Source organism: Dendrobates tinctorius, unplaced genomic scaffold (genome assembly GCF_039654945.1).
Source record: "Dendrobates tinctorius isolate UK_male_01 unplaced genomic scaffold, ASM3965494v1 ptg000064l, whole genome shotgun sequence".
Taxonomy (NCBI): domain Eukaryota; kingdom Metazoa; phylum Chordata; class Amphibia; order Anura; family Dendrobatidae; genus Dendrobates; species Dendrobates tinctorius.
The window spans coordinates 60,520,520-60,664,698 of record NW_027361732.1 but is presented as its reverse complement, the minus strand read 5'-3'; the positions used below and the strand labels follow the sequence as shown (position 1 = coordinate 60,664,698).

Here is a 144,179-nt window from a genome sequence, read left to right as displayed (position 1 = left end):
ACATATGATTTCTCACATTTCCAGCACCTTTCCCATCTCTGCCTGCCCAACCTACTCATCCTACTTATACCCCAATATTGAACCAGGTCTGCGGTATGTTAATGTACCTGCTGTAAAAAAAAACAGGTCTCCTCTTACTGCCCCACATAGAGTAATGCCATCTCTGTGCCACTGTGAAAACAGTGTTCACATTTTGTCCCTAGAAAGAAATAATGCCACCTTTGACAGTCACAAAACAATGAGTGCCCCTATAACAATAATGCTTCTTAAGTGCCCACTTAACATTTAATAATGTCCCCTGTGTCTCCTAATGTACAGCTCCCCTACACACAGTATGAGGGGCCCACAGCTTCCATATATACAGTATGATGGGCCCGCAGCTCCTCCATGCACAGCATGAAGGGCCCACAGCTGTCCTATACATAGCAGGGTGGGTTCACAGCTCTCCTATGCACAGTATGAGGGGCCCACGGCTGTCCTATACATAGCAGGGTGGGTCCACAGCTCTCCCATGCACAGTATGAGGGTCCCACAGCTGCCATATACACAGTATGATGGGCCCACAGCTCCTCCATGCACAGCATGAAGGGCCCACAGCCATACTATACATAGCAGGGTGGGTCCACAGCTCTCCTATGCACAGCATGAAGGGCCCACAGCTATCCTATACATAGCAGGATGGGTTTATAGCTCTCCTATGCACAGTATGAGGGGCACACAGCTGCACTCTACATAGCAGGATGTGTCTACAGCTCTCCTATGCACAGTATGAGGGGCACACAGCTGCACTATACATAGCAGGGTGTGTCTACAGCTCTCCTATGCACAGTATGAGGGAAACACAGCTGCCCTATAAACAGTATGATGGGCAAACTGCTTCCTCAAACAAAATATAACGACCCCCACAGTAGTCCACACAGTGTATAACAGCCCCCACAGTAACACCTCACATTAAATAATGGCCTCCACACTGTCTAATGGATCCCATGGTAACCCCAATATTATATATTGGCAGTCACACTTTATATTAGCCTCTACAGTAATACAGTACATACTCCACACTGTATGATGGTCCCTACAATATAGAATGACTGTCATGCTAGCTCTCACATTGTATAATGGCCCCACACTAGTCCACTTTATATTGGCTCCCAGACTGTATGAGGGCCTCTCACAGTAGTCCCCATATTATCCCCCTAGCTGTGTAATGGCCCTCTCCTTAGCTCCTAAACTGTATACTGGCCCCAACAGTAGTCTTCACACTGTGTAATGGCCCGCACATTAGCTCCCATGCTTTATAAGGGCCCCCTGAAATTGCATTCACATTGGACTAATTGGATTGTGAATAAAATGTAATTCTTGTTGCATACCTCTTGAGTGCTGAGTTTCACTTATATTAACATTTAATAATGTCCCCTGAGTCCCCCCATGTACAGTAATTATGGCCCCACATTCAGTGATGTGAATAGGCGATCATGTGACCGCAGGTATACAACTTGCAGTCATGTGTCGACTACACTCCTTCGGTTTCATTCAATTCTTTTTTTATTGAAAGGCCCCAAACATATCTAGTCAGCTCGTGCAAATAGCATACATGAGCTTGCATGACCCTCCTGACCGCACCCAATCAGACTCATAGATGCAGGTGCACTGCACCTTGTCATGATTTGGCAGTCTGCAGTCACATAGATTGACTGCAGACTTTTATTCCAAGTCTGGATTACCCCTTTAAAGGGAGCCTGACAGGTGATACAGGCTGCTCAAACAATGTGCAGCGTGTATCAGCCCCGGCTGTAGTATCTCACCAGGTAGGTTTTGTTCTGTAAAACTGCAGTATTTCAGTGAAAAACATACTAATAGCTGCTGGGGAGTGAGTGGTGATGTGCACTAGTCCTACGGACAGGTCCTTAGCTGCTTCTCCCCACCCGCTGTCAGTGACTGACAAGTGTCAGAGAGATGACAGTCACCGTCAGCAAGCAAGGAGAAGCCGCCAGGGACCTGTCTGTAGGACTAATGCACAGCAGCGCTCACTCCTCGCAGCTTTATAGAGCCAAACATACCTCGTGAGAGACTACAGCTGGGTCTGATACGTGCTGCACAAACATGAGCATCCTATATCACCTGTCAGACTCCCTTTTCTAACTTTATTACAATAATAATAAGTTACATACTATAACATTATTACATATAACACAGTTCATGCCATGGTTACTGTATGGGGGCTTGTTATACTATCAGGGTGGGCTAATAATAAGACCCCGGCTGTAAGAATAATAGTCCCCCTACCTCCCTATCAGCCCCCCAAACAGCATCTATTACATGTGATGGAGTTCATAACACTAGTTCCCACCCTGTCCCCATCCTCTCACATTCACCCCACAGGGAGCATTACATACCTGAATATAGTAAATCTAATACATTCTGGCCACCCTCAGATGAAGTTTGCAGGCAGGTTGCTCATGGATGGCACCTGCAATTTCTAATCCAGGTGCTGCAGGCGCAGAGCATATGGTGAGGTCAGACATGGCCAGGCAGTGTCTGAGGAAATGTAATTTGGGCACTAGGACCCAGGGGAGAGCTCCAGCGTGCATGAATCAGAGCACACAGGAAGCCTGCAGCATTGATGGCAGAGCAGGTCAGAAACTGATCCCTGATGAAGGAAACCGTGTTTTTTCCAAAACTAGTCGGAGAGGAATTGGTCCACTGTGCTCCCTGTAATCTATCACGTGACCGGTGACATCACGAAGGTCCTGTTGACTCACCTCACACCACAGCTTCACATCGTGCACACTGCACGCCGGCGCGCCGCTGGAAGAGGGGAGCGTGGAGTGTCTGTCACCGGCCGGGACAGCACTCCTGAAGAGCCATGGTATTAACCCACATTTATCTGGCAAATATCATTCAATCTGACTTCACATCAAGATATACAGCGCTCTTTACTGGTCCTCTGGAGTCCAGACATCCACTCAGATTACATCTTCGATAATAACTATCTAACTTGGAGCAATCCAATTCATTTGTGTGTATTTTTTAGTTCACTAGAAGCTAAAGGGGTTCATTATTACGCACAAATTTTAATTATTTATTTATTTATATTTTATTGATCACATTGGTGGTGTGTGTTCCTAATTTGCAGCAAGTGTTCCTCTCTTTTTTCTACAGTTGCTAGCGCCACCTACAGTCTATACTAGGTCAGAAACTTAGCCTGGTTCTGGCCTCACACTACACTGCACAGAGACTCTGCCACTCTGTTAGTCAGCGTGCAGCGTCTCAGAAAGATAGGGGAGCAGGCAATTTGCCGTGATCTCCCTGACTGCTGCCTGAGGACATAAACGGTCCAGGTGGGCCCCTTCATGAGACCGGGCCCGGGGTGGTGGCCACCTCTGCCCACCGCCCATTAGCTATTGTACTGCAGTGACGTTAATGATAGACATAGAGTACAGACAGTTCTTTGGTCCAAGAACACAGAGATACCATTTATCATTATCATTATTATCTTATTTGGCACAACTGCATGAGCATTTTGCAGTACTCTAAGGTCTTCATCGTGATAATCTTGGTGTCAAAGTTGATTTGGGCACCAGTGTTAAAATAAGATTTATAACTCCATTTTTTTCTACGTCTTTAATGTTATTATCCTCATTGTCTCAAGCTAAACATCTAATATGCTCATAAGATCAAAAAAGATTTAGCCATCTGTAAAATATTATTTCAAGCTATCAGTTTCACTCAACTTAAATTCTTATCTCTATCAAATGAATTCAGAATGTACTCAGCATTACATTTCTAATACCCTTTTTAGTTTAGCTTCCTCAATACTTTTAGATGAAGTGGAAGGTTGGCACATATTCATAAGTCCAAAGCTTACACACACACACCCTATATTACAATTATACTGTAAACAGAGCTTTGAAAAAGTGTTCATACTCTGAACTTTCCCAACTTTTTTCACGAAACACCCACAAACGTAAATGTATTTCAATGGGATTTTAAGAATATTCCAACACTAAGTAGCAAGTATTTTTGAAGAGTAAAGGAAATTATACATGGTTTTCTAATTAGTTTAATAATATAAATCTGAAAATTATGACTTGCATTAGTATTCAGCCTCCCTGAGTCAATAATTTGTAGGACCACAGTTTGCTGCAATTACTACTACAAGTCTTTAAGGGTATCTCAACCAGCTTTGCTCCTCTAGGCTAGAGGCTGATATGTTTGCCCATTCTTCTTTAGAAAATAGCTCTAGCTTGTTGAGGTTGGATGGAGAGTGTCTGTGAACTGCATTTTTCGAGTCATGAAACATTCTCAATAGGATTTAAGAAAACAAAAAGAAGAAGCCGAACATGTGATCAAGAAAATACGGGACAGGAAAGTATATAAATCTAAAATACCTTTATTGACAAAGTGGTTATAGGTAGCACCACATACTAGAGGTGCCTACACCCTTAATAAAAAGAGGACATAATAATATACAGTAAAAATAATATTATAAAAACTAAACCCCAACATAGTAAATAGATGATGTACATCAATTTAAGTATATATCACCATGTATTATATGCTACAATGTGCACAACCGTTATATCCAAGTACATACATACAAGGAGATAGCAGAAGAAATTTTTGAACCCCTCTCCATAATCTTTGAAAATTCTTGGAGAACAGGAGAAGTCCCAGAAGACTGGAGAAGAGCAAATGTTGTTCCTATCTTCAAAAAGCGGAAGAAGGTGGACCCAGGCAACTATAGGCCGGTGAGTCTGACCTCTATACCAGGAAAGATCTTTGAACAAATTATTAAGCAACATGTATGTCAGTACCTGGATAAGAATGAAGTGATTAAACAGAGTCAGCATGGGTTTGTAACTAATAAGTCATGTCAGACTAACTTAATTTCCTTCTATCACGGAAAACAGTTAATTTGAAGTTTGCAGTGACTGTATCGGGGTTATATATGTATATTCCTTTTGTTGGAATCGGAGGTGTATATATCATATGCTCACTGTTAATTTCCAGATTACTGGCCTATTAGTGAAAACAGCCTGCAGTGTCCTCCATTAATCATTGGTCAATCGAGTAATTGTCTGAATGATAGGGAGCAGCAGAGAGTTGTTCTCTTTAAATATCACAGTGGATGGTTCTATGTGACCTTCCTAGGCTTTGATCCTCGACAACCACTACCAGTGAGAATAAATATCAAAAAATTGTCGGAACAGACTGCCATGAGAGGTGGTGAGTAGAGTTGAGCGACTTTTGGTTTTTTAGGGTCGCGTTTCGTTTCGTGAAACCCGACTTTTCAAAAGTCGGGTCGAGCAAGATCGTCCGATTATAGGGAAAAGTCGGGGTTGTCCCGAAACACGAAACCCAATGTAAGTCAATGGGGAATAAAAGTCGGTAGTGAGAGGAGGACAGGAAACACACCTACAGTGCCCATTTGAATGCCAAAAGCATCAATTCTTCTTTCTTAAGCTTGTCAACCTTAATTAACTTCATAATACAAGTTACGCACTGAAAAATGGGGGTTATTTGGCTACAAACTGTGGGGGGGAGGGCTGGCTCCAGGTTTTCATGTGCCCTGGGCGAAAGAGCGCCCCTTTAACACATACCACAACTCATCATGCTCCGATACGGCAGAGAAATAGCGGTATAGTCCAATGAAAAAGACCTCACTTTTTACATCTCATGACGAGGCCCATCTATTTCTCCATACAGAATCATTGGTCCCATATAATGTTTGAAACAGTATATGATGAGCTCCACATAATGCTACAGTATATGTTGGTCCCCATGGATGAAGCTCCACTGTCTCATGGGCCCAAATAATGATCCAAACATAATGGGCCCCATTTCTAATGCTCTAGTGTATAATGGGCCCTGTAAAAGCTGCTCCAGTGTCTGATGTCCACCTTTGGAATGTTCCAGTGTATGGTGGGCCCCATCTATCATTCTCCAGAGTATAGTGCTCCCCAAAAATTGCTGTCCCAACATTGAAAACAATCAAATAAGTCTCCTCGCTAGGGAATCCCTGTACTTGTCTGGACAGGTGCTGTAGCTTGCTTAACAGCTCGCCAGCCGTTCTCACGCCCAGTATGGATTACACGTGATTGCACAAAGGTGAGAAAGGGTACCGTATCCCCAGATAACATGTATGGATAGCGTACACATTCAAAATATATGTCTCAGGAGGCAGGCTCAGACGGTGTTAGGCCCAGTATGGATTGCACGTGATTGCACAAAGGTTAGAAAGGGTACCGTATCACCGGATAACATGTATGGATAGCGTACACATTCAAAATATATGTCTATACAGCATGAGGCAGGCTCAGACGGTGTTAGGCCCAGTATGGATTGCACGTGATTGCACAAAGGTTAGAAAGGGTACCGTATCCCCAGATAACATGTATGGATAGCGTACACATTCAAAATATATGTCTCAGGAGGCAGGCTCAGACGGTGTTAGGCCCAGTATGGATTGCACGTGATTGCACAAAGGTTAGAAAGGGTACCGTATCCCCGGATAACATGTATGGATAGCGTACACATTCAAAATATATGTCTATACAGCATGAGGCAGGCTCAGACGGTGTTAGGCCCAGTATGGATTGCACGTGATTGCACAAAGGTTAGAAAGGGTACCGTATCACCGGATAACATGTATGGATAGCGTACACATTCAAAATATATGTCTCAGGAGGCAGGCTCAGACGGTGTTAGGCCCAGTATGGATTGCACGTGATTGCACAAAGGTTAGAAAGGGTACCGTATCCCCGGATAACATGTATGGATAGCGTACACATTCAAAATATATGTCTATACAGCATGAGGCAGGCACAGACGGTGTTAGGCCCAGTATGGATTGCACATGATTGCACAAAGGTTAGAAAGGGTACCGTATCACCGGATAACATGTATGGATAGCGTACACATTCAAAATATATGTCTATACAGCATGAGGCAGGCTCAGACGGTGTTAGGCCCAGTATGGATTGCACGTGATTGCACAAAGGTTAGAAACAGTACCGTATCCCCGGATAACATGTATGGATAGCGTACACATTCAAAATATATGTCTATACAGCATGAGGCAGGCTCAGACGGTGTTAGGCCCAGTATGGATTGCACGTGATTGCACAAAGGTTAGAAAGGGTACCGTATCCCCGGATAACATGTATGGATAGCGTACACATTCAAAATATATGTCTATACATCAGGAGGCAGGCTCAGACGGTGTCAGGCACAGTATGGATTTGACGGCCCAGATTACACAGCGGAGGAGCAGGGAGAGGTAAAGATTGCAAATGCTGGGGCCCTGCCCAAGCAAGGGGGGCACACTCGTGGGCGTCGGTACTGGAACTGGGCCCCTCATAGTACAGCGGTGTGTTTGACGGCGGGTGTGCACCACCACCGTCAGAGACACTTGATTGCACTATGAGGGACCCTGTGTCAGTGCCCGCGCCCAAGAGTTGGCCTACAGACCTGTCCAGGGCAACGGCACTCGCACGGTGTCGTGCGCTAGGTGGTGACCCCGGCCATGGGGGGGAGGCAGCACAGTTAGGGAGTTTTAGAAAGTGGCATATGTTGATGTTGGACATTCAGCTGATGCAAAAGGCGAAATAGGTGAAGTACCAGGAAGAGGTGGACCAAAGCAAGCCATTTTTCTGTCACCCTATGTGTCATCAGGGGAAGGTGGGACAAAATCCTTGGAAACCCATGCGTGGTTCATTTTAATGAAGGTTAGATCATCCACATTTTGGGTTGACAGACGGGCCCTTTTTTCTGTCAGGATTGATCCAGCTGCACTGAAGACTCTTTCCGATAGCACACTTGCAGCTGGGCAAGCGAGCTCCTGTAAGGCATATTGGGCCAATTCAGGCCAGGTGTCCAGTTTAGCGGCCCAATAGTCAAAGGGGAATGACCTGTGTGGGAGAACATCGATATGGGAGGAAAAGTAGTTTGTAACCATAGTTGACAACTGCTGTCTCCTGTCACTTTCCATCGATGCAGTATTACCAGTTGTGTGAGCGGTATTTGAAAAATCAGTCCACAACATTGTCATGAAACCCCTGTCTCCAACGCCACTTCTGCTGTGTGCACCACGAACACCTCTGCCAAGCTGCCCCCGGCCCGTACGGCTCGTGTGAGAACCATCACCGCTGCTGTGTGCTGGGAATGCCTCAAGCAACCGATTTACCAGAGTTGCTTGTTTATTAGCCAATATTAGGTCAAGGTTCTCCTGTGGCATGATGTATTGTAATTTGCCTTTATAGCGTGGATCCAGGATGCTGGTCAACCAGTAGTCGTCATCGTTCATCATTTTGGCAATGCGGGGGTCCCTTTTTAGGATCCGCAAGGCATAATCTGACATGTGGGCCAATGTTCCCAGTGTCAATGATGCACTGCGAGTGCTGGGTGGAGGAGCACTTTCTGGCAAATCCACATCCCTCCAGTCACGCACAAACCCTGTACCAGACCTTGCCACGCCAACATTTTCACTTGCCCCACGAGATGCATCCTCCTCCCCTAAGTAATCATCCCCATCATCATCCTCCTCCTCCTCTTCTTCCTCCACCTCGTCCAGGAGAGGTCCCTGAGCAGACAATGGCTGAATGTCATCAAGGATTCCCTCCTCCTCTTCCTCCTCATCAACATTGGCTGCAGACGCCTGCTCCTTAAAGTGCGTCAAAGTTTGCATGAGCAGACGCATAAGTGGGATGCTCATGCTTAGGATGGCGTCGTCTGCGCTTACCAGCCGTGTGCATTCCTCAAAACACTGAAGGACTTTACAAAGGTCTTTCAGCTTCGACCACTGCACACCTGTCAACTCCATGTCTGCTCTCAAAGTGCCTGGCCGTGTATCCTCCCACAAATGCATTATGGCCTGCCTCTGCTCGCACAGCCGCTCCACCATGTGCAGGGTGGAGTTCCACCTTGCTGCAATGTCGATAATGAGGCGGTGGTTGGGAAGGTGGAGCAATCACTGCAGCTTCTTCATACGAACGGAGTGTACAGGCGACCGGCGGATGTGCGCGCACAGTCTTCGCACCTTATGGAGCAGGGCTGTTAACTCCGGATAATTTTTGAGGAAGCACTGCACCACCAGGTTCAAGGTGTGAGCCAAGCAAGGTATGTGGCTGAGTTTTGAAAGGGCTATGGCTGCCACAAAATTACGGCCGTTATCACTAACTACCTTGCCTGCCTCAAGATGTACACTGCCCAGCCATGACTCAGTTTGTCGCTTCAAGTACTCGGCCAGCACCTCGGCGGTGTGTCTGTCGCCCAAACACATCATCTGCAACACAGCCTGCTGACGCTTTCCACTAGCTGCTCGATAGGGGGACACATCGTGTGCAACAGTGGCAGCTGCAGATGGAGTGCTCGTACGACTGCGCTCTGTGGACGAGCTTTCTCTTCTGGAGGAGGAGGAGGAGGAGGGTCGAACGCCTACAGCCAACTGTTTCCTATACCGTGGGCTAGGCAGCACTGTCCCACCACCGCTGTCCCCTGTGGACCCTGCATCCACCACATTAACCCAGTGCGCAGTGATGGACACGTAACGGCCCTGGCCATGCCGACTGGACCATGCATCAGTTGTGAGGTGCACCTTTCCGCTCACTGACTGCTTGAGTGCATGGACAATGCGGTCTTTCACATGATGGTGGAGGGCTGGGATGGCTTTGCAAGAGAAAAAGTGGCGACTGGGTAGGTCATAGCGTGGTACTGCATAGGCCATGAGTTCGCGGAAAGCTGTGCTTTCCACCAACCGAAAGGGCATCATCTCAAACGAGATTAGTTTGGCAATGTGGGCGTTCAAACCCAGTGTACGCGGATGAGAGACTGAGTACTTTCTTGACCTACTCATAGTGTCTGGGAGGGTGAGCTGGACTTGAGAGCTGCATATGGTGGAAGTAGCGGTGGACAGGGCGGACTGAGAGAGGGTTGATGATGGTGATGGAGTTGGTGTTCTTTCTGATGGCCTAGAATCAGTCTTTCGTTGATATAACAGTGGGATTCCCTGACTGCTGTGGTCTTGCAAAGACACCTCAACATTTGCTGCTGTGCTAACCGGTGGGCTTACAGTGGGGGAAACAATGTAGCGTTGCTGACTACCTTCGTTGTGATCAGTTGCACATGTGGCACTTGAGGTTTGGTGTTGTGTCCACGCTTGCAAGTGCATGCTGGTTAAATGTCTAAGCATGCAACTGGTATTCAAATTTTTCAGATTTTTCCCTCGGCTAAAGGTCTTTGCGCACTTCTTACAGATAACCTTGGCCTGATCATGAGGATTTTGTTCAAAAAAGTGCCACACTGCACTCTTCCTACTTTGGCAGACATTTTGCGGCCTAGCATGCTGTGATCTTTTGACCCTCTGGACAAGCTGTCCAGCAACTATTTTGATGTTTGGAACCTGTCTTTGGAGTGCTCCGGGCCTGCCAGATAACAGCTGTTGCGATGTCGATGTCTGCTGTGGATGCTCCTCATCTGAGCTATTGGAAGCCTCACCCTCTTCCCCCAATGGATGCCAATCTGGGTCAACAACTGGGTCATCCATCACCTCCTCTTCTATGTCATGTGCACCTTCCTCTGTGTCACCGTGTATGGTGGTATAGTGTGCGGGAAGGGGCACCTGAGTCTCATCAGGGTCAGAATCTGGCTCTGTACACTGCGAGGACAATGTAGTGCTCTGAGTGAATGTACCAGCAGAATCATCCATCAGCGGCTGTGCATCAGTGCACTCCATGTCAGATTCATCTTGGCCTGGGTAATTCACCATTTCACTTGATAATCCAGGCATGGTATGTGAAAACAGCTCCATGGAGTAATCAGTAGTATGGCCTGCGTCATCCTTCAATCTTGGTTGGGGTGAAGGACACAAGGAAAGGTGTGGTACATGAACATGAGCCTCCAATGACGACTCAGTGCTTTTACTTTTTACAACTGAAGAAGAGGAGGCGATAGAGCTGGAGGCTGAGTCAGCAATGTAAGACAAAACTTTTTCCTCATGCTCTGGCTTTAAAAGCGGTTTGCCAACTCCTAGAAAACTAAGCGTTCGAGGCCTTATGTAGCCAGACGATGACGCAGGGTCAGCACCTCCTGCATTCGGTCCTATTTTGCTCTTGCCACTACCATCAGATCCACCACCAACACCATCATTACCAGCTGCCAACCCCCGCCCAATTCCACGGCCTCTTCCACCAGCCTTCCTCATTTTTGGTAGAAATGTAGACAAAATCCAACAAACTATATAGTAATGTATAAAAAAGGTACAAGGTGTCTATAGGACAGGGGAGATTTTGAATATCTGCACACACTTTTGGACACTGGACACTTTTGGATTGTGTGAGGCCCACTGATATCTCTGCTCTATGTGACAGGCTCGATGGCTTTGCTGTGACAAAAGTGACTAGAGGATAAGGGAGATTTTGAATATCTGCACACACTTTTGGACAGTGGACACTTTTGGATTGTGTGAGGCCCACTGATATCTCAGCGCTATGTGACAGGCTCGATGGCACTGCTGTGACAAAAGTGACTAGAGGATAAGGGAGATTTTGAATATCTGCACACACTTTTGGACACTGGACACTTTTGGATTGTGTGAGGCCCACTGATATCTCAGCGCTATGTGACAGGCTCGATGGCACTGCTGTGACAAAAGTGACTAGAGGATAAGGGAGATTTTGAATATCTGCACACACTTTTGGACAGTGGACACTTTTGGATTGTGTGAGGCCCACTGTTATCTCAGCGCAATGTGACAGGCTCGATGGCACTGCTGTGACCTAAGTGACGATTTTGAATATCTGCACACACTTTTGGACACTGGACACTTTTGGATTGTGTGAGGCCCACTGATATCTCAGCGCTATGTGACAGGCTCGATGGCACTGCTGTGACAAAAGTGACTAGAGGATAAGGGAGATTTTGAATATCTGCACACACTTTTGGACACTGGACACTTTTGGATTGTGTGAGGCCCACTGATATCTGAGCGCTATGTGACAGGCTCGATGGCACTGCTGTGACAAAAGTGACTAGAGGATAAGGGAGATTTTGAATATCTGCACACACTTTTGGACACTGGACACTTTTGGATTGTGTGAGGCCCACTGATATCTCAGCGCTATGTGACAGGCTCGATGGCACTGCTGTGACAAAAGTGACTAGAGGATAAGGGAGATTTTGAATATCTGCACACACTTTTGGACACTGGACACTTTTGGATTGTGTGAGGCCCACTGATATCTCAGCGCTATGTGACAGGCTCGATGGCACTGCTGTGACAAAAGTGACTAGAGGATAAGGGAGATTTTGAATATCTGCACACACTTTTGGACACTGGACACTTTTGGATTGTGTGAGGCCCACTGATATCTCAGCGCTATGTGACAGGCTCGATGGCACTGCTGTGACAAAAGTGACTAGAGGATAAGGGAGATTTTGAATATCTGCACACACTTTTGGACACTGGACACTTTTGGATTGTGTGAGGCCCACTGATATCTCAGCGCTATGTGACAGGCTCGATGGCACTGCTGTGACAAAAGTGACTAGAGGATAAGGGAGATTTTGAATATCTGCACACACTTTTGGACACTGGACACTTTTGGATTGTGTGAGGCCCACTGATATCTCAGCGCTATGTGACAGGCTCGATGGCACTGCTGTGACAAAAGTGACTAGAGGATAAGGGAGATTTTGAATATCTGCACACACTTTTGGACAGTGGACACTTTTGGAATGTGTGAGGCCCACTGTTATCTCAGCGCTATGTGACAGGCTCGATGGCACTGCTGTGACCTAAGTGACTAGAGGATAAGGGAGATTTTGAATATCTGCACAAACTTTTGGACACTGGACACTTTTGGATTGTGTGAGGCCCACTGATATCTCAGCGCTATGTGACAGGCTCGATGGCACTGCTGTGACAAAAGTGACTAGAGGATAAGGGAGATTTTGAATATCTGCACACACTTTTGGACACTGGACACTTTTGGATTGTGTGAGGCCCACTGATATCTCAGCGCTATGTGACAGGCTCGATGGCACTGCTGTGACAAAAGTGACTAGAGGATAAGGGAGATTTTGAATATCTGCACACACTTTTGGACAGTGGACACTTTTGGATTGTGTGAGGCCCACTGTTATCTCAGCGCTATGTGACAGGCTCGATGGCACTGCTGTGACCTAAGTGACTAGAGGATAAGGGAGATTTTGAATATCTGCACACACTTTTGGACACTGGACACTTTTGGATTGTGTGAGGCCCACTGATATCTCAGCGCTATGTGACAGGCTCGATGGCACTGCTGTGACAAAAGTGACTAGAGGATAAGGGAGATTTTGAATATCTGCACACACTTTTGGACACTGGACACTTTTGGATTGTGTGAGGCCCACTGATATCTCAGCGCTATGTGACAGGCTCGATGGCACTGCTGTGACAAAAGTGACTAGAGGATAAGGGAGATTTTGAATATCTGCACACACTTTTGGACAGTGGACACTTTTGGATTGTGTGAGGCCCACTGTTATCTCAGCGCTATGTGACAGGCTCGATGGCACTGCTGTGACCTAAGTGACTAGAGGATAAGGGAGATTTTGAATATCTGCACACACTTTTGGACACTGGACACTTTTGGATTGTGTGAGGCCCACTGATATCTGAGCGCTATGTGACAGGCTCGATGGCACTGCTGTGACAAAAGTGACTAGAGGATAAGGGAGATTTTGAATATCTGCACACACTTTTGGACACTGGACACTTTTGGATTGTGTGAGGCCCACTGATATCTCAGCGCTATGTGACAGGCTCGATGGCACTGCTGTGACCTAAGTGACTAGAGGATAAGTGAGATTTTGAATGTCTGCACACACTTTTGGACACTGGACACTTTTGGATTGTGTGAGGCCCAATGAATATCTGAGCGCTATGTGACAGGTCACAGCTGTGCCATCGAGCCTAAGTGACTAGAGGATAAGTGAGATTTTGAATGTCTGCACACACTTTTGGACACTGGACACTTTTGGATTGTGTGAGGCCCAATGAATATCTGAGCGCTATGTGACAGGCTCGATGGCACAGCTGTGACCAAAGTGACTAGAGGATAAGGGAGATTGGATTGCTTTTAAAAAAGCAGTTTGCGGAGCAGTGGGTAAACAGCAATGCCAGCCTGTCAGGAAGCCTTAAAAGGCAGCCCAACAACCAACACCACTGATACACCACTATATAGCCTCCCCTTGCACTGCACACACAGTGACTGGTGTGTTGTGCAGGCCAAATTGCTATCAGCAGCAGAAGCAGTTTTTTTTTCTTCTCAGCAGGACAAAAAAAAAAAATTGGGATTGCTTAAGCAGTTTGAGGCCCAATGAATATCTGAGCGCTATGTGACAGGCTCGATGGCGCAGCTGTGACCAAAGTGACTAGAGGATAAGGGAGATTGGATTGCTTTTAAAAAAGCAGTTTGCGGAGCAGTGGGTAAACAGCAATGCCAGCCTGTCAGGAAGCCAGCCCAACAACCAACACCACTGATACACCACTATATAGCCTCCCCTTGCACTGCACACACAGTGACTGGTGTGTTGTGCAGGCCAAATCGCTAGCAGCAGAAGCAGTTTTTTTGTCTTCTTCCCTGCCTAACGCTCTCCCTACAGAATCAGCAGCAACCTCTCCCTATGCTAAGATCGGCAGAAGTAAGATGGCGGTCGGCGTGCACTCCCTTTTATACCCCCTGTGACGCCCACCAAAGCAAGCCAATCACTTGCATGCCCTTCTGAAAGATGGTGGTGACCCGTGCCTATGTCATCACGTTGCCCACAGTGTCCGTGGATCCTGATTGGCTGAAAAAGAGCGCAAAACAAACTTTTGAAACGCGACTTTGGCGCGTAAGTCGCCGACCTCGTGGCCGACCTCATCCTAGGGTCGGGTTTCGTTTCATGAAACCCGACTTTGCCAAAAGTCGGTGACTTTTGAATTTTTTCGACCCGTTTCGCTCAACTCTAGTGGTGAGTTCTCAATGGAAGTCTTCAAATAGAAGCTGGACAGACATCTGTCTGAATTGGCTTACTGAATCCTGTATTGAACAGATGGTTGGACACAATGACTTTTGAGGTCCCTTACAACTAAAATATTTGATGATTCTCATAGCTAGATTCAGGTCTATATGGTATCTTGAGCAATAGAGTGATATATGCATCCTTGAATTCAAAAGGGCCTACTGGATTTTTAAATTAGACTGTGTCGCCATCATTGTCAGTATTTGTCCCATACTCATGTCGGCTTTCCTCTTGTACCTTTTCTCCCAGTCCTTTTTGTTGCCCTTTTATGCTCGATTTCTCGTAATCAGTTCTACCAAAGAAAGAGTCTAATGGCTAGATGTGGTGGATAGCAAGAACTCTGTCTTTCCATGGCTCTTAGTACCTTGACATATAGAAGAGGGGGAGAAGGTAAGCAGCAGTTGTTAATGTCAAGTAGTACCTACAAAATCAAGTTAGATTTTATGGTATACAAAAGAGAGAGATTAAATCCTGTGATCCAAATGTATTATTACCTATCACTATGTAAATCACTCATAAAGCCATATTTTAAATGTGTGATATAATTTTGAACTCCATATTTTAAAAATGAAATTTGGGAGAAAGTTAGTTCAAAGTCAACTGGATTATTATATTGGATTTAAGACTGCTCATATAATGGGAGGTTGGCCTTGTTTAGCTTAGAAAAAAAATCACGTATATACACACATACTGTATATGATTAATTTAATAAACTAGTATATTATTTATCCCTCCCAAGGACATTACACGTGAACAGGGAAGATTTATTACATGTGGTGGAAAGGTGACTTTAGCATCTAATCAGGAAAGGTTTCTTTACAGTTAGGGTAGTCATAATATGGATTGTTCTACCACAACAGGTAGTAATAGCAGATCCGATATTGACATTTTAAAAAGCACTAAATGTTTTTTTCAAATGTTATTATGGGTAAACATAATATAGAGATAGAAAATGCATTACTGATGGAGAAAGGTTGAACTTGATGCACCCATGTCATTTTTCAACCTGTGTAACTGTGTAACTAAGGTGTTAACCAAAATTATATGGGGCATTAGGGCACGACTGTGAACTTGATATCCCTTGGGCCTCTCCTATTATAATATAATGAGAGGTTGGCCTTGTTTAGCCTGGAAAAAGATCTAATTTATATGGCATTGATCCATAGGATATGGAAGATCTGAAAGATCTGATTCTAATACCAAAGCTTGTTGCTAGCTCTGTGAGCTGTGGTGTTAGGGGCTCTAACAGTGTAGTAACACTGAGCTAGGACAAATCTCAAGGTGGCAATCAGGTGGGGCAAAGAGATCAGGCCATGCTACTCACAAAGGTAACTGGCAGCTAAGTCCTACGAATGCTGATAATGATTGGGAACCAAGTAGAGGTGCCAATGAGGAGAGGTAATCAAAAGGGGATAGTGGTAGAGTCAGCACTAAAGTGCAAAAACGATGTCCAGGGAATAAATCTGTGGGAGAAGATCTGTTTCTTCTGCAGTAAACTCGGTGGCAGGTCCGTTCTTGAGTGGTGTTGGTGTAGTTTGGTTTAAGGTGTTATCTGGGACTATTTAATTTTTTTCTTATTGTGCAAAGAACTGACAAACAGGTAGATGCTAACTACCTGCCTGTTTTTTTCCCAACGATTCTGCTGGTTCATTTGATCTCACATCTAAAGAGTAACTCTTTCAGGCTGCTCTCTTAATGGGGTGTCATTGCTGACATCATACTGATTGTCAGGATGACATCATCAGTCATGCTCTATTGACAAAACAAAAGAGAAGAGATGCAGCTGCTCTGTCAATATGATGTCACCAAAATTGCTGGCACAAGTGGTGCATGAGCATTCTGAGCCAGCAGCAATCAGTGTTAGGCAGAACAGGCAAGTGGTTAGTAATTACCTGCTTGTAAGTTGTTAGGCCCATAAGAAAAAAAAATAGTTCTGGAAAACCCCTTCAACAGTGCCTTATAGCTCTAGTGGTGGTCATGGTGGTAGGGAATCCTATGTACAGTCATGTCTTGTGTGGGAATTTTTTAACACATTGCTGGAATCTACTGCAGAGTGCAGACAGAGCTTTAGAAAAGTAAGTCATGTAAATCTTCACACATTAGCTAAAAGCTATGTCTGTACAAGAAACTTCATCACCTGCTCAGGTAGGAAAGCAATCCCACCAGCAAGAGGAGCAAGTCTCAAGCTGTCTTTGCAACTGTCTGTCTTTCTGCATTTGCAATTAGTGCCATGTTGTCATCAGTCCCATCAACATTTTCATATATTGTTTCCATACTCTTCCTCTTCTCACTCTATTGTGTCCCAAGAAACATGCATTTAGTCGTTAATTTGTGTTTAAACTTAGCTTCCAGATGTCCACATTCACCACAATCGATGACAATACACCTCAATTTTACATGACTTTGCAAAATAATTATGTATGCTCAGACATAATGGAAGCTACCAAGCTACCATTATCCTTCCATGCTAGGTCTGGGCACAAAATGCCAAATTTTTCACCCTAAAAATTATGAATGAAAATATTGCTACATCTCACCTTTTTTTTATCATTTTAGGTGAAATTATGTTTTTGTGCTTGCATCTGAGGTTACTCATTTAGCAACATGGGAAGACGAGGCCACTGTTCAGATTAGGGACAAAATGTATTAAAAAAAAACTTATCATGTTCCATGTATCAAATGCTCGCTACAGCTCAGCTTTTTTTTAGTCATTTTTGTTTACATTTTTTTTTGTGCTTGCATATTGGGTGATTTTCAACCTCTGGGTATAAAAGGGAAACATTACTTAAAAAGAATTGTTTGACTTTGATTACTACCTAAGTCAGTAAAATTTCTGCAACATTATTTTTATTTGCATATGTAAAGGGGGTACATCTACTGTGGTGACTTACAACAATAATACCTTGTGCATGGTAGGCACAAAGTGAAAAAATGAAACAAATAACAGACATTAATAGTTGGAATTCTTTAATGCAATTTCCTTAAACAAAACTCTTATTTTTTGTCTAAATTGCTAATGAATATTAGATCAGGTGAAGTTCCCTGATAAAATGCTGCAGAGTATTATTCGAATGAGATGATTACTCCCCTGAGAAGACAATCAAGCTCCATGTTAAATGCGCAGAATGTGGAAGAGAAGCAGCAGCAAGAGAATGTGGAGGGCGCATTTAGTTGGCCCATGTACAGGACAAGTCTGACAGTCTGAGTGATAATAACAATGATGATGCTGGCCATAAATACCATCCCTCACAATGTGGTCCAAAAGTGAGCCAACAGTACCTTCATTCATGCTGACAGCACAACAAACTGTAACATGGAATTTGTGTGGTATGACCGGCTTATCATTGTGATGAACTAAAGGATGACTATTACATAACAACGTGTTTTGGACCCTGACTTTAAAAGAAAATTGGGGTAATTTATACAGACTTCTGAAAGGGAGAACAATTTGACATATTACCAAGATAAACTGTGTTCCTTTGTTGGTGAACCTTTTGCCTGCCGAAAGAATGTCTCAGAGACTCCTTGTTACCATGGCTGGTCGGGTGAGGATAATCTCCAGGAGTGGACCCTCTGGATCGTGGCACCGAGGGGCCCCGGGTGAGCTGCCAGGTGGAGCCGACCTCTATGCAGGGATCGTTAGGAGCAGGTCCAGGGGTTCGGGTACCACGATAGCCGGTACCGAGAGGGGCGGATCAGAATGGACTGGAGTAGGAGCACGAGACTGTAGGAGATAGGACCAGAGTGGGGTTGCGGGACTGGAGTATAGACAACAGGATGGAGCAGGATAAATGGAGACAGGACTGGAGTAGGACTGTGGGACTGGAGCCTAGACAGCAGGACAGAGCAGGAACACGGGAGGCAGGACCAGTGTAGGACTGCTGGGCTGGAGCTTAGATAGCAGGTTGGAGCAGGAAAACGGGAGGCCGGACTGGAGTAGGACTGCAGGGCTGAAGCATAGATAGCAGGACGGAGAAGGAACACGGGAGGCAGGACTGGAGTAGGACTGCAGGGCTGGAGCATAAATAGCAGGACGAAGCAGGAACATGGGAGGTAGGACTGGAGTCTGTGGCAGGATCCACGGAATACAGGACTGAGAGACTGTGGCAGGAACACGAGGAAGCAGGATCTAGTGTGCTAGCAAACACAATGATCAGGCATCTCCCTCAAAGGAGGACAACCTGATATGCCCCTGTCTGAACTGCCATTGGTCTGGTGGTGCTTCCGGGTCAGGGCATTGACGGAGCGTAAATGACCGGAGGGAGGCGCAACCGTGGCCTATGGTGCATGCGCATTGCATGCAGACACGCCGTCGGGTGCGGACCTGTCAGAAGGAACCGCCGTGGATGTCGGACAGCAGAGGGCTGCGGCGCGGGAGCGGAGGCCGGGTGAGTATACAGTGGCGGCGTGACAGTACCCCCTCCCCTTAGCCGCCCTCCCCTGAGGCTAGCAAAAAATCTCTTGAGGATACGGGGAGCATTGATATTCTCCCGAGGTTCCCAGGATCTCTCCTCAGGACCAAAGCCCTTCCAATCAATAAGAAAAAGGGTCCTACTTCTAACCTTTTTCATGGCGATGATGTCCTCCACCTCAAAGATATTATCGGCACCAACTGGCTGAAAAACAGGATCAGACATGGAGTGGAAGCGGTTCAGTACCACAGGTTTCAGGAGAGAGACGTGGAAGGTGTTGCGAAGCAGGCAACCTCAATTTGTAGGCAACTTCATATATTTTTTGCAAAAAACATATCGACTAAATACCCTGTATTTGTTATACAGCACTTGCTGATTACTGTCATGTTTTTACTGCAGAGTATTTTTTCAAATTTGTTATTTTGTGTTTTCTTGTTGTGTCTCAGCCATTGGGTGGTGTGAGCATTGTCTTACCGACTTGTTCACACTTGTGCATGTTACATATGTTTTTAATCTGTTTTTTCCATGCTCAGCATGGTTTGGGAGACCCCACCCCTCTCCTGTGTAACATGCACATAAATGAGCTGTCCTGCACCACAAGCCCATACTAAGAAGCGCCTGTCCGAATCCTGTTCATTTTAGACACTGTTCAGATGTTCAGGTTTTAAATACATTAGATAGGGACTGCTTCGTGAAGGGTTACCGTGACGTGGTGAAGCAGCTTGGTATATATTTTTTGCAAAAAACATATCGACTAAATACCCTGTATTTGTTATACAGCACTTGCTGATTACTGTCATGTTTTTACTGCAGAGTATTTTTTCAAATTTGTTATTTTGTGTTTTCTTGTTGTGTCTCTGACTTTCATTAACACGTCCAAGAATTTAATACAGACCAATGTAGCATGGACCCAACTTGTAAGAGGGCAGTTTCAAGAGGATAAATTTGGACGAGAGCCAGACTTTGTCCACGATGTGATACGGCGGGGGATCCAATCTCTTTTTGTCGGCATAATTTTTCATCTGGTCAGCGGCCCTCTTGAGTGACGTGTTGGTGTCAGCCTAGATCTTGGAAAATTCAGCAGACAAGACATTGGCCGCGGGTACCTCGGAGGCAGGGGTTACCGGAAGGGGAACACCAGGATGGAACACCAAACACAATGAAAAATGGAGACTTGGCCGAGGACTCGCCAATGTGGTTGCTATAGGCGAATTCTGCCCAGGGAAGTAGGTCAACCCAGTCGTTCTGGTGGGCATTGGAGAAATGGCGTAGGTACCCAGTCAATGTCTGGTTGGTACCCTCTACCTGTCCATTGGACTGTGGATGGTAGGCAGAGAAGTCGAGGGAAACGTTCATGAGCTTACAAAGTGCCCACCAGAACTTGGAGGTGAACTGAACCCCCCGGTCAGACACAATACGTTGCGGTAGTCCATGTAGTCTTAAGATCTGGTGGATTACAACTTTGGCCAACTCAGGAGTCGAGGGGAGACCGGACAGAGGTGAAATGGGCCATCTTGGAGAAACGGTCCACCACCACCAGGATGACTGTACAGCCAGAAGAACGGGGTAGGTTGGTGATGAAATCCATGGCTATGTGTTCCCACGAAACCGCAGGGACAGGCAATGGGAGCAATAAACCGGATGGAAGTCGTCGCGGCACTTTGTTCTTAGCACAGGAGGGACAAGAGGCCACGAAATCAAGCACATCTTGGCAAAGCGTAGGCCACCAGTAGTGACGAGTGATAAGGGCAAGCATCTTCTTGGTTCCGGCATGACCGGCCAATCTGGAAGAGTTTCCCCATAGAAGGACCTTTCGCTTGAGATTTTCAGGCACAAGGGTCTTGCCAGGGGGTGGAGAAAGCCAGTTCACTGGAGCCACCGTGATGATTTTAGTGGGCTCAATAATGTGCGAAGGTTCCTCCACGGTTTCGATTGGCTGGAAGACCCTGGATAGGGCGTCGGCTTTGGTGTTCTTGTTGCCGGGGCGAAAGCGGAGCTCGAAGTCAAAGCGGCAAAAAATAAGGACCATCTGGCCTGACGAGGACTGAGTCTCTGGGCAGACTGGAGATAGGCCACGTTCTTGTGGTCAGAGAAGACTACAAAAGGATGAACAGCCCCCTCCATGAGATGACACCATTCTTCCAGGGCCAATTTTATGGCCAACATCTCACGGTCGCCGATTGAGTAGTTGCCCTCAGATGGAGAGAAGGCCTTTGAAAAGAAGCCACAGGGATGCAGACGACCGGAGGCGGATATCTGGGATATCTTGGAAGAAGGGTCCACCTCAAGTACAAAGGGTTGGTTGCTTTCAGGATGGTGCAGCACCGGAGCCGTGGAGAAAGCCTGTTTTAGGGTCTGAAAGGCCTCTTCTGCCTCAGTAGTCCAAGAATTGGAAGCTGTCCCCTTATGAGTGAGGGCGGAAATTGGTTTGGTTATAGCGGAAAAGTGAGAAATGGATTGCCTGTAATAATTGGCAAATCCAAGAAACTGTTGTATCGCTTCTTACTCCAAAAGGGCGAGACCATTTGAGAATGGCAGTCAGTTTCTTGGGATCCATCCTTAATCCAGTGTCTGAGATTATGTATCCCAGAAACGGCAGAGAGGTTTGCTCAAACAGACATTTCTCAATCTTGGTGTACAGGCGATTCTCCTGAAGACGCTGTAACACCAAGCGAGCACTCTTTCTGTGGGATGCGAGATCCGGAGAGAAGACGAGAATGTCATCTAAGTACATGACCACACAGGAGTACAAGAGGTCCCAGAAGATCTTGTTGATGAACTCTTGAAACACCGCAAGGGCATTGCAGAGACCAAAGGGCATGACCAGGTACTCGTAATGGCCGTCTCGAGTGTTGAAAGCCGTCTTCCACTCGTCACCTGCGTGGATACGGAGCAGATTATAAGCTCCCCTAAGGTCTAGCTTGGAGAAGACCCGAGCCCCTCTGAGGCAGCCAAACAGCTCCAGAATGAGTGGAAGAGGATACCTGTTCTTGATGTTGATCTCATTCAAGCCCCTATAGTCAACGCACGGCCATAGAGATCCGTCCTTTTTCTTGACGAAGAAAAACCCGGCTCTCGTGGGCAAAGAGGACTTTCGTATAAAACCTTTGGCGAGGTTCTCCCGGACATACTCGGACATGACTAAGGTCTCTGCGGGAGACAGATGGTAGATTCTTCCCCTAGGAGGAGTCGAACCAGGGATTAGTTCAATTGGGCAGTCAAAAGACTGGTGTGGAGGAAGGGCCTCCGCTTCCTTCTTATCAAAGACATCGGTGTAGGAACTGTAGGCTGAAGGAAGGCCCGCAAGTTTAGGAGGTGGCTGAGAAGCAGCTGCAAGATGGACTGGAGTCAGGCAGCGAGCTTGGCACAGGTGGCCCCAGCGGAGTGCGTCCCCTGAAGACCAGTCTAGGACAGGCTGATGAGTCCTTAACAAGGGAGACTGAGTAGAATTGCATGGGAGAGCATGGGCAAAACGTAAAAGGCTATCTTCGCTCGATGTAATGCTCTGACTTGTAACTCCACTTCCTCAGTGACAAAGGTGACAGTCTCCTGTAGCGGTTTGCCATCCACAGCGGCAATCAGGCGAGGATTACATAGGTAACCACGAGAATTTGGTACTTGTCCCCCTCTTCACGCCGGATGAAGTTAACTGCTGAGCCCGAATCCACGTAGGCCACCTCGGACCCATGTCTCTGCCCTGAAACCACAAGAACAGAAATGGTAAGAGGTTGAGAGGAATCATTAGCACCTAGGGAGGCCTCTCTTACCTGACCTAGGTGGAGGAGTTTCCCGGTTTCTCAGGACAGGTGCGGACAAAATGAGATGAACCCCCGCAATAGAGGCATAAGCCTTGAGCCCATCTCTCCCTCCGACGCAACTCAGCCAACTTGAGGCGATCCACCGGCATGGGTTTGACTGAGGAGGGAGAAAGGGACCTGGCAGGATGGGGACTAGTGGACCGGTTGGAAAGTAGACCTCCTGTCTCTCGCTGATTCCCGGGCGTGCTCCTGGAAACGCAGGTCGATGCGGGTGGCCTCTAGGGTGGCTGGGGTATCCCGACCCACGAGTTCATCCTTTATTCTACTCGAAAGACCGCGCCAGAATGCCCCCACCAATGCCGCGTTATTCCACCCCAGTTCAGAGGAGAGAGTGCGAAAGCGGAACGCATACTGCCCGACCGTGAGGGAAGGTTAAAAAGAGATTCGGTAAGGGAGGCTAACTGACCCGGCTCATCGAAAACCCTGTGAAAAGTATCCAAAAAGACTGGAAGACTCGAGACAATGGGGTCGTCCCATTCCCAGAGGGGTTTCAGCTAGGACAGGGCCTCTCCCTCCAGGTGGGACATAATGAAGGCCACTTTGGCCCGGTCAAAAGGATATTGCTGAGGCAACCATTCAAAATGGAGGCTATACAGATTTAAGAACCCCCTGCAGAGCTTGGGATCACCACTAAACCGAGGCGGCTTGGCGAGGTGGGGCATCGGGAGAGCTGTAGGCACGTAAGGCAGAGTGGGGGTCGTGGCGGCAGACTGAAGGACCGACAAACGGCTATCAACGGTAGCTATATAGCTCAAAATATGGGCTTGAGTCTCTCGTTGCTGGCCCAGCTCCTGTTGAAGATTGGCTAGTTGAATGGCATTTCCAGGATCAGTCACCTGCAGGGCCGACAAACGGGTGTCCATAGACTTCATGACAGACATGATGCGTCCCTGATTCTCCCATAAAAAGAGCATCTCCTTTAGAGTAGCAGCAGAAGTACTGGAGTCCATGGCCTGATCATACTGTTACCATGGCTGGTCAGGTGAGGATAATCTCCAGGAGTGGACCCTCTGGATCGTGGCACCGAGGGGCCCCGGGCAAGCTGCCAGGTGGAGACGACCTCTATACAGGGATCGTTAGGAGCAGGCCCAGGGGTTCGGGTACCACAATAGCCGGTACCGGGAGGGGCGCCTCTGAATGGACTGGAGTAGGCGCACGAGACTGTAGGAGATAGGTCCAGAGTGGGGTTGCGGGACTGGAGTATAAACAGCAGGATGGAGCCGGGTAACTGGAGACAGAACCGGAGAAGGACTGCGGGACTGGAGCCTAGACAGCAGGACAGAGCAGGAACATGGGAGGCAGGACTGGAGTAGGACTGCAGGGCTGGAGCATAGATAGCAGGACGGAGCAGGAACACGGGAGGCAGGACTGGAGTAGGACTGCAGGGCTGGAGCAGAGATAGCAGGAAGAAGCAGGAACACGGGAGATAGGACTGGAGTCTGTGGCAGGAACCACGGTGTACAGGACTGAGAGACTGCGGCAGGAACACGAGGAAGCAGGACCTAGTGTGCTAGAAAACACAACGATCAGGCACCTCCCTCAAAGGAGGACGGCCTGATATGCCCCTGTCTGAACTGCCATTGGTCCGGTGGTGCTTCTGGGTCAGGGCATTGCCGGAGCATAAGTGACAGGAGGGAGGCGTGGCTGCGGCCTATGGTGCATGCACATTGCATGCAGAGACGCCGTCGGCTGGGGACCTGTCAGAAGGGACCGTCGTGGATGTCGGACGGCGGAGGGCTATGGCGTGGGAGCGGAAGCCGGGTGAGTATACAGTGGCGGTGTGACACTCCTCTTCACTCCTTGCAGGGTCAACATTCCTGCACATCTCCGCATTACAGCTACAGTAAAAAACCAAAACAGCAGCAGCAATCACAGTATATTTTACATGATGGATCACAAAATTTATCTCTTGCTTCACCAACCTTATGCACTTCAGCAGAGTGACATCTGAACATCCAGGTCATACCTGCACTGTGCTATTTCTTTCCATGGCAGATATTCCATGGACTTCTGGGTCAGCTGATTGAACCAATGGCAAGGACTGATCCAGTTAGCTATGTGTGTACTGTCATTTTCAGCCTCTTGGGTACTGTCAGAAAGGGTATTTAGCATGGCCCGAAAGCTTAATTACACCAAAGTGGACCAGGTTATCCGCCATAAGCATGGAAAACCTTACATTTGTCAAAATGAATCAGGCATGGATCAGTGACAACTTTCATTCACCTACGGCTGATGCTAATGATTTCATATTTTTTCTATTTTGCAGCTTATGCCACTGCTCAGCCACTACAGATGCATATCTTCACATGTCCTTATGATCAAATGATTTCGTTTTCTAGGGGTGCCATAATTTTTCTCCAAGCCATTTTTTTTAGTTTGCTTTTTTTCTGTTCTCCCACAATTCAAAAGTAATGTCTGATTTTTGATAGTTGATATTCAGCAAGTTTAAATTAAAAATTGAATTTTGCGGTTTTAAGTTATTTCAGTCACCATTGTGGGTTTTTCTTGCAGAAGGGTATCATCAATATTGTCCACATCTGTACATAATAGGAAGTTAACGAGCTGATTCTCTCCAAATGAAAAAAGATTGTGATATACTTTATGTTGGTAGGAGTAAGATAAAGAAACAAAATAAAAAGAAAACATGAGAGTAATATAATGTATTATGTGAGAAATTTGTAATAACTTGAGAGTGCAATAAGTATAGAAAAAAATCTTCCCTGTAAACACTGATCAGAGAGGCTAGGCCTGTTTCACACATCCATATTTTACCATCAGTCAAAATCCGCTGTTTTGCAAAAAAACGGATCCGCCATTTTGCTTGGCGGATCCATTTTTTTTCCCATTGAGTTGCATTACCGGCGGATCTTGACGGATAGCCATCCGTTGGATCCATTTTTTTGCGGATCCGCCAAAATTTTGGTGTCCGCCGACATGCCTGGACGGACAATGCAACGTTTTTCGGGCGGCCGGATCCGCATTTTACATTGCGCATGCCCGGAGGATTTGCCTCGGCCGCAAATTTAACCCTAAACCCTGTTCTGGCCGCTGAAAAAAATTCTCTCTCTCTCTCTCTCTTTTCCCAGGCAGCGGTTCCTTTAAACTTCTTCCTTCAACGGATCCGTTAAAACAACGGTCCAGTGCCAAACGTTTTGGTCAGTACAGGAACGGATCCGTTGTCCGCCATTTTAGCGGATTTTAACTGACGAAAAAAACTGATGTGTGAAATGGAAATCTGAACATTAAACATGAAAAACATTGGTTTTCATTCGATTATGCTGGGTGACAATTCATGATCCATTTTAGAATACATATTTAGGGAATTAGAATACAGATTTATGGAATTTACACTGTAATGAGGTTTGTTTTTCCAGTAGATTACAATTTTGCAGTAATCTATACACTATCTAAACCATCTATCCATCTAAACCATTCGGCACTTCTTTATATTGGAAAGGTAGAGTAACTTTCAGATGTGAGTCCTGTAGAAATTGCTACTATGTCAGTCACTCCAAAATGTTTAAGGGCACGGCCTACCTATGTAAATAGGAAATCTACTAAATGTAAGACTACAGGAGTGGTGTATCTATGCACCTACACATGTCTGATGAATTAAGTCAGAAATAAATGGAGACAATTACGTATAGGTATTAGTGAACATCTCAAAGACATGAAATAAGGCAGAATTACTTTACAGCACTTGCTCACCATGTTCACCAAAAACATGGAGGAGATGATAAAAGTATTTATTTTTGTAATATCCTTACAGTCCCACCACTTATTAGGAAAGGTGATTAGGATAAAATAATTATCCAAAGAGAAGCAAATGGATTTATTAAATAGATTTGATTTAACTTAAGGAAATTAATGAACAGGCCAGCTCCGTTAGTTTAATCTGCTGTCTTAATTTTTCTCCATTATTTATATTACTCTTCCTACTAGATCTCACTTAGTTAGAATCCCATTTGTATAGGCATTCTTTTGCCAAGTTTCTATTTATCTTGTTATGTGGACTTATAACTCTACTTAATGTGGGATTATACTGTATGTATTATAACTCTCACATCTTTATTGGTATGCATTTGGCACTGTCATTGTGATGGAGGAGTGTTTGCTATTGACCGTTTTATTTAGCTATGGTCATATTGTTTATTAATATCTTGTTGCTGGGCTATATGTGGCCGTCGATTATGCAAATTATTGATTACTCCATTGTGTTTCAGATATCCACTCCAAACAGAGAATGTGGGCCTCATCCCATACCAATGATTTTAAATGCAATAGTGTTGTGAAAGTGACGTGTCCCTAGTCACTGTCTCCTATTAATGAAGGGCTGCGTGATATTTTTTTGGTACAGAAGCCAAATTGCCCTAATGCCTAGGGCTGAAAAAATATGTAAATGAATACATCACCAGAACTACCATAAGTACAATAATACATCACCAGAACCAAATTTTGAGTATTTGAGGAGGATTTAGAGAGTTTCTTCTCTATGTCTGATCCAAAAAAAATGAAATCATCTCTATAATATCAGATAACTAAGTTTTGATCCTTTCTAAGTTTTAACATAGCCATGAAGCACATTAAAGATTGCTACATGTGCACAAGATCAGAACATCAATCAACATGAAAGTAGCACCAGAACCACCATCAGTACATGAATCTAGCATCAGAACCATCATCAGTACATGAATGGAGCATCAGAAGCACCATTATTACATGAATACAGTACCAGAACCACAGGCAGTACCAGTAAACCCCACCTCATTGCCCTTTGCAATTCTATACCTCCTTTTACAATTCATCCCAAATTGGCCCATAATGTCACCCAATTGCCTCATATCACCAAATTCCCCATAATGTTCCAAATTGTTCAATAATGTCCCACATTGCCTCATAAAGTCCCCATTACCCAAATAATGTACACTCATAGTGACACAACCCTCCCCTCCCCCGTTCCCCTAATCTAAAATAAATGACATTGTCTTCAGCTCCCCCATGGAGTGCCTACCAAGGCCTGTGTTGCCTATGTGGCACTGACACTCACACCAGTGTTATAAAGTTACAGAGTTCAAATGTATTCGCTTCTCAAAGACACAAATACATTTGAATATTGGAAGGAAGTGGCACCTCCGAGATAAGTTCACAGTCCATAACTAACCTTGTCGTGGGTGGCATGCATCCATCAAACCGTATGTTGTGCAGGCATTTATTAATGTATCAGACAATAATGTGAGTAACATTTCCTCGGTCACCCCCTCTGTCTCGACCATTGCCCCTCATCAAGGAAAGTATATCACTTCCCCTGGGTTGTTGAAGAGACTCATTGAAGCATACTTCACACGAAATGGCAGTTGTCCTTTTTGCTGCACCTGACACTTTCCTTCTCTCCCTGCCCCCTTCATTGTTGAGATATTTTTAAGGATTTCAATAAAGAATACTCCTTTTAACTTCAACTGTGAGTGCCGCTAATCTTTTTGGAATTGTTGCTGTTCTTTTTCCATTTGAGACTTGTTAGTTGAGTACCAATGTGTTACTGGCTTTAAGATATGCCAGACTGTATTCATAAGTTCTCCACCCAGTCTTAATGATAATGCCTAGTCAATTCTCTCCTTGTTACATTTGTCCCCAGTCACCACTTCTTGTCCCCAACCACCACTTCTTGTCTCATACGTTACATACTAATGAGAACTAAAGTGCTTTTGATCATTCCCCCTCTCATCACGGAAGTGATACCACTTTCCCTAGCTTGTTGAAGCCATACACAGAGCCTTTGGAAAGCAAGATGCATTATATTTATTGACTCTGCAGCCACAGGACTGAAACAATGCTCAGTTTTAGTGTCCTCCAGGCTTTCTGTCTTGCTTTATGCTTTGGACAGTATCCTGTTGAAGTTTCAAATTATGAAGGGAATTGTGTCAGGAAAAGGGCCTAAAGGACATCTTTGTTCTACTGGGAAATTTATAAATAATTGATTATGTATCTTTTTTCAACTATCACTTGATGTTTTATGAATAATTCAAAGTACAGGTGCTTCTCATAAAACTAGAATATCATCAAAAAGTTAATTTATTTCAGTTCTTCAATACAAAAAGTGAAACGTATATATTATATCACTTTACAAACAGAGTGATCTATTTTAAGTGTTTATTTATGTTATGTTGATGATTATGACTTACAGCCAATTTGAACCCAAAAGTCATTATTTCAATAAATTAGGATAATTAACAAAAATCGTCTGCAAAGGCTTCCTAAGTGTTTAAAACATTCCCTTAGTCTTTTTCAGTAGGCTCCACAATCATGGGGAAGACTGTGAAGGTTTGGGGAGCCATATCATCTGCTGGTGTAGGTCCATTGGCACCTATCCACACTGCCAAAAGTACTAACACCTGTTTTAAAAATAACAGTATCACTGTGCTTAATTGGCCAGCAAACTCACCTGACCTTAACTCCATAGAGAATCTATGGGGGTATTGTCAACAGGAAGACTCAAAAATGCAGACTAACTGAATCCTGCTATCAAAGCAACCTGGGCTTCCATAACCCCTCAGCAGTGCCACAGGCTAATCACCTCCATGCCATGCCACATTGATGCAGTAATTGATGCAAATGGAGCCCCGACCAAGTATTGAGTGTTTTTACTGAACATACATTTCAGTAGGTCAACATTTCAGATTTTAAAATAATTTTTCAAGCTGGTGTTATAAAGTATTCTAATTTACTGAGATAATGACTTTTGAGTTTTCATTGGCTGTAAGCCATAATCATCAACATTAACAGAAATAAGCACTTGAAATAGATCACTGTTTGTAATGACTACATAATGAATGGCTTTCACGTTTAGTATTGAAGAACTGAAATAAATTAACTTTTTTCTGATATTCTTATTTTGTAAGAAGCACCTTTATATTCGTTAATTATGAGTGCTTCTGTTGAGTTCGTTGCCACATTAAGGTACCAGTAAGGGTAAGTCAGCCTTGATCAGGAGCATCATAATGCATTCTTTAGGGTGCTGGTTCTATTTAGCATATAATAAAAACAGTTCCCTATGCTTTTATGTTTTTACACCAGCCCTGTGAGACTACTTAGTAGTAAATTTGCTCCTCCATATCCTGTGACCTGTGTCCTATTTGTACAGTAGTTATGTTACACTGTAGGTATGTTTTGCAAAATCAAACTGTAAAGTTTATCCATGTTTTTCTGCTTAATGAGGCCTTCCCATTTTAATAATATTGTATAAAATAACTTACCTTTTTCATTTTAATTAAGCAGTGGTCTATTTAAACTGATTTTTAAAAATATTGGAATAAATTGAATTTTAATAATGGATCTCTTCAATCTGGAGTTTATTTACTCTGGTTTGGTATACATATTTGTTTGAAGTGCCAACTTGAATTTCTTTAATGACAAAAGTGGATTAATATGTTACACTAAGTTTTGCAAAATCAAACTGTAAAGTTTATCCATGTTTTTCTGCTTAATGAGGCTTTCCCATTTTAATAATATTGTATAAAATAACTTACCTTTTTCATTTTAATTAATTCAATTTACTCTATTTAACAAAATACTATGGAGATGAAGCTCTGATTTTATTATATGGAACTAATTTATTTGTAGTTTTGTAAAGGCACTCATACAGTATTTGTGAGAAAACATATAAAACATGACAATAAATACTTAAAAGTATATTTTTTAAAGTTTTCTGTAAAATAAAGCTTTAGTGCGTTACACTGCAATTTATCTTATGAATTTGGCTGCTTTGTGACCTCTTTTAGAAGTAGGTGATCATATACGTCTATAAGTTTACTATAAACATGAAAATGCTAATATTTTCTAGACAAAATATTCATGTCATTGAATATGTGACTATTTCAATACAAGAGAGGATATTTACAAATGGAAATACATTACTATACAATCAAAATGACTTAAAGTTAACAATTTAACCATTTTAGTGTGCACAATTAACCAAGGTCTCATAAAAATATATACACATACAAAAACAACAAGAGCACACAAGTCTTTCTACATCATGCATAATTCATATTTGAAATAATTGTGTATGTGAATTGGTTTGTTTGTAGCAGAAACATATTTCAGAATGTACCGACACAGATCTAGAAACTTCAGTTCAGTAGACACGGTACATTTACATATTCAGGCAAACCAATGTTCATCACATGGCACCAATCAAAATATATGAAAGGGTTAAATGTATTATTATGGCAAAAAATAATTAATTTTACTGATCATGGCAAAGACACATTTTTTTTTCTAGCTGTTTTTTAAAAACCAATAACCACAAATTCCAATGGTTTGTCGTCTGATGGCAAAGATAAAATGACACTGATTGTGAGTTCTGGGGCATCCTTTAACACCTGCAACAAAGGGTCATTGGCACTTTTGATTGAGATGACACTTTGATTCCCACAGGCTTTCCCCATCTGGCAAAGATGTATTCTATTCACAGCTTTGCTTTAGGTGATACGTGGAAGTACATCCCATTGGCAAATATACAGTTCACCATTATAATTAACAACAAACTTAAACCTTCTAACTGTGAGGCTTTTGAAAAAAGGTGCACATTACATTGAAAGCCTCCTTTAGGATGATGTTAGAAGTTGAAGAGCTGTTTGTCAGTTTTCTGCACCTTTTTTTAAGCTAGACTTATGTAAAATAATGCAAGCCTTTCTGCCCTTTTCATGTTTATCACATTTCTAAAAAGTGATCAGGGCTTCCAAGAAAGGACAGGTCCATCTTCAAGCAAATAGATCTTCAAAAACACTTCTTCATAGATTTGGAGCATCTTGCTCAACAGCCATTATAAGATAGACCTTAAATAAATGTCTCCCAAAATCTAAATGTAAAAAATATTCTGCCCGTGTCCTTGCAAAGCAAAAACTTAGAGTGATTATTTCTACCACTTCTTTGATTTCATGACCTGTGCTAGATAGTTGCCTTATGTTTTATAGAAACTATTGTTGAATAGGGCGATTAGTGGATTTTAGGACATGTATAAGGACATCGGATAGCTGTAATTTCTGTAAACTCAGCATGGGAAATAATTCAAAAAGACTTGTATGGACTGTAGAAGCTCTAGGATTTTTTCTTTAATTTACACAATTTCATAGTATTAAATTATAATTTCTTTTTATAAAGTATAAATAACATTTTATGCACATTATATTAACATATTTACAGAACTGTATAGAATATAATATTGAAAACTCAAATACATCTTCAGAATTCCATATATCCCTGAGTTTTTACAAGAATATCCTTTGATTAAGACAGTTCAGTGAGGCACTTCATATTACCATAGCAGTTAGGCTCAAGTTCAGTATTAAGTGTCTAATGTTCTCCATTGCAAGGATCAATGGGTCTTGCCTGTTGTTCCAGAACTTCAAGGTAGTCAGGTTCTGAATGGAGATTAGCTTTGAGCTCGAAATATTCATTTTTGGTTTGTTCTACCAGTACTTTCCTTGGCCTTGTGTACATAAGTGTTTCCATCAATTTTACCTCTTCGTGAGTTTTAGGATAATAAGTTTCTATTTCTGGTTGCAAATGAGCAATATTCTTTCTCAGATACTCAGCAATGCCAAGCTGTTGCATTTGTCTTTCTTTTTCAATGAGGTTTCTATAAAGATAACTCGCATCCTGAAAAGACATGAATTCTGCTGATGGATCAGTGAACTTTATATTTGAAGTAGCTTGCAGTGAATTATTCTCTTTTTCTATGAGGCTACTAGTAATGTTTTTTGGATGGCTGAGACGATTTTCTTCCCCCTGACTTTGCTCTATGTGTTTTGGTGTAAAAGGGGGAGTCTGATAAACTTGAACAATTGGATTTCCTATCCTTTGCTCACACAGGACTGAACCTGGTCTTTCAGTCATGTGATGTGTTGTTTTATGACCGTACATGCTGTACTGAATATGAACAGGACTATTTTCTCGAATTTGTCCAGTATCCTGTTTCTTCTTGTTACGTCTTTTTCTATGCAAGACAAGAACTATTATTCCTGCAGAACACAGCACAGCAGTTATTAAGATAATTAAAAGTCCAAGTATTAAGACAGAAAGTGGTATGTAATCAGAAAGTGATTTTAATATGTTATCAACTTTACTAGTCATTGTTGATTCCGGTGTAAGATTATTAAAGCTCAATTGTGTTGGAAGTGCTTGAATACTTATCAATTCTGGACATAATTTATCTTTATCAAGGGTTTTAAGCTGCATCTTTGCTACATCTTTGGGAGACTGACAAAAAATCTCACTTATAACTGTCGTTTTATGCACTTGTATCCATTTCTGAAGACCAGTTAAATTGCATGTGCAGTCCCAAGGATTTTCATGTAAATCAATCTGTGTCAACATCGTCAACTCCTCTAAAACATTCCTTAAAGGAATATTCATAAATTGGTTTGACTTAAGATTTAGTTTTGTTAATGGAACACCAGAAAATACATGTTCTGGTAAAGTTTTTAGAAGATTGTTATTTAAATAAAGCACTTTAAGTTTTGGCATTACAGAGAATGTCCCGGATGAGACTTCACTGATGGCATTATACTCCAGATACAAGTATTCAATGCTCATCAACCCAAAGAATGTGCCAGTGTTCAAATTTCTTAAATGGTTTCCATTTAAATACAATTTTTGTAACTTGGTCAAATTTTGAAAAGAATGTTCCTGAATAATTTCAATTTGATTATTACCTAAGTGAAGCATTTCTAAGGTACCATACTCTGAAAAATCTGATTTATAAATCCTATGGATAATATTTCCAGCCAAAATTAACTTTCTTGGATTTAGTGGTGGAGGTCCCAAGTCGGACACACTTTCAATATTTCTCTCTTGACAGTGAATCAAAGTTCCAGAAATACTGTAACTAGAACAATAACATGGGACAGGACAGTAAATACCTGGAAGAATAGTAGTTGCTTTTGTAAGAACAAATGTTTCCTTGGTTGGATTTTTTTGAAGTGAAGTAATTTTTGTTGGTAAACGGCCATCATTTATTGATGCTGTTCCTAATAAAGACAACGGTACTGAAGGTTCTTCAAGATCACTGCTGGGAGTTGTGATACAAAACATTTCTTTTTTTAACTTTCGAAGCAGAGCTCCTTTCAAATCAGGTGGGTTGAAGCAGACCACATCACCTATTGTAGATTGTCTTGGCATATTCTCAAGCCATATTTTAAGCTGCAACAAGTCACAGTTACAAATCCATCTATTGTCTTCTAATTGAAGTTCAATAATTCTCCCAATGTGTTCTAAAAATCCAACATACGGAAGATTTTGTAACTGGTTTCCTCTTAGGTCCAAATGTGTCAATGGTACAAATCGAAAAATGTTTGCAGGTAAGAAATTAATAGCATTATCATTAAGTATAAGAACTTTCAATCTATTAAGCTTGGTAAATGTATTTGATTCAATTGTAGTTATGAAATTGTTGTCTGCTTGAAGAAATTCTAAGTTCTCTAGCCCTGAAAAAGTATTTTCTCGTAGTATCTCCAATGAATTGTGATTAATATGCAGTTTCTTAAGCATACGAAGATCATTGAAAGCCCCAGGTTCAATTTCCACAATATTATTAAAACCAAGGTGTAGAGATATTAGATGACTGAAATCTGAAAACTCATTCACGTGTAGTTTATACAGGCCGTTGTTCAAAAGATTGATCTCCAAGTATTGAGATGGAGGTGCTTCTATCTCTGACAGTGTTGTGATATCCTTTTCTTCACAATTCATTAATAAAGTTCCATCTTTTTCTTCACATAAACACACATCTTTACATGATCCCAAAAGTAGTGCTTTAGAAGCTGAGTTTACTAATAAGTTATTAAGAAAATAAATTAATACAGTGAAGATCATTGTGTCCAAGAAGGGATTCCTCCTAAAGAAAAAAAAAGTAAAAATATTAAATTATGATGACAAATTGTTTGTTGACAATCTTGAAAAATACAGCCTTTACATCTATAGTAATATATTCTGAACTGTGAACTAAAGATTACAATAATTTTGTATGCCAAAACCAGGAGTGTACTTACAGAGAAAAACTATAATTGAAAGATTGACACCTGTTCTGTGGTTTGGAGGCACTCCTGGTTTAGGCACTCAAATACTGATGAAATACTGATCAAAAATACTGATATGTCAAGGAGGCCTATGATGTATCTGGTATCTCCATTGAATCACAATCTCTAAGTAAGTCTACTGTAACATGCTAAAGCTGAATCATTTATCAATTTATGCACATTAAATTGCATTAGCTATATAACATTTAATCTATAGTTTTGAGTTCCTAAACCATGGTACAAGTGTTTTAATATTAAAAAGTTTGTCCCTGAATTTAGGCATATCACCCATCAATAGGATATGCTGGAATTGGTTGGTGCCTCAAAATTGAATGATGGTGATTTTAAGAGTGCATATACATTTTCCATTAATCATTAATGACCCTATCAACAAGCAAAACACTCTTTCTGTGGAAGCATGATCAGCCTGTCTAAATAGACTATTAAACAAGTGCCAATCTGCAAACATTTAGCCTGTTAGCCCTTGTTAAACTTCTGCAGTTCATTTAATGTAAATGTACTTTAAAAATGGACCTCCAGCAATAAAAAACTCGATGGTCTCCAACCCACTAGCATTAGTATATTGGTTGTTAAATATCCTGCCTAACCACCCTTTTTAGTTTAATCCCTGATGACGTTTATTTACGTCATCGACTGTGTCACTGCCTTTGATGCAGGCTCAGTGCTGAGCCTGCATTTTTCCCCTCTCCTCTGTGGGCATGATAATATGTTTTGCAAGAACTGGAGCCACCGCCAACTCTCAGCAAATCTCGTACGAGACTTTGCTGAATCACGTCTGTGAGTCTCTGAAATCTGGTGTATGCTTCCGGCTCAGAGATGCATTGTGCATGTAGAAGACAACTTTTTCAATTATGGACTTGTGTGTGTCTCTAAAACCAGGAAGCATACACCCGTTTCAGAGGCACAATGACGTGGGTGAGGAAAGTCACAAGAGATGATGATGTTGTTTCATGCAAATCATGCTCTCATGCCCATAAGGGCATGATAACATGCTGTAAGGGCTGACTAGTCTGGGGAAAACACCACCAGATTGGCTAGTACATTTTATAAAAACTTATTTTAAACATGTATTTATGGAATAATCCTTATAAAGGGTTGGTTAAGCAGGGTATTTAACAACAAATACACACATGTTGGTGGGATGGAGGGCATGGGGGATCTGACAGATTTCCTTTAATTATAGGAAGACTCATTTAGGTTGCCCGGGTCAGGAAAGTATATACTATTTCCACTGTAATGCAACTTTCTTCTTTTCTGTTGGCATTTGTCATGTTAACAATGTGGCAGCCAATCAGTAAACTCAATGGACCTGTGTGGGGCATTTCATCTACAACAGTAGAACCACTGAGCTCAATGATTAGGTGTAATGTCAAACACAGAGTAGCAGCGCGAAATCACCAGTGAACCCGACGAAAATTAGCACAGAGCCTATTGTTTTTTCATACCAAATTTCTCCACTTGATGAGCATTAACTGAAAGGTGACAAATACTTTAATACTTTTTCAGTCTGAGGAAATTTAGTCTGCGAGTTTGTGGCTAGCAAAGTGGTATGGTTACTGTGTTTGGTATATTTAGTGTAATGTTACCGGTAATAAGGCTGGTCACATTCTGAGGACATGAGATATAAAGCTATACTTTTACAGTTTGTGTCCTAATATTTTACAAAAACACTGATCCTAGATATATTCTGGGTTCATGGTAAGGATTTTTTTTCCTAAGAAGTAAGCATTAATACACATACTTAAATTAGACAAAAGGCATCATAATTTATTAATAGAAGCACAGCATAAAGTAATATGCTATAATCTGAGCAATCAAATTCACAATTATGACTGATTCTAGCCTTAGGACTACTTGATTAAGATTTTCTGACGGTGAACAATTTGACTTAGGAATGTTCAGAAACACTAGTCTATAGCAATATTCATCAAACACATAATCACATAAGTTTAAGAAATACTGTTATCAAACCAGTTATTTGCCTAAATAATATAAAAAATGAATAGCATGTGATTATATTAATGATGCTATATGAAAACACATTTCTTTTTATCATATGCATTTATTTTATAACTTGGCTTTTATTTTGCTTAGTGTTATGGTCATAGTTTTGGTCATCCAGATAATTTAGACTAATTCATCATTTACAAATATTTGAAACATTACATTTCTGAAGTTTAGTTTTATTTTTCTTTGAGTGTGCAGTTGAAGACTTGCATGTGTTATTGTAAAACATATTGATAGGGTTTTGAAACTTTTAACTCTAAAAAGGCATCCTTGAATTTGCACCAATTAAAAATTATGCTCCCAATTTAAAACATTTTGAAGAAAATGTTCCAAACCAGGGAAAGAGTCCTGAGGAGACAATTTGCATATTCCCAGTGCCTTCTGGGATATGTGAAGAGTCTCTGCGAGATCAACGATCACTGGATTTTGGCCGTTGCAGCTGATAAGAGGAAATCGGTAAACCAGGGGAAGAGTCCTGAGGAGACAATTTGCATATTCCCAGTGCCTTCTGGGATAAGTGAAGAGTCTCCGCGAGCTCATTGATCACTGGATTTTGGCTCCTTTTTCATCACTTTGAAATCTCTTTGACAATAACAATATGGAAGAGGCCAGGAGCCATTTGGTGAGCTGCATTTCTTGCTACATGTTCACAGACTTACCAGTGGAAATGCCAAACTTCACATGCCACAAATGCAAACTTGTGTCCCTGTTGGAGGAAAAGTTGCAAAATCTCGAAGAGAGGTTAGCTACATTGAAAATCATTAAAGAAGGTGAAGAGTTCTTAGGCAGAGCAGAATTATCTCATCATGTTACAGAAAGAGAAGAAATTCGAAGTGCACCTGAAGAAACAGAGGAATGGAAACATGTGACCTAGAGAAGCAGGAGGATCGGGAAGCAGTCATTGCCCATACTGCTTAGGAACCAGTACCAGGCTCTTATGCAGGAGAACAATGAAGAAATACATCAGGATAAGACTTTGCCCACAAACAGCAACCTTGTACGCCTTCAGAATGTTGTGAAGAAGAAACAGTGGTGGTCATGGGGGATTCTCTGTTGAGAGGAACAGAGGCCGCTATCTGCAGACCGGATATAACCTCAAGATAAATGTGCTGTCTTCCAGGTGTAAAAATTAAAGATGTGTCTGACAGGATATCAGGACTCTTCAGATCTACAGATGACTACACATTCCTGCTAATACATGTGGGGACAAATGACACAGCAAGAAGCAACCTGGAAACCATCTGCAGTGACTTTGAAAACTTAGGTAAGAAAGTGAAAGAACTGGGAGCGCAGGTAGTCTTCTCTTCCATCCTCCCAGTGGATGGCCATGGAACAAGGAGGTGGAATAAGATTCTGCAGGTGAACAACTGGCTACGTCGATGGTGCCGTCAGCAAGGATTTGGATTTCTGGATCACAGAATGAATTACCTATACGATGGACTACTTGCTTGAGATGGGGTGCACCTTACAAAGACTGGAAAACATGTATTTGGAAGTCGCCTTGCTACACTAATCAGGAGATCTTTAAACTAGAACAATGTGGGAAGGGAAGCAAAAGGCCAGAAAAAGCCATACACCAAACAAATGCTATTGAGAACTCTGCTATTAGAAGTGGAAAGGAAGAACAAAGACAAAATAATCTAAATAATAAAAATATTGGAGAAAGAGAAACCAATCACAAACTAAAATGTTTCTATACTAATGCACAAAATATGGGCAATAAACAAGGAGAATTGGAACTACTAACGCAGGAAAAGAAATATGATGTCATTGGAATCACTGAAACATGGTGGGACAATACTCATGATTGGAATACAAGGCTAGAAGGATACAACTTATTTGCTAGATACAGACTTGATAAATGAGGAGGAGGTGTCGCATTGTATGTTAGAAACACGTATATCTGCACAGAGATTGAAGATTCAGAGACTGGGAGTTCTGTGGAAACTTTTTGGGTAAGAATACAAGGACATGACAATGGAAAGAACACCATTGTAGGAATTTACTACAAGCCTCCTGTGCAAGCTGAAGATATGGATGAACTCTTTATGCATCAAATGGCCAAGTTCTCCAAAAAATATGACATAGTTGCCATGGGAGAGTTCAACTATCCTGACATTTGTTGGGAATCTCTCTCAGGCAAAACTAACAGGTCAAGGAAATTCTTATCCTCTCTTGCTGACAACTTTATCTTCCAAAAGCTAGGGGAGAAAACAAGGGGATCTGCTACCTTGGATCTAATCCTTATAAACAGGGAGGAAATGGTTGAGGAGGTAAAAGTGGCTGGGACCCTAGAAGGTAGAGACCATGCTATTTTAGAATTTTGGATAACTAGAGGAGGAAGACCTGTGAAGACTCAGACGTCAAGGTTAGATTTCAGAAAGGCAGATTTTGAGGGATCCAGAAAGAGAATTGGAGGGATCCAATGGCTGGATATCATTAATTACAAAAATGTCCAGGAAGGATGGGAAATCTTGAAAAATGAAATTCTCAAAGGACAATTGTTAACAATTCTGAAAAGAGAGAAGAATAGGAAGCATTTAAGGAAACCAGGATGAACACAGAACTTAAGCACATGCTAAAAAGGAAGAAAGAAATGTTTATAAAATGGATAGAGGGAGGCATATCTAATGAAGAATTTAATGCTGTCTGCAGAACTTGCAGGGCACAAATCAGATTATTTAAAGCTGACAATGAATTGAGGCTTGCAAGAGACGTCAAAAGCAATAATAAAGGATTTTGGGGATATGTCAAAAGTAAAAGAAAAGTCAAAGATGCTATAGGAATTTTACAGGATGAAAATGATGAAATGGTAAGACAGAATGTTGAGAAGGCCGAACTTTTAAATTCCTATTTTGCATCTGTTTTCTCTCAGAAAGGAAATATAACATCAAATTTTCTTCACTGTCCTATTAAGGGAATAGAAGAATCCAGGATATCTACAAACAGAAAGATAGTGAGGAAACACTTAGCTAACCTAAATGAATTCAAGTCTCCAGGTCCAGATGAATTACACCCCAGAGTACTGAAGGAGATAGCAGAAGAAATTTTTGAACCCCTCTCCATAATCTTTGAAAATTCTTGGAGAACAGGAGAAGTCCCAGAAGACTGGAGAAGAGCAAATGTTGCTCCTATCTTCAAAAAGGGGATGAAGGTGGACCCAGGCAACTATTGGCCGGTGAGTCTCACTTCTATACCAGGAAAGATCTTTGAACAAATTATTAAACAACATGTATGCAAGTACCTGGATAAGAATGAAGTGATTAGTCAGCATGGGTTTGTAACTAATATCTCATGTCAGACTAACTTAATTTCCTTCTATGACAGATTCACTGGGTAGATAGGGGAAATGCTGTAGATATAGTATATCTTGACTTCAGCAAAGCATTTGCCAAAGTATCTCACACAATCCTTATTGAAAAAATGGCTAAGTATGGAATGGACAAGGCAACTGTTAGGTGGATTCATAACTGGCTTAGTGATCAGACCCAAAGAGTGGTCGTAAATGGCTGCACATCGAGTTGGTTGAATGTCTCAAGTGGGGTACCACAGGGCTCTGTCCTGAGCCCTGTATTGTTCAACATCTTTGTCAACGATTTAGGCCGGTTTCACATTTGCGCTTTATAGCGCAGCGACGGCCTGCGCACGGACGCTGCAAAGCCCCGCCCCCTGCCCGCCCCGTCCAGTCATCGGCGCCTACTAGCGCACAAGGACGCTTGCGATCTGCACACCCTATCTTTAGCATAGGGTGCGCAGATAGTGCGCTGGCCGTGCGCTAGCAGTATTTTGCCGTGCGCTGCGCACTTTTGAAGGTGTGCTGAGCGTGCCGAAATGCAACATGCTGCGTTCGGCGCACCTTCAAAAGTGCACAGCGCACGGCAAAATCCTGCTAGCACACGGCCTGCGCACCCTATGCTAAAGATAGGGTGCGCAGATCACTAGCGTCCTTGTATGCTAGTAGGCGGTGATGACCGGAAGGGGCGGGCAGGGAGCCAGCAGGGGGCGGGGCTTAGCGGCGGCCGTGCGCAGGCCGTCGCTGCGCTATAAAGCGCAAATGTGAAACTGGCCTTAGATGAAGGAATTGAGGGTAAACTGAATAAATTTGCTGATGACACAAAGCTTGGAGGGATAGCTAATACTAGAGAAGAGAGAGAGGATTCAAAAAGATATAAATAAACTGGAGAAGTGGGCAGCAACTAACAGAATGGTTTTTAACAGGGAAAAATGCAAAGTACTACATCTGGGCAATAAAAATGAAAAAAGCAGTGTGATGCAGCAGCAAAAAAGGCATATGCAATAGGCTGTATTAACAGAAGCATAGAGTCTAGATCACATGAAGTCATTATTGCCCTCTAATCCTGTTTGGTCAGACTTCATCTGGAATGCTGTGTCCAGTTTTGGGTGCCACATTTTAAAAAAGACATCAACAAACTGGAGCAAGTTCAGAAAAGAGCGACCAGAATGGTGACCAGTCTGCAAACCCTGTCTTATGAGGAAAGGTTGCAGGATTTGGGAGTGTTTAGCTTGCAGAAGAGAAGACTGAGAGGAGACTTAATAGCTGTCTACAAATATCTCAAGGGCTGTCACATTGTAGAAGGATCATCTTTATTCTCATTTGCACAAGGAACAACTAGGAGCAATGGGATGAAACTGAATGGATCGAGACACAGATTAGATATTAGAAAAAACTTTTTTACAGTTAGAGTGACCAATGAGTGGAACAGGCTGCCACGAGAGGTGGTGAGTTCTCCTTCAAAAGAAGTCTTCAAACAGAAGCTGGACAGACATCTGTCTGGGATGATTTAGCGAATCCTGCTTTGAGCAGGGGGTTGGACCAGATGGCCCAGGAGGTCCCTTCCAACTCTACGATTCTATGATTCTAAGAAAATCTGCCCTGTCAAAAAGAAAATCATGAGAGAATAATATCTCAAAATAATGCAAATGACAAATTTGGATCATTGTCTTGTTAAAGACTATAATTCATGACAAAAATGTCAGCCATGTCAGCTTTGTACATAGAAGAACAAGCAGAATCATTTCCAGTAGTAGATAAAGTCAATGAAGAAAACTTAATCTGGGTAGTGTTGCATGGTCCTGAGTCATACATTAACCAGGGAAGGGTTTTGTTAAGTGGATTAGTAGACAAAAGATTAAACTGCTTTTCAGTTAGGAATTCAAATGGTAATGTGGTAATACTCTAGGCAAGTTGGTAATATTGTTTAAATCGATAAAAACAATGAAGAGGGAGGCAAATCAACCTGTGACTAACAATTGTCCAAAGCAACAACAGAAAAATAATAAGTATTCAGTTAAAAGTCTGAAGAAAACAAACAGGTAAACTAAAATTGCTATAGACAACATACTGTATTAGCATGACTCCCTTGGGAATTTTGGGCTGTTTTGTGCCGTACTTTGATCTGACTTGTGCTTAAATCAGTTTTTCACTCCATTTATGGAAACACACTTTTTGTGTAATACTTCATTGCTGGCCATGATATGTATGTTGTACATGAAGGCTCATGGTTATTCTGTTGTCACACTCCTCAGCAGTACTACTTACAATTTTGTACATAGTTTTAATGCTTTTATGTATGACTAGAGTTGAGCGAAACGGTTTGAAAAATTTCAAAAGTCGTCGACTTTTGGTAAAGTCGGGTTTCATGAAACGAAACCCGACCCTAGGGTGAGGTCGGCCACGAGCTCGGCGACTTTAGCACCAAAGTCGCGTTTCAAAGGCTTGTTTTCCGCCCTTTTTCAGCCAATCAGGATCCACGGACACTGTGGGCAATGTGATGACATAGGCAGGGGTCACCACCATCTTTGAGAAGGGCATGCAAGTGATTGGCTTGCTTTGGGGGGCATCACAGGGGGTATAAAAGGGTGTGCACGCCGACCGCCATGTTACTCATGCTGATCTCAGAATAGGGAGAGCTGCTGCTGCTGCTGATTCTGTAGGGAGAGCGTTAGGCAGGGAAGAAGACACCAAAAACTGCTTCTGCTGCTAGCGATTTTGCCTGTACAACACACCAGTCACTGTGTGTGCAGTGCAAGTGGAGGCTATATTTTGCTGGATCAGCTGTGTTGGTTGTTAGGCTGCCTTATAAGGCTTCCTGATAGCTGAATTGCTGTTTTCCCACTGCTCTGCAAACTGCTTTTTTAAAAGCAATCCAAATTTTTTTTTTGTCCTGGTGAGGTACTGAGCGTGCATTTTTTCACACCATACAGCGGTGTACGCTCCTCACACAGTACCGTGTAATGGCTGTTATCACGGCCACAGTGAAGCTGTGTGTGACTCTGAGAATAAGTCGAGGACATGTTCCGCTCTTACAGACCTCCACCTTCTAGTTTTGTCTGGTTTTCAAACAGTTAAGTAAATTTGCTGTTTGACCACATTCAACTATAGAGACAGCGTGTGTCAGTCCGTATACTTAAAAAACACGGAGCTTGACAATTTTACGGACACCGGACAGCGGTGTACGTGCATGCTCCTCTCTCAGTACCGTGTAACGGCTGTTATCACGGCCACAGTGAAGCTGTGTGTGACTCTGTAAGGATAAGTCGAGGACTTGTTCCGTTCTTACAGACCTACACTCTAGGTTGATTCCTATTCTACCCAATTCTACATACACCTTGTAGTTTGTAATACACTAGCCAATTTCTGCCTGTGACATAGCGGTGTGATATTCACTGGGCCTCACACAATCCAACAGTGTCCACAAGTGTGTTCAGAAATTCTACATCTCCCCTGTCCTATAGTGACATTTTTGACACCTGCGACATTGAGACTGACAGCGGTGTGATATTCACTGGGCCTCACACAATCCAACAGTGTCCACAAGTGTGTTCAGAAATTCTACATCTCCCCTGTCCTATAGTGACATTTTTCACACCTACGACATTGAGACTGACATAGCGGTGTGATATTCACTGGGCCTCACACAATCCAACAGTGTCCACAAGTGTGTTCAGAAATTCTACATCTCCCCTGTCCTATAGTGACATTTTTCACACCTACGACATTGAGACTGACATAGCGGTGTGATATTCACTGGGCCTCACACAATCCAACAGTGTCCACAAGTGTGTTCAGAAATTCTACATCTTCCCTGTCCTATATACACCTTGTACCTTGTTTTACATTACTATATAGTTTATGGGATTTTGTGTTCATTTTTACAAAAAATGAGGAAGGCTGGTGGAAGAGGCCGTGGAATTGGGCGGGGGTTGCAAGCTGGTAATGATGGTGTTGGTGGTGGATCTAATGGTAGTGGCAAAAGCAAAATGGGACCGAATGCAGGAGGTGTTGAGCCTGCGTCACCGTCTGGCTCCACAAGGCCTCAAAGGCTTAGTTTTCTAGGAGTTGGCAAACCGCTTTTAAAGCCAGAGCTTCAGGAAAAAGTTTTGGCTTACATTGCTGACTCAGCCTCCAGCTCTATCGCCTCCTCTTCTTCAGTTGTAAAAAATAAAAGCACTGAGTCGTCATTGGAGGCTCATGTTCATGAACCACACCTTTCCTTGTGTCCTTCACCCCAACCAAGATTGAAGGATGACGCAGGCCATACAACTGATTACTCCATGGAGCTGTTTCACATACCATGCCTGGGTTATCAAGTGAAATGGTGAATTACCCAGGCCAAGATGAATCTGACATGGAGTGCACTGATGCACAGCCACTGATAGATGATTCTGCTGGTACATTCACTCAGAGCACTACATTGTCCTCACAGTGTAATGAGCCAGATTCTGACCCTGATGAGACTCAGGTGCCCCTTCCCGCATACTATACCACCATACACGGTGACACAGAGGAAGGTGCACATGACATTGAAGAGGAGGTGATGGATGACCCAGTTGTTGACCCAGATTGGCATCCATTGGGGGAAGAGGGTGCTGCTTCCAATAGCTCAGATGAGGAGGAGGAGCATCCACAGCAGACATCAACATCGCAACAGCTGTTATCTGGCAGGCCCGGAGCACTCCAAAGACAGGTTCCAAAAATCAAAAGAGTTGCTGGACAGCTTGTCCAGACGGTCAAAATAGCACAGCGTGCTAAGCCGCAAAATGTCTTCCAAAGTAGGAAGAGTGCAGTGTGGCACTTTTTTGAACAAAATCCTCATGATCAGGCCAAGGTTATCTGTAAGAAGTGCGCAAAGACCTTTAGCCGAGGGAAAAATCTGAAAAATTTGAATACCAGTTGCATGCTGAGACATTTAACCAGCATGCACTTGCAAGCGTGGACACAACACCAAACCTCAAGTACCACATGTGCAACTGATCACAAAGAAGGTAGTCAGCAACGCTACATTGTTTCCCCCACTGTAAGCCCACCGGTTATCACAGCAGCAAATGTTGAGGTGTCGTTGCAAGGCCAAAGCAGTCATTGAATCCCACTGTTATATCAATGAATGACTGAATCTAGGCCATCAGAAAGAACACCAACTCCATCACCATCAACCCTCTCTCAGTCCGCCCTGTCCACCGCTAGTTCCACCATATGCAGCTCTCAAGTCCAGCTCACCCTCCCAGAGACTGAGTAGGTCAAGAAAGTACTCAGTCTCTCATCCGCGTACAATGGGTTTGAACGCCCACATTGCCAAACTAATCTCGTTAGAGATGATGCCCTATCGGTTGGTGGAAAGCGCAGCTTTCCGCGAACTCATGGCCTATTCAGTACCACGCTATGACCTACCCTGTCGCCACTTCTTCTCTCGCAAAGCCATCCCAGCCCTCCACCATCATGTGAAAGACCGCATTGTCCATGCACTCAAGCAGTCAGTGAGCGGAAAGGTGCACCTCACAACAGATGCATGGTCCAGTTGGCATGGCCAGGGCCGTTACGTGACCATCACTGCACACTGGGTTAATGTGGTGGATGCAGGGTCCACAGGGGACAGCAGTGGTGGGACAGTGCTGCCTAGCCCACGGTATAGGAAACAGTTGGCTGTAGGCGTTCGACCCTCCTCCTCCAGAAGCGAAAGCTCGTCCACAGAGCGCAGTCGTACGAGCACTCCATCTGCAGCTGCCACTATTGCACACGAGGTGTCCCCCTATCAAGCAGCTAGTGGAAAGTGTCAGCAGGCTGTGTTGCAGATGATGTGTTTGGGCGACAGACACACCGCGGAGGTGCTGGCTGAGCACTTTCAGCGACAAACTGAGTCATGGCTGGGCAGTATACATCTTGAGGCAGGCAAGGTAGTTAGTGATAATGGCCGGAATTTTGTGGCAGCCATAGCCCTTTCAAAACTCAGCCACATACCTTGCTTGGCTCACACCTTGAACCTGGTGATGCAGTGCTTCCTCAACAATTATCCGGAGTTAACAGCCCTGCTCCAGAAGGTGCGAAGACTGTGCTCGCACATCCGCCGGTCGCCTGTACACTCCATTTGTATGCAGAAGCTGCAGCGATTGCTCCACCTTCCCAACCACCACCTCATTATCGACATTGCAACAAGGTGGAACTCCACCCTGCACATGGTTGAGCGGCTGTGCGAACAGAGGCAGGCCATAATGCATTTGTGGGAGGATACAGGGCCTGGCACTTTGAGAGCAGACATGGAGTTGACAGGTGTGCAGTGGTCAAAGCTGAAAGACCTCTGTAAAGTCCTTCAGTGATTTGAGGAATGCACACGGCTGGTAAGCGCAGACGACGCCATCCTAAGCATATGCATCCCACTTATGCGTCTGCTCATGCAAACTTTGACGCACCTTAAGGAGCTGGCGTCTGCAGCCAATGTTGACGAGGAGGAAAAGGAGGGAATCCTTGATGACATTCAGCCATTGTCTGCTCAGGGACCTCTACTGGACGAGGTGGAGGAAGAAGAGGAGGAGGAGGATGATGATGGGGATGATTACTTAGGGGAGGAGGATGCATCTCGTGGGGCAAGTGAAAATGTTGGCGTGGCAAGGTCTGGTATAGGGTTTGTGCGTGACTGGAGGGATGTGGATTTGCCAAAAAGTGCTCCTCCAACCAGCACTTGCAGTGCATCTTTGACACCGGGAACATTGGCCCACATGTCAGATTATGCCTTGCAGATCCTAAAAAGGGACCCCCGCATTGCCAAAATGATGAGCGATGACGACTACTGGTTTGCCAGCATCCTGGATCCACGCTATAAAGGCAAATTACAAAACATCATGCCACAGGAGAACCTTGACCTAATATTGGCTAATAGACAAGCAACTCTGGTAAACCGGTTGGTTGAGGCATTTCCAGCACACAGCAGCGGTGATGGTTCTCACACGAGCCGTACGGGCTGGGTGCAGCTTGGCAGAGGTGTTCGTGGTGCACACAGCAGAAGTGGCGTTGGAGACAGGGGTTTCATGACAATGTTGAGGACTGATTTTTCACGGACCGCTCACACAACTGGTAATACTGCATCGATGGAAAGTGACAGGAGACAGCCGTTGTCAACTATGGTTACAAACTACTTTTCCTCCCATATCGATGTTCTCCCGCACAGGTCATTCCCCTTTGCCTATTGGGCCGCTAAACTGGACACCTGGCCTGAATTGGCACAATATGCCTTACAGGAGCTCGCTTGCCCAGCTGCAAGTGTGCTATCGGAAAGAGTCTTCAGTGCAGCTGGATCAATCCTGACAGAAAAAAAAGGACCCATCTGTCAACACAAAATGTGGATGATCTAACCTTCATTAAAATGAACCATGCATGGGTTTCCAAGGATTTTGTCCCACCTTCCCTTGATGACACATAGGTTACCAGAAAAATGGCTTGCTTTGGTCCTCCTCCTATTCCGCAAACTTGACCCATTTCGCCTTTTGCATCAGCTGAATGTCCCACATCAACATATGCCACTTTGTAAACCGCCCTAACTGGGCTGCCCCCCCCATGGCCGGGGTCACCACCTAGCGCACGAAACCGTGCGAGTGCCATTGCCCTGGACAGGTGGGTAGGCCGACTCTTGGGCGCGGGCACTGGCACAGGGTCCCTCATAGTGCAATCAAGTGTCTCTGACGGTGGTGGTGCACACTCGCCGTCAGACACACCGCCGTATTATGAGGGGTCCAGTGCCAGTACCGAAGCCCACGAGTGTGCCCCCCTTGCTGGGGCAGGGCCCCAGCATTTGCAATGTTTACCTCTCCCTGCTCCTCCGCTGTGTAGTCTGGGCTGTCAAATCCTTCAATGGGAGTGCCGCTACAAATTGATTGAACTGAAAGATGATGGTTAATATGTAGCTATGCCCTGTCCTGCTGGCCGGGCTCTAGCTCCAGATGATCAATGGCTTCCATTTCTTATGGACGTCGACTCACAATGACATGCAGTGGTGGTTTATCATCAGCTTTCACAATTATCCTACTCACAAACGTGTGACATTCCGGCACACATTTTAAAATGTGCCCTCTCATGCCAATCAAATAGAATCGCCTACGGCCTGTGGCTTCTGTCTTTTGCACTCCAAAGTTACGTGACAGATCATGATAGCCAGTGAGCAGCATGTTTACATCGCTCCCTGTGATAAAAATTTGATTGAGATGAGTAACAGTGATGGAATCAACGGAAGTGCGATACAGCAAACTTTATTCACAAAAAAAATGTTTTCACTGTCTCAACACACAAATTAATTGAGGGTCAGCATCGCTTATGAGAATTGTGACGGAAGTTTTTCCCGTGAATAGTAATTCCTAGATTTCTGCAATCACTAGCCTTTATGTCAGTAATTGTATGCATCTCATTTCCTATTGCGGAGAGGCTGGACTGTATTACTGAGACAGAAATATATATGAAGATTTAAAAATAACACCAAAAGTATATAGTTGTGTACGTCTCAAATGCATTTCCTTTTTTCCACTTTTTAGATTGCTGTGTAATCCATACTGAGAACGCGGAGATTTTACATGTTTAAACTATACTATATATACCTGCTATCCAGTGATAAAGTACCCTTTCTCAACTTTGTACAATCTGGTCAAATCCATACTGGGCCTGAGAACATCTGAGTCGGCGTCCTGATCTACAGACATATATTTTTAATGTGTAAACTAGGCTACATATATATGTGTTATCCGGTCAAACTGTACCCTTTATCAACTTTCTTCAATGTTGTTGAATCCATACTGGGCCTGAGAACGGCTGCCGAGCTGTTAAGCAAGCTAAAGCACCTGTGGTTTGGACATGTAATTTTTTCAGGAATGACGGTTAGGCCTAACTCCGGAATTGCGATTGACCTGAACTTACTGGGAAATCATCATTCGCGGGGAATAATCTGAATCCCAGATCCCCATCACTAACGGAGTTCAGCAGGTTATCTGCACCTGTAAGCGACAAAAGCTGGTCCTTTCAGTGTAGCATGCATGCAGCCCTGGACATGTACGGGAATGCTAGACCTGTTATTGCGCGATCTCACGTGCCAGAGCCTCGCTTATCCCTCTAGTAAGCTTGACGCGTACTGCGGGGGCATGCCGGAGTCTCGGTTGTTAACGGAATAAAGCTGAGAAATTGCTAGCACAACTACAAACACACATACCACACCACACACAGAATCGACAAAGCTTACAAAGTGTGCATCCTTTCTTTAGGTGGCATGGTTGTGGTTTCCCAGGTGGAGTCCAATTAAGCCACAGGCTCCACTCCTGGTGGTGCCCTTTTGGACATTCCTTTAAGGTTCAGCTTTGCAATCATACTGCCCCCGGAAACCAAAAACTTTGCCTTCATGGATGCTGTTTCGAGGTTCGTGGGAATAACGCCGCCCGATCAGCAGTCGGCATATGGGTCGCCCTCCCAGGGCTGTGGGGTACTCGGTACCGGGCCGGTGTCAGTGGGATGTGTCACAGCAGCGGTCACCCGGACGGTGGCCCTGGGCGCCCATGTAAATGGCGTAGTATAATGGGAAAGAGTTTATATATAGTTTGACGCCACCTGTGGTGTTCGGCAACATAGATGTTTGGCCGATGCTGCATGCAGATCCTCTGGGACTGATGGTGTTGTGCAGCAAAGATGGTGAAGCTCCCCACAGGTGGAGCTGAAGTCCTAAGGAAGTGTAGATGTAGTGATGGAGGAAAGGCACAGGCGGTGTAGGTGCTGGTACCCAGATGTAGCGGTGCTGGAATAACTGTAGGACACCAGAGCGTGCAATTCCAAAGCTTTACTCACAGTCTGCAGGTTACACAGATGCCTGCCTCCGTGCTGTGTCCTCAGGGTCAGGACCTCAGCCAACCTCCGGCACCAAAATGGAAAGCTCCCTTCCAACACTCCGCCAACATGTACCTTCCTGAACGTCTCCTTTCTAGCGCTTGTGGGGGAAGCACTCACAGGACCTTGGTTCACTGAAGCGCCTCCTGTCTAACAGATGTTCCTCAGACTTTACTTGTATGGCAGACAGCTGTAGCCTTTTCCTTCTGGCTCCCACACGTTGATGCTGGGGCCTCCGAGCCTTAGTTGGGTACAGAGCATTTATAGCTGCTACTTCCCCCGGTTTCTGCTGCATTAACGTCAGTGTCCCTACAAACTCGGAGACCGGAATCGGGACCATGCGCTCCAGCTAGGAGTGAGCCTTAACTCTGCTCATCCTCCAGCTCCCCTTCTCACGTCCACACACTTCCTCTTCAATGCACAGAGTTCCCTAACTTACCTCCTCCCGACCACAGAGAGCAGCTCCTCAGAGGTCTCCCTGCTAGCCTGGAGTGGGAAATGTGTTGTGTGTTGGTTTCACTGCTAGAGAGATCCTTCGTTGCTCCCAAGCTTGACAACACAGTCCCTAGGAGGAAGGTAATGCCACAGTGACGACCGTACTCTTGGGGACGTCACAAGTGCACTGAGGCCCAGCCACTGTTGGATGATGCTGCTGGTACATTGACCCAGACCACTACATTCCCCTCGCACTCGACACGGCCAGAATCTGACCCAGAGGAAGCTCAGGTTCCCCTTCCCACATACTACACCACCTTACACGGTGACAAAGAGGAAGGTGCAGATGAAAGTGCAGGTTCCTTGAGCAGGTGGGGGGGCATACTCATGGGCGATGGCACTGGCACAGGGCACCGCATAGTACGCAAAAGTGTCTCTGCCGGTGGGAGAGCCTAAACAGCCAAGTTCAGTGAGATGGAAGATGGGGACGACAAGGAGTTCAGAGTAGTGCTGGGATTCCCTAGCAAGGAGACTTATGTAATTGTTTTTAATGTTGGGACAGCAATTTTTGGGGAGCACTATACTCTGGTGAATGATATATGGGGCCCACCATACACTGGAGTATTCCAAAGGTGGACATCAGACACTGGAGCAGCATTTACAGGGCCCATTATACACTAGAGCAGTAGAAATGGGGCCCATTATATATGGAGAATTATTTGGGCCCATAAGACAGTGGAGCTTCATCCATTGGGACCAACATATACTATAGCATTATGTGGAGCTCATCATATACGGTTTGAAACATTATATGGGATCAAGGATACCATATGGAGAAATATATGGGCCTCATTACTCTGTATAGAGCACTAAGCGCTGGCCATAATACTGTATGGAGTTATATACTGTCCATTTTTGGAGGTATTGGAGAATTTAAAATGGATATCAGTCATGAGATGTAAGAACTTAAGTATTTTTCATTGTACTATACTGCCATTTCTCTGCCATATCGGAGCATCATGAGTTGTGGTATGTGTTAAAGGGGCGCTCTTTGGCCCTGGGCCCACGAAAACCTGGAGCCAGCCCTACCCCCCCCCAACGGTAGCCAAATAACCCCCATCTTTCAGTGCGTAACTAGTATTATGAAGTAAATTAAGGTTGACAAGCTTAAGTAATAAGAATTGATGCTTTTGGCATTCAAATGGGCACTGTAGGTGTGTTTCCTATCCTCCTCTCACTGCCGACTTTAATTCTCCATTGACTTACTTTGGGTTTCGTGTTTTGGTCGGACCCCCGACTTTTCCCTATAGTCGGACGATTTTGCTCAACTCGACTTTTGGAAAAGTCGGGTTTCATGAAACGACACTCGACCCTAAAAAAACAAAAGTCGCTCAACTCTATGTATGACCCTTAGTTTGTGCCTTATACTATTGGCAACATGAAGATAGATTATTGATGATTATTTGTAAAAAACTGGAAGTTACTTAATGGGTTTTATCCCATCTATGAATATAACATCTTGGAAGATAACCAAGAGCATGAGTATCTTTTTCCCATTGATAGAAGGGAGCTGATTGGGCATGCACAGTCTACATACCATATTATAGCCTTTAAGACCCTTTAAAGAGAATCCTTCACCAGCACCCAAGGCAATGATGATGTCCTAAACAGAGTGAAAAAATAAGTGCTCTAAAAGTAGAGAGCTCATTTGTACCCTGTACTGTACCTGTGAATATGGACTTTAAATGTAATTTTTAATTTGACTTAATCATTGCACATGTAGAAAATTGCATCAATTGAAATTATCAAGTTGATCAACTATGAATTGACTTTTAGATACATTTCTTGAATAAACCCAAGTCCTAGTAAGTTCGAAACAATTTACAATTTAATTACTGCAGGTCACAAATAAATTCAGAAATTTAAATGGAAAGTCCCATGTTAGTGCTCAGGGTAAATTGCAAGATAAAGGTAATCCAAAATGTTATGTAAAATGTTCCCAATTGAAGCTTCAATTCAATCCACAAAAAAACCCCACTGAGGTCCTTCATCTGTTAATGGAAATATATGGGCTTCCATGCTACTGGTGGCAAAAAGGCTCTGGAAAAGCAAAATGGCTTCTAACCCCCCCTCCCAAAAAAAAAAAAAAAAAAGAAATCTAACAAATTCTGCACTTCCAAATCCTAATGCCCTCTCCCTTCTGGAGTCAAAATTGTCACTAAACCTGTAGATAAATTCCCAGAGAAATGAAATTTCCAAAATTGTGGTCGCTTGAGGGGGGATTCTGCTCTTCTGGCACTTAGGGGCTATGATAACTTGTTCTCCAAGTGTCAAATGGCGCTCCTCATCTGATTCTCACTGTGTGGCTAAGCAGTAATATAAAGCCACATATAGGATGCTGTCACGCTTAGCAGAAATTGTGTGACAAACAAATTTTTGTGCCAGTTTTCCCCATGCCCTCATGTGAAAATGTAAAATCTTGGACTAAAACAACAGTTTTGTGGTAAAAATGTAATTATTTTTCTTCACTGCCCAATTGTATTCAATTCTCTGATATATCTGTGGTGACAATATGATCACTGCACACCTAGATTAATTCATTGAGAGGTGTATTTGGTAAAATAGGGTCATGTATGGGGCAATTCTGCCATTATGGCCTCACAGGGGCTCTGCCAATGTAAAATGGCACCTGCAACCATAACAGGAAAATCTGCACTATAATATGGTGCTCCTTCCTTTCTAAGCTGTACACTAGGGTGACCGCAAAAAATCGATGTCGGAATTTTGTCCGTCTGGACCCCACAAAACGATTCCCCTTTCCAGATATTGAGATAGCCAAAATTTGAGCGCGATCAAACGACGTTAACCGTGCCGCTCGTCGCTCAAAGTTTGAAAAAATCCAAATTGAGGTATTTTAAGATTTAGGTATTTTGCATAGTCTGTTAGACTATAAAGAATGTGACAACAACATTGCAGAAATAGCCCTGACCAAATTTTCGAACCATTTGTGGTATTTCAATGCAGAGTTGGTGGAATTATTGTTTTTTGATCCCACCATTACAGACAATGAAAAGTTGTTAATGGCTAATAAATTGCTCAGTAGCACAGATGAACCATCAGAGCACGCTAGGGTTGTAAATCCAAAAGTTAGGAAAGAAAAATTAAAAGAGGTAGGAAGTAGCCGACTTTAACGACCTTCTGACAAAAGATGAAGAACAAAAGCAACATGTCCTGCAAGTTGTAAGCAAATGCCGAGCATTATATTCTGACGTTTCAAAAACTACTTTAACAAAAGCTCTAGAATAGATTATATAACTATGTAAAATTATCAACTCATGTAGGTTAGCATGCTCTGATGGTTCATCTGTGCTACTGAGCAATTTATTAGCCATTAACAACTTTTCATTGTCTGTAATGGTGGGATCAAAAAACGATAATCCCACCAACTCTGCATTCAAATACCACAAATGGTTCGAAAATTTGGTCAGGGCTATTTCTGCAATGTTGTTGTCACATTCTTTATAGTCTAACAGACTATGCAAAATACCTAAATCTTAAAATACCTCAATTTGGATTTTTTCAAACTTTGAGCGACGAGCGGCACGGGTTAACGTCGTTTGATCGAGCTCAAATTTTGGCTCTCAATATCTGGAAAGGGGAATCGTTTTGTGGGGTCCAGACGAACAAGATTGACATTTTTTCCCCCCCATATGAGATCCAGTCACCCTACTGTACACTGTGCTTGGAAAATATTTGATTACATGTAGGGTATTGGTTAGCTTAAGAGAAATTTCATAACAAACTAAAGTCTATTTTTTCCCATTAGACCTTATGAAAATTAATAACTTGTGGCTAATAGAACATTTTAGCTGTAAAAATGTAATTTTTCTTTCTTTACCTTCTCTTCGGGCAAGTTAGGGGCTCTGCCAAAGTGACATGGTAACTGCAAATAATTCCATCAACAATCTGCACTCCAATATGGCACTCCTTCCTTCCCACTTCAGATATGTTCTGTGCCTCAAAAGTAGTTTTTGACCACTTTTTGGGGCATTGGTATTAGCGTACTCAGGAGAAATTGCATAACAAATTTCAAAGTTCGTTTTCTCCTATTGCCTCTTTTGAAAATTAACAAGTTGGTGCCGAAGCAACATTTTAGTGGAAAAGGATGATTTTCCACTTTCTCAGCCTAAAGTTATCAATTTCTGGGAATTGCCTGAGGTTTTAAAATGCTCACTACACTCACAGATTAATTTTTCGTGAGGGGTAATTTCCAAAATTGTGGTGGTTTCTGCTGTTTTGGCATTTCAAGGGCTCTTTAAATATGACATGGCGCCTGAAATCTATTCCAGACAAAATGGCAACCCAAAATTCAAATGGTGCTCCTTCCCTTCTGAGCCCTGCCATTCACCCAAACAGTAGTTTTCTATTACATATAGAGTATCAATGTACTTAGGTTAAATTTCTCAACAAATTTTCTGGTCCATATTCTCCTGTTACCTTTGAAAAAATGAAAAATCTGGAGCAAAATTAAAAAAAGTTGGATTTTTTTTATTTTCACTGCTCAAAGTTATAAAATTATGTGAAGCAACTGTGGATTCGAGTTGCTCACCGCATCTTTAAATAAATTCCTTGAGGGTTTCAGTTTCCAAAATGGGGTCACTTGTGGGGCTTTCCACTGTTTAGGCACATGTGAGGCTCTGCAAACACGACATGACACCCATCTATATTAGACAATTTTGCGCTTCAAAAGTCAAATGCCACTTCTTCCCTTCTTGCCCTGCCATATGTCCAAACAGTAGTATTCCACCACATATGACACTGATTGGTCTCATCAGGGGAAATGCTGAAGACTTGTATCGGAGTGAGGTGGAAAGAATATGTGACTGGTGTAAAGCCAATAATCTTGTACTCAACACTAAAAAAACTGCTGAGATGGTTATGGATTTTAGGAAAGATCAACATGAGATACTTCCAATCTACATCCATGACGAAGTGGTTCTTAGGGTCACAGAGACCAAATTCCTTGGTGTTATCTCTCATGATCTTAAATGGGGGAAAAACGTGGATGCTGTTATAAGAAAAGCACAACAGAGGATGTTCTTCCTGCATCAGCTGAAAAGATATGGTTTGTCTAAGAATCTGCTGATCTTATTCTTTAATGCTGTTATCAGATCTGTGATTTGTTCCTCTCTGATAGTCTGGTATGGGGGAGCCACTGCGCATGACAAACTCCGCTTACAAAGGACTTTCAGACCAGCAGAGAGAATTGTAGGTTCCCCCCTGCCTAAAATCCAGGATCTTTATGATAAGAGTATTCGATCACAGGCATTGAAAATTTCATCCGATCCCTCTCACCTGGGACACTCCTCATTCCAACTACTCCCTTCAGGACGTCGCTTCAGAGTCCCAAATGCAGCACCAACCGCCATATGAACAGTTTCTATCCACTCTCTGTTCAACAATTAAATCGTCATGTGTAGACTATATACTGTATCTGTCTTGTTAGATGTTACTTGTTGTATCTGTTGTTATATATTATGTTGCCTCTTTGCCACAAAGAATTCCTTGTATATATGTAATATGTACTTGGTGATAATAAATTTGATGGATTGATTGATTGATTGATTGACATATAGGGTATTGGTGTACTCAGGAGAAATTGCTCAACAAATCGTATCATTCATTTTCTCCAGTGATCCTTGATAAAATCCAAATTTTGATGCTAATGCAAAAACATGTTGGTGGGAAAAAAATTGCATTTTTTTCTTTTCAAAACCCTTTAATTCCTGTGAAGCATATGATATGTTCGTAAACCTCTTGAATGTTCTTTAGAGCACTTTGAGGAGAGCAGTTTTTAAAATGGTGCTACTTTTGGGTATTTTCTGTCACAAAGGCCCAGCAAAGCACTTGAAATCATATGTTGTCATGAAAAAAAAACTGTTTTGTAAATTTTCTTGGAAAAAGGAGAAATTGCTAATTAACTTTCAACAATTATAACTTCCTAACAAAAAATATGTTAAATAACATTTAACACATGTCTACTTTACTTTAGCATACATTTTTAATGAACTGTTTTGTGTGCTGTACAGTACCTACCTGGTTTCAAGAGTGTACAAATTAAAAAAACAGAAAATTGAGATATATTCAAAATTTTTAACCAAAATTCTGATATTTCACAAATAAACGCAAAAAAATATCAACCTAAGTTTGTGACTAATATAAAGCACAATATGTCACTAAAAATATTCCACAATCACTGGAATAAGTTGAAGAGTTCCATATTTAGTACCACATAAAATGACACTGGTTAGAAATGTGGCCTGGTAAGGAAGTGGAAAACAGGGTGTGGGTGAAGGGGTTAAATATATTCACCTCAACGATGCCAATTTACAATATTCATTGTCCGCTTACAACCCATGAGATGCCTTACATAGTGGATTCAAAAAGAAAAAACAAGCCTATATAATTTAGGGGTGTTTCTCCCTCCTCAAGCTATGTGTCTCATATCTGGACTATATATTGGTGTAATTAAAGACTTGGTGAAAACCACTCATTAAATACGTACTGCATAACTTTACATGAACATGTGAATAAAACTACATCTAAGATGAAATCCATCATATTAACATTATAGAAAAACATACAAAAACATCTCTCAAATGTATTCAAGAAGACCATACACTGGGGAAAAATGTATTTCATCAGCGACCAATTGTGCAAGTCCTCCCACTTAAAAAGATGTGAGAGGCCTGTAATTGACATCATAGGTAGACCACCACTATGCGAGTCAAAATAAGAAAACAAATCCAGAAAATCACCTTGTCTGATTTGGCAAGATTTATTTTGCAAAATATGGTGGAAAATAAGTATTTGGTAACCTAACATGCAAGATTTCTGGCTGTCACAGACCTGTAACTACCTGTAATTACCTGTAGTAATGGCATCTGTTTGAACTTGTTATCAGCATAAAAGACACCTGTCCACAACCTCAAACAGTCACACTCCAAACTCCACTATGGTGATGACCAAAGAACTGTCGAAGGACACCAGAAGCAAAATTGTAGCCCTGCATAGGCTGGGAAAACTGAATCTGCAATAGGCAAGCAGCTTGGTGTGATGAAGTCAACTGTGGGAGCAATAATAAGAAAAAGGAAGCCATACAAGACCAGTGATAATTTCCCTCAATCTGGAACTCCACACAAGATCTCACCCCGGGGGATCAAAATGATCACAAGAATGGTGAGCAAAAATCCCATAACCACATGGGGGGGACTGTTGTGAATTCACTTTCTGGCCTCCCTCTTGTTATTACTGAAGGTAGTGGAGCTGGTCAAATTGACAGAGGGGCTCCCTCTGGTGGTTACTGGAGGTAATGGAGCTGATCTGATTAACAGTGGCTTGCCACCTGATAATGAGGATGACGATTGGAGATCTGGGGTTTCAGATTGGAATTTAAGACAGCCGACTCCCTCTATCCCTGCTGGTGATTTCCTTCCTGCCTCATGAGGTCTTGGTTTCCAGCTCAGTCCCTGCATGTTCAGCTAAGTGTTCATTTGCTATTCTGTTTACTTTTGTTCTGGTTTTGCCTATCTCTGTTTTGTGTGGGTCAGCCAGCTCCGGCTCGGGCTGTGCTGAATCACCGTCCATATGTTACTGCTGGTGCCAGTTTGTTTTTGTCCCTTATTAGATTGGCCTCTCTTTGCTCTGCTTTCAGAATATACCAGAGTGCTGATATAGTGGGCGAAGTCGTGCGACTTCAGTATTTTTTACATCAGACATGTTGGACTTTTTTCCAGGGTTTTTTGCGTGATTGCAGACAGTGTCTTTCCTTTCCTGTCCTGTCTAGTCAGTGTGGACCCCATCATTTGCTCAGTCTATTTTCCTGACTGCATTTGTGTTTTCATCTTGTCTCACCGACAATATATGTTTGGGAGCTATCTATTCATTTGGGGTCTGCTCTGGGGCAGTTTAGATTTCCCCTTTCTTGCTTTAGGCTTAGTTAGCCGTTCCACGGCTACTGCTATTTGTGTGGATAGGATCAGGGGTCTGCAATCCGCTTAGTTACCAACTTCTCTGGTTTTCAGTGGCTTAGCCTTGGCCGGCTATCCTCCTCGGTGACCCAATCATAACAGGGGACATAGTGAATGACCTGCATAGAGCTGGGACTACGGTAGCAAAGGTTACCATCAGTAACACACTACGCCACAAGGTACTCAGACCCTGCATTGCCAGACATGTCCCCCTGCTTAAGCCAGTACATGATTGGGCCCATATGAAGTTTGCTAGAGAGCATTTGGATTATCCAGTAGAGTATTGGGAGAATGTCATATGGTCTGATGAAACCAAAGTAGAACTGTTTGGTAGAAACAAAACTCATCATGTTTGGAGGAGACAGAATACTGAGTTGCATCCAAAGAACACCATACCTATTGTGAAGCATGGGGATGGCAACAACATGCTTTGGGGCTCTTTTTCTGCAAAGGGACCAGGAAAACTGATCCGTGTACATGAAGGAAAGAATGGGGCCATGTATCGTGAGATTTTGAGTGCAAACCTCCTTCCACCAGCAAGGGCATTGAAGATGAAACACGGATGGGTCTTTCTGCATGATAATGATCCCAAGCACACCACCACGGCAACAAAGGAGTGGCTTTGTAAGAAGCATATCAATGTCCTGGAGTGGCCAAGCCAGTCTCCATATCTCAACCCCATAGAAAACCTTTGGAGGAATTTGAAAGTCCGTGCTGCCCAGTGACAGGTCCAAAACATCATTGCTCCAGAGGAGATCTGCATGAAGGAATGGATCAACATACCACCAACAGTGTGTGCCAACCTTGTGAAGACTTACAGAAAACGTTTGACCTCTGTCATTGCCAACAAAGGATATATACTGTAACAAAAAACTGAAGTGAACTTTTGTTAATGACCAAATACTTATTTTCCACCATAATTTGCAAAATAAATCTTGCCAAATCAGACAAGGCGATTTTCTGGACTTGTTTTCTCATTTTGACTCTCATAGTTGTGGTCCACCTATAATGTCAATTACAGGCCTCTCATCTTTTTAAGTGGGAGAACTTGCACAATTGGTGGCTGATTAAATACTTTTATTCTCCACTGTATATAAAAATATGTGTTCTGGAATCTTGAAAACAAAAGTATGGAAATATAAGATACATCATTTGATGAAAATAAGTCCTGAACCAAAAAATACTTTTATTTATAATATTATTAATAAGATATAATGTATTGGTTTGCATAGATGAAAAGAATAATAAGAGTCAGTGATAAGCTTTCATAAAAGAGTGCTTAGGAAGCAACCCAGGGGCAGACAAGGATGTCAAGTCTCCACCGCAGCTCCAGCCGAAAACCTCCAATGGAGGATAGGAGCAATGAGAAAATGGAAAACAGAAAACGGAAACTTTCCTGCGCTCCTAAGACCGTTTTCCATTTTCTCATTGCCCCTCATAATAATGTCCTTTGGTAGACATTATGCTCCCCAGTCCAAAACTAACTCCACAAATATACTGTAGTCTATTGCAGCATTTTTAGCCAATGTTCCTACTTTCTGACATTGTTTTTACATGGTCCATTTTTCCATTAGGGAAAATTAATGTGCTTTAACTCCAAACTTAACAAGAAATTATTACAGTTAATCGACTCATTTCACTGTGCTGTGTTGAAACTGTCAAGTAATTGAAACATATAATCTTATGAGCAGGCATTTGTTGGATTATCACTTTTGTCCATTACATGAACAGGTTTTTTTCCCTGAGGAAGGAGTTCTGTGAAACTTCGAAACGCGTCGAATAAAGACCACTGTAATAATAATGGTTCATAGTGATTCACAGCGTCGATTGTCTGACCACTTTTTTCCTATCCTGCATCTTCTACGGCGGTCCATCGTGGATCTGTGGTTTCTGCAGCAGCAAATCCTCCATGCTTATTGCAAGCTCCATCTGGTGAGTGTATTATTTTAAATTGATATACCTACACTGGATAATGCACTATTGCGCTATTTCTTTTCAATAGTATCCCTATTACATGAACCCTAGCATTTCTGGTTGATTTAGTATTTTTCCTCAGTTGGCTACATGTGTTACAAAGTTTTGGTCACAAAACTAAAACTTTTTCATTTGAACAAAGATCTTGATACTTTGCTAATATGAATATATTTCCCATAACCACTTGTGAAAAAGTCACTTCTTCTACTGTTTGCACCACCTGTGTATTGAAAACAGCAAAGGCAGACATCTGATCCTCAAAATGGATAAGGTTGAGACCATTTTTATCATTTATTTAGCTTAAAATGTCTGTATAGAGTAGTTATTAATCAGATAGTTATCAGATACCATCTGTTTACCTTCATCCAGCTGTTTGCTTTAAAAGGGGTTTGAAACAGTCTTGGGAGACCTCAGAGTGTTATGCCCCCATCACACATAGCGACGCACCAGCGATCCCGATAACGATGTGACATTGTCAGGATCGTTGATGTGTCACTACATAATTGCTGGTGAGCTGCCAAACAGGCAGATCTCAGCAGAGATCAGGACAGCGACGACGCGGGTAACAAGCGCGTACTTCGCTTAGTTACCGCTGTGTACCTTAGATACCAGCATGCTGGTGCAGGGAGCTGGTAACCAAGGTAAACAGCAGGTATCTAAGTGCCGCACAGCGCTTAGAAACCCACTGGTTACCTTGGATACCAGCTGCCAGCACCAGCATGCTGGTATCTAAGGTACACAGCGGGTATCTAAGCGCTGCGCGGCACTTAGAACCCCTTGGTTTACCTTCGATACCAGCTCCAGCTCGCTGATCGCTGGCCTCCCACCTGCCACGCGCAGCAATGTGTGCTGGCCAGCGGGAGACCAACGATCAATAAAATGTCCAGGGCTTTCCAGAACGATGAGCGATACCCGGCGGGGGGGCGTTTGCTGATACTGGTCACACACAGCGAGATCACTGGTGAGATCGCTCTTGCGTCACAAAACTTGAGACTCAGCAGCGATCTCGCTAGCGATCTCGCTGTGTGTGACGGGGGGCTTTACACATGTCTTTTCCATGTTTTTAAATCCTTTGCAGTATTGAGATGTGCAGCAAAATGATTTGCTACAAATCCTTTTTTTTTTTTAGAAAAGTCAGCGAATTTGAATTTCAAAAGATTTATTCAACTTTAATAAGCAATAACATCAAATATGTTATTTGTAAATCAGTCCATAAGAAACCAGCCCTAGAGGTAAATTATGCTACAAATAGTGTATTTTTTCTAGAGTGCTGATGCAGTCATTGGTTGCAACTAGTCACAAGACTAGTTATGAGGGAATTATTTCTAAATAAATGAAACTATGGTAATTTAGAATTTCCCTAAATTAACAGATTCATGCTAACTTAAATTTTTGGAAATACAATTTGCGTGAATACAGCAATTAAATGGTGATCAATTCGCTGCCATTTTGCAGGATTCATATTGACCAAAAAGGAGTTAAAACAAAATGAAAAATCATAATCACCTCGACCGTAATTTGTTCCTGTGAAATCACCTTCCTGCTGTTCCTCTGGATTTCTATGTACTTATTGTTCTCCGATACTGGTTTCTTCTCCACTCTTCACCAGCCCATCTGTCATTGCCTATGCCTTGACTTGTATTCCGAAAACATGATTTCAGAAAGTGTGCTTCCACAAGACAGAGTAGGGCAATGTATCGTGATACCATAACACATTTCAAGGCCTAGATAGGCACTGAAAGTGCCAGTAGAAAGTGAAGTGGAGACCAATGCCAGAGCATAGGATGGGCCTGGAGGAGGACCACCAGGAAGCAGTGTTAGCAGGAACAGTTAAGGAGTGGGATGAATATGAATTTTTATTACTTTTAACCCCTTGCCACCCCATCCATTATAATTTGGATTCCTTATAGAATAAGAAATGTACTTTTTTAATAGGAAATCCAGGCTGATTCGATTCTACTCACTAAAATTTGATGTAAACCAAATTTTCTGGGCAATTTTGCGCAAATCTGCCGAAATCAGGTTTTTTCAGATTCACTCATGCTTACTCACCCTAGTCTATAGAAAATTCTACACATTTGTGTAATGACATTAATGGCACAAGAAAACCAAATATGTAAAATAACTGTACAATATAAAGTTCTATTCAAACTAGTTTCATGTTTCCAGTTATAATGGTTTCTGTGACTCATTCATTTTTTAATGGATCGCAATTGACAATGACTGATGGTATGAAAAAGCAGAACAGCTAAAAAAAATCTGATATAAAGCAATAAAAACTCACTTAAAAAAAAAATTACAGATCATCAAAATATGTTGTGCAAGTACATAATTCCGGAGTTCCTTGATCTTAATATTGTGGGCTTGTGCCCCACAAAAACACACTTGGATATCCGCTTTAGGAATAAAATGGTATATAAATATTAAATTCTTTTTAATGTTGTCTCTAACCATGGAACTACATTTAATGAGTGCTGTTTTATATTGACAGCACAGGCTTTCCAGGAGCTATATTATGCTTTTATATAATACATCTTATTCTCTCTAACTTTATACATATGGCCAGCTATCCAGTGACATCTGAAACAAAGATCACACACATTTCAATGCTGTCTATGTGATGCTCTCCCGCTGATTCGTAGCTTGCAGCAGGGATGCTCACTTCTAAAAGTGACAGGAAAGAGGACATAATTTATCATTAAAACGCTGTCACAAAGCTCACACAAAAGGTGGCTTAGCCTTTCCTGATCTTGTTAGAGCAAGTCTTTAATGGAAGCGGAAGAATTACCTTTAAATTTATTTCAGAAAATCTCAACATAGCATTATTTTACCAAAGCAAATGAATCATTTGATCGCCTCATGCTTAAAGTAAAGTGCACCATCGCCATAGTTTAAACGTAAAAACAAGACATCAAGAACCAAATGAAAAAGCAGGATAATATGATACTCTATTGTAGGTCACTACAAAGGACTGTATGAATGTCTGCTGCTGCCGGCAGGAGAAGAGAAAGAACATGACATTTTTAAAAACAGTGGAAAATTTCCTTTCAGGCACAAGTCGCACATCAGCTAAAGAAAAGTAACTTTAAAATATTTTTCCTTTTTTCTAATCTTAGAAAAGCTAGCGCATAACATCCATTTTATATTCTGTTCACATTAAGTATTAATTTAAGGTGAAATATTGCAACATAGTTATGTCAAAAATGTCAATGTTTATGTGTTAGAAGTGCAGCACTGCTATTAAAGGGGTTGTCTCATGAAACAACAGCTTCAGGGGAAATGTTGCCATATATTCCGATCATCTGCATGAATCATGTATAACACGTGAGGGCCAGGCTCTTGAGCACAGAGGCTATTTGTATTTGATAGCTATGGGCAAATTATGGGGCATTATTTAATCCAAGTGCATGTATTTTCTGCATAAAGCTTGTTTTTTTTTTTTCTTTGAAATTCTGGTCTGATTTGCTTCTACAGCTGTGGAGCATCTTATGGAGCCATTATTAACATTTGTGCAGCATTATATGGGGCATATTTTAAAATAGAGCATCTTATGCGACCATCATCAACCTTTATGGAGCATTATATGGGACTTATTTTGTATAGAACATCTTATGGGGCCATCATGAACTGTATGGAGCATTATATGGGGCTTCTTCTGATTCATTATGGATATTCAAAAACATTTAACCTACTGATTTCTCAATTAATTTTACTTTTTTTTGGTATCTATTTTTATTTTTGAAATTTACCAGTAGCTGCGCATTTCCCACTCTCAGCTTATAAACTCGAGTCAATAAGTTTTCCCAGTTTTTTGTGGCAAAATTAGGGGCCTTGGCTTATACTTGGGTTGGCTTATACTCTAGTATATATGGTATGTAGTTACAATGTTTGTCAAAGTGCCTAGTAGTTAAACATAACAGATTGATGTGGTAGGAAACCAATCTATGCAAGATAGTCAAACAAACTTATTTGCAGTTCATTTGAACTAAAAATATTTTATTTCCATATGTTTTGCTTTATAAACTTATTAGCTGCTGTTTCCTTTTAACTTTACCAGCTTTTCACACTATCACTGAATTGTGTCCATGTCATTCCCTCTTTCTCCTCTTCTCCTATGTACAGCTCAAATGCTCTTCTCACATTCTTAAAACACTCAAAATGATCCACTCCAACCATACAAAGCAGGAGACAGTCTCCCACATCTTTGAAACATCTGCTCATTCAATCTATTTTCCTTCTCCTAGCTGTAATTTCCTGTATAGGTCTTTCAAGCTTACTAATGCATGCGTATGGGTATGCACTGGACCAGCAACGTAGGAAAAAAAATTGCTATCAATGGCCTAATCTGTTCTCTGTCATGTCCTGACTTAGCTTTTATACATTATAATAAGACACTAAAAACTGCCCTTGATGATGCAGCATCCCCAACACGCAAAATACACAGACACACTTGATGGCAACCCTATCATATGTTGTAAGAACATTTTCTTCAGTTCTCCAGATGTATTAAACATGTGAAGAAAATCACATAGAATCATATAATCGTAGAGTTGGAAGGGACCTCCTGGGCCATCTAGTCCAACCCCCTGCTCAAGGCAGGATTCACTAAATCATCCCAGACAGATGTCTGTCCAGCCTCTGTTTGAAGGCTTCTATTGAAGGAGAACTCACCACCTCTCATGGCAGCTTGTTCCACTCATTGATCACTCTAACTGTCAAAAAGTTTTTTCTAATATCTAATCTGTGTCTCCTCCCATTCAGTTTCATCCCATTGCTTCTAGTCTTTCCTTGTGCAAAGGAGAATATACTTGATCCTTCTACAATGTGACAGCCCTTGAGATATTTGTAGACAGCTATTAAGTCTCCTCTCAGTCTTCTCTTTTGCAAGCTAAACATTCCAAAATCCTGCAACCTTTCCTCATAAGACAGGGTTTGCAGACCGATCACCATTCTGGTCGCTCTTTTCTGAACTTGCTCCAGTTTGCAGAAGACTTCACTGACTACACGTATGGTCAAAATGTTTAACTCTGCCCTTCATATTGCCAAGAAATCCTAGTTCACCACCCTAATTTCTTCACTATTTGACAATCCAAAGCGACTCTTGTCAATTTTCACTCCCTTTTCAATCCTAAACTGCTGCTCCATATCACCAGCTGTAGAGTAGACAATCTGACCATTTGTTTCACAGAAAAAAATAACCAAGTCTGACAGTAAATTTTCTCCCAGTTCCATAATAGCATGAATTCCCTTCCCACTCAAGCTTCATCAAGATCACTTTCTGCCTTTGAACCAGTCACAAATACATTAAACTGTCATATTAACACCTTACAATCTGGTTTCTGCTCTGTACATTTAACAGAAATTGCACTTACTAAAGTCTCTAATGATCATCTAACAGCTAAATCTGAAAGTCACTACTCTCTTGATTCTATTCAATCTCTCTGCAGTATTTAACACTATGGATAATCAACTTTTTCTCTCTATGCTCTGCCCTGGCCTCAAGGACATTGTTTTTCTCTTGGCTCCCCTCTTACCTGTTTGATCACTCCTTCTGTGTATCAGTTGCTGCCTCTTCTCCCACTCCTTTTTGCTTATGATTGAGGTTTTTCAGTGTTTTAAACTAGGTTCTCTCAACTTTTCTTTACACACACCATCCTTTTTGGACAAGCCTTCAGAAGATTTGGATTTTATCATCATTTCTATGATGATGACACCCAAAACTACACATTTTCTCTGGCCATCACTCCCACACAACTACAAAACACCAATGATTGTCTGTCCACTGTTCTAACATTTTCTCCCTGTTTCTGAAACTGAATCTTTACAAAACTGAACTTTGTGTTTCCTCCCTCTTTAGACCTACCTTAACCTGATATTGCCATTTCCATGTGCGGTGCTACCATAGAGCCAATGTAGGACACCTGATTTCTTGTGGTTAAATTTGACTGAGATCTTTTCTTCAGTACCTTCATCTACCTACTCACATGCTCATGTCACTTGAACCTCAAAAACATTGCCAAAATCGGGTCTTTTCTTATCATCCAAACTGCTAAAATTCTTATTGTATTTCTTATTCTTTCTCACTTGGAGTACAGCAATTAGGTACTAATCATTCTCCCTCTTACTAAATGCTCCCTCCTCCAATCTATCCAGAATGTAGAAACCATGGTCATATTTCTGGCTATCATCTTCACCAATCCCTCTACCCTGTAACAATGATTGAACGACTTGACCACCATTATAGAATACAACATAAACTTATTACAAAAAGTGGAAGGAATGCATGGAAGGAAAAAATTCCAGCTAGAGCATGAGTGAGGCACAAAGCAATAGAAAAAAATCTAGCAATCTCAAAGGTTAAATATTATAGCTGAAATTTCACACTTAATGAAAATCCAATAAAAAAATGTTGAAGGGAGATAGGAAAAAGGGACACAAAAAGTTACAGAAAGGATGACACATTTTGTAAGTTCAAAACACATCAACCTTTCTTTAATTTTTTATGTCCCTTTTCCTATCCCACTTCAAGCTTTTAATGGATTTTCATTAAATGAGAAATCTCAGTATTTTTTCTTTTGAGATTGCTGATTTTTTTCTATTGCTTTTATAAATTTATAACACTCGAGTTTTCCATAGTACACCCTACATCTCCTCACTCATATCCTTCTACCACTCTACCCATGTCCTCTGTTCAGTTAGTGATCTAAGATCGACATTCTCCATAATCTGAATTTCCCATTCCTGTCTCATGGCTTTTATCATGTCACACTAGTTCTATGGAATGCACTACCTCCAGTACCCACAATTTTCAAGTGTGCCATAAAAATACTTTTCTTTAGCCAGGCCTATTACTTCATTAACATAACTGTTCCATGATCTCTCATCCTAAATTTCCTTCAGAATCTGGTCCTCTATAATTTATTCCCACACTCTCCATAAACTCAGTAGCTCTTTCTATCTACAATATTCATATAGTAGCTGCTGACTGGTTCATGCAGCTTTGTCATGGGGATACCATGACAGAGAAGGGCCAGAAGATCTCAGTGTCTGTTTACACAAACTTCTACACTGATTAGAACTGCTTCACTATCCTATTAAGCAGTGCAGGTTTTTGTTACTCTACCAATGCAAGGGTTAATCAGTTCAGTTTACCTTCTGGAGCTCTCCTTTCTGAATTGTCTCAGCTGTTTTGTGTTGGCCACTCCACTCTGGTATATTTGCTTGCCACTAGCACTTGGGAGTTGACTGTGATAGTTTACCACTATCTGGTTTGGAGGAGGAGAAGTTCAATGTTTGGATATGGCGGTTGGAGAGTTTTTAGGAGATTTCTGTCAGGAGTTTGCTTCGTGTTTATCCTTATCCTCTCCCATTTGGTTTGTGTTTCCTATTCCTCCCGTTTCTCACTCTGTTTTGTGAGTGTATTTGTATGATTGCAGTTTTCTTTTATCCCTGTCTGTTACCCCTGTTAGTCTAGTTAGTGTTTTCCAATACACTTCAGCCTCACACCTTACTGGATTAAGGGCCAAGATAAAAGCATAACAAGGTACGAGAACCTGGCATCTCAACCATCCAGGGTAATTCGAGGGAATGGAATAGTCTAGGGTGCCCATAGTTCAAGGAATCAGGTAGGAGTGCACAGTCCCTTGTCACTACATGACACTCTACTTGAATACCATTACTTTTTATAAAGGTTCTTGGACCATAAATGACAAGCACATTTTATCTTTTATCACCCTTATTTATGTATAGATTATGAGCTTGGGCCCTCAGTTAATATCCAGGTCTCTTATAGCTCTGAGATCTGGGTAGGTTTTGCACATTCATATGCAATGTTATGGCATAAACTGTAACCTTTCACCTGTTTGCACAAAATCCTCCCAGATCTCATCAGAGAGCCACAAGTAAACATTAAGTGTGAGATGCCCCAGGACTTCATCTTGAGTGGCAGTGATCAGGAGATGTGACAAGGACCAGATGAGTGATGCCGAGGGGTAGAGGGAGCAGTGAGGGGAGTATAAGCATTTTTTGTTTAACCTCTTAAAGACCGATCAACTTTGTACGTTAATAATCAAGCGTCTTTTTAAAATCTGATCAGTATAAATTTATGAGGTAACAACTGAATGCTTCAATGAATCCCACTGAATCTGAGAGAGTTTTTCCGTGAAATATTGTACTTCATAATAGTGGTAAAATTTGTTCAATATGATTTGCTTTTAATTGTGAAAATATTGGAACTTTGCCAAAAATTTAGAAAATTTTCAAGCTTTTAATTCTTATGCCCTTAAGTCAGAGAGTCACACAAAATAGTTAATAAAATTTTACACGTATCTATTTTACATCAGCGCAAATGTTGAAACAATGTTGTTTGTTAGGAAATTAGAAGGGATAAAATTGATAAGCAGATTCTCATTTTTCCAACAAAATTTAAAAAAAAAAAACATTTTTAAGGGACCACATTACATTTTAAGTGACTTTAGGGGGGTCTATAAGATAGAAAATATTCAAAAGTGACAAAATCTAAAACCTGCACTGCTCAAAGTCCTCAAAACCACATTCAAGATGCTTATGAAACTTTCAGGTTCATCAAATAAATTATTGCAATGTGGAAGGAAAAAATGAACGTATTAACTTTTTTCACAAAAAAATTTACTTCAGCTGCAATTTTTTTCATTTTCACGAAGGTAACAGGAGAAAATTAACTTCAAAATATATTTGGAAATTTCTCCACTGTATGTTGATACTCCATAAGTAGGCATATGGAAGGGAAAGAGCACCGTTTGACTTTTAGAACTTGAAAATGGATGAAATCAAGAGTGAATACAATGGCAAATTTGGAGAGCCCGCGATGCTCCTAAACAGTGGAAACCCCCAAGTGACTCCATTTTGGAAACTAGACCCCTCAAGGAGTTCATCTAGATATGTGGTGAGAATCTGAAACCCCCAGGTGCTTCACAAAAGTTTATAAAGTAGAGCCGTAAAAATAAATAAATCACATTTTTTCCCACAAAAATGATTTTTAACCCCAATATTTTCTGCACTATTGTATCAGGAAAAATGGACCACAAAATTTGTTGTGCCAATTCTCTTGAGTACGCCGATATCCCTTGTATGGGGAAAAACTTCTGTTAGGGTGCATGGCAGGGTTACGAAGGGAAGGAGCTCCATTTGACTTTTATAAAAGCAACAATGTCTGGAAACAAGGGCGGACACCATATCACATTTGGAGAGCCTCTGATGTGCCTAAAAAGAGGAAACGTCCACAAGTTACACATTTTGAACACTAACTAGACTCCTCAAAAAATGTATCCGGATGTGTAGCAAGAACATCAAACCTCCAGGTGCTTCATAAAAGTTTATAACAAAGAGCTGTGAAAATAATCACATTTCTTAAGTTCTTAACACAAAAATGTTAATTTAGCCCCCAACCCCTATATGACATTGAACATCCAGGTGCTTCATAAACGTTTTAGAGTTGTAAATTAAAAAAATATATATATCATTTTCCCCACAAAAATGTTTTTATCCCAAATTTTTTTTATCTTAACAAGGATAAATTAACATCATAGTTTGTTGTGCAACTTCTCCTGAGTACGCTGATTCCCCATATGTGGGGGGAAACTGCTTTTTGGGCACATGACAGGGTTTAGAATGGAAGGAGGACCATTTAACGATTTGAACGTAAAAATCCCTTTTATCGAGAACGGATGCCATCTCACGGTTGGAGAGCCCCTGATGTGCCTAAACAATGGACCCCTCTACAAATGAACTCATTTTGGAAACTAGAAACCTCAAGGAATGTGTCTAGATGTGTGGTGAGCATCTTAAACCCTGTGGGGCTTCACAGAAGTTAATAAAGTTGAGCTGTGAAAATAAAAAAAAAAAAAAAAAAAAAAAAAAAAACACATTTTTCCAACAGAAATGTTGCTTTAGCCCCAATATTTTTTTAATTTTCCTAAAAGTAACAGGATAAAATGGACCCCAAAATATGTTGTGCATATACCCCATATGAGGGGAAAAACTACTGTTTGGGATAATGACAGAACTCGGAAGGGAAGGAACACAGTTTGATTTTTGAAACGCAAAAATGGCTAGAAACTTGAGTGGATGCCATGTCGGGATTTTAGAGCCACTGATATGCCTAAACAGTGTAAAACCCCACAAGTGACCCCATTTTGGAAACTAGACAGCTAAAGGAAGGTATCTAGATGTGTGATCAGCACCTTGAACCCTCAGGTATTTCAAGAAGGTTATAATGTAGAGCCGTGAAAATTAAAAAAAAATAATTTTTTCCCTCAAAAATGTTTATCTCAATTTTTTATTTTCACAAGGGTAACCTGAGAAAATGTACCCCAAAATTTGTTGTACAATTTCTCCTAAGTGTGCCAATGCCTCATTTGTGGTCAAGAACTACTGTTTAAGCACAGTGCAAAACTCAGAAGGGAAGAAGTGCCATATTCGAGGTTAGATTTTACTGGAATGGTTTGTCACATTGGCAGAATCCTTGAAGTGCCAAAAGAGCAAAAAACCCTTATCTGAATTAATTTACATGCTACTCCTCTCAATAAGTACATGAAGGGGTGTAGTGAGCATGTTGATATCAAATGTGCCTCACAGAAATTCAAAACATTTTTTTTTTTACTAAAATGTTGTTTTAGCTCCAAATTTTTATAAGCACTAATAAGAAAAAAAAAAGGACCTCCTAGTTTGGTGTGCAATTTCTCCTGATTATGCCAATACCCTACATGTAATCTGGAACTACTTTTGAGACAGTGCAAAGCTCAGAGGGGAAGGAGCTCCATATAATGGTGCAGCTTTAACTGTTATGGTTTGCAAATGCTATTACCCACTGGAAGAGCCCCTAAAGTGCCCGAACAGCAGAACTCCCCATATGTGATTGCACTTTACAAACTACACCTCTCAATGAATTCATCTATGTGTGCACATAGCATATTGACACCAATGGTTGTCACAAAAGTTTACATCATTGGGTAGTGAAGAAAAAATAATTGCATTTTTACCACAAAAATTTAGTTTTGCCCCAGATTGTACATTTTCACAAGAGGAAATGGGTTAAAATTGCAAGAAAATTGTCACAAAATCTCTGCTGAATGTTGAAATTCTCCATATGTGGCTGTACAGTGCAGCTTGGCCACACAGCAAGACGTGGAACAGAAGTAGTGCTATTTGAGTACTGATGTGCAGATTTCTTTTAAAAAGTTTGTGGACTCCATATACAGAGACCTCAAGTGCTAGAAAACCAGAATACCCCCTCAAGTGACCTCATTTTGGATATTATGTCCCTGCCAAAAATGTGAATGCTAAATGTGGTTTAGGCACACTTTCAGGCTCAGAAGAGAGAGGGGCATTTGGATTTGGGAGGGCAGAATTTGCTGAATTTCTTTTGAGGGTTGGGGAGCCATAGTGTCTTTCCAATGCCTTTGTACTAACAGTGACATGGACGCCCCCTATTTTTCCCTATAACAGATGACAAACCTGAGTGGTGACTTCTTATTTTTTTATTTAGTTAAAGCGTTGTTGGGAGCACTTTACATAACATTTGTATCACATTTATCTGGCTCTCTACACTGAGCACTTACATTAGGGTTTCCATCTAAATCTCCGAATTACATGATTCAGATGAAACCCCCGAGGAATGCAATCACTATAATGTGGCAGCAGAGGTACTCTGGACTCTGTCTGGCCTCTGTTCAATGTTGTCTTTTTTTCAGCGGTGCACAAAATTGTGGTGAACAGCGCTTTTATGCAAGCCTAGAAAGATGAACACATGCAGATAATGGGCCAGATGACATCCACAGTGCCTCCATCTGCCTCATTAAAGGGATTCCATCTGAATCACATATTTCAGAGATTTACACAGAAACCCTGGTGTAAGCGCTCAATGTAAATCACAGGATAAATATGTGTCGAGCTTTACTGTGATCTTTGGAGGCAGAATGCAAAATATCAACAGCAAGTGAAGAATTGCTTTTATTTTTTTACGCCATTCCTAATGTGATAACAATGATTAGACAACTTTATTCTTTGGGTCAGTGCGATTACAGCGATACCAGATTTATACCTTTTTTATGTTTGGTTGCTGTCACAAGCTAAAAGACTCTTATTATTACAAAAACTAGTTTTTCATCGCCATATAGCGATCATTTTTCATATTTTTCACTCATGTGAGGGCTTGTTTTTTGCTGGACAAGCTGATATTTTTATAGGTAGTATTTTTGGGCACATGACATTTTTTCATCTCTTTCTGTTCCGATTTTTGATTCAGAATGAACAAAAACTAGCAATTCAGGATTTTTTTGGGGGTGGTGGTTAATGCCATTACACTTGTACTAAAATTGATAAGGCATCTTTACTCTATGGATCAGTACAATTACAGCGATCTCATTTAAATAGTCTTTTAAATTTTGGCGCTTTTACACAAAAAAATGTTGTATGTAAAAAAGTATTTTTTTCATCGTTTTATTCTGAGAGCTATAACTTTTTATTTTTTCACTGACGGAGTTGTATGGTGGTTTGCTTTTTATGGAACAAAATGACATTTTCAGCAGTACCATTTTTATGTAGATTGGTCTTTTTGATCGTGTTTTATTTCACTTTTTGTTCAGCACCTGGACCCGTAGAAGCGAGTAATCGTGAAACGGCTGTTGTCCGGCACATCCCTCCAGTAGCATTCCTCTAAGGCTGGAGTGACACACAACGTAGAAAAATACGGGCCATATTTTACGGCTGTAATACGCATAAATGGTCCCTAAATAGTGTTCCATATGGCATCCGTTGTCAGGGTGTGGCCGCGTATTTTTCTCATGTAAGCATCCGTATGTAATCCGTATAGAGTTTTTTTTCTCGCAACCTTGCAAAATGGACATTTAACGGTTTTGAGGCCTGCACATAATTTAAATCATCAGCACCAACCCTATTTATTGCCTCCATATCAGGTGGCAGCCTCCAATCTGCCCATTTTGGTGCTGTGCTTGTGTTGGTGTCTTGGTGGTTGGTAGCAAACATGTCAGACACACTTCAGTTCACCCCAACTGACCGTGTTCTCTTCAACTGGGTTTTTTCCCGCCACTTTGGTCAGCCATACCCAGTGATTGTGGATACGAGGAGGAGGAGACGCATGTGGGTCCATCCACTTTTGAGACGACTCACAAGAGGTCATTTTCACCGCCTCTATTCTTCTCTGCGGGATCATCCTGAAAAATTTTACCAATACTGTCTCATGAGCTTTGTAACATTTGATCTACACTTGGAGACAGTGCGCCCTGGGATAACCTTTCAGGACACAAGGATGCGCAAAGCTATATCTGCAGAGGAGCGACTTCTACTCACATTACGGTATGTACTACACAACCACATTTTCTATGTTCATGATGTGTTGCCCAAAGTATGTTTTTTTTTTAACTAAGTTTCATGCTCTCATCTTATTCCAGATATATATAAACTTACAGACCAGAATGTTATGTGTAATATGTACTGAATATCGCATAATGATTGTGCGACCAAATATATGTGTGTTAGTAGATATGAATCACTAACAAGTTTGGTATGCATGTACCTGTTTTGTTAATTTGTGCATTCTAAAATGTTCCATTTCTGTTGCTCTTCAGCTTCCTGTCCACTGGCCAGTCTTATACCTCCCTCCACTATGAGTTTCTCATTGGAAGATCTACCATTTCTGGCATAGTCAGGTCGACATGTAGTCAAATATGGTCAAGACTACATCATCTCATCATGCCCCAGCCCAGGATGGAAGACTGGTTGAGGATATCAAGGGACTTTGAGGAGGAATGCCAGTTTCCTAATTGTATTGGGGCCCTTGATGGCAAACATATCCGGGTGCATAAGCTGCCGAACACTGGCTCCCAATTCTTCAATTATAAACAATACTTTTCTGTTGTATTGTTTGCTCTGGCCGATCCTCAATACAAGTTTATAATTGTTGACATTGGGGCCTATGGAAGGATGGGAGACACTAGAGTCTTCAATACTTCCATTATGGGTCGGCGGCTACGCACCAACCAGTTGGATCTACCACCATGTCAGCTACCAGGTTCCACTCAAGAATCAGTCCCTTATGTCCTTGTGGCAGATGAGGCATTTCAGTTAACGCGCAATGTCATGAGGCCATATCCCCGGCGCAACCTGGACCACCGGCGCAGAATTTTTAACTTGCGCGTATCATGTGCTCGGCGACTGGTGGAGTGTTCCTTTGGCATTCTTTGGGCCAAATGGCAGGTCCTACAGTCTGCCATGTAGCTGAATGAACAAGATGTAAATGAAGTAATTAAAGCATGTGGCGTTCTTCATAACTTCACCATGATACATGGTTGTTCCTCCTCTGCTGGTGTTGTGCGTGGGTCAGACAATGTACGTAGGGTGAGACCACCTATCAACCCTCAATATAGACCGCTCTCTGGGCTCAAAGTGCGTGGTAATTTCACAAATTACTTTATGTCACCTAAGGGGGAAACTTCTTGGCAAGAGCATGCTGTGTCTATGTTGTAAATTTTTCTTTTAGGCCTTTGGGAAACTATACATATATTGCAACCCCTTGTCTTTTCTCTGTTTCTAAATGACTGTATAAGCATATGGCAGCATGTCATGATGTAAGTACATCATTGATAAAGACAACAACAATTGAAAGTTAAAACTTTTTATGTATCCTTTTTTTCAAGGCCTTGTGAAACCATATTCTAGCCATGTTATTTACCAAAATGGGTATAATTGGCCTTAGAACAAAAAAAGTTAAAATGTTACAATACAGCATTAACCACAAAAACCACACAAACTTATAAATTGTAGTATGTAAGGGGGGGAGAAGGCGGCAACCCAGCCTGTGTTGCCTGATGGCTAGTTTGGCCATGATGGAGGTAGTGGGCTGGCTCATGGGCTTGAGGTGGATACTGGGCACTATGACATTGGAGTCGACTCTCCTGTTGGGGCCATGAGTCTAAACCACCAAAATAGCCATGTCGTCCCCAACCAGATTGGGACCAGCCTCCAACATTGGCTGGGAACAAGTGGCCATATTGGTGTGCTGGGTTATACCCTAACATTTGGGAATGATGTTGCCAATGTTGGGTGGGGGAAGGGGGTGAGGTGTAGGTCCACGTGTAGGAGGATCCTCAGACCCTGATTGAGCAAGCACTTGGGGGTGTGGGTTAAGACGCAAGAGGTTCCTGGGTGACAGCTGCCACCTCTCCAGAAACTCAAACACCTCATAAGTGGTATTGGGGGGTGTGCTTGTGTCAATTAGGATCTGAATGGATCCTCGCACACGTAGCCGCACCTCACGGGGAAGGGAACAAAGATAGTGGGCAAGGCTGCTTGAGTACTCCGCCTCCCCATCATCAGTGGCAACTCTGGTAAGATAATTTTGGTCCCCTGTATCCACATTGGTCCTGGTATCAGTGGCAGGGATATGGCACCTTTGTCTACCTCACCGGTATGGCACAGCAAGCTGGGGGAGCCCTCTAGCCAAATAGTTGGGCTGCTGCTGTTGCCCTGTTCATCCTGGATGTTGGGTGGGGCTGCAGCTGACGGTCCTTGTAGTGGCTCTGCTCCTGGTGGTGGGCCAGGTTCTAGAGCAGGATCAGGTCAAGCAGGAGAAGTCACTTGGGCCTGGCTCCTTGGAAGGTCACAAGATGTGCCAGACACCTCAACCCCTCCACCTACAGGATCGAGGATGGCCTCTGAATCAGACCCTGTCTCCCTTTCTGTGAGGTTAGACTGAGTTCTGTGATTAAATATAAAATGTAGGAAAAGGAAAATTTGGATAGGGCCCTATAAAGCATTTGTGTCATGTGGTGTTTTTGGTATACTTATGGTCTGAGATCCATAATTGGAGCGAGGAATGAGAGGCGGTTGAAATAAATATATTTCCGCTTTGTGGGGGCTGCAGAACCACTTCTTGCCCGCTGCTGGCGCTCATGGCGATACTGGTCACGGATGCTGTGATAGCATCTCATCACATCTTCGACTGCAATGTGACATAAAAGAATGAAAAATTACAATTTGCCTAAAACAAGTTTTTGAACTAGTAACAGTCATGTGGCCTACTAGGGTGTGAGTTCTACCCAGGGTGGCATATAGCATTGGTACAACCAGGCCAGATGTACAGGGTCACAGTAGCTCATGTGGCGAGTAGCAACTCTTTAAACTGTTTTTGCTAGGCATTATGAGGAGCTTGGGGACAGGGTAAAATTCTGTCAGGGTCAAACAGTGGGTCCAAAAATAATTTACAAGCCACAAGAGCCCAATATCAGAAGCACAGGATGTGGGGGGGCCTACTTGTAAAATATTTTTTGATGGCAGGTAATTTGACATACATAATTTATGGGCACTTATGTGCTGCTGCTCCTCACGTGGCCGATCACCAAAATCAGGGAACATTTGGCGACATATGCGCCTCCATGCAGCCTCCTTTCTTGCCTGGTCGGCATAATGTGCATCCCGTTGGTCCCATAATTCCGGGTGATCCTGCACAAGAACAATTAGCATCTCCACATTCAGATTCAGGTAGGGTGCCATGATGCTGTACTCCGGGTAGGCGTACTTCTTGGATGTTTGGAGCACTTTTTGAGCTAATTAGCATGTCTAAGCTTCCTGATAATTGCTTGGAACATTTCCTGTCACCTGCCAAAGTCCTGTGTATTTCTCGCAAGTCACACATGTGGTCCGTGTGTAATGCATATTTTTTGTGCACCCATAGACTTGCATTGGCATGCTACGGTCGCAGTACGCTGACAATCACTGCATGTTGCGATTGGCACAGACCGTATAAAATACACAACAAAAATACGGCTGATGTGAGCTACCCCATAGAGAATCATTGGTCCGTGTGCAATGCATTATTTTAACGCCTCTCACTCGTCCGTATTCCTCTCTAGTGTGACACCAGCCTAACATCCTGCATGTCCACATATTTGTTGATGGAATTCATGTGAAATAAAGAAGCACAGTGTTTCAGCTTTATTGGTGAGTGCTGCATATTTCTTCTTTTTTCATTTCACATTGTATCTTGATAAAGCATAGTTTTCTTGCTTCGTTTTTATTGTTTTGGATTTATATTTTTTTCTGTTCTTTATTTTGTGATTTTTTTAAAAATATTTCCAACATTTTTATTAACTTTTTTTTTAAACTTTTTTTTATATTTTCCCAGGATGGGGCAACAACTGTATAATGACAGATTGCCGATCTAATACTGCATTGATCTAATGCATTGCAGAACATTAGAGCAGCATCTGACAGGCAGGGAAGGGGTGTGTAAGCTCATGCGCTGAATCACAACGGTGCTCTTTGTGAGCCTGCGCAATTACGGCACCATATATAAATACGGTAGTTTATGGGGCGCAGCTCCCGCGGTGTTGAATATACACGGCGCATATCGGAGAGTGGTTAAACAAAAGTAACACAGGCAAAATGTAATTACATTTGTGAGTTAGTACAGTATTTATTATGAAACAATGTTTAGAATTCATAAAAAAGAGGGTGCTTTACTGCCTACGGAACAAAACGACAGCTAGTTTTCACTTTCGTAATACTGTTTAATACCTTCATTCTGGAAACTTTTTTTTCATGTTGACATAGAAGTAGCTTGTCTTTGCAGAATAAGTTGTATTTTTCAATTACACCAATTAGGTATACTGTACACGCTATATATCATAGAGGAGAATTATGGAAAAGCAGCAATTTCATTGTTTTCTATTACTTTTCCATATAAAATGTATATTGTTTTTTTAGTCACATTACTTCTTTATATTTTAATTGACAGAGTTATGTAACAGATTTTTTGTTGGATACATTGTAATTAAGATTGATTGATACCCTGCTTAGGGACATTTTTATCAGCATCAAGTCTAAAGCTTTTTTTTTTTTATTACTTTTTGGCGGGCATTAACGCTACAATGTATATGATATTCTTCATTTATTCCATGGGTCAGTGTGATTACAAAGACATCAAATATATATATATATTATATAATTTTCCTCAATTAAGGTATGTTCAGAAAGGTTGGATATGTATTTAGTTTTTTTTATAACTTTCTTTTTATTAACCCCCTTAAATCCCAGGTGATTGTACTTTTGTTTGTTTTTTACTCCTTTATCCAAGAGCCAAAACTTTTTTGTTTTTCTGTCCACATAGTCATATGATTACTTGTTTTTCCCAGGATGAGTTGTAATTTTGAATCGCACCATTCAATTCATCATGTAATTCACTGGAAAAAAAAATTGCAACTGCATTGAAATTAGAAAAAAAATGTACAACTTCACAAAACTGACCTGGCAATATGCGTCTCCAAGACATTAAGATTACTCAGATACCGAATATGTATGCTTTTTTTTACCTAAGTGGTGAAAAAAATTTGGAAACTTGTAAAATAAAGTCTTTGCTTGTGTCGCCAGTTTCCAAGACTCATAACGTTTTACATTTTAAGGATATGAGGCTGAGCGCATGATTTTACTGATACCATTTTGGGGTAGATATGATGTTTTGATCACCTTTAATTACATTTTTACAGCAGCCAAAAAAAAAATCAATTTTTTTTGTTTTGTTTCTTGCTACACTGTTTACTAATCAGATTAGTTTCCTTTATATTCTTATAAATCAGACTTAAGACAACAGCTATACCAAATATGTATATTTTTTAATTGTTTTATTTTTAATGGGTCCAAAGTGGAGGGATTTTAACTTTGTATATTTTTTAAAACTTTTTACTGCATTTTATATTTTTCTTAAGGAAATTGAAATTGTGATTGCTTGTTTGTGCTACACATAACATTGCATGAAATAATGAGCTTTTAACGCCTGCTACTGGCTTGCTTTCACAGAAGCATCATGACAAGCACAGAGGTCTTCTGCAGACCCCTAGCTGTCATAGCAACCCATTGAGACCCCATTATCCCATCATAAGCACGTGGAATGCCACTTCATGGGCGCATGTTGAATGTCATTGTCAAAGATAGCCACAGCTGTTAAAGGCACATGTTGGCTGATTAAATCATGCAATAAAAACCTGTGTGTCTTACCTGCAGAATCTCCCCATCTAATACCTATTAACACCTACAACTCCAAAATTTTACACACAAACCCTCGTCTAATTACTAGTGATAGACAAAAAAAAAAAAAAAAAAAAACATGAAATGGTTAACTATATGTAAACCATGTGTCATTTCATGTCGGGTATGGGAATGAATTTACAGAAGCTGGCAAGTGTTACAGTGGCTATTCTGCTATGAAGAACTGCATGAAATTATATATATATATATATATATATATATATATATATATATATTAGTATTCTATGTCTCAATATCCATTCTTTCGTTTCTTTATTTAACCGGTCAGTGTGATTTTGCTGTATTGCTAAATGAATTGCCGGCTTTTTGTAAAGGACACCGGGTGCGATTTTATCGCAACTCACATATCTGGTCCGTTTGTAATCCGATTTTTTATCGCCCCCATAGACTTGCATTGGCGAGTCCAATCCGAAAATCGGTGACAATTGCAGCATGCTGCAATTGTCTCGGTCCGAGGAAACGTTCAGAAAAAAAAAAAATTATAATAATAATAATAATAATAATTCGGATGATGGGAGCTGCCCCATAGAATAACATTGGGATGAATGCAATGCGATTTTTTATCGCATTGCATTCGTCCGATTTAATCGGTAGTGTGACTCCAGCCTAAGGGTCTGTGCACACGTGGATTCTACTGCGGATCCACAGCGTATTTGGTACCATTAGGCTGTGTGCACACGCTGCGGAAAAGGTGCAGATTCATCCGCGTGGATTTTGTACAATCCGCAGGTCAAAAGACCTGCGGTTTTACCTGCGGATTGCTCTGCGGTTTTGCCCTGCGGTTTTTCATCTCCTCAATGGAGGAGATGGCAAACCGCAGGAGAATCCGCAGAAAGAATTGACATGTCAATTCTTTCTGCGGATTGAAAACCGCAGATAATCCGCGCGGAAAATTCCGCACCGTCTGCACTGCGGTTTTTGATTCCCATAGGGAATCATTGTACTGTACACCGCAGCAGAAACTGCTGCGGATCCGCAGCGGCCAAAACCGCTGCGGAACCGCAGCAAAATCCGCAGCGTGTGCACACAGCCTTAAAGTGAAGCTAAAATGAAAGACGCTGTGCACATGCTGCGAAAAATTCCGCAGCATAAGCGCTGCGGGATCATTTCCGCAGCATGTCAATTCTTTGTGCAGATCCGCAGCATTATGACACATGCTCCATTATAGGAATCCGCAGGTGTCAAAACTTAGGTGAAATCTGCACTAAATCGGCAGGTAATTTTACCTGCGGATTTATCTGTGAATTTAGCCAAATCCGTGTGCACAAAATTGGCAACGTGTGCACATACCCTAAGACACTGTGTTTTTGACACAGCATCAAAAAGGTGCCAAAAACTCATTGTAGGCACACAGTCTAAGGCTAGGTACACATTAGCGTTAATTATAAATGCAGATACATATAGGGTCTCAAACCAATTAATCATAAATTCCTAATAAATTACTTTATTGATTCATAGTAAAAATAATCAAAAAAAAACTGGTTCACACCAAAAACAAAGTGACCACACAAAAACAACAAAAAACAGTGTCCCCAAAAAAGCACAGATAAAATGGGGATATTTTAGAAGTCCCTAATGATACAACTAGGCTCATGCCTTCCTAGCTGCGGAGGTTTGCACCCTAGGGGAGAACGTTGTAGCACCCCCGTTCAAATATGGCTGTCCCTAGGGACCCTGATGCACCCTACAGCCACTAGGGGACCCTTCTGCCCAATGTTCTAAAGGGACCCCTAGCACTATACAAAGACCATTCCTGTGTCTATTCGAGAACCCTAGACCCCAGCATATAAAATAAAATAGAACACATTAGGCAATCCGTGACATTATATATTACATAATATAGATCTTACACACTTTTTGATAGAAACACAGGAGATATTTTCACACTATTAATGTCTCCCCTTGTGATGACATATAACTATATACAGTATTATAAAAAAAAAAAAAAAAAGGAAACAGCACAGTACTTAGCTTCGGGTGCACGGCCCCTGGCAGAAAGTCCTATTTTCAGCCACAATTTCAATATTCATTCCAAAAAAAGGCAGCACTCCATAGTAACTTTTTTCAAAGTGGTAGGTGAGTTTTATTCAGCCCACACATCAAGGCAACATTTCGGCTAAACTGAGCCTTTCTCAAGCTTGAGAAAAAGTTACTATGGAGTGCTACCTTTTTTTGGAATGAATATATACAGTATTATATACTTTGACCTGCCACAGATTTTCAATATTGATAAACACAGGGGGTGTATTCACATTAACAAAGGGACACATTTTTTGGTGTGAATGAGTTTTTTTGGTTATTTTAACTATGAATCAGTAAAGTAATTTTTAGGGAATTTATGATTAATAGGTTCACATTAGCGTTTGAGTCTGCAGCATATCACCCACATGCACAAACGCATGTAAAAACGCATGCAAAACACACGTTAACACAGCATTTTTCATTCGCATCATCTTACACATGACAGAAAAATGTGTGTGCATGCTTTTATATGCATTTTTGCATGCATTTGCGGTTTTTCTGTGCATGCGTTCGATATTTACAATGCTTTTTTATGCTCCAATGGGCATCTCTCATGAGATTTCTGTATATAGACACACTGCACAGATGAAATCCTCATCTTTTGCTGCTGTATCCAGCTTCAAGACTAGTCATTGAAACTGGCTCTTGCCTTTGCTTTTGCTTGTGAAGAAGAGAAAGCCGGAGAAGACGTAGTCGTCTCTATTGGCAACACCCCATCGTTGAAGAAGTCCGTGAGAGCCATGGAGCCTACTACTCCTTGTAAACTGAGCTGCATGAAAACCCATAGAAGTTTTTCGAGTACACGAGAATGTCGGAACAGAGCTTCAATCACTTGCTGCTACATATCTGAGGATCCATCACCAGGCAGGACATACAGCTTCATCAAGCAATTCTTGCTGAGGAATGTCTGTTGGTGACTCTGAGGTACGTAATTTTGAAAAACAAACATGTTATTATTGTTATAAAAGCCATGTACTTATTTTTTTTTCCATTTTCTGTTCAGCAGATTCCTGGCTCCCAGAGAGACCTTATCTCTACATTTTCAATTCCGGATTGGAGTGTCCACACTTTCTGGGATTGTTGGAGACACCTGCCATGCTTTAAGTGACGCTCTGCATGAAGAACTCCATCCCCAACCCACAACTGAATTCTGGCTGGAAAATGCTGCAAAATTCCAGGACATTTTTAATTTTTCAAACTGCTTGGAGCTGTGAACAGCAAACACATTCAGATTACGAAACCTGCTGGAAGTGGATCTGAGTATTTCAATTACAAAAAATACTTTTCCATTTTTCTCATGGCAATTACAAATGCTGACTGTCGATTTGTCGCCATGGACATTGGCTCATTAAGACGAGGAAATGACTCAGACTTTCAAAAACTCTGACATGGGCTGACGTTTGTATGGTAATGATTTCAATTTTCCACAGGCACGACCTCTTCCGAACACTGAAGGACCACCAATGCCGTTTGTTGTGGTTGGGGATGAGGCGTTTCAAATGTGTGCCAACCTCAAAACAGTACTCAAGTCGGGACTAGAATCACACCAAACAGGCATGAAAAACTGTGGAGTGTGCTTTGGATTGCTGGTATCTAAATGGCACATTTTGGGAACAGCCATCAATCTGTGTGTTGTTCTGCACAATTACATCCTGGTGAAAGCATGGCAACAATTAGAAATGGACAAACCTGTTGCTACCACATTGCAGGATTACCAAGATCTCCCTCTGAGGAGTACAGTGAAAGTTGCACAAATGAGGGATAAATTTGCTGCCTACTTTATTTTGGATATTGGATGTGTAGCATGGCAAGACAAAATGGTTTAAGCTGCTAAGTAAAATCTACCTGTAATGTTATGTACCTGTAAAGTTTGCTGACTTTAATACTAACACTTTTACTGTAACTTTAATAATAAACACCCTTACTGTAACACCCAATAATACTTTCTCAACAATACACACGTTTAAATAGAGAGATAAAGAAAACACAGGATAACAGGTATTGTGAACCAAAAGAATTTTTATTAACAAACATAACACCAAGAGGAAATTTGACAAAAAAGAAAAAAAGGGCTTTATTTTTGAGATCTGTGGGAGGGAGTTACAGTGTGGACCTGGGGGGGGTGTTGGGCTTTGAAGGTAGGCTAGGACATGGACATGTTCCATCTAAAGTATGCATGTGTTTCGAACGTATGTGTACGCATGACCTTGCGTTCCAATGCGTTCCCATAGACAGTAATGCGTTGTTTGATGCACTCATCCGCATGCGCATGCCTGCGCATATTTGATGGATTTTTGATGCCTCAAAAAAATGCAACATGCGTTCGCTGCGCCCCGCTGCACACCGCGAAATTATGCATGCATACGCATCCACATGTGAACATTCCTGCGTATCCCTGCATACACCATGTTAAAGATCTGTACGCATGACGCATGCAGATCTATGCGGATCATATGCTGCACACCGAAACGCAAATGTGAAACCAGCCTTAGAGATGATAATCTACAAGGAGAGGATATATACTGCATAAGGTTTATGTGATTATACTATGGGAAAATTATATTGCAAGTTGTGTGGTAACCTATTTTCGACAGTTTACGTTCCTGTACCTTCTAAATTAATTAGCTTTTGCTAACGTAAAAACACTAGTACTAACAAAAGACTACTACATACAAAGATAGCTGCCTTTTTAGTAAGCAAAAAGGCTAAGGCTGTTAGAAAATACTTTTCTAAGCAATTTATTCACTGCTGGTATAAATGTATGTATTTAGATACTGAATATGAGTAGATTTTTCTCTGATGGTATACATTTATACATTTTATCTGGAGAAAGACTACTTTATTTTTGTGTGGATTTCATCATGATATTATTTTAGCATAATCTAATGATACAAACATAAAAATGATATAATTGCCTTTTTTAAGTAGCTGACACTCCAGTTGTCTCGTAAAGTACTCGTGTAACCTTTTATATTGGTCTTTTTGCTTTGCTTTCAGAATATACCAGAGTGCTGATATAGTGGGGGAGAAGTCTTGACTTGAGTGTTTTTGTGCAACAGACATGTTGGACTTTTTGCAGGGTTTTTTGTGATTGCAGACAGTGTCTTTCCTTTCCTGTCTAGTCAGTGTGGGACCCATCGTTTTCTCAGTCTATTTTTCTGCCTGCGTTTGTGTTTTCATCGTGTCTCACCAACAATATATGTTTGGGGCTATCTATTCCTTTGGGGTCTGCTCCGGGGCAGTTTAGATTTTCTCTTTCTTGCTTTAGGCTTAGTTAGCTCTCCGGCTCTGCAGAGGCGTCTAGGATCATCGTAGGTACGCTCCACGGCTACTGCTAGTTGTGTGGAGAGGATCAGGGGTCTGCATCTGCTTAGTTACCAACCTCTCTGGTTTTCTGTGGCTTAGCCTGGCCTGCTATCCTCCTCGGTGACCCATTCATAACACCGGTCTATAGTTAGAGGCACAGTGTTGGTCGAGGGATTTTTTTTAAGTAGTGGATGTATGATGGCATGCTTAAATGAGGGAAAGATACCAGGAGAGAGAGGTTAAATATTTTTGTCAGGTGGGCGGTGACATCAGTGGAAAGGGACTGGAGGAGATGTGATGGAATTGAGTCACTGGTGCAAGTGGTTGGGCGAGAAAATGCAAGGAGCCTGCTTACTTCTGTGACTGGTTCAAAATCAGAGAGTGAGCTAGATGCAGTGGGTGGGGGAGGAAGGAAAATGCATGGTATGAGGTGATTGGGAGATAATTTCCTGTTGGATATGGTCAATTTTTTCTTTGAAGTAATTGGCTAGATCGTCAGCTCGAAGCTCCGTAGTTGGGGCCTGCACTCTTGGGTTGGAGTAGGGAATGAAACGTGTCAAAGTGATGTTTAGGGTTATTGGACAGTGAGGTGATGAGGGTGTTGAAATAGGTTTGTTTGGAGAGGTGAAGGGCAGTGTTGTATGTTCTAAGCATAAACTTATAATGTATGAAATCTTCATGTAGATTGGATTTTCTCCACAGACGTTCTGCGCACCTGTAATGGAAATAAATGAAATTTGCTGACAGGTAATGTTGTGTAGGTTATTTCAAGGTTAGATTTTTCTCAAGAAGATAAAATCACTCAAGTTATTTTCATTGAACAGGTGTTTTGTAGCATGACTGTGTTCACTTCTGTTTTAAGAAAACAGGACCATATTACAAACAGGTAACGTGCGCTGTCACTGTAATTGCAAAATTCTTTCAAGGTTTAAACACTTTTTGATGTTTTTTAACGTCATCAGTTCACATGGTACAATTTTCTTATTGCTTTGAACACATAAACCTAAGGTCAAGAATTTTAAGTATGTGGTAAGCTCCTCAGAATAGACACAAAAAACACAACCATTGTATCACTTAAAACAAAGTATTGTTTCTCTGTCCTAACATTTGCAAACCAAATATATTCCCACATACTGTTAAACAATTTTACACAGAGCTTTGTATAGTAAAATGATTTCCCCGGGAGATCTACATCTGTTCTTTGCCTTTACACATATAACAATTACAATATTACAGATCTGCTATTTTACATTATTTTCAACATCTGTTTCCTAAAATTTTTTGGAAAAGATGTCCTATTTTTCATGAGATAATTGAAATGTATTGGCTTCTTAAGATTAATATTAAAAGAGATGGCAGCTTAGTCTGCTGCATGTCATGTTGATAATAGGGTCATTGCATTTCGTATTTCTTAAACCTAGCCACTAAATCTGAAGATCAATTTTATATTCTCTTAATAGGAATGTCTTTCATATTCGTCAATTTTTCGATGTATTCCATAATCATTTACTCTTTAAACAATGTTAACAAATATCTGCGTAATCTACTAATGCTATGCGTCCAGAAGAAACATCATAAAGGGAATCTCTCACCTACTTTGGGCGGGCAATTTAAATGAGGTTGGTCCGGTCCGATGGGCGGTGTTTCCGATCTTTGCTGCCTCCCCATCCTTGGCTGCGGTCTGCAGTTTTTTCATGAATAGGTGTCCACCATTTTTCATGCGTACACTAAGCATTCTTGGCTCGCGCAGTATGCTTTGCCCAACTGCGGGCAAAGCCGAAAAGCCTGAATGTGCATGCGCTGGTTAACTAGGCCCCAGAACACAGCAAAATGCTTCTGGGGCTTAGTTAACCGACGCATGCGCAGTCAGGCTTTTCGGCTTTGCCCGCAGTTGGGCACAGCATACTGCGCGTGCGCGAGCCAAGAATGCTTAGCGCATGAGCAAAAAATGGCGGACACCTACACCTATTCGTGAAAAAACTGCAGACGGAGGCCAAGGATGGGGAAGCGGCAAAGATCGGAAACACCGCCCCTCGGACTGGACCGACCTCATTTAAATATCCCGCCAAAAGTAGGTGACATTCCCTTTAATTTATATTGGCTAATGATCCCTTGCTTACCTTCTCAGTCACACGCTGTTATCAATACATCAAAAACATTTGAAAAGCCGTGTTATGTTTACAGGATATACACAATTTATTTAATATTGCTGTATATGCTATTAACTGGCAAAGAACACAAGTATTTCTCCTAAACACTGAGGACTACTGTATGAAAGATTTGCATAAGAAATTGAGAAGTATGACATTTAGAGGTCATAGCTAAGCACAAGGGATTAAGGCCTTATCAAAATACTTCCTTCAGTATTGTTATAAACCTGTTGTTTGCAGGACGAGTTGTACTTTTGAAAGACACCATTCATTTTATTACATGATGCACTGGAAAGTGGGAACAAAGTTCCAAGTGCGTTGAATTTGCAAAATAAATGCAATTCCACATTTTTTTTATTTACCATGTTCACTGTACATTAAAACTGACCTAACAATACAATTCCCCAGCTAGCTACAATTACACAGGTATGATACATATATATAGTTTTGTTTTTATAGTTGTTATTTAAGTGGTGAAAAAAAATTGGAAATTTAGAAGAAAAAAAACATGCGGCCCTCCAAAGAAATGCCACCCCACACCATTACTGACCCACTGCCAAACTAGTCATGCTGAAGGATGTTGCAAGCAGAAGATAGCTCTCCACGGCGTCCCCAGACTCTGTCACATGTGCTCAGTGTGGACCTGTTTTCATCTGTGAAGAGAACAGGGCGCCAGTGACGAGTTTGCCAATCCTGGAGTCCTGAGGAAAATGCCAAGCATCCTGCACGGTGTTGAGCTGTGAGCACAACCCCCATCTGTGGACATCAGACACTCAGACCATCCTCATAGTGTTAGTTTCTAACCATTTGTGCAGACACATGCACATTTGTGGCCTGCTGGAGGTCATTTTGTAGGGCTCTGGCAGTGTTCCTCCTTGCACAAAGGCTGAGGTAGCGGTCCTGCTGCTGGGTTGTTGCGCTCCTATGACCCCCTCCACATCTCCTGGTGTACTGCCCTGTCTCCTGGTAGCGCCTCCATCCTGTGGACACTATGCTGACAGACACAGCAAAACTTCTTGCCACAGCTCGCATTGATGTGCCATTCTGGATGAGCTGCACTACCTGAGCCACTTGTGTGGGTTGTAGAGTCCATCTCATGCTATCACGAGTGTGAAAGCACAACCAACATTCAAAAGTGACCAAAACATCAGCCAGAAAGCACTGGTACTGAGATGTGGTCCACACCTACAGAACCACTCCTTTATTGAGGGTGTCTTGATAATTGCCAATAATTCCCATTTGTTGTCTACTCTATTTGCACAACAGCATGTGAAATTGATTGTCAAACAGTGTTGCTTCCTAAGTGGACAGTTTGATTTCACAGAAGTTTGATTTATATTCTGTTTAAGTGTTCCCTTTATTTTTTTGAGCAGTGTGTATATATGTGTGTGTCACTGACATCTATATATCTTTCTATTCTATATGTATTCAATCTTTTCTATCCTTTCGGCTCTTGCAGTGAATTTACAGTACACGGCACATAAATTGCTGGCTTTTTTTGTATTCTATCTATGTAATATAAATACATATACATATGTGTGTCACTGACAATATATCTATGTATTCTATGTGTATATGTCTATTATATCTATTCTATTCTAACCTGTCTGTGTGATTTTACTGTACGCAGCACATGAATTGTCGGCTTTTCAAATGTGATCGGTGTGTAAAAATTGGGCAGCACTCGCATGGTACGAGTGCCGTGCGATTATTTTCTCACACCCATTGACTTCTATTGTGGGATGTGATCCAATCTCCGATTACAATCGCAGCATGCTTTTTTCCAGTCCGATCGTGATCCGATCAGGAAAAATATAATGCGTATGGAACACACAATCATAGAATAAAATTGGTCCAAATTCAATCCAATTTTTTATCGGATTACATTTCTCCAATTTCATTGCAAGTGGGATTGAACCCTAAAACAGAACTGAAAATGTGATCTGTTGCTGGTTCTTGAAGACCAAAGTTGGGAATCACTGATCCACTGTGTCAATGAGTGCTTTATGAAAATGGTGCCAAACAAGGGTCCATTGACTTACTATATTATCAATTGATGTTCAGTTTGGGCACAGTGATTGGCTGTCACCTTCATATCTACAGATGGCACATCAATGCTACAGCCAAGGAAACAAAAAAACTGTGGGGGAGAGATCAGTCATAGAGCCGTGGTGGATACGGCATGTTAGTAATGCTTTTTTTATTCTATTGTGACATTTCTCCCATTGCCCATTTTCATTTTTCTTTTTTGGCAAAAGCTTGTCTTTAATACATCTTAGCATATAAGAGTAAAGAATAGACTGTGAAAATCATAAAATAACTGAATAAACAGAGTGAACATCTTCAGCATTAATATTACAGCAAAAAAGGTTATTCGGCTCCTCCACTTAAGGCTCAAACCTCAATGATATTTCCTTTATGTTAGAGCAAAAAGAAAAGTGCTAAAAACTAAAGAGAAAAAAAATGAAGAATACATAGAGAAAAAAAAGGAAATTGGTGAACTATAATCAGGAAGAAATGCATATCAGATTTGAATGAAGTCCATGAGGAATAAGTCAGAAGAACCTGGGTAGATCTCTCTGTCTTATGTCTTTAGTCATCATAGTTTCCTTGTGCATTGAAAAATCCATTGCTGTCCTAGGTCTATTATTTTTGTTCCAGGACATACTTAATAACTCGAAAGTTCTACAACCTTCTATAATACTTTTTGATTTCTTCAATATATTTATGCTAGTATTTTGCCAGTCTTTATGAATTACCTCCTTTGCTTTTCAAATTCCTTAACATTTTTTAAAGTGAGCCTGACATCTGTTACATGCCGCCCAACTTGTGGGTAGCGACCGCCCAACTTGTGGGTAGCGCATGTCAGACACAAGTTGTATAATCTCAGTCAGGTATGTTTGATTTTAAAGAGATGGGTTGCTTCAAAGAATAACAAACTTTTAATAGCCATCAGATACCGAACAGTCCAACAGACATATTGGACAGGTGGGTCTCCGGCTGCTCATCACCCGCTGCCCTGGATTGACAGGTCTCTGCCTACGTGCAGGTATATGTAAAGACCTATCAATTACTGGCAGCAGGTGATAAGCCACCGGGGATCCCACTGTCTGAATAGTCTGCATCCTGAGTTGGTCCATGGTGGCTATTAAAAGTATGTTCTTTGAAATGCCACAATGTTTCAGAGTAAAACATACCTGGCTAAGGTCATACAGCCAGTGTCTGACACATGCTATCCATGGATTGGGAAGCATGTATAAGCTGTCAGGTTCTCCTTAAAGGTGTCTTCTCATCTCCAAGACCCCATCCCAATATGTAGTAGGTGTAGTAATAATATTAGCAAAAACCTCCAATTAGAATTGTAGTATAGTTCTTCTGTTTTGCTATGTCACTTACACCATGAGCAGAGCATTGCAATAGCTTAAATACCCATAGTTAAGACCACTATCAACTAACCTGCTGTCACTCTATGAGTGGTTGTAACCATGGATACCTAAGCTACTGCAATGTCATGCATATAAGGGATTTAGCGAATCAGGAGAACAATAGTACATTTCTCATTAGAGTTATATGCATTATTATTATTATTTAACCTGCAACATATTGGGATAGGATCTTATAACCCATTCACAACATATGACGTATAAATACCTAATACATCGTGTCTCCCCTTTTAATGCAGGCTCCGTAGCTGAGACCACATCTTTTCCGGCACAAGCGCCACTAACAGTCACGGGTGGAATCGTCATCCACCCATGACTGTTAACAAGTTAATTGCTGCTGCCAAACTTTAACATGATCACACCACTAATTACTAGCTCCACCCATCGGCACCCCTGTCACATGATAGTGGGGAGCCAATTGCTTTTTTTTTTTTTCCCAATTTCATCACAGTTGGATTTTTTTCCCGTTTTAAGTACATTATATGGTAAAATCAATGATGTCATTCAAAAGTACATCCCACAAAAAAACAAGCCCTCATATGCCCATATTGACATAAAAATAAAAGTTATAGCTCTGGGAAGAAGGGGAGTAAAAAATGAAACAACAGAAAAAGGCCCGTGGGTGAAGGAGTTAAGATTTTTTTTCAATGGCTGGCAGAGGAAAAAAAAAAAACCCCATCCAGAGCCAGTTCTATTCTCAGCTGTAAAGTGAATGCAGTTGAAGTCTAAGTGATGTTCTGTAAGCTAAACAGCAAGGACTTCAGCCTGATACAAACTTTGTACTAATTTTAAACATGTAGAAATTATAGTGTGCAATATAAACAGAGATGTAATCCATCCTTAAATGTAGAACTAAGTGAATGTAATTAAATCAGGAAGCAAATATTTCTTAGCTTATCTTCAATATAAAAGATAATAGAGAAGTGTTGGCTTCTCCCGATCCTGTGCTTGGAATGGAATGTGTTGTGGCACCGAGTTTGGACATGTTTATGTTACTGCACAAGTTTATCAACTGCCTGTAAGAATGAAGTGGTGTTGTGTGACTCTCAGTATAGGACGATTGTGTAGTTTCCAATTATGTCCACATTCAGTAAGTGAGGCTTTTCTGGTTCAGTTGAGTCAGAAAAATAAAATGCATAACTTAGAAATGAATCAAATTATAGTTATCTATAATGGCATAGTAGTTCTGTGATGTAAACTACCTCAGCTCTCAGACATAGTATTTTATTTTCGTAAGCTCTTAGGATATGGCCATTTTGGGCTTCATTTTTTCACATTCCAGTAACCACAATATTTTTATTTTTACTTCGACGTAGCCATATGTAGGCTTGATTTTTTTTTTTTTTTAAAGTATGAGCGGTATCTGTCAATAATAACATTTTGGAAAGTGTAGAAGGGACCCGAGATCAAATTTTGGTTGACTTTGGCTTAAATCTGATAGAGAGCATGTCCAGAAGGATTTCGGCTGTGTTGAAAGCCAACAGTGGATTTACAAAATACTAGCAAAATAAAATTAAATTTATATCTTTAGGAGCAAAACAGTAACAATGCAGTTACATGACAAGAATCTGCATAACTAATCACATGCTAAATAGTTGCAAGTTAAATTTATGTATGAGATAGCCAAGATGACTGTCTATAAATTATGGTAGTCTCACAATCAAAGCAGTAGTGGATGGTGAGATTTGGAGTCTGAAAGTCAAAACATTGTTACCTTTTTGTTCTTCACTGTATGTTTTTTAATTTTCTATCATTGAGATGAATGAGGCCTTATTTTTATTTTTAAAACAAATTCAAGTTGATCTTTAATATTATCCAGAGGTTCTTCATACTCTTATTTAGAATCTGAAGTGATATTAGTTCCAGAGCAATCAAATAGTCATCTCGTTCACTCTCATATGTTAAAGACTATGTATGCTTGAGCTGTTGGGTTGAGGCAAGATGTTAAAAGGAGAATCTTTTAAGGAGATTTAAAAAAAATATTTCTGAAAGAAACAAAAATTTGGTCTTTTCTGTGGTAATACATGGATGCAAGACCTGGATGATAAAGAAACAGGACAGAAGAAGAAATGTGGTGCTGGAGAAGGATGTTACCAATATCATGAATGTCAAGAAGAACAAATAAATCAATTTGGAACAAATCAAGCCAGACATGTCACTCAAAGCAAGCATCACCAAGCTATGACTTTTCCGCTTCCTCCCCTCGTTCCCTTACTATCGGGGTCCCAAAGGGCTCAGTCCTAGGCCCCCTCTTCTCTCTATACACTGCCCCTATTGGACATACAATCAGCAGATTTGGGTTCCAGTATCATCTCTATGCTGATGACACCCAATTATACACTTCTTCCCCTGATATCACCCCTACCCTAATTCAAAATACCAAGGATTGTCTGTCTGCTGTCTCTAACATCATGCCCTCCCTCTATCTGAAACTAAATCTCTCCAAAACTGAACTTCTTGTGTTTCTCCCCTTTACTAACCTCACTCTACCTAACATCAAAATAACCCTGGAGGGTTCAACCATAACTCCCTAGCAGCATGCCCGCTGTCTTGGGGTCATATTTGACACCGAACTTTCCTTTACTCCCTATATCCGATCACTCTCTCGCTCTTGTCACCTGCATCTTAAAAACATCTCCAGAATCCGACCTTTTCTCACCTTTGAAACTGCTAAGACTCTTACTGTCGCTCTTATTCATTCTCGTCTGGACTACTGCAACTCTCTTCTGATCGGTCTCCCTCTTACCAAACTTTCTCCTCTCCAATCCATCTAGAATGCGGCAGCCAGGGTCATATTTCTGTCCAGCCACTTCACCGATGTCTCCATCTTGTGCCAGTCTTTTCAATGGCTACCTAGTCACTACAGGGTCCAGTATAAACTTATCTCTCTCACCCACAAAGCTCTCCACAGTTCTGCACCGCCTTATATCTCCTCTCTCATTTCTGTCTATCGCCCTACACGTGTCCTCCGTTCTACAAATGACCTAAGACTAACATCCCCCTTAATCCGAATATCACACCTCAGTCTCCAAGACTTCTCTCGTGCTGCACCAGCTCTCTGGAATGCACTTCCCCGACGATCAGACTGATACCTAGCCCTGACCTATTCAAGCGCGCTTTGAAAACCCATCTCTTCAAACAAGCCTACCACATCAACTACTCAGTAAACTAACTTTACTTGACGATTGCATTTAAACACACGGGCTGATGACCGGATCATGCAGATTATATGAAAATCCCTATTTATTATAATTGCCAGACCTGAAATAACAAGCACTTTTCACCTACTGTTTCCCCCCCCATTTCCTTGTAGAGCTTGCAAGTGTAAGGTACAGCAGGTTCTCAGGATGCAGAGACGAGACACGAGACCGAGTGTGGTTTGTAAAATTAACTTTTATAAATTGTAGCTGCAGGGCTATATTGAGCAAACAAAAGGGGTCAACATCAACCGGTCCATGCAGGGACCCAACAATATTAACAACACTTTCCTATTATAAATGCAACTAACCCGGTTTATCTGGTGCTATAGGCCATGTATGGCCAAACTATGGGTCCTTATTTCCTATAGTAAACTTATCCTTCCAGGGGTCTTTCAGGTATACAAACGTGGCTGCGTAGAGGTCGCTGATGCGGCTGCCCTGGTGCCTCGATATCCAGGGATGATCGGGCTCGACAGGCCCTGAAGGATCGTTGCCGATGGGGCACAACAGGCCCTGAAGAATCTGTGCTGTTGGGGTGCAACAGGCCCTGAAGAATCTGTGCTGCTGGGGCACAACAGGCCCTGAAGAATCTGTGTTGTTGGGGCGCAACAGGCCCTGAAGGAATCTGAGTTGGCTCTAGTCCCCAGTGCGCAGGAATGTCGCAGTCACTCAGGTGACCGTTGACCAGCCTCTGCTCAGGGTCCCTTTGTGGACGGGGCGTGGGCCTCTGCTGTCGCCAACGGTGAGAAGGTGTCCACTGAGGCCGGTAATGGAAGGGCTGCAGCCATGGGCGGAGACAGGGAGGTAGTGTCCAGGCCACCGACGCCTGTTGGTGCGCAGTTACAGCAGCGGCTGGGGGTCGCGGACCAGCCGCGACGAGGGAGAGTGAGCCCGGCTGTTTCTGAATGTGATTGACGGGCGGCTCCCGGTGGGGGTCGGGCACATGTAACTTGAAGGTCAGTCGGTCGCTTACCCTTCACAGACCCCTGCTGGCCTCTCAACACCACTACGCCCGTTACACTGTTTTCCTCTGTTAAGCATGGAGTCTTGTCCCTTGTCAGCCTCTCTGCCAACTGCCAACTGAGCGCGCCCCCTGCTCCTTTTATCCCTGCCCCACCCTCAGTCACCCGGCAACCTTCAGTCATCTCTCTCCCTTTGTTGCCCCCCTGATGTCGTTTCTTCAGGAACCCTGATGGCGGTCCCCTTAGTTCCGATCCAGTCACCCTATGGGAGTCCTCCTCCCCACACGAGCAGGGACCTCACTCCTAATGTCACTGCTTAAATTGTCTTAACTTGTATTGAATTTATTGTCTGTACATGTCCCAGCTAAATTGTAAAGTGCTGCGGAATATGTTGGCGCTATATAAATAAAAATTATTATTATTATGACTTACCTATTTTGTACACATCATATGAAAAGAGCAATCACAGCAGAAGGATATCATGTTCAAAAGAATATATGGAACAAGGTGAAGAGGAAGACCAGAAACCTGATGGTTTAATACTAACAAAATAGTGGCAGAGAAGACCCTGGTGGATCTATCTAGGCTTGTACAAGATAAATCTTCCTAGAGATCATTCATTTATTTGTCACCATAGCTTGAGATCAAGCCGAAGGCTGTTAAAGGAAGAAAAAAGGAAAGCTATGAAAATCACTTTAAGGAGATTTTCCTTCATTCTTATACATAAAAATGCATGCAAGTGGCCATTAAAGCCTTGATTTTTACCTGCCTTTAGCTGCATTCTTATCAGAACGTAATCATTTGGAGTACAGATCATGGAAGTGATAGGGTTAGTTCTGCACCTGTGTCGCATTAACTCTGGGTATAAACTGCTGTAAGAGATTTTTCTGATAAACATAACACTCAAAGGTGAAGACAAGTGCTGACCCCTTCACTGCCATCATCTGTTCTCCAAATTAGCAAATTACTATGTTCTAGTGCAGTGGAAGGCAGTCATGTAGAGAAGGATTTGGAATGCACTTACATGCACTTTTGTTACAGGAATGAAACAAATTCTTTAACCTTTTAACCCACTAGCCATTTTCCATTTTCATTTTTTGCTAACCTTCTTCCCAGAGCCATAGCTTTTTTATTTTTCAGTCAATATGGCCATATGAGAGCTCGCTTTTTGCAGGATGAGAAAAAAGATCTACTTTTGAGTGACACCATTGGTTTTAACATAACGTGTACTGGAAAACGGGAAAAAAATTCCTAGTGTGGTGAAATTGCAGAAAGTGCAATTCCACAGCTTTTTTTTACCATGTTTGCTAAATCCTAAAGCTGACCTGCCATTATGATTCTCCAGGTCATTACGAGTTCACAGACACCAAACATGTATAGGTTCTTTTTTACTTAAGTGGTGAAAAAAATCCAAAATTTGAAAAAAATAGAATAAAATAAGGCACCATTTTCCGAGACATGTAGCATCAGCTGTTGATTTTATTTATACAATTTTAGTGCAGGTACAATGTGTTGATCGCCTATTATTGCATTTTATTGCAATATAGTGACAACCAAAAAAATGCAATTCTGGCATTTAATTTTTTTTCTAGTTACGCTCTTTATCGATTGGTTTACTTCTTTACGTCGATATATTTGGCGATTCTGAACGCGGCAATACCAAATATGTGTATATTTGTTTTTTTTATTGTTTATTTTGAATGGGTTGAAACAGCACAGAAAGAGGACTTAAAAATCCTCCAATAATAGAAAACAGCAAAAGAGCAAAAAGGTTTACCAGTCCAGGCCTCCAGACAAATGCAGGATGCAGTGGACCCATATAATTAAGATGGCAACACAGGTGCAAGAATACCGATGAGACAACCGCTCACAGCCTACCAATACATGGAGGAGGAGGTTGCCTGGTATGTTAATGCACAATAAAAAACTTGTATGCGGTGCTGTTCACACACTATGGCCATGCACAGCATCCAGGTCAGCCTAGTAGTGACACCCTTCTATTAGTTCAGGTGGGCTTGCCAAGCGCTATCAAAATGCATGCCATGTGAACACACACTGCAGTTTACAAGACCAAATGGGCCCAATTGCACCCTGAATAAAAAGTGCAAAAAACACATAAAAAAATGTGGAGTATTAGCTGATATTTTGGCCAAAATACGTGAGCCCGTAACCTGCGCCAAAGGTCTCCACGTTTACGGGTACCTAACACTAAATCCTAACATTGAAACAGCACAGAAAGAGGACTTAAAAATCTTACAATAATAGAAAACAAAAGAGCACTGTTCACACTATGGCCATGCATTGCATCCAGGCAAGCCTAGTAGTGACACCCTGAACTAATAGAAGGGTGTCACTACTAGGCTGGCCTGGATGCATTTGTCTGGAGGCCTGGACGGGTAAAGCCTTTTGCTCTTTTCTATTATTTTGAATGGGGCAAAAAAATTGAACTTTTATTTTTTAAATTTTTTTTATATTTTTAAAAATATTTTTTTTTACTTTTTGCATGCTTCAATAGTCTCCAAAGGTGACTAGAAGCTGCAGTATTTTGTTTGATCAGATTGCCTATGTGTTGCAGAAATGCTCACCTGCAATGAGCACCGATCAAGGGGTTGGCGATCATAGCAATTTGGCAATGGTAACCACAGACGTCTGCTGCAGACCTCTGGTTTTCATGCTGACCCATGATCATGTGACGGGTCACTGATGGGTGGATCCAGTGATGCACTTCCTGTAAGTGCTAATTAAATGCCGCTCTCAGAGATTGACAGCGACATTTAAGTAGTTAACAGCCACGGGTGGATTGCGATTCCACCTGCAGCTGTTGAGGTCACATGTCAGCTGTATAGATCAGCTGGCAAGTGACCTGAAAGGTGTGGGCTCAGCATCGGTGCCCGCACCAAACAGAAGGAATCCGACATGTGCATATTATTACGGCATGTTGGAAAGTTGTTAATAAACTGATCTGCAATTTCAAATCCTTTCCTTGATGGATAAAAAAAAAAAAATGTATTAAAAAATGAACGTTTAACCACTCTATCTATTTTAGGTGTATTGCTAAATGTGAGCTGATTTTTCATTATTAAATGAAAATAAAATATCTAAATGGAATCTGTCAACAGGTTTTTGCCACCTAATCCAAGAGCAGCATGCTGTAGAAGCGGAGACACCGATTAGGCTGGTTTCACATTAGCGTTTTTTTTTCTCAGCGCATCGTGCGCGTCCAAGTGCGTGCATCATGTGTACCTATGTTTAACATGGCATGCACATGATCTTGCGTTTGCATGCGTTTTTGTGTGCATGCATTTTTTCGTCGTGCGCCTAGGTGCGCAAGATGCAACCTGTTGCATGTTTGGGTCTGCCGAAAGGCATCAAAAAACGCATGCACATGCTTGCGCACGGAATGTGTCAAAATAATGCATTAGTCTATGGGAACGCAGGCGTGCACATGGACATGTGTTTGTCTGCGTTTTCGTGTGCATGTGAATCTACGATTCTATGATTCTATACAGAGGCTGGACAGATATCTGTCTGGGATGATTTAGCGAATCCTGCTTTGAGCAGGGGGTTGGACCAGATGGCCCAGGAGGTCCCTTCCAACTCTACGATTCTAAATATGTGTAGACACTGGTTTTAACCCCTAGAGAATAAATGCGCATAAAAACTGCAAAGCATGCAAAAACGCATGATGCGTTTTGTGCATGCGTTTGTATTGCGCATGATGTGCTGCGCAAAAAAACGCTAATGTGAAATTAGCCTTATATGGGACTCACATTCAGACAACTGCTTGACCTGCAGCAGATGAAACATTGGTTTCGGCAAAATGGCATTAAGCTATTCGGGAAGCGGCACATTGCAGGAATCTGGGTCTGTTTTACTACTTTATGCTGATAGGTTAGCAATAACCTGATGACAGACTCATTTAAAAAGCTTATAATGTCATAAAATACAAACAAGCCATACTACCCTTAACACTCCCTTACTAATCCTGTTCTGATATGTCACAGTCTCTCACAAGTGTTGCACATTCCCACAGGAGATCACTTGCCATCCATCTACATGATTGCTGCAGCTAATTGGTGCCAGCAGTCATGGGGCTAGACAGCGCCGGTCAGCCACTTCATTATATAATAAACACAAAAGTCAGCCTAGCATGTAACCTAGGTGCCGTGAAATACAGGATGGTCTCAATTGTTCAAATCAGCAGTCAAGAGGACCAGTTTTTGGCTTGTGGATATACCGGCAAATCACTTTTATTACAGGTTAGAGTAATTTGTTTTCACAATGGTATGATCCATTTATAAAGAGTCAAAATATTAAGGAAAGTTTAAAAACAAGACAACCAATATATTTTAGAATTTTGGTTTGTATTGACCTTGTGAAATCAGAGAGAGAGAAGACTTCAAAAGTTCAATAAAAAAAAACAAAATTATAATCTGTCCTTTCATAGTTAATGCATATTCCACGTTTTACGTTATTGACCTACAGTGAGGCTGTTCACCCATTGAAAAAATATTTTTAAGGGATTCAACTAAATCACTGTTTTAATGATAGGTGGTCCAGAGTGAAATTACACAAAGGTCCTGGAGTCTAAAGAGAACCAGAATAAAGAAACCAGCATTTTAAATGGAACTCATTAGGCAGAGGGTCCTTTTATGGCTTTGCATTAGGACCATGAGCTTCAACTTATGTTTCTACATTGAATTTTGTGGTTTATAAAAGGAAAGTAAGTCATGAACTGATGATCTATTTCTGGTGCATCCTTTTTCAAATTAAAATAAACATTTCAGAATTATAAATTATGTGAACTTGACTAAAAAAAAAAAATGAACTGGAAAATTGGGCCAGAAATAAAGAGAATGCAAATAACTAAAGCTGTGCCCATAGACATTACATTAAAATCTAAGGAACCCACCACTAATTTAATGTATTTATAGGCCCTCATGATGGCCCTCCAATGGCAAAGGGCAGAGGAAATGAGGAATGATATAAATAGATTTTACATTCTAGATCCATGGGTCTGATTTTCGTCCAACCTTCCAAGCTGAAACATGTATATTTATAGTGAGGTCAGTTGAGATTTTTCTCCAGTTTTAATATTAAAACTGACTTCTGGCTTTCAAGGGATTGTATCATCCTCCTAGTAAGAGTACACCTTTCACTAGTTTCCCAGGTTCCTACTTGGTGGGAGACTGTGCACTCCTGCTTGATTGACAGTTTGAACCAGCACCATAGTTGCACCCCTGGTCTCAACTATGCACTCCTCCAATACTGCAGAAACAAGACTATCTCATAGAGCAGCATCATAGTTTCATACTTATATAGGTTGAAAAAAGAACTAGGTCCATCGAGTTCAACCTTTCTCCACCAATTGTACGTCAGAGGACTAGGAGAGCTCTAATGCTGGCTGAATCGGGAGCTAACAGTGTGTTCCAGAGTCAAGGCAGTGTTTACAAGTCATATCAGAAAGAGCTTGTAAGCACTGTGCATGATTGGCTGCTTATGTTAGATGGCAGCAGTAACCCAGGCAAAAGGCCATAAACAATAGAATTACAAATAATTAATTCTTAAGAAAGAATAAGATTTTAATAACAAGGCAATTACCAAGGTGCATATTCACCTATTTATTTCAAGCAGTTTGAATTTTAGCCCATAAAATACTATCCTCTGTTATCAATGATGAATAGGACATATTGTATTTTCTCTCCATACAAATACAATTATGTTACGTGTAACATTTATCACGTAAATTAAGATCTCACCATCAAAGATCTCTTGATGCATTCATTTTCTAATGCAAGGTCATCACACAAATATTTCTACAAGTCTTTGCTTTATTCTAAGAAACAGTGATGCCAATGTGTTGGAAGCCAACATGCACAATGCATATGTTAGGGCTGGCGGAACGCACCAAATTATAAAATAATAGTAGGTGCGTTTGCAGCCCGGGGTCCACCGTGCAGAGGTGGTACACTGCTGTTAGGTAATGGCGGAAGAATAGAGCGGCGTAAAAACAGTCACACGTGGGTTATGTCACCCAATGTGAACAGGAGCAGACTCTGTTAATTCACAGAGCTGCACAGCCGCTGAACGTGGATGCCGGAGCCTGTTTAACTCAAAGAGCCCGGCCAAAGAGCGCACAGCAAGTCCTTCTAGGCCCACTGAGCGAGAGACGTCGCTGACACGAACGCCACTATAGACGCTGGCTATAGAGTGTGGAGCACGGGGCACGGAGGCGTGCTGAGTCACTGATGATGGCTAATGCCTGACTCAAACTCTGACCTACCTACGCCTAAGACTGGACGCTAGCAGGCTAGGCTGCACAACACATGCGTACCAAGGGTAGGGGTTTCATAATGAGTCAGTCACCAGAGACATTCATACGTGCATACACCACTCACTCCTCATAGTCTGAAAATACAGTCTATCCTAGCGCATGGCCAAGCGGCCATGCGAACCTTTTATAGCCGCGAGCATCCGGGACCTTCCTGGCTTCTCGGATGGGCCAATCCGAACAGGAGCAGGACCTGAGCACGTGACCTTCGATCTCCAATGGGAGATCACTCCACGGGCATGCTCAGTGGCCTGACATGAGGACTTAGTCCCTGGAGAATCTCGCTGCTGAGCAGCCTGCATTGCTGAAGCTGTGCCAGAGGTGGCAGCAGCAAGCAAACCCACGGAGCTGGTCTGGGCAGAACGCCGGGACCGACGAGTTTGCTGAGCAACCTCCACTGCGGCTGGAGAGGAATGGGAGACCGCTGGAAGCAAGGCTCGGGATTCCCGCTGTGCAGCGACAGGAACCCGACGCCTAACTTTACCCCCCCTCCTAGGGCCCACCCCCTCTCTGAGCCTCGCTGCGCTCAAATTTCGCAATAAGAAGAGGAGCGTGGATGTTCTACACCGGCTCCCAGGTCCGAGCCTCAGGACCATGACCCTTCCAATCCACCAAGTAAAACTTTTTGCCCCGCATCACCTTGCATCCCACGATGGCATTGACCTCAAACTCATCTGACGACAGGTCCGATGTCCTGGCAGATGGCTCAGAAAACCGGGACATGTGAACCGGCTTAAGGAGAGACACATGAAACGTGTCCCAGATAGCCAAGTGTGGTGGAAGGGCCAGGCGGTAGACCACAGGGTTGATCTGCTTGAGGACCTTGAAAGGGCCAATATAGCGTGGTGCGGATTCAACCCGCAGCCTGATGTTTCGGGCAAAAAGCCACACTAAGTCGCCAGGGGCGAAGGTCAGAGCAGGACGTCTGTGTGTGTCAGCGGAGACCCTCATTCTCTCCTTGGAGGCCCGGATAGCATCCTGTGTGCTTCCCAAATGTCACGTGCCTCCACCGCCGAGTCTGCCACCCTAGAGTCAGTGGACGACACGGGCATGGGCACGGGAACGCGCGGATGCTGGCCGTAATTTAAGAGGAATGGGGTCTGACCAGTGGAAATGGCCAAAGCATTGTTCAAAGCGAACTCCGCCCACGGCAACAAGGATGCCCAATCATCCTGCCTGGCCGAGACAAAAATGTCACAGATATATCACCAGGGTCTGGTTGGCTCTCTCAACCAACCCATTTGTTTCGGGATGATTGGCCGAGGAGAGATTTAGCTCAATGCTGAACAGAGAACAGACCTCTCTCCAGAACCGAGAGGCAAACTGAGGACCCCGGTCACTGACAACCTTATCCGGCATGCCGTGCAGGCAGAAAACATGTTTAATGAACAATGCTGCCTTGCCCCGTGCAGAAGGTAGCCGCGAGAGTGGTACCAGATGCACCATCTTGGAGAAATGATCGGTGACCACCCAAATGACTGCTGCCACTGGACTTGGGCAGACCCACGCAAAGTCCATACCAACCATCTCCCAGGGCCAGTCCGCTACCGGCAGGGGATAGAGTAACCCAGCGGACCACTGCCGAGAGGACCAATTCTGGGCACAAGAGACGCACGCCTGAATATAGTCCCTGATGTCACGAGCCATATACGGCCACAAGGAGATCAGAGGTTCGTTTGGTCCCAAAATGTCCCCCCTCCCTGGACGAATGAGCCCAAGAGAGGACCTCCGGTCGCAGATGGGCAGGGACAAAAGTCTTGCCCGGAGGTACCGACTTGAGAGCAACCGGAGCTACGGTCCTCAGACTCTCTGATGGGACTATCAGCCGAGGCTCCTCCTCCTCCGATGACACCACAGAGCCAGAAAGAGCATTGGCCCGGACATTCTGCTCCCCGGAGAGAAAATGCAGGGTGAAATGGAATCGGGAGAAGAACAAGGACCATCTGGCCTGGCGAGAATTCAGCCGCTGGGCAGTCTGTAGATAGACCAATTTTTTGTGGTCAGTGAACACCTGGAAAGGATGGCGAGCCCTCTCCAGGAGGTGTCTCCACTCTGAGAAGGCCAGCTTCATTGCTAGCAACTCCCTGTCCCCAATGGAATAATTCCTCTCCGCCGGTGTGAAGGTCTTAGAGAAGAACCATGGGTGCTTCTGACCTTGCAAATCCTTCTGGAACAGGACGGCTCCAGCACTGACGGAAGAGGCATCCACCTCCAGACTGAAGGGCTTATCTACATAGGGGCGACGTAGAATGGGAGCACTAGCGAAGTGGGATTTAATAGCGGCGAAGGCCTTGGAGACAGTTTCCGACCACAGTTTGGGGTTTGCACGCTTCTTGGTGAGGGCTACCAAGGGCGCTATCAAAGTTGAGACATGGGGGATGAATTGGCGATAGTAATTTATGAACCCCATAAAGCGCTGCACCGCTTTGAGAGAATGGGGCTCCTGCCAATCTATCACCGCCTGTAGTTTGACAGGATCTAAGGCCAAACCCTGGGCCGAGATGATATAGCCCAGGAAAGGCAAGGACTCCTGCTTAAACACACATTTCTCCAACTTGGCGTAAAGGGAGTTTGCCCGCAGGAGATCGAAAACTTTGCGGTGGGAGTCAATATCTGGAGAGTAAATGAGAATATCATCCAGATAGACTACTACCAAGGTGGTAAGCATATCCCGGAAGATATCATTCACAAAGTCTTGGAAGACGGCTGGCGCATTACATAACCCGAAGGGCATCACCAGGTATTCATAGTACCCATCTCTGGTGTTAAATGCCGTCTTCCATTCGTCCCCCTCACGGATGCGAATCAGGTTATATAGGCTCCTTGCAGATCAAGCTTAGTAAACAGTCTCGCTCTCCGTAGCCTATCGAACAGTTACGATATCAGGGGTAGAGGATACTTGTTCTTAACGGTTATGGCGTTAAGACCCCTGTAATCGATGCACAGACGTAATTCTCCATTCTTCTTTTGGACAAAGAAAAATCCTGCTCCTGCCGGAGACACCGACTTCCTATTGAATCCTCTTGCCAGATTCTCCCTGATATACTGAGACATGGCTTCTGTCTCTGGGAGAGATAGGGGGTAGATTCAACCCCGGGGAGGTTCAGCACCGGGCAAGAGGTCAATAGGACAGTCGTAAGGGTGGTGCGGCGGAAGGGTCTCCACCGCCATCTTGGAGAAAACGTCTGCATACTGCTGGTACGGCTTGGGAAGCGAGGAGAGATCTGCGGGAACCTCAGAGGTAGCGACCTGTATGCAGTCCCTCAGACACCTACCCTTGCAGGACTTGCTCCTACTGAGGATTTTTCCCGAGGACCACTCTATGTGAGGAGAGTGAGCTCGTAACCAGGGAATTCCTAGGAGGACCTGGTCGATACCTTCGGGCATGACAAGAAGAGACAGCATCTCCTGATGGGAAGGAGACAGTGAAAGTCTCAGTGGAGCTGTCTGGTGGGTGATTTGTGATGGGAGTGTCGCACCATTCACTACTCTGATAGTGACTGGCTGAGGCAGCAGGACCAGGGGGATTGCGTGTTGTAGGGTGAAAGCAGACGACATGAAATTGCCCTCCGCTCCAGAGTCCACACAAACCTCCACTACCAGAGTGGAAGAATTAAATTCAAATGCCCCTTTAAACAGGAGCTTGGAGGAGAAAGTCGCTGTGTCTAGTAGGCCCCCTCCGATAACCACTAGACGGGAGCGTTTCCCGGGCGCTGTGGGCACTGGTTAGCTAGGTGCCCAGTCTGCCGACAACAGAAACAGACTGAAGGTACCCACGCAGACCGGACCCTGGACCCCTCTGGAGACTCAGATGGCTGACCGAGAGGTTCCAGGGGTCTAGCAAAGTTTGGGGCCAATCTATAATGTTGGCGGGACTTGGAGCACTCCAGCCCTTGCTCAGCGAAGTGAATGTTAGAGACTAGAGTTGAGCGAAATGGGTCGGTCAATTTCAAAAGTCGCCGACTTTTGCAAAAGTCGGGTTTCATGAAACGAAACCTGACCATAGCGTGAGGTCGGCCACGAGGTCGGCTACCATGGCGCCAAAGTCGCGTTTCAAAAGATGCTTCCAGCGCCCTTTTTCAGCCAATGATGGAGGACGCACACTGTGGGCAATGCGATGACATAGGCAGCGGTCACCACCATCTTTGAGAAGGGCATGCAAGTAATTGGCTTGCTTTGTGTGGCGTCACAGGGGTTATAAAAGGGTGTGCACGCCGACCACCATCTTACTTCTGCTGATCTCAGAATAGGGAGAGCTGCTGCTGATTCTGTAGGGAGAGTGTTAGGCAGGGAAGAAGATACAAAAAACTGCTTCTGCTGCTAGATATTTTGCCTGTACAACACACCAGTTAGTGTGCAGTGCAAGGGGAGGCTATATTTTGGTGCATCAGCTCTGTTCGTTATTAGGCTGCCTTATAAGGCTCCCTGATAGCTGCATTGCTGTTTTCACACTGCTGTGCAAACTGCTTTTTTAAAAGCAAAAATACTTTTGATCCTCTTTTTTGCCCAGTTACCAAGCGTTCATTTTTCCACACTTTTGTGTGCAGCAGTCCTGCTTATTAGGCTGCCTGCTGTCATACTTGAGACTGAGAGGATCATTGTCTGCTTGCTAAAATCTCTAGGGAGATTCAAATTCTCCCCAGTCCTATATAGACATTTTAAACACCATCCAATTTCAGCCTTTTATATTGAGGTGTAATCTACACTGGGCCTGAGATAATAGTTCAGTGTCCTCAAGTCTGTAGGGAGATTCAAATTCTCCCCAATACTATATACACCTTGTACCTTGTTTTACAGTACCATATTACTGGTGGTATTTTGGGTACATTTTCCCAAAAATGAGGAAGTGTGCTGGAAGAGGCTGTGGAAGTGGGCAGGGGTTGCCAGCTGGTAATGATGGTGTTGGATCTGCTGGTAGTGGCAAAAGCACAATGGCACCTAATGCAGGAGGTACTGAGCCTGCGTCATCATCTGGCTCCACAAGGCCTCAAAGGCTCCATTTTCTGGGAGTAGGTAAACCGCTTTTAAAGCCGGAGCTTCAGGAACAAGTTTTGGCTTACATTTCTGACACAGCCTCCAGCTCTATCGCCTCCTCTTCTGAAGTTTCAAAAAATAAAAAGCACTGAGTCGTCATTGGAGGCTCAGGTTAAGGAACCACACCTTTCCTTGTGTCCTTCACCCCTACCAAAAGTAAAGGATGCGGCAGGCCACACTACAGATCACTCCAGGGAGCTCTTTTCACATACCATGCCAGGGTTATCAAGTCAAATCGTGAATTACCCAGTCCAATAAGTATCTGACATGGAGTGCACTGATGCACAGCCACTGCTAGATTTATCTGCTGGTTAGGGTTGAGCATTCCGATACTGCAAATATCGGGTATCGGCCGATATTCGCTGTAACGGAATTCCGATATCGAGTACCAATATTTTTTCAATATCTGAATCGGAAGTTCCCATAATGTAATGAGCCACTGCTGTGGCTCAGATTGGCTGCCGAAATGACGTCATCATGATGCGCGGTCTGTTCGCATCATGATGCGCCGTCAGTTCGGGCCTTCCGGGGGGGTCTGTGCCGACTGCCCAGGGGGTCTGTACCAGCCTGCCCGGGGGGGGTCTGTACCAGCCTGCCATCTGTGCCGACTGCCCGGGGGTCTGTGCGGACTGCCGGGGGTCTGTACTGGCCTGCCGGAGGGCTGTGCGGACTGTGCGGTGGTCTGTGCAGGCATCGTCCAATGGGACTACAAGTCCCATTGGGCGATGCCTGCTACCATGACGGTGATTGACACATTAGTCAATGGAGGGACAGTACTAGTCCCATCATCCGGCTAATGTGTTGAATGTAAAAAAAATAAATAAAAATAAATAAATACATTCTACATACATACTACATGCATGCAACATACATACTACATATATACCACATGCATGCAATCTACATATATACCACATATACTACATGCATGCAACGTACATATATACCACATGCATGCAACATACATACTACATGCATGCAACATACATACAACATGCATACTACATGCATGCAACGTACATATATACTACATGCAACATGCATACTACATATATACCGCATGCAACATACATACATACAACATGCATACTATATACATACTACATATATACCACATGCATGCAACATACATATATACTACATGCATGCAACATACATACTACATATATACTACATGCAACATACATACTACATATATACCACATGCATGCAACATACATATATACTACATGCATGCAACATACGTACTACATGCATACTGCATATATACCACATGCATACTGCATATAAACCACATGCATGCAACATACATATATACAACATATATACTACATGCATGCAACATACATATACATGCATACTGCATATATACCACATGCATGCAACATACATACAACATATATACTACATGCAACATACTACATGCATGCAACATACATATATACTACATGCAACATGCATACTACATATATACTACATGCAACATACTATATATACCACATGCATGCAACATGCATACTACATATACCCCATATATATACTACATGTATGCAACATACATATATACAACATATTTACTACATGCATGCAACATACATATATAGAACATATATACTACATGCAACATACATACTACATGCATGCAACATGCATACTACATGCAACATACATACTACATATATACCACATGCATGCAACATACATACTACATATATACCACATGCATGCAACATACATATATACTACATACAATACATTCATACAATACATACATATAGACATACAGTGCATATAACAGAGTACATACTCACCATCACTTGTCACGTTGTTCCCCGAAGCCATTGTCATCTGTGGAATTAATATTAAAGTAACAAACCACCAATATACTTACCCCTGATCCGCAGAAGTCCACGAGTGTTCCACGATGATCTTGCGTGGAGAACAGCAGCATCAGTTGATGCTACCGTTCTCTACAGGCCCCAGGAATCCAATGACGGGAGGTAGGTATCCTTCCGCACTGTATTCCTCCGCCACCAAAAAGTCCCTAGTCTCACTTTATGGCAAAAGCTGCGTGGGAAATTTCTCACACAGCAATGCCATAAAGTGAGACTAGGGACTTTTTTTTACAGTGGCGGAGGAATACAGTGCGGAAGGATACCTCCCGTCATTGGATTCCTGGAGCACATAGAGAATGGTAGCATCAGCTGATGCTGCTCTTCTCCACGCAAGATCATCGTGGGACACTCGTGGACTTCTGCGGATCAGGGGTAAGTATATTGGTGGTTTGTTATTTTAATATTTATTGCACAGATGACAATGGCTTCGGGGAACAAAGTGACATGTGAGGGTGAGTATGTACTCTGTTATATGTACTGTATGTCTATAGGTGTGTATTGTATGAATGTATTGTATGTAGTATATATGTATGTTGCATGCATGTAGTATATATGTTGCATGCATGTGGTATATATGTAGTATGTATGTTGCATGCATGTAGTATACCTGTTGTATGCATGTTGCATATATGTTGCATGTGGTATATACTGTATGTATGTTGCATGCATGTAGTATATATGTATGTTGCATGCATGTGGTATATATGTTGCATGTAGTATATATGTATGTTGCATGCATGTAGTATATTCTTAGTATGTATGTTGCATGTAGTATATATGTATGTTACATGCATGTTGTATATATGTATGTTGCATGCATGTGGTATATATGTAGTATGCATGTTGCATGTAGTACATATGTATGTTGCATGCAGTATATATGTAGTATGCATGTTGCATGCATGTAGTATATATGTTGTATGTATGCTGCATGCATTTTTTTTTTTTTTACATTCAACAAATTAACCGGATGATGGGACTACTACTGTCCCATCATTGGCTACTGTGTCTACACCGTTATGGTAGCAGGCATCGCCCGATGGGACTTGTAGTCCCATCGGACGATGCCTGCAGAGACCCCCGGCAGGCCGGTACAGACCCCCGGCAGGCCGGTACAGACCCCCAGGCAGGTCCGTACAAGGACAGAAAAGGGTTTTTCTTATTCCGATACCGGAAGTCCCATAGACTTGAATGGCGATACCCGATATGAAAAAAGTATCGGGCCGATACCATCCGATATTTTAGGGTATTGGATGGTATCGCTCAACACTACTGCTGGTACATTCACTCAGAGCACTACATTGTCCTCGCAGTGTACCGAGCCAGAATCTGACCCTGATGAAACTCAGGTGCCCCTTCCCGCATACTATACCACCTTACATGGTGACACAGAGGAAGGTGCACATGACATTGAAGAGGAGTTGATGGATGACCCAGTTGTTGACCTAGATTGGCATCAATTAGGGGAAGAGGGTGCCGCTGCCAATAGCTCAAAAGAGGAGGAGCATCCGCAGCAGGCATCGACATCGCAACAGCTGTTATCTGGCAGGCCCCGAGCAGTCCAAAAACGAGTTACAAAAACCAAAAAAGAGTTGCAGGACAGCTAGGCCAGACGGTCAAATTAGCACAGCGTGCAAGGCCTCAAAATGTCTTCCATAGTAGGAAGTGTGCAGTGTGGCACTTTTTTGAACAAAATCCTAAAGATCAGGCAAAGGTTATCTGCAAGAAGTGCGCAAAGACCTTTAAATCTGAGAAATTTGAATACCAGTTGCATGCTTAGACATTTAACCACCATGCACTTGCAAGCGTGGACGGACTACCAAACCTCACGTACCACATTTGCAATTGCTCCCAATGAAGGTAGTCAGCAACGCTACATCGTTTCCCCCACTGTAAGCCCACCGGTTAGCACACCAGCAGCAGCAAATGTTGAGGCGACGTCGCAAGGCCAAAGCAGTCAAGGAATCACAATGTTATTGCTACGAAAGACTGAATCTAGGCAATCAGAAAGAACAGCAACTCCATCAAAATCATCAACCCTCTCTCAGTCCACCAAGTCCACCACTAGTTCCACCATATGTAGCTCTCAAGTCCAGCTCACCCTACCAGGGACTCTGAGTAGGACAAGAAAGTACTCATCCTCTCATCCGCGCACACTGGGTTTGAACGCCCACATTGCCAAGCTAATCTCGTTAGAGATGATGCCCTACCAGTTGGTTGAAAGCGAAGCTTTCCGCGAACTCATGGCCTACGCAGTACCACGCTATGACCTACCCAGTCGGCAATTCTTTTCTCGCAAAGCCATCCCAGCCCTGCACCTTCATGTGAATGACGGCATTGTCCATGCACTCAAGCAATCAGTGAGTGGAAAGGTGCACCTCACAACAGATGCATGGTCCAGTAGGCATGGCCAGGGCCGTTACGTGTCCATCACTGCTCACTGGGTTAATGTGGTGGATGCAGGGTCCACAGGGGACAGCGACGGTGGGACAGTGCTGCCTAGCCCATGGTATAGGAAACAGTTGGGTGTAGGAGTTCGACACTCCTCCTCCTCCAGAATCGAAAGCTCATCCACAGAGCACAGTCACATGAGCACTCCATCCGCAGTTGCCAGTGTTGCACACTCGGTGTCCCACTATCAAACAGCTAGTGGTAAGAGTCAGCAGGCTGTGTTGAAGATGATGTGTTTGGGCATCAGACACACCGCGGAGGTACAGGCCAACTACTTGCAGCGACAAACTGAGTCATGGCTGGGCAGTCTACAACTTGAGGCAGGCAAGGTAGTTAGTGATAACGGCCGGAATTTTGTGGCAGCCATAGCCCTTTCAAAACTCAGACACATACCTTGCCTGGTTCACACCTTGAACCTGGTGGTGCAGTGCTTTCTCAATAATTATCCGGAGTTAACAGGCCTGCTCCAGAAGGTCCGAAGACTGTGCTCGCACATCCTCCGGTCACTCGTACACTCCAGTCGTATGCAGAAGCTGCAATTGCTCCAACTTCCCAAGCACCGCCTAATTATCGACGTTGCAACAAGGTGGAACTCCACCCTGCACATAGTTGAGAGGCTGTGCAAACAGAGGCAGGCTGTAATACATTTGTGGGAGGATACACGGCTAGGCACTTTGAGGGCAGATATGGAGTTGGTGGGTGTGCAGTGGTCGAAGCTGAAAGACCACTGTAAAGTCCTTCAGTGTTTTGAGGAATGCACACGACTGGTAAATGCAGACGACGTCATCATAAGCATCCCACTTATGCGTCTGCTCATGCAAACTTTGACGCACATTAAGGAGCAGGTATCTGCAGCGGAGGAGGGAAGCCTTGATGACAGTCAGCCATTGTCTGCTCCGGGACCTCTCCTGGACGAGGTGGAGGAAGAAGTGGAAGAGGAGGATGATGGGGATGATTATTTAGGGGAGGATGCTCCTCGTGGGGCAAGAGAAAATGTTGGCGTGGCAAGGTCTGGTACAGGGTTTGTGCGTGACTGGAGGGATGTGGAATTGCCAGAAAGTGCTCCTCCACCCAGGACTCGCAGTGCATCATTGACACCTGGAACATTGGCCTACATGTCAGATTAGGCCTTGCAGATCCTAAAAAGGGACCCCCGCATTGCCAAAACGATGACGACTACTGGTTAGCCAGCATCCTGGATCCACGCTCTAAAGGCAAATTCCAAAACATCACGCCACAGGAGAACCTTGACCTAATACTGGCTAACAAACAAGCAACTCTGGTAAACCATTTGTTTGAGGCATTCCCAGCACACAACAGCGGTGATGGTTCTCCAACAAGCTCTAGGGGGCAATATGGAAGAGGTGTTTGTGGTGCACACATCAGAAGTGGCTTTGGAGACACGGGTTTCATGACCATGTTGTGGACTGATTTTTCAAGTCCCGCTCACACGACTGGTAATACTGCATTGATTGAAAGTGACAGGAGACAGCAGCTGTCAACTATGGTTACAAACTACTTCTCGTCCCATATCGATGTTCTCCCTCACAGGTCATTCCCCTTTGACTATTGGGCCTCTAAACTGGACGCCTGGCCTGAATTGGCACAATATGCCTTACAGGAGCTCACTTGCCCTGCTGCTAATGTGCTATCGGAATGAGTCTTCAGTGCTGCTGGCTCAATTCTGACAGAAAAAAAGGACCCGTCTGTCGACCCAAAATGTTGATGATCTAACCTTCATTAAAATGAACCATGCATGTGTTTCAAAGGATTTTGTCCCACCTTCCCCTGATGACACATAGGGTGACAGAAAAATGGCTCGCTTTTGTCCTCCTCTTCCTCGGACTTCTCCAATTCCTCCATTTGAAGCTGCTGAATGTCCAACATCAACATATGCCATTTTTTAAACCTCCCTAACTGGGCTGCCTCCCCCCCCCCCATGGCCAGGGTCACCACCTAGCACACGCAACCGCGCAAATGCCATTGCCCTGGACAGGTGGGTGGGTTGACTCTTGGGCGCCGGCACTGGCACAGGGTCCCTCATAGTGCAATCAAGTGTCTCTGACGGTGGGGGTGCACACCCGCTGTCAGACACACCGGCGTACTATGAGGGGCCCAGTGCCAATACCGACGCCCACGAGTGGGCCCCCTTGCTTGGGCAGGGCCCCAGCATTTGCAATATTTACCTCTCCCTGCTCCTCCGCTGTGTAGTCTGGGCTGTCAAATCCTTCACTGGGACTGCCGCTACAAATTTGGTGAACTGATAGATGATGGTTAAGACGTAGCTATGCCCTGTCCTGCTGGCCAGGCTCTAGCTTCAGATGATCAATGGCTTCCATTTCTTATGGACGTCGACTCACAATGACATGCAGTGGTGGTTTATCATCAGCTTTCACAGTTTTCCTACTCACAGACGTGTGACATTCCTGCCCACATTTTTAAATGTGCCCTCTTATGCCAATCCAATAGAATCACCTACAGCCTGTGGCTTCTGTCTTTTGCACTCCAAAGTTACCTGACAGATCATGATAGGCAGTGAGGACCATGTCTACATCTATCCCTGTGATCAAAATTTGATGGAGATGAGTAATGGTGATGGAATCAACGGTATTGCGATACAGCAACCCTTTCTTCACAAAGAACTGTTTTCGCTGTCTCCACACACAAAGTAATTGAGGGTCAGCATCGCCTCTGAGAATTCTCCCGGGAGCTTTTCCCGTGATTAGTAATTCCTAAATTTGTGCAATCAATCGACTTTATGTCTGTACTTTTATCCATCTCGTTTCCTCTTGCGGAGAGTCTGGACTGTCTTACTGAGACAGAAATATATATGAAGATTTAAAAATACCCCAACAGTGTATACTGGTGTACGCTTCAAAAACATTTCCTTTTTTCTACTTTTTAGATTGTTGTCTAATCCATACTGAGGCTGTGAGTGTCTTTGTCGGACTCCAGATATAAACACGGAGATTTTAAATGTTTAAACTATGCTATATATACACACCTGTTATCCGGTGATACTGTACCCTTTCTCAACTTTCTGCAATCTTGTCGAATCCATACTGTGCCTGAGACCGTCTGAGTCTGCCTCCTGATTACAGATGAGTAGTTTTTGAGTGGAACTGTTGGCCAAGTTCAAATTTTAGCTGTTTTCGGCGGTGTTAGATCCGTTCGTTGAACTACAACACTTTGATTAAAATGTGCCTGTTCGAGAACGTTTCGTTAAACAAAAGCGCATCTTTTTTTTTTTCACATTAATAATGGTTTTCAATGATAATAGACAGTTTTAGGGCATAGTAGCGGTGTCTGGTAGCCAGCGTTGTAGTACACCTGTGAAGGAGCTACACCGTGTGTGTTTCTAATAATTTTTTACCGCATATTGTCCTGAAAATCCTTTTGGGCCTACTAACTGTCTGCTACTCAGAAGAGGTGCCCACCCGTGAACCGAGCTATGCCGCCTGTTTATGAAAGAACCAGTTTTTGACTGCATTTACACCACTTAATACTTTGGGCCTAGTAACTGTGTATGCTTCTCAGCAGAGTTGGCCACCAGTGAACCAAGCTATGCCGCCTGTTTATGTAAGAACTGTGTGCTACTCAGCAGAGGAGCCCAGCTGTTAAGCAAGCTACAGCACCTGTGGTTTGGACACTTAATTTTTTCACATTCTTTCTGGAATGCCGTTTAGGCTTAATTCTGGAATTACGGTTGACCTGCACTTACTGGGAAATGCTTGTTCGCGGGGAAGAATTGTAATCCCAGATCCCCATCACTAACGGGGTTCAGCGTGTTATCCGCACCTGTAAGCGATAGACGATGGTCCTTTTATTGTAGCACGCGTGCAGCCCCGGACACGTTATTGGCCGATCTCGCGTGCCAGAACCTCGCGTGTCCCTCTAGTAAGCTGGATGCAGACTGCGGAGGCATGCCTGAGTCTCATTCGTTAACGGAATTAAGCTTGCAATCTGTGCAGATTTTTTGTGGATGGCATGGTTGAGGTTGCCCGTGTGGAGTCCAATTAAGCCGCAGGCTCCACTCCTGGTGGTGCCCTTCTGGACATTCCTTTAAGGTTCAGCTTTGAAACCATACTGCCCCCAGAAACCAAACACTTTTCCTGACAGTGACATTCTGGTCAAAGAGCGCAATGACATCACGTCTGTACGCCCTCTGCCTAAACAGTCCAAGTGCAGAGAGATGGAAGATGGGGACGACGAGGAGTCCAGAGTACAGGGATTCCTTAGCGAGGAGACTTATTTAATTGTTTTAAAGGTTGCGAGCAATTTTTGGGGAGCACGATACTCTGGAGAATGATATCTGGGGCCTACCATACACTGGAGCATTCCAAAGGTGGACATCAGTCACTGGAGCAGCATTTACAGGGCCCATTATACAGTGGAGCATTAGAAATGTGGCCCATTATATGTGGAGCATTATTTGGGCCAATAAGACACTGGAGCTTCATCCATGGTGAACAACATACTGTAGCATGTGGAGCTCATCATATACTGTATCGAACATTATATGGGGCCAATGATTCTGTGTGGAGAAATATTTGGGCCTCATTACTCTGTATGGCGCACTATGCGGTGGCCATAATATTGTATGGAGGAATATACTGTCTGTTTTTGGAGCTATTGGAGAATTTAAAATGGATATCAGTCATGTGATGTAAGAATTTAAGTATTTTTCATTGTACTGTACCGCTATTTCTCTGCCGTATCAAAGAATCATGAATTGTGTCATGTGTTCAAGGAGCCCATTGACACTCTTTGGCCCTGAGCCCACAAAAAATCTGGAGCCAGCACAACCCCCCACAACCTTAGCCAAATAACCCCCAGTTTTCAATGCCTAACTGTTATAAAGTACATTAAGGTTGACAAGCTTAAGGAATAAGAATTGATGTTTTTGGCATTAAAATGGGCACTCTAGGTGTGTTTCCTGTCCTCCACTCACTGCCGACTTTTCTTCCCCATTGACTTACATTGGGTTTCGTGTTTCAGTTGGACTTCGACTTTTCACAATAATCGGCAGATTTCGTTCGACCCAACTTTTGCGAAAGTCAGGTTTCGTGAAACCCGACTCGACCCAAAAAAAGGCAAAGTCGCTCATCTCTATTAGAGACCATAATGAGCTCCTCCAAAGTGGTGGGCACCTCCCTGGTGGCCACGGCGTCTTTGACATGATCAGCCAGGCCTCTCCAGAATATAGGTATGAGAACCTTATCTGGCCACTCAAGCTCTGAGGCCAGAGTTCTGTAGAGGATGGCATACTGACTGACCAGAGACAAACTCTGGGTTAGGGCCAGCAACTGCAGTGCGGTGTCGTGCGTGACCCGAGGCCCCAGGAACACCTGCTTCAAAGGGACCAGAAAATGGGTAGCACTCTGTACCAGGGGATCCCCACGCTCCCACAGTGGGGTGGTCCACTCCAAGGCCCTGCCCGACAGAAGGGAGATGATAAATCCCACCTTGGCCCGTTCAGAGGGAAATCGTGTGACCAGCAACTCCTGGTGAATGGAGCACTGACTCACGAAACCCTGCATGAAGCACTATCACCCGAGAACTTTTCGGGCAGCGGGAGGCGAGACAAGGTTGGGGCAGGGCTGGCCTTGGAGACATGGGCGACAGCCTCTGTAACTGCTTGAACAGCGACCGAAGTAACATCCGCAGATGAGGTGGAATGCTCTAGCGCTGCCAACCTACCCTCCAGATGCTGGATGTATCTATGCAGTCGTTGTTCGTCCGCCATTATTAGCCAGACCCTGGTGCTAGGATAATGTTAGGGCTGGCGGAACACACCAAATTATAAAATAATAGAAGGTGCGTTGGCAGCCCAGGGTCCACCATGCAGAGATTGTACACTGCTGCTTGGTAATGGCGGAAGAATAGAGCGGCATAAAAACAGTCACATGTGGGTTACGTCACCCAATGTGAACAGGAGCGGACTCTGTTAATTCACAGAGCCTCACAGCCGCTGAACGTGGATGCTGGAGCCTGTTTAACTCACAGATCCTGGCCAAAGAGCGCACAGCAAGCGGCCACAGAACTCTACCCCAAGGACACGGGGTTAGCGTCCTTCTAGGCCCACTGAGCGCGCTGCGTCGCTGCCCCGAGCGCCGCTATAGATGCTGGCTATGGAGTGTGGAGCACGGGGCCCGGAGGCGTGCTGAGTCACTGATGATGGCTAATGCCTGACTCAAACTCTGACCTACCTACGCCTAAGCCTTGGCGCTAGCAGACTAGGCTGCACAACACATGCGTACCAAGGGTAGGGGTTTCATAATGAGTCAGTCACCAGAGACATTCATACACCACTCACTCCTCATAGTCTGAAAATACAGTCTATCCTAGCGCACCTTTTATAGTCGCGAGCGTCCAGGACCTTCCTGGATTCTCGGATGGGCCAATCCAAACAGGAGCAGGACATGAGCACGTGACCTTTGATCTCCAATGGGAGATCACTCCACGGGCGAGCTCAGTGGCCCGACATGAGGACTTAGTCCCTGGAGAATCTCGCTGCTGAGCAGCCTGCATTGCCAAAGCTGTGACAGAGGTGGAAGCAGCAAGCAAACCCACGGAGCTGGTCTGGGCAGAGTGCCGGGACTGACGAGTTTGCTGAGCAACCTCCTCTGCGGCTGGAGAGGAATGGGAGTCCGCTGGAAGCAAGGCTCAGGATTCCCACTGTGCAGTGACAGGAACCCGACACCTAACAGCATGCTTCATAAGAACACTGAACTCACAATTGATTCCATGAGTTCTGGATAACACCAAAGGCCTACATCAAAGAAATAGACCATGAGCTGTAAGGGGATTGGTCATGAAACTTGTGAGGCATGAAGACAATTGTGTGTCCTGTGGTTTGATGCCTTTTTAGTGTTGATAGAGTAAAGAGAGCACCTAAATGCAAGGTGGACATCTTGTCTGGCCTCTTCGAAGGTACACAATCCCTGTGGTGTTGGCTTACAAAACATTGTTTTGATGGACAACTTGCAACCTAGCATAAATGGAATTTGAACCTTACCCCACAAGGCCCTTTTGGCTATATACAAGGATGGCATCTGCAGGAAAATGAAGACCACTGCAATCACGTTTGATTCTTAACCCTCCTAATCATTCTGGACCTAACAGCGCTACCTTCAGGAGAGTGTCATCATTAGTAGCCATATACATGTTTCTGGAGAACTTAAAGCACTGTGACCTGATTGGATGATACTATTTTGAATGGTATAAGCTGAACAGAGAAGGTCAGATGTGACATCATTTGAAGTGACATATTTAAAGTGATACATGAGAAATATACCAGATTGATAAACCATGGTTTATTCTCCTTCATGCTGCCATGTCCTGAACCATCTGCTTTCATCCACAGGTATGTCTGCTGAACCAGCTTCTTAACCCAGAATGCTCACTGAATCCCTGAACCCTCATGCATTGTTCACCCTGTGTTTTTAATTGGTATGTCTGCTGAACCAGCTTCTTAACCCAGAATACTCACTGAATCCCTGAACCCTCATGCATTGTTCACACTCTGTTTTTTTTTTTTAATTGGTACGTCTGTACTCTGTTTTTTCCCTGACTTTAATTCCATGTATCATATTTCAAATTGACTGTATGCATATTGATAAACCCATGCTCCTCACACATTCCATCCTTCCATCTTATAGCACCTCTTTCTTCAACTTTGATGCTAGTCAAATGTCCCATTAACTCCAATCTGTTAATTGCCCCCTGCTGTGAACTGTCCTCCATCCCTCACTCACCTAGCTTCATTTCATGGACATTTGCATTGTATAAGCTGAACAGAGAAGGTCAGATACAGTATGACCTTGGTCAGATGTGACATCATTTGCAGTGACATAGTTAAAGTGATACATGAGAAATTTATAATAATAAATGCCCTAAGCAACTTCCGGTTGTAACAACTTCCGTCCAGTTGTAACCGGTGACGTCACCGCACACCTCTTTCCATGTTAACCCTCAACATACACTCCACTCACCTTTCACCATCTCCACTCACGTTCACTTACTCTTTCACTCCACATACGACCCTTTCTCTCACTCCGTCTCTCATACTCACGCCGTCATCGCCGCTGATCCACGATCCCCGACATCTTCTTCCGCCGGCGCCATCCTGGATCCAGACGTCCTCCACGCCGGCGACATGTTCTTGCGGCGACGCCATTTTGGATCGGCGAAATCCTGCGATAGTCAAGATGGCGTCGCCACAAGAACATGTCGCCGGCGAGGACGACGTCGGGATCCAAAATGGCGTCGGTGAAAACTCGCAAGATTTCGCCGACGCCATTTTGGATCCCGACGTCGTCCACGCCGACGACATGTTCTTCCGGCGACGCCATCTTGACTATCGCGGGATTTCACGATACTCAAGATGGCGTCGCCGCAAGAAATGTCGCCGGCGTGGACAATGTCTGGATCCAGGATGGCGCCGGTGGAAGAAGATGTCGGGGATCGTGGACCAGCGGCGATGACAGCGTGAGTATGAGAGACAGAGTGAGAGAAGGGGTCGTATGTGGAGTGAAAGAGTGAGTGGAGATGGTGAAAGGTGAGAGGAGTGTGTGTTGAGGAGTGTGCGTGTTGAGGGTTAACAGGGCAAGAGGTGTGATGCTATCGCATCCTCCCGATGCGATAGCATCGGGCCATAATCTAGTATACCAGAAAAAGTCCAGAAATCGGTCAGACGGTAAGACTAACAAGTGCTTTCTTACTTTACTTGCTTTTTTTTTTTTTTTTTTTACTCTGCTCTTTAACCATGCTCACATTTGCCATCACCGTTTTTGCTCCACTAATCTTCACTCTCCTTCACCATCCCAAAACCCCTGCACCCTTGAACTAAATAACTATCTCCCCCTCTCTCTTACCCCCCACCTCGCTTTATCTGCAGACATACTCCTTAACCTCAGACCTCTCCTACTAACATACAAGAAGATCACTCCCCTTCACCCACCTGCTTTCCCTTTCTCTGCTTCTTCTCACTGCTGGTGACATATCCCCCAATCCTGGCCCCCCCTGCCTCATACATCCCATTAGGGTATGTGCACACGGTGCGGATTCTGCTGTGGTTCCGCTGCGTTCCTGTACTTGCGGGTCCGCAGCACATTCTGCTGTGTTGTACAGTACCTTTATTTTCTATGGAAATAAAAAAAAGCTGTGCACATGCTGCTTTTTTTTTCCGTGCGGTTTTGCTGTGGTTTACAAAACGCAGCATGTCAATTGTTTGGTGCAGAAACGCTGCAGTTTTACATCTCGTCCATTATGAGGTGTAAAACCACAGAGCAAAACCGCAGATAAACCGCAGGACTTTTGTCCTGCGGATTTACCTGCGGTTTTCTCTACAAAATCCGCACACCCAAAAAAGTACGTGTGCACATAGTATGAGAAAGATAGGGGGGAGGATTAAGGCTAAGACAAACTACCGCAATCCTTCACACTTAAAACCTGTGCCACTGACCCCCCCTCTCCCGCACCCTCTTTCCGGAGCACTTTGGAATGATCGCTCCATCTGCAACAAGCTCCACGACCTCTTTACCTCCCACAACCTTTTCTTCCTGGCCCTCACTGAGACCTGGATGACACCCCCTGACACGGCCTCCCCAGCAGCACTGAGTTACGGTGGCCTCCACTTTACCCACACTCTTCACCCTGGCAACAGACAAGGTGAAGGAGTGGGTTTCCTCCTTTCTAAAAACTGCTCCTTCAACCCTATCCAACCCCCACCCTCCCTTCTTTCGAGGTTCACTCTGTCTGCATTTACTCTCCCTCTAATCTCCATATGGCTGTCATATACAGACCACCGGGCTCAGCCACTGCCTTCATCGACCAATTCTCCACCTGGCTCCTCCACTTTCTCTCTTCTGACAAATGCATGCTGCATTTCGGCGCGCACGGCGCACTGTCAAAAGTGCGCAGCACGCTACTTTCACACTGGCAGCGCATGATCTGCGCACCCTATGCTAAAGATAGGGTGCGCCGATCGCATGCGTGCAAATGCGAAAGTAGGTGGTGATCCCAGATGGGGCGGGCAGGGAGCCGGCTCGGGGCGGGGCTTAACGACGCAGGGCGCAGCGTTGTTTTAACGCAAATGTGAAACCAGCCTTACCTCATCCTTTGGACTTACTCAATGGTCCTCCACAGCCACCCACACAAATGGACATACACTAGACCTCATCTTCACCCACCTATGTTCCCTATCTAATCTCACAACCTCTCCCTTCCCCCTATCTGACCACCATCTACTCACCTTCTCATCCTTGTCTTTCTCACCTGCCCCCCCATGTCCAGCCACTAGCACATCCTCGCAGAAACCTTGCACACCTAGACACTCACAGACTCTCAGACTCTCTTCTACCTCTGTCGTCCATATCTTCACTCCACAACACGGAGAGTGCCACCGCTTTCTACAACACCACCCTCACATCAGCCATAGACTCAGTCGCTCGTCTCATGCATGGCAAAGTGCGACAAACCAATAGGCAACCCTGGCACAACAACCTCACCAAAAAACTTCAACAAGCATCCAGGGTCGCGGAGCGGTGTTGGAAGAAAACAAGCCTGCCAGATGACTTCACTGCTTTCAAACAAGCTACACTTGCCTTTAAATCAGCCCTCACCTCTGCTAAACAGACCTATTTCACAAACCTTGCATCTTCATTGTCCCACAACCCAAAACAACTGTTCAGCACATTCAACTCTCTCCTTTGTCCACCACTGCCACCTCCAACTCCCCTCATCTCTGCTGAGGACTTTGCCACCTACTTCAAAAACAAGATTGACCAAACAAGGCAAACCGTTACAGTTCCACCACCCCAACCGCTCCACATACCAGACCTCTGCCCTTCCCCAATAACCTCCTTCTCCAACATCACTGAAGGAGAGCTTACCAATCTCCTTTCCAAATCGCGCCTCACCACCTGTGCACTTGACCCCATCCCTTCCCACCTGCTGCCCAACCTCACTAACATGATCATTCCAGCCCTAACCCATCTCTTCAACCTATCCCTAACTTCTGGTACCTTCCCCTCTGTCTTCAAACATGCCACCATAACACCCATCCTCAAAAAAATCAAACCTTGACCCAACTGCTATGCCCAGCTATCGCCCCATATCACTGCTCCCGTTTGCTTCCAAACTACTTGAACAGCATATCCTTGCTCAACTTTCCTCCCACCTCTCATCTAACTCCCTCCTTGACATCCTTCAATCTGGCCTCCGCCCCCACCACTCCAATGAAACTGCCCTGACCAAAATTACTAATGACTTACTCACAGCCAAAGCTAACAGACAGTTCTCCATCCTGTGCAAAAAATAAAGGTAACCAGCTCACCTGCTTTCTTGGCTAGTAGTGGTGCGTGGAAGCTCAGATATTTTGTGAAGCCACACGTGGAGTAAATCAATAATGAAAAAGTTTCCAGCTTCCAAATATACAAAAATTTAGCTTTCCGCTATGATGGGGCATGTCCGTTTATCCTTGTTCTTATGCCTTGAATAAATTTTTGTATATATTTGGAAGCTGGAAACTTTCAGTATTGAGTTCTCCATCCTCCTCCTTGACCTGTCCTCTGCCTTTGATACAGTTGACCACTGCCTACTGTTACAGATTCTTTCTTCCCTTGGCGTCAAAGACCTTGCCCTGTCCTAGATTTCCTCATACCTTTCTGACCGCACATTCAGCATTTCCCACTCCCACACTACCTCCTCATCTAGTCCCCTCTCTGTTGGAGTCCCCCAAGGCTCTGTCCTGGGGCCCCTACTTTTTTCCCCATCTATTCTCTTGGCCTAGGACATCTCATAAAGTCCCATGGCTTCCAGTACCACCTGTGCAGATGACACTCAGATCTACCTCTCTGGCCCAGATGTCACCTCTCTGCTGTCCAGAATCCTGGAGTGCCTATCAGCCATATCCATCTTTTTCACCTCTCGCATCCTAAAACTCAACGTAGACAAAACTGAACTCATTATCTTTCCTCCATCTCACGTATCTTCCCTACCCGATATATCTATTATGGTAAATGGCATCACGCTCTCTCCAGCACGCAAAATCCGCTGCCTCGGAGTAACTCTCGATTCTGCCCTGTACTTCAAACCACACGTCCAATCTCTTGCCACCTCCTGTCGCCTCCAACTCAAAAATATTTCCAGAATCCGTCCCTTCCACAGTCCTCAAGCTACTAAAACTCTTGTATATGCCCTCATCATCTCCCGACTTGACTACTGCAACACTCTCGTCTGTGGCCTCCCTGCTAACTCTCTTGCACCACTCCAGACTGTCCTCAATTCTGCTGCCCGTCTAATCCACCTCTCTCCTCGCTACTCCCCTGTCTCCCCTCTCTGAAAATCCCTCCACTGGCTCCCAATTCCCCAACGAATCCAGTTCAAGCTACTAACACTGACCTACAAAGCCATCCACAAACTTTCCCCTCCCTATATCTCAGAACTAATCTCCCAATATATTCCCTCACGTACTCTTCGATCCTCCCAAGACCTCCTACTCTCCTCCACACTTATTCGTTCCTCACACAACCGCCTCCAAGATTTCTCCCGAATATCCCCTATCCTCTGGAATGCCATGCCTCAACACGTCCAATTATCCACCACCCTCGGATCCTTCAAACGGAACTTGAAAACCCATCTTTTCAGGAAAGCTTACAGCCTGCAATGACCATTCTGCCACCTCACCACCGCCTGAGCTGCCGCCTCATCACCACCAGAGCTGCTGCACCCCCGACCTTCTGTCTCTTCCCCACTATCCCATAAAATGTATGTCCATAAGGACAGGGTCCACTCCCCTCTGTACCAGTCTGTCATTGTAAATTTGTTTACTGTTAAGGATATCTATAACTTTGTATGTAACCCCCCCTTCTCATGTACAGCACCATGGAATTTATGGTGCTATATAAATAAATAATAATAATATTAAATGGAGGTGTTCCAGGGATGGACAAGGTATGGGTTATGTCTGACTGTGTGACTGATTTAAAGGTCTTAAAGGGCCACTTAATATGGTGGTAATGGTGGTTTCCGAAAGGAGCCACTCCTTGGCTGGGTCCTTCCCTGGAGGAAGATCTGGCTAGTCCCGTGTTTGAGACTCTTAAACGAGGCTCCATGGACTTTATTTGCATATTCGTATTTCCCAGGGAGCAATGCACCTAGGATTTCACTGATTGAGTGACTTTGCCGGCTGCCGCCGTGTTTTCTTTGACTGGTCTCCCTGAGGTCAGTGATTGTTTTGTGATTTAAAGGTAGCACACCAAGCTAGTTAGGCATTCTTCCTACTGCATATTGTACACCACCCTCTCCTATTACCTTTTCTCTTGCATTGTACCTTTTCCCCTTAGGCTTTCCTTATGTACGTCAGTGTAAATATCCTATTTGTAATAAATCCCCATTTAATGATCAAGCAGCTCTTGCTAACTAATAATAACTGGCACCCCAAAACTCCAAAGATCCTACACCATGTGAAGACCGCAAAGTACCCAGACGACACTAGATAAAGTTTTCTTCCTAAAGTGAAGAGTTATTCCTTTTACTTTCTCCCTTCGAATATTGCTCTCACAGACTGCCAACCTGTTCTGTCTCTGGAAGGTGAATTAATATCTCCTGAGAGCTGATGCCCTGATATCCTCAGGTTTAAGCCTCACATTTTTAAACCGATCGAACAGATGGCATACCATAACCATACAAAAATTAATTTAAAGTGTTCAGGAACATACGTGTACCCTTATGTAGTCTGTATGGACTAGTGTACAGTCAAACAAATAGTAGAGCTAATATTATGAGAGCGCAAACTTGACATTGTAGGCTTCTCCTCTAATACAAGGATAGAGTGTTTTCCAGATGGTAACACCGGCATTGGAAATTGTCTGTTAACAGGAGGGTCGATTTAAGAAGGTTGTATCGTTTACCTAATTAATTCAACTTCTGCTAAAATATGCCATATACGCCATATAGCACTTCATATACATAATAGTTGTGATTCTACGACATAAATAATTGCATATTTTCCATTAGTACCGGTTTCTTCTTGGCAATCTTGAGTTCAAGAGTGTTTGTCATTACATAGAATAAAGAAGCACCATAGACGTATATGGTTTTTATTAACGATGGACATGTTAAAGCAATTAGTTGAGCGGTCTTCTAAGGAATACACGACTTCTAAATTTGCCAACTTGTCTTTTCTCAGTTCAGATACCAAACACCCGGCATCAAATAGGAAGTTATATAAGGACATCTAATAACCCAAAAATGAATACGGAATTGCTAACACATATTGCCTGGAGGCTTTTAATTCTGTAGATATACACTGTACTCATTGAATACGAGCTTGGAAAATGAATCAGTTCAAGTTTAAATGCCTATAAACCATAGAAGTCCAAGAAATGATACTTTAAAGTGGGGTCTTTGATGTATACACTAGATATAAAAAAGGTTAAACCAAATGTAATACTAGCTGAGGGCCATTAAATGAGAATTACACTCGCCTAATGACTTACATTACACACAGAGAGCTTGGATTCGGAGCAGTGACAGGCTCTTTTTTAGTTTCTTACATTTCTTATTACTGAAGTTTTTAATTTCACAAAAACTACAAAAATCTCTGATTTTAATTAAAGTCCGGCGCGGGCTGAAAAAATGTGTAAACAATTGGAATTGCAAAGGAGCTCACATTAAACTGTTCCTACAGGATGTATATAGAAGGATCAGAGCGGATAAACAGAGTGTGCACGCGGACAGAAGAGAATTACTGCGGACTTTCAAGTCACAGCAGACTTCAAGCTTGATGTGACCTATTCAGTAAGATTGATGTCTTTATACCTTTCTACCACAGACTAACAATGACATTTGCAGGAACATCTTCTGTTGCTGAATTCAAGTTTTATACCTAAGCACAGCTCTAGATCAGTAAGGATTCATTCTCTTATATGCAGCTAAAGGTGAAAATGTGCACAGGAAACTGACGTAATAAGTAGCTGTGTATGACTAATGGCCGCACCACACCTTATATGAAACCAAACCGGCATTCTGTACAAGGGGAACTAGCCCCGAGACATTTCTGACGTTTTCACTACTTATGTCAAATATGTGCCCAATTCTAGTTATATGCTTAGATCACTTTATCTATCTAAAGTTTATCTATCTATCTATCCCAGATCTCTCTATCCATCTATCTAAAAAACAGAAAAAATTAGATCAGCACAAAAGAGAGAGCCCGGGTACAGAGCCCCCCAGGCAAATGCCAAACCCCAAATGCAGAAATCCAAAATTCGTAGGCAGCGCACCATTTTAGGCTTGAGAAAGGTTCCTGTTTGGAGTGAAACATCGCCTTTTTGGGCTTATTAAATAGCTCTTTTTTCACTAAAATGGTGTGCTGCCTATGAATTTTAGATTTCTTCTATCTATTATCTATCTCATATCTATCTATCCCTCCATCTATCCCATGTCTATCTATCTAATGCGGAACTGCCTTTTCATAGTCTGTATCATACATGTATTTTAGTCAGTGAGTTACTACAGTGCACAAAAGAATCAATGAAAAATTCAGTTTTGTTACCTCTAGAGATCTAGCCGAGTTAAATGTGTTATTTAACTGTTTCCTTCCAGGTCATTATAGATATTTGTCAATTTCCAAAATTTAAGTGTGCAAAATTTAGAAAGATGAGACATATAGAAAATGGGTGACATATAGAATACTAGAATTGGCATAAGTATATGTCTGTCATATGAAATACAAAATTTCAACCCATAAAATGTGTGTAAACAAGCAATTAAATTTGAATGATCAAGAAGACAGAAAAATGTAGAAGAGCTGGGCTGTGATTCAGTTGTTTCAGGCATTACTTGGTGGTCTAGATTAAGCTACAACTAGCACATAGAGATATTATCAGGGGTTAGGGGAAATTCCATGTTCTGCTATACCTGCAGAGATGCTTATCCTAATGCATAAATCTGAACTCTATGTACAGAGAACTTCTATTGTGTAGTATCTATTGCGTTATCGCTTCCCTGGTTATATAGGTAACAGTAAGGGTCCCGTTACACTATGCAACGCTCCAGCGATCCTGACAATGATATGACCTGGTAAGGATCGCTGGTGAGTCGCTACATGGTTGCTAGTAAGCTGCCAAACAGGCAGATCTATTCAATGACGCAGCAACGATCCAGCGATCCATATAATGACCTCGGCGGTCGTTGGGACCTTGCCACACAGCAGCTATTCAGACGACTCCCGCTTGCATCCCTGAGTTCTGCATTGCCAACAAGGTCGCTCGTCAGGTCAAACAGCGATGCGCGCTGGCCAGCGGGACGCCAGCGATCAAAAGATGGCCCAGGACATTCGAGTAAGATCAGCAATATCCAGCGGTGGGCCGGTCGCCGCTATGTGTCACACGTAGCGAGGTCGCTGTTGCATCACAAAATCTGTGACGTTTCAGCAATCTCGCTAACGATCTCGCTATGTGAGACGGGGCCTTAAAGTCTGTAAGCGCCGGAGTACTCTCCTAAACAGGTTACTATTGCTCAGCAGCTATTGTTTTGTATCTATGTACTAAAGTAACAAAGCTGAAAGTCATAGATCATACCCAGGACATGAATGATAACTATTCCATTATTAGCATACTGTATATGGTATAACAGTATACAGCATAACTATACTCCCAGACTTTACATTATATACAGTATCATCATATTCTTAAACAGTATAATTATACTACCACAGAAGACTATTTATTACATATGGTGTAACTACTATTATTACACAGTGTAACAGTATATACAGAAGGACTACACTACTATCATTAAATTGCATAGAATAACAGTAGAACTATACTACTACTAGATTACACACTATATCTACACTACTAATCTACGCACTAGAACTATATTTTAATAGTTTCTATAGTATCACTATAATACTAGATAATAAACTATTTCTAAACTGCTAGATTAGTTATGCTGAGTAATCTAATAGATTAGGCAGCATTAATATTTATGCAGCTACGGGATTATACAGCATACATTCTATACATACACTACTAGATTGTACAGCATGTCTATACTACACAATGTATCTATACTATCAGATTATATAGTATATATCTATACTACTACATTATAGTATGCAGAATATAGTACTACTAGACCTATACACTATAGATTAAACAACTTTTCTATACCACCATTTATACAGTGCATCATGTATACTATTAGAATATACATATATATATTACTGCCAGATTATAAAATATGTACGCTACCAAATTATGCAATATATATTGCTATATCAGATTATACAGTATATAATATGACCAGATTATACAGTACATCTATAATTCCAGATTATACAGTACATATTACGGCCAGATTATACAGCATATCTATAGTACATAATATGACCAGATTATACAGTATCTGTAATACCAGATTATACGGTGTATATTACGACCAGATTATACAGTATATCTGTAATACCAGATTATACAGTACATATTACAGCCAGATTATGCAGTTTATCTATAATACCAGATTCTACAGTATATAATATGACCAGATTATACAGTATCTGTAATACCAGATTATACGGTGTATATTACGACCAGATTATACAGTATATCTGTAATACCAGATTATACAGTACATATTACAGCCAGATTATGCAGTTTATCTATAATACCAGATTACACAGCATATAATATGACCAGATTATACAGTGTATCTATAATACCAGATTATACAGCATATAATACGACCAGATTATACAGTGTATCTATAATACCAGATTATACAGCATATATTACGACCAGATTAGACAGTGTATCTATATTATCATATTATACAGTATATATTACGACCAGATTAGACAGTGTATCTATATTATCATATTATACAGTATATATTACGACCAGATTAGACAGTGTATCTATATTATCATATTATACAGTATATATTACGACCAGATTAGACAGTGTATCTATATTATCATATTATACAGTATATATTACGACCAGATTAGACAGTGTATCTATATTATCATATTATACAGTATATATTACGACCAGATTAGACAGTGTATCTATATTATCATATTATACAGTATATATTACGACCAGATTAGACAGTGTATCTATATTATCATATTATACAGTATATATTACGACCAGATTAGACAGTGTATCTATACTACCAGATTATAAGGTGTATATTACGGCCAGATTAGTATAATACTAGATGTGTGCACACACAGCCCCATCAGTAGTGGAGCAGACACCCGTGGAATGCCCTCACGCTCCGTACAGAGCAGCCTCTTACCTGTGAAGGTGTAATCACTCAGTGAGTTCGGACAGGGGACACGTCCTTCTGCTCCTTCTGCTGAGCGTCGTCTTCTTTCACTAGTGGAAACATTCTCATCACATCATGAACTTTGCTGCCAGCGTGACCATATCCACAGCGCTGCGTGCAGCCCACGGGAGATCTGGGGTCAGCGTGGGGCTGATCGGCGGACACACATCCCCGGCGTGTTTAATATGCAGAGCAGACAGGCAATCTGTACTTTACTTCATGAGCTTAACCCTCTCCAGCTCGCAGGGCAGCGCAGACCTCTCTGTGACAGCTCCTTCCATTGGTGTCCGCTCCTCTCCTCTTTCCTCTCCAGTCTTTCTTGTTAGCTCACATTACTATGAGAGTGCTAGGAGCAGAGCAATGGGCGGCAGCAATGAGATTTCTGGGCTTCAAGCCCTTCCCAGTGAGAGAAGCTGGAGTGTCATTTTCCACAGCACCTCATTATCGTCTCCTCTCCGCTGCCATTCTCATCCATAGGGGCTGTGCACGACCCTCACTTGTCACCTTGCTGGGAGACAGGGAGCAATGACACGCGTGTCTCTGGAGTCCAGGTGTTCCCCATCCTCACTGACTAATACTTGTGGGGTTTGGGGATTGTTAGTTTTGACAACATGAAAACTAGTGTTGTTTGTCTTAAGGGATTTATGTGTCCAGTTTCCTCCAGTCATCTTCTAATAACGCTACCGCAACTCTTTCTGTCACTTTCTGTCATATTTGAAGGACATTGGAAATGGCTTAAATGACAAGTGGCCATTGTGCAGGGGGCTATTTGTTCTATGGCACCAAATTGCAACAGGTTGCGTATGGCGCCGGTCGGCGCACCGTCAAAAGGGCGCATGTGCCGCCAAACGCATACCTGCGCACGGCCTGCGTCCCCAGTGCTAAAGATAGGGGACGCAGGTCGCATGCAGCGTCATGCGCCCCTAGGCGGAGCTATCGGAGGAGGCGCAACAGAGGGCGGGGGTTCGCGGCGGCCGTGCGCAGGCCGACGCTGCTGTTGGAAACGCAAATGTGAAACCACCCTTAATAAGTAACAGAAATATTACACATAAATAACATAGGGTACTTAGCACTAGTTTGAGCATAAAAGCCATTCCACGACGATAAGGTGTACCTAGTCAGGACAGTTCTAGCCAGCCAGTGTATATGCGAGTCATAAAATAATAAAAATTCAGATTTTTTTAAAATACAGGATAGGGGAATAGGAAGACAACATCACCAAAGGAAGACTACAGTTACTAGTAACTATGATGTAAGTAGTGCAATATGCTGAAATAATTGATATAATCTGATAAAGGAAATTAAGAGATTGCATAATGCCCGTCACATGAAGAACACAGCAGGAATATATCTGCTGATAAGTCCTTGGCTTTACCCAGAAAGAAACAAGATAGGAAGATTAATCTTTATATTTTCCCACATACTCTCCACTGATGTCAACACACTTCTTACAATCGGTATTCCAAGTTCTGTAAGCCTTGCAGAAAAGAAGGATTTTGGTCGTGCCTTAAACCAGGCATCCGTAACAGCCATAGCATCAGGAATGGTGTGAAATTTAGTACCCTTGAGGCGTTTCTTCAGGTTTAGAAACAGATGCTAGTCAGAGGGAGCTAGATCTGATGAATAAGGTGGGTGGTCAACCAGCTGGAAGCCCAGCTCCGCCAGTTTTGCCTTGGTCGCTTGTGCAGTGTGTGCGGAATCATTGTATTGCAGGAACAAAATTCCTTTGGACAGCTTGCCATGCCTTTTGGCCTTCAGAGCTGTCTTCAATTGGTCCAAAAGTTCAATGTAATACCTTGCATTGATAGTGTAACCCTTTTGAAGATAGTCCACAAGCAGCACGCCCTCCTTATCCCAGAACACAGACGCCATCATCTTAGTGACTGATTTTTGCACCGTGAACTTCTGTGGACGAATAGAACCACTGTGCCCCCCACTTTTTTGACTGCTGCTTGGTTTCAGGATCATACAAATAAATCCAGGTCTCGTCCATAGTGACCAGTCGATCCTGGAAGTTCTTATCAGTCTGGATGTCACGCCATTCTGTCTGTCTGCTTGTCAGCATGACAATTCATGTGTTTGCTTTAACCCCTTACTCCTTTCCCCCTAACTGAGCTGGGATACTGCTGGCTTTTACCTGTGTGGAGCCTGCTCAGTTCCCTGCTCTGCTGCGTAGCTGCACATGTGTTGTTAGGTCTTTGCTTTGCTGCTTGACCATTCTCACGTGCGGTCCCTGGTCGCCGCTGTGGAAGCTGTCCGTGGGTTGTGAGGTCATTTTCAGCTGGTGCATGACTTTCCACGTGTGTCTTGGCTGGCAGCCATTGCCAGGTGATCTAGGCTGCAGTTCCTGCACTGACTGTGCTGTAATAGTTTCTGTGTTTGCTTAGGGCGTGTGCAGACACACTTTCCCTGCTTTTATCAGGGTTAGTGTGTGTAATTGAAATGCTGTCCCCAGCCAATTGCTGAGGGGCAGCTCCTTTTTAACCTTACCCTGCCCTATGGGTGGGGCCAGAGCTACTCACAATGCTCCTGGACTTTGCTATGTGTGTCTCGTGTCTGTGGACCTCGTCTGTCTCGGTTATGGTACCAAATTCCCTGCCTTGATTCCTGCTGTGTCCTATTCCCTCGCCCTGCCCCGGAGGCGGTATATCCGGGCCTGAATCCATGCTCCTGTACCTGACCCTGTCTAAATTCGCCCTGGCCTAGAGGCGGTGTATCCAGGCTTGAATCCCTGATCTTGTACCTATCCTGTTCCCTCGCCCTGCCCCGGAGGCGGTATATCCAGGCCTGAATCCTTGATTCTGTACCTGTCCTGTACCTAACCTTGTCTAAATTTGCCATGCCCTGGAGGCGGTGTATCCAGGCTTGAATCCTTGATCCTGTACCTGACCATGTCTGAAATGTCTGCTATGTTGTGTTCCTGGAATCCGTCTGTGTTTGGATCCCACAGAATCCGTCTGTGTTTGGAGCCCTGCACCCAGTGACTCTGAGACTCTTGGAACCGGTGTTCCTGCTGAGCATCTACCATGCTGTGCTCTAACTACCATGCGGTGCCTGGAGCTGGATGACTGCAGGGGTGCCTGTAGGTCATGTTGGATGTCCCGAACCAAACGACTCCTGTCTGATGTCTGCCGGTGACTCTGATGTCCTGTGGTTGACCCTGATGTCCTGCCTGCGTCTGGATGAGCTCGTGTATCCTGATGTCCTGATGACCATGTGTATCCTGATGACCTCGTGTACCCTGATTTCCTCATGACCTCGTGTGTCCTGATGACCTCGTGGGTCCTGATAACCTTGTGTACCCTGTTGACCTTGTGTGTTCTAATGTCCTGATGACCTCGTGTGTCCAGGTTTTGTCTATGTACTGTGACTTTATGTAAACTTTACTTTATTTATACCTGAAGTTGTGCGGTGTCATCAAGTCCTACGTGTCCTTGTCCACTTGCTCAGCTGCCACAGTATCCCGGTCGCTGCCCTTCCCTAGTTCAGGTAGGCCCGGGTCCCCCTTTGTGGTATAGAGGGTCCATATTGCGTCTCCGGGGGACGGCCGCCCCCTCGCCATGGTGTGGAGGTGCCTGCTGGGCCGCGTCTGCGGCTGCAGTCATGACACTGGAAATGCTGACAAATGGACCGGGAAGTTTTCACTCGCATGCTTTTCTGATCTGTTGTCAAACATCTGGGGACCCACTTTGCAGATAACTTCTTCATGTCCAAATGTTCATGGACAATTATACAAACAGGTTCAAGGGAAATCCCCATGATGTCTGCTATTGCTTTAGCTAAAATTTGCCGATTCTCCAGTATGAGGATGTGCACAGCATCGACGATCTCTAGAACAACAACCACTCTCGGTAGTCCAGGACTTTCCTCATCGTTGGTGCTGAAGTGGCCCTTTAAATTTGCAACCCAGTTCTTAACTGTAGAATATGAAGAGCATTGATCCCTCAATGTGTGCACACATCACCATGAATATCATGGGCGTACCCAGGATCAAAACTAGGGGGTGGCAAGCCATGGTCGTTTAGGTTGTAAAATTTAGAACGAAAAAGGTGAATGAAATGAAAGTGAACAAATGACCACCATAAACAACATAATCCCCTATACCAAAACCAATAATACCACATACAGGGGAGAAATACCACCACACCATGAATAGATCACATAGTGACTGAATAATACCACATACAAGGATAAATACCACTAGACTACATATTCCACCTCATAGTGACCAAAAAATACCACATACTAGGGACAAATACCCGCCACACCATGACCAGACCACAAATTACCACCACACAGTGATTGTGTACTACAATACTGATCATGAATACAAACAACAATACTAACAACACTGTTATTACCACCAGTGTCATTATACACAGAAGCTCTGCATATAGTGTATAGGTAATATAGTGAGCACCAGTGACATTATATACAGGAGCTCTGAACATAGTGTCAGTGTACAGGTAATACACTGATCACCAGTGACATTATACACAGGAGCTTTGTATATAATGTATAGTGTAAAAGTAATACAGTGTGTTACGCTGCGGATGACGGTAGCGAGAGTGAACCCTCTGCACCGTGACGCCGAACCATCCCCGAGCGAGCACACCAAGTGGACCGAACCCTATACAGGGACCGTTAGGGAACAGACTCGGGGAGTTCAAGCGCCACGGCAGGCAGAACCAGGGGTCGGCTCAGGAGGGTGAGCAGATGATGAGGAGCAGTGGAAGATCTGGAGAGGAAACAGATGACCAGGGTCCAGAGGCGGAGGGAGGTGCAGAAGGACGGAGGTGGATGGCGGGAACCAGAAAGAGGCAAACTGAAAAGGGAAGGAGACACAGAGGGTTACCAGGAGGCACAGGCAGGAGAAACAGGAATAAACAGGAGGAAGAGGCAAAGACTCAAGGGGTAACTAGAGAGCGAGCTGCAAGCAAGCAGCTAGTAGCAGCTAGCGCTGTTATGAATGAGTCACACCGTAGGAGGCAAAAACAGAAATACTAGCTAAGTCCAGAAAACCAGAGAAGTTGGCAGCTATCGGATTGCAGACCCCTGAACCTAACAACAACAACTAGCAGTAGCCGTGGGGGGTTCCTACGGTGCCCTAGACCCCTTGATCACAGCCGGAGAACTACATAGCCTAAAGACAGAAAGGGAAATCTAAACTGCCCCAGAGCAGACCCCAAAGCAATAGGCAGCCCCCAACATATAATGACGGTGAAGCAAGATGAAAAAACATTCACACAGATAGAAAGAAAAGCTGAGCAAATTATGGGGCCCAAGCTAACTAAATAGGACAGAATAGAAAAGCTGCTGTCTGCAATCTGCCAAAACCCTCTCAAAAACAAGAGCCAACAGACTGATAGGGAAAAAAGCCCTGAAGACGCTAGGCTTCAAAAAGACTATATCAGTACTCAGGTATTATCTGAAGACAGAGCAAAAAGGAATTCAGCTCACCCAGCAGGTAAAGGCAGAAATCCAGAAAAACAAGGCAAAACAAAGCCAAAACACAAATGCAAAAAGTAGAGCAGAAAACTTAACTTTTGAGGAGCAGGAATCAGACTGGTCTCCAAGAATCCCTCACAGTAATCACCCGCAAGGCAGAAGGGCATTGGCTGCCTTATATCCAGTCAGCAATCCCAGTCACCCAGTCATGATCATTCTGCTCAGGTGCTTTGTAATCAGCCTCACTACCTTCCTTCACCAGAAGAGGGAGTTCATCAGACCTCAATGGTGAAGGGGAAAATGAACTCACAACAGAGCGTGGCCTAGACAACCGAGAGATAACTCAATAGTCAGGCACCTCCACTAAGGGAGGGCGGCCTGAAATACCTGGTGGTGGCCTCTGATAGGTCAGGAGGCTGGTCCGGGTCAGGTCACGCAGGGCAGGTGGCTGATGGCAGAGGCGCGTGGCCTAACCCTCTGGCGCATGCGCAGAGGCACAGTGCGCGTGGCCGAGGGAATTGGAGGAGTGCGTCAGGACGCCGGCTGCCGGAAAGCGAGAGGAGCGGGGGCGCGCGTCCCGGCTGCGTCAGAGGAGGGAGTCGGACCGGGAGCGGAGGCGGTGAGTATGGCAGCGGGAGCGGGGGGGAGTGGAACGGACAGTACCCCCTCTTTTACACTCCCCTCCCCCGCGTCTGGCTAAAAATCTCTTAAGAATGCGTGGAGCATTGATGTTCCCCTGCGGCTCCCAAGATCTCTCCTTGGGACCAAAACCCTTCCAATCGACCAGAAAAAAGGTTTTACCCTGAACCCTTTTCAAGGCCAGAATGTCTTTTACTTCAAAGACATCATCAGACATGACAGGAAGAGGAGAGGGGTTCGGGGCCGGGTGGAACCGATTAAAGACAACTGGCTTAAGGAGAGAGATGTGGAAGGAGTTGGGGACCCGAAGCGACGCAGGCAACTCCAGTTTGTAAGATACGTTGTTAAGGCGTTTGAGAATCTTGAAAGGCCCAATGTAGCGCGGTCCCAGCTTGTAAGAAGGGAGCTTTAGCCTAATGTACTTGGCCGAAAGCCAAACTTGTTGACCCGGGAGGTAAGTTGGGGCATCCAAGCGTCTTGCCAGCGTGCCTCTTCATGCGCTCCCCAGACTTTCTGAGAGCTTCCTTAGTCTTGGACCAGATCCTAGAGAACTCTTGTGTCAGGGAATCGGCTGCAGGCACACCGGAGGAAGTGGATATAGGTAGAGGGACACCGGGGTGCATGCCAAAGACCACGAAGAACGGAGACTTGGCTGATGACTCACTGGGATGATTATTGTAGGAGAATTCTGCCCAGGGGAGTAGATGGACCCAGTTATCTTGATGAGCGTTAGAGAACTGCCGTAAGTAGGACGCTAGCACCTGATTAACCCCTTACCTACAATTGACGTAATATTCCGTCCATGTGACTATGGACCTAATTACCATGGAAGGAATATTACGTCATCGCGATCAGCGGCGCCCACATGGTGAGCGCCGCTGATCGCGGCCGAGTGTCAGCTAATTATCATAGCTGACACCCAGCACAATGTGTCAGGGGCGGTCACGGACCGCCCCCGACACGTTAACCCCTTGCACACCGCGATCAAACACGATCGCGGTGTACCGGGGGTTAAAGGGAAGCATCGGCAGGGAGGGGGCTCCCTCCTTGCTTCCCTGAGTCCCCCACGGCAGCGCAATGTGCAGCGCTGCTGCGGGGGACTCCTTTCCTGCAGGTCCCCGGATCCAATATGGTGACGGGGACCTCCGGGGGCCTGCAGGAAGCTGGCTTCCTCAGTGCCTGCAAAGTGCAGGCATGAGGAAGCCTGTGCAGTGCCTGTGACAGATCGCTGATCTGTCACAGTGATCTGTGATGTGACAGATCAGCGATCTGTCACAGGACAGTGATGTCCCCCCTGGGACATTGTAATAAAGTAAAAAAAAATAAAAAAAAAGTGTAAAAATAATAAAAAAAAAAATCGCCAAATAAATAAAAAAAAAAAAAAAATATTCCCCAATAAATTCATTTTTTGGAAATAAAAAAAACAAAACAATAAAAGTACACATATTTGATATCGCCGCGTCCGTAACGACCCGCCCTATAAAACTGTCCCAATAGTTAACCCCTTAAGCGAACCCCTTAAAAAATAAATATAAAAAACGAAGCAAAAAATAATGATTTATTATCATACCGCCGAACAAAAAGTGCAATAACGCGCGATCAAAAAGATGCATATAAATATCCATGGTACCACTGAAAACGTCATCTTGTCCCGCAAAAAACGAGCCACCATACAGCATCATCAGTGAAAAAATAAAAAAGTTATAGCTCGCAGAATAAAGTGATGCAAAAATAATTATTTTTTATATAAAATTGTTTTCATTGCATAAAAGCGCCAAAACATAAATTAAGACCTAAATGAGGTATCGCTGTAACAGTACTGACCCAAAGAATAAAACCACCTTATAAATTTTACCGCACCCGGAACGGCGTAAACGCACCACCCAAAAGAAATTCATGAAACGCTGGTTTTTGTAAATTCTGCGTCCCAAAAAACGAAATAAAAAGCGATCAAAAAATGTCACATGCCCGAACTTGATAACAATAAAAGCGTCAACTCGTTCCGCAAAAAATAAGACCTCACATGACTCGGTGGGTCAAAATATGGAAAAATTATAGCTCTCAATATGTGGTGATGCAAAAACTATTTTTACAATAAAAAGCGTCTTTTAGCGTGCGACAGCTGTCAAACATAAAAACCGCCATAAATAGTAAATCAAACCCCCCGTTATCACCCCCTTAGTTAGGGAAAAATAATAAAATTAAAAAAATGTATTTATTTCCATTTTCCCATTAGGGTTAGGGTTAGGGCTAGGGTTAGGGCTAGGGTTAGGGTTAGGGCTAGGGCTAGGGTTAGGGTTAGGGCTAGGGCTAGGGCTAGGGTTAGGGTTAGGGTTAGGGCTAGGGTTAGGGTTAGGGTTAGGGTTAGGGCTAGGGTTAGGGTTAGAATTGGGGGTTTCCACTATTTGCGCACATCAGGTGCTCTCCAAACGCAACATGGCGTTGTTATACTGTTATGCTGTAGGACTGAGGGGAACCGGAAGTGAACCCGCAGGACCGCGATGACGAACCTCCTCGAGGCGAGCTGGCCAAGTGGACCACCCCCTATACAGGGAGCGTCTGGGGCAAGCCTTAGAGAGACTATCGCCACGGAAACTGATACCCGGGGACACAGTAGAGAGAGACCAGAGATAGCCACAAGGGTTGCGGGAGGACAGCAGAGGGTTATGCTAGGCAGGAACGGATCCAGGCAGACAGAGGTAGACACTGCGGCGACGGGCTGGAGACTGGGGACGAGGCAGACACTAGGAGAGTACAGAGGGAGCAATCACAAGAAGACACTGGGACACAGAGAGAACAGGACAGAGCGCTAGGCTGGAGGAGTGCAGGGCAGAGTGGACCTGAATCAGCCGTGCTAGACACAATTGATAGTCAGGCACCGGGCAGGAGGCGAGACTACCAGATATAGGGCTGCAGGCAGCGCTTCCGGGTCAGGAGGGGCCAGGAGGTGGAGCAGTGGGAACAGGACTACTGGCGTGCAGTGCGCAGGCGCACCCGACGGGCACGGAAGGCCGGCTGCGGCAGCAGTGGAGAAGACGCAGGATGACGCGTGCGCCTTCTGGGAGCGCGCTGGGTGAGGTGGGCGAGCCGGTGTTCGGGAGGCGGGGCAGAGGATGCGGCTGTGAGCGGCACAGTGGGAGCAGCGAGGAGCGTGGCAGCGGGTGGAGTAACAGTACCTCCCTCCTTACGCCCCCTCTTCTTGAGACTGGCAAGGAACCTAGCTAGAATGCGGGGGGCCTGGATGTTCTGCCGGGGCTCCCAAGACCTCTCCTCGGGACCAAAACCCTTCCAATCAACTAAGAAGAGGGTCTTCCCTCTAGATCTCTTTAGGGCCAGGATGTCCTGGACCTCAAAGACATCCTGGCCAGAGACTGGCTGGGGAGAGTGACCAACAGAGGCATGAAACTGGTTAAAAATGACAGGTTTCAGGAGGGACACGTGAAAAGAATTGGGGATTCGTAGCGAGGCGGGGAGTTTTAGCTTGTAGGCAACGTTATTGATGCGGGCTATGACCTCAAAAGGCCCGATATACCGAGGGCCTAGCTTATATGAGGGGACTTTGAGACGAACAAACTTGGAGGACAGCCACACTTTATCTCCGGGATGGTACAACGGAGAATCCAGACGCCTTTTGTCTGCGTGTCTCTTTATTCTATCCCGCGCTAGTTCAAGTGCAGACTTGGTTTCCTGCCAGACCCTGGAGAACTTCTCGGTCAGAAGGTCGGCTGCCGGCACACCCGAGACAGGGGGTACCGGCAGAGGTACACTGGGATGTTGCCCGTAGACGATGAAGAAAGGTGACTTAGACGAAGACTCGTTGGTGTGGTTGTTGTAGGCAAATTCGGCCCACGGGAGCAGGTGGGACCAGTCGTTGTGGTGAGCGTTGGAGAAGTGGCGAAGATAGGTTATCAAAATTTGATTCGTGCGCTCAGCCTGACCATTAGTTTGGGGGTGGTAGGCTGAGGAGAAGTCCAAAGTGACATCCATGCGTTTACACAGAGCTCGCCAGAAGTGTGAGGTGAACTGAACTCCTCTATCCGAAACGATATGCTGAGGAAAACCGTGAATCCGGAAAACATGGGTAATGAAAATTCTCGCCAGTTCAGGAGCGGAGAGTAACCCAGGCAGGGAGATGAAATGGGCCATTTTTGAAAATCGATCTACAACCACGAGGATGACTGTGTGACCCGAAGACCGAGGTAGATCGGTAATAAAATCCAACGCAATGTGCTGCCAGGGAGCCGAAGGAACCGGGAGCGGGTGAAGAAGACCAGTGGGTAGGTGTCGGGGAACTTTATTCTTGGCACAAGACGGACAAGAGGTGACAAAACTTCGAACATCTTGAGCAAGAGAGGACCACCAATAATAACGAGAGATGAAGGAGAGGGTTTTCTTGAGACCGCCGTGGCCAGCTAGCTTGGAGGCATGACCCCACTGTAAGACTCGCCTCCTATTGTCCTCTTGAACAAACGTCTTACCCGGGGGTAATGAAGTCAGGTTTACAGTAGCAACCACCTTGACCTTGCTAGGATCCACGATGTGCGAAGGCTCTTCCTCACAGTCGGTAACCAAAAAAGATCTGGATAGGGCATCTGCCTTGAGGTTCTTATCGCCGGGGCGAAAATAGAGTTCGAAATCGAACCGAGCGAAGAACAGAGACCACCTGGCTTGTCGGGGATTGAGTCTTTGCGCTGTCCGGATGTACGCCAGGTTCTTGTGGTCAGTGTAGATCCTGACGGGGTGGACCGCTCCCTCGAGGAGGTACCGCCTTTCCTCCAAGGCCAACTTGATGGCGAGCAGTTCTCTATCACCAATGGTATAGTTTCTCTCCGGGGTGGAGAATGACTTTGAAAAGAAGCCACAGGTGACCAGTCGTCCAGAGGGTGCCGTCTGGGAAAGTACTGCACCGGCTCCGATGGCAGAGGCATCTACTTCCAGGGTGAAGGGTTTGTTGGCCTCTGGGCGATGGAGTACGGGAGCTGTTGCAAAAGCTTGTTTCAGGGAACGGAATGCGTCTTCGGCCTCAGGTGACCAGAAGTGGGGATTGGCCCCCTTACGGATCAGAGCGGAGATAGGGCTGGTCAGGGAGGAAAAGTGTGGAATAAACTGCTGGTAATAATTGGCGAACCCCAGGAATCGTTGGATGGCCTTCACTCCCTGGGGACGCGGCCAATTTAGTACGGCCGACAATTTTCCCGGATCCATCCGTAGACCAGTATTAGAAATGATGTAGCCCAAAAATGGTAGAGAAGACTGTTCAAAGGCGCATTTTTCAAGTTTGGCATAGAGACGATGCTCTCTCAGGCGCGACAAGACTTGACGGACGTCCTTTCTGTGAGTAGACAGGTCCGAGGAAAATACCAGAATATCATCCAGGTAGACCACCACACAAGAATAGAGAAGGTCTCGGAAGACATCATTGACAAATTCTTGAAACACGGCGGGTGCGTTGCATAAGCCAAAAGGCATAACCAGATATTCATAGTGGCCATCGCGAGTGTTGAAAGCCGTTTTCCACTCATCTCCAGGACGGATGCGGATTAGGTTGTAGGCTCCATGCAAATCCAATTTGGTAAAGATTTTCGCCCCTCGGAGACGGTCAAATAGCTCCGGGATGAGAGGGAGTGGATATTTGTTTTTAATTGTAATATCGTTGAGTCCCCGATAGTCAATGCAGGGACGAAGGGTCCCATCCTTCTTCTTGACGAAGAAGAAACCCGCACCCGCGGGCGAGGAAGACGGGCGAATGAAGCCTTTGGCCAAGTTTTCTTGAACATATTCGGACATGGCTTGGGTCTCTGACGGCGACAGCGGATAAATCCGACCTCGGGGTGGAGTAGAGCCGGGAACGAGATCGATAGGGCAGTCGTAGGGACGGTGAGGGGGCAGAGTCTCTGCTTCTTTCTTACTGAAGACATCCGTATAGGCCCAATAGGCCAAAGGTAAATCTGGGGATACCGATGTTGGACGAGGGGAGTTACTTGGCTGGACGGAAAGCAAACACCCTCTGTGACAGAACTGTCCCCACCGCACGACGTCACCAGACCGCCAGTCCAAGGTTGGCTCGTGTTTTCTTAGCCAAGGAAGACCCAACAGGATAGTGTGTGATAGGGTCGGCAGCACATAGAAGGCAATCTTCTCTAGATGCAAGGCTCCGACCTGAAGGTCCAATTCTTCGGTGACCGGCGTAACGGACACCCGCAGGGGTTGACCGTCAACCGACGCAATCTGCCGAGGAGTCTCCAGGGATCTGACCGGAATACGAAGCCTCCTGACTGCCTCAAGCTGAATAAAATTTCCAGCCGCACCTGAATCTATGTAAGCCCACTCGGAGGAACGCTTGGGACCTAGATGCAAGAGAACAGAAAGAGTCAAGGGTAGAGAGGAGTCATTGGTACCTAGGGAGGCCTCTCTTACCTGTCCTAGGCGGAGGCGTTTCCCGGACGCACAGGGCAGGAACGCAAGAAGTGTGATGCACTCCCACAATACAGACAAAGACCCTGAGTGAACCTCTCCTGTAGGTGTTGCTCCACCGGCTTGAGGCGATATACTTGCATGGGCTCAGGTGCGGGAGATGCCGACGCCTGAGCAGGGCGTGAGCGAGGTGGACTGCGGGCAGCGGATGGGACACGAGGAAACCTCCTATCCCTGGCGGCCTCTCGAGAACGCTCCTGGAAGCGCAAGTCGATGCGGATAGCCAGGGAAATTAGATCCTCCAACGAGGTTGGAGTGTCCTGTCCCGCCAATTCGTCTTTAATTCGACCTGAGAGGCCCCGCCAAAAGCTCCTACCAAGGCCTCATTGTTCCATCCAACCTCGGAAGCCAGGGTACGGAAGCGAATGGCGTATTGACCCACGGAGAGCGTGCCCTGTTGCAGGTTAAAAAGTGACTCGGTGGCAGAGGCTACGCGACCCGGCTCGTCGAACACCTTGCGAAAAGAGTCGAGGAAGGTGGAGAGTTGGGAGACCAAGGGGTCATCACGCTCCCAGAGGGGGTTTACCCAGGCTAAAGCCTCACCCTCCAAATGGGACTCGACAAAGGCCACCTTGGCTCTGTCGGTGGGGTACTGTTGAGGCAATAGCTCAAAATGGAGCTGACACTGATTTAAAAAACCCCTGCACGACTTAGAATCGCCACCATAACGCGGGGGTTTTGCCAAACGGGGCGGCGGATGGGATACCGCCGCCTGGGCCGGGGTCGAGGCCACAGATTGCAGGGCAAGGAGACGATTATCTATGGAAGCCATATAATTCAATATATGGGCCTGGGTGTCTCGCTGCTGAGCCAGCTCCTGTTGGAGACTGCCCAGCTGGGAGGCGGTCCCAGGATCAGAGGCCTGTAGAGACGACAAGCGGGACTCCATGGACTTAAGGAAAGACATTATCCTTGCTTGATTCTCCCTTAGGAATAGGAGCTCCTTTTGGGTTGGGGTCGGGGTACCAGCGGGGTCCATGGCCTGACTATACTGTTATACTGTTATGCTGTAGGACTGAGGGGAACCGGAAGTGAACCCGCAGGACCGCGACGACGAACCTCCTTGAGGCGAGCTGGCCAAGTGGACCACCCCCTATACAGGGAGCGTCTGGGGCACCTTAGAGAGAGACTATCGCCGCAGAAGCTGATACCCGGGGACACAGTAGAGAGAGACCAGAGATAGCCACAAGGGTTGCGGGAGGACAGCAGAGGGTTATGCTAGGCAGGAACGGATCCAGGCAGACAGAGGTAGACATTCAAAAAGAGAAAAAAAAGCCAGCTCACCTGAAGGCATGTGTAGTGGATAGCCCGGACCACGTGCAGTCTTCACGCAGTAACCAAGGAAAAAGAAAAAAGGTCCAGCTTTGCAAATTCAAGTCCAATTTATTGTTAAAAACAAGTCCAAAACAGAGCAAAAAATGGTGTGTTCACATGAGTAACAAGTAGTAGATTACGCGTTTCGAACAATAGCTTGTTCTTTCTCAAAACTACTTCCCTTGGATGTTACTGCAATATATACTCTTTACACCCAGTAAATTACAAACACATGGTGTGAAGGGAGGAAAAAAAAAAAAAAAAAGGGAGAGGGAAACGTGTGAGATATAAAAAAAAACATTACAAAGAAAAACACATTTTTTGTGAAAAGAGGGGGGAGCCAAAAAAGAAAACAAAAAAGAATAAAAAAAAAACAAACAATTTTTTTAAAAGTTTTTTGTGCATATATATATATATATATATATAAATACAATTATAATAACATCAATAATGAAACATAATTTCTCTTCTGGCATTCAATCCATTTGGAAAGCATGTATTTAGATAGAAAATCCAATATGCTTCACGTGTTAGAAGACGTTTTTTCAGATCTCCACCTCTTATATGTGGTGTTATTCTCTCAATGCCCATGACACGAAAAAATTCAGTACTTCTTTGGTGTTCATTAATGAAGTGTCTGGATGCAGATGAGATGGAGCGATTAATACTGGAAGGAGATAAGATGTCAGTTATATGTTCAGATATGCGAGTCTTGAGCATGCGAGATGTGCAGCCCACATATCTCAAGTTGCATTTGGAACAAACAATCACATATACTACATTTTTACTATTGCAATTAACATATTGTTTTATTTTATGTTCATTACACTTAGTACCATCAAAAAAGGAATGGACATTATTAGAATGTGCACATGTTCTGCATCTGGATGTACCGCAGCGGTAAAAACCGCAGCAGTGTAGCCATGTCCGAGATCCAGTTTTAGAGCTAAAAAAGCTAGGAGACACTATGTCTGATAAGGTGTTGGCTTTTTTAGCAACCACTCTGCAGCCGTTAGATAAAATGCTAGACAAAACCTCATCTTCAAACAGAATAGGTAGATGTTTCAAGAAGAGTGCTTTAATGGTGTTAAACTGAGA

At 43.4% G+C, this 144,179-nt stretch overlaps 1 protein-coding gene across 1 annotated transcript; it reads right to left on the bottom strand.

The window, feature by feature from the left end:
- Positions 1-30,863: 30,863 nt before the first annotated feature.
- SLITRK6 (SLIT and NTRK like family member 6) lies at positions 30,864-129,560 on the bottom strand. Its single transcript, XM_073580447.1, has 2 exons — positions 129,177-129,560; positions 30,864-35,174 (listed from the first exon to the last, which is right to left on the bottom strand). The coding sequence occupies exon 2, from the start codon at positions 35,150-35,152 to the stop codon at positions 32,633-32,635; it is 2,520 nt and encodes an 839-aa protein (XP_073436548.1). The 5' UTR covers positions 35,153-35,174; positions 129,177-129,560; the 3' UTR covers positions 30,864-32,632.
- Between the last annotated feature and the right edge of the window lie 14,619 nt (positions 129,561-144,179).

What these genes read in the sequence shown, in the direction of transcription:
- SLITRK6 (XM_073580447.1), bottom strand. Translation starts at nt 35,152, where the DNA reads ATGATCTTCACTGTATTAATTTATTTTCTTAATAACTTATTAGTAAAC.